This window comes from Eptatretus burgeri, chromosome 1 (genome assembly GCF_056783735.1).
Source record: "Eptatretus burgeri isolate ZD-2024b chromosome 1, Ebu_testis_v1, whole genome shotgun sequence".
Lineage (NCBI taxonomy): Eukaryota > Metazoa > Chordata > Myxini > Myxiniformes > Myxinidae > Eptatretus > Eptatretus burgeri.
This window is the reverse complement of record NC_140961.1, coordinates 64,187,828-64,332,006: the sequence shown is the minus strand read 5'-3', so window position 1 is coordinate 64,332,006 and position 144,179 is coordinate 64,187,828. Positions and strand designations below refer to the sequence as shown.

General features: G+C 39.9%; 3 protein-coding genes across 21 annotated transcripts in view; all 3 read left to right on the top strand.

Annotated features, from left to right (window-relative positions):
* The window catches only part of LENG8 (leukocyte receptor cluster member 8), an 86,046-nt gene extending 68,292 nt beyond the window's left edge, over window positions 1-17,754 (top strand). For 6 of the 7 annotated variants that reach the window (XM_085886163.1, XM_085886168.1, XM_085886147.1 and 3 more), the window contains 3 exons: window positions 9,627-9,695; window positions 11,735-11,864; window positions 13,111-17,754. In XM_085886163.1, coding sequence (XP_085742289.1) covers window positions 9,627-9,695; window positions 11,735-11,864; window positions 13,111-13,550 — 639 coding nt within the window. In that variant the 3' untranslated portion in view covers window positions 13,551-17,754. The remainder of the gene's footprint in view (window positions 1-9,626; window positions 9,696-11,734; window positions 11,865-13,110) is intronic. The other variant, XM_085886156.1, reaches the window with a different exon arrangement.
* A 53,138-nt stretch (window positions 17,755-70,892) lies between these two features.
* Window positions 70,893-89,540, top strand: C1H14orf119 (chromosome 1 C14orf119 homolog). 9 transcript variants are annotated; one of them, XM_085886033.1, is made up of 4 exons: window positions 70,893-71,093; window positions 72,055-72,112; window positions 82,475-82,582; window positions 88,407-89,540. In XM_085886033.1, the coding sequence occupies exons 3-4, from the start codon at window positions 82,563-82,565 to the stop codon at window positions 88,768-88,770; spliced, it is 384 nt and encodes a 127-aa protein (XP_085742159.1). In that variant the 5' UTR covers window positions 70,893-71,093; window positions 72,055-72,112; window positions 82,475-82,562; the 3' UTR covers window positions 88,771-89,540. The 9 variants fall into 9 exon arrangements, with proteins under 9 accessions (XP_085742159.1, XP_085742150.1, XP_085742167.1 ...); XM_085886024.1 differs by having other exon boundaries at window positions 72,055-72,210; XM_085886041.1 differs by lacking the exon at window positions 72,055-72,112.
* Window positions 89,541-91,316: 1,776 nt separating this feature from the next.
* DNAAF5 (dynein axonemal assembly factor 5) lies at window positions 91,317-139,868 on the top strand. Of its 5 annotated transcripts, none has more exons than XM_085885977.1 (13): window positions 91,318-91,877; window positions 95,841-96,025; window positions 101,252-101,376; window positions 104,882-104,997; window positions 105,634-105,866; window positions 105,985-106,197; window positions 116,401-116,544; window positions 119,266-119,434; window positions 119,570-119,717; window positions 121,386-121,536; window positions 127,730-127,886; window positions 128,480-128,671; window positions 139,614-139,868. In XM_085885977.1, the coding sequence occupies exons 1-13, from the start codon at window positions 91,364-91,366 to the stop codon at window positions 139,748-139,750; spliced, it is 2,484 nt and encodes an 827-aa protein (XP_085742103.1). In that variant the 5' UTR covers window positions 91,318-91,363; the 3' UTR covers window positions 139,751-139,868. The 5 variants fall into 5 exon arrangements, with proteins under 5 accessions (XP_085742112.1, XP_085742122.1, XP_085742128.1 ...); XM_085885968.1 differs by having other exon boundaries at window positions 121,383-121,536; XM_085885986.1 differs by lacking the exons at window positions 127,730-127,886; window positions 128,480-128,671; window positions 139,614-139,868 and adding an exon at window positions 124,005-126,873 and having other exon boundaries at window positions 91,317-91,877; window positions 121,383-121,536.
* Window positions 139,869-144,179: the final 4,311 nt, after the last annotated feature.

Genomic DNA, 144,179 nt, shown 5'->3' with positions numbered 1-144,179 from the left:
CAACCTCTGAACTCTCCAACTCTCCACACCAACTCCGAACAGCTCTCCATTGCCTCCGAACTCTCTCTCTCTCTCCAAACCCGGACTCGACTGGACTCCCTCAACTCTCTTCCCGAACTCGACTGGACTCCACCAGCTCCCAACTCAACTGGAGAGCTCCACTCTGAACTGAACTGGTTTTCAACGAGCGAACGTGGCTTCTTATAGTCCCAAGGGGAGTGGTTTTCGCTCCCTCACCTTCGACCCTTCACCCCCGGCTGGCTCCGCCCCTTTTGTCATTCTGATCCGATCTTGCCGTCAAACGCGGACGTGGTAGGAATCACCGGCTTTCACAAGCGGACGTGTTTGAAATCACCCTGCCACAAGCGGACGTGATTGAAATCACCCTGCCTCAAGCGGACGTTGCAGTGTGGTTGGCGCTGTGGTGGGGATGGAGTGGTTGTTGAGACGTCGTTGTGGTGGTGGAGGTGGCATGGGTGTAGTGGTGTCGGCGTTTTGGAGAAGGTGGTGAGGAGATGATTGTTTAAAATAAAGATAGAAAAGAATAACACTACTTCAAAGATGCACAGCCCTGTACATGAATAATGCCCTTTAGACATTGGTGGGGAAAGCTAATAGTCCGGGAGCCAACCGATCAAAATTAAAAAAAAAATTGCCCGGTCTGCTATAAAACTTTTGTGTTGATTTTCATAAAGAGACACCCTTTGAGTATATGAAAACCAATGTTGGCAATGGTGAAACTCTTGCGCAACAACACAGTCAACACTTTTGCGAGCCCCCTCTGATAACAAAATGTTGGCAAAAGCGAAGATGTAGGATGGGGGTAGGGGTAATTCATATTGTCCTAAAATCATAACCACTAAACCTATATACACAAATGACCCCTCATATTAAAGAGGAGTTCATTTCCTATATCACAATTGGTGTAGATTTAACCTACCTACAATTGACAAGGTTATATGTCAAACAACAAAAGATTTATGCAACTCAGAAATGCTTGACTATCAATGGGGTCAGGAACAAGAACATACTTTTACATGCCATGGTTTTAAGGAAGATAAAATTAGAAATGGATTAACACAATATTGTGACATGAAACATCCTCTTCAGAGGAAGAGTCACTCTCTGAAACAACTCCACCACATGAACCTCTCTGACCAAGGCATATGCATGTCACTCAGCAAGGCACAGCAGCCTTTTTGCATGAACATCGTTTCAGACATTTGGATAATTTGCACATGCAAGACACCGTTTTGTCTATGTTTGGCTTGGCTGGCTTAGACATGAGAATTGGGACCAGTTTTCCATTGATAAGGGTTCTGCCAAATGTTGTGGCTGGGGAAGTGCTCGGTCACTGAGATGTGCACGTCTATACAGAAGCAATTGATACAATGCTCTTAAAACAAGGAAGTAAAACGCATCTTCTGTTGCTGGCAGTGACCTAAGGTCTAATTTTGAAGAGACAAACATATGCTGCCTGAGGGTATCCAAACAGCTGAACCCTTTTTGGCCATGCAGAGCAGTCCAGTATACTCTGGCCTCATCAATGACACATTCTGTTGCTGCCATTTCACTATCTCTTCCAAAATCAACAAGGTGGGGAAGGTTTCCTATCAGTCCCAGAGAAACCTGTGCCGCTCTTCTTTTCACAGGAACACAGGCATCATCCCAACTGACTGGAAGAGGGGCCTTGTTGTCCCTCTCTGGAAAGGGAAGGGTGATCGCCAAGACTGCAACAACTACCGAGGGGTGACGCTGCTCTCAGTGCCGGGCAAGGTCTTTGCTTGGATAATTCTTGATAGGGTTCGCCACCATCTGCTTGAGCACCAGCGTCCAGAGCAGTCAGGCTTTACACCAAAGAGGTCAACGATTGACCGTATCCTTGCACTTCGTGTCCTCGCCGAACGCAGACGAGAGTTTTGGCAGGGGCTGCTTGCAGCCTATGTTGATCTCTGTAAAGCGTTCGATTCAGTGAATCAGGATGTCCTCTGGAGGATTCTTGGTCTTCGTGGGGTGCCACCGAAACTGATCGATCTGATGTCTGAACTCTACTCTGGTACTGAGAGTGCTGTGAAGTGTGGTGGTACCATCTCTGACTTATTTCCAGTTGTTACTGGAGTTCGTCAGGGATGTGTACTTGCCCCCACACTTTTCAGCACTTGTATGGACTGGATTTTAGGGAGGATGTCGGAGAGATCAAGTTGCGGTGCATCGTTTGGCAATGTCAAGATCTCGGACCTTGATTTTGCAGATGATGCAGTCATCTTTGCGGAGACTTTAGACATCCTCTTGGGGGCCCTCGAGGTGCTGAATGAGGAGTCAGAGCCGTTGGGATTACGGATTTCTTGGGTCAAAACTAAGATCCAGGCTTTCGGTGACATCTTGGATGCTGCTGTCCTGTCTGTGTCTGTTTGTGGTGAGGATGTTGAGGTCGTGGATAGATTCACTTACCTTGGCAGTGATATTCATGTCTCCGCAGGTTGTGAGCCGGAGGTCAATAGACGTCTGGGTCGGGCCTGGGGAGTCATGGATTCACTGGATCATGGGGTGTGGCGCTGCCGGTACCTGTGCGGGAGGACGAAAGTCCGAGTCTTCAGGTCCTTGGTACTTCCAGTCTTGCTCTATGGGTGCGAGACTTGGACTTTGACCAAGGATCTGAGACGGAGACTTAATTCCTTTGGTACCAGGTCTCTTTGAAGAATCCTTGGCTATCGCTGGTCGGATTTTGTGTCCAACGAGCGGTTGCTGAGAGAGACTCGGATGAGATTTGTTACCTGCATAGTCCGTGAGCGTCAGCTGCGGCTGTATGGACATGTGGCTCGTTTTCCTGACGCTGATCCTGCTCACCAGATTCTCTCAGCGAGGGAGTCTCATGAGTGGAGGAGGCCAGTGGGCTGACCACGTGCCTCATGGTTGCAGCAGGTTGACCATCATCTCAAGGAGATGGGGATGGGCCTGGCATCTGCCTGGGGGATGGCCAGACGGAGGCCCCTGGAGTACCGGCGGAAAGTGGACGCAGCGACGCGCTGTTCTGGCACATGCTCCCATACCTGACCTGACCTCTTCTTTTCCCCTTCTGAATGGGTAGCTCACTGTGTCACATCCACACAACACATATGTGCACAGAAGTGTAGCTGTGACATCAAGAGGATTTTCTGGTACTTCCTGCTCAACACTTCTACCAGCTCATGAATAGGTAGGTATTGATTCTGCCGTTGTATCCAGAGTTCTTGCAATGTGTTCAAGCAGCAGAAGTGATATATACACAGCATAATTATGTCTGTATCTGTTGCATGCACAACAGCTCGATGGTGATCAAGATATTCCACACAATATGCAAGATGAGCAATAATCCTTGTGTCTGCCTCTTCATGTTCTTCACAAGGTAAGTCCAGAACTGAACTTGATGCTGATGTGATGGAAAGAGTGTGACCTTTGTTTTCCATAATACCACCAATAATGATGGTCACTCCATCTGGAATAGCTTCAGGACTCTCACAAAGGGAAGTGCCAATGAAGTTCTGAAGATTTCCTTTATTTATTGGATTCTTCATGAGTAAATTCCAGTCCGGAATTTCTAGACTCTTGGATGGTGAGAATTGTCTTGCCTGGTCTGTCTGGTTTCTCCTCTGCTGCTCATCACCCTTCAAAGTATGGCTATCATCAAAATCATACTGATCACCAATGATGTTGACACAGTTGCACATTTCAGGTTTCAACTGCAGGAGCTTGCGAAGATACAGCTGGGGAAGTTCACCAAATGTTTTTGCACCCATTTTTTGGTATTTATTTACAAATGCCATTGTGTCTACCAGATAAACTGTGTATAGGTCACTCTGTGGTAATGATGGCAGCTGCAAAACAACATCCTGCTCAGCTTCAGCAATTAGCACTGCCACGAAATCAGACTTGTTGCCTTTGCGCATTACAAACCCCTGTGCTAAGCGTGGATCAACCTCAAACAGGGATGATGGATAGTCTGTCCATTCATGGGAAAATGCAATCTGTCTTGTGACTGGGTCGGCATCACGATAGAAACACAACACACGTGTAGTTGCAGTCTCATCTTGATAGATCCTGATTAAACTCTGTTTCCTTGATGGGTTTGATTTCTTCTGTGAGGAGAAAGTTACCAGCTTCAGTGGTTCAATCTTAATAGAGACCACCTCTTCTGCTTTCATAATGGCTTCCATGCCCTTAGCTTGAGCATGGACCAAGTCTTTTGAAGCATCCTTCTCACCAGTTGCTCTATTGAGCAGATCCACTTGGTTGTTACACTGGAATGGGTTTATCATCTGCTGGCATATCACTTTCTTGATCTCCTCAACATGCATATGTTCTTCTGTTGCCTGCTTATGTGTTTCTCCATGATGAGTAGATTCCTGTTGGCCTAGATTAGCCATAGACTTTATGTTCTCTGATACAGCTGTGAGAAATGGTGCTGTCTTCACATATTTATCTCGAGCAGCTGGTGCCTGAGATATGCCTTTGAACAACGATGTCTTCCCTTCATTGTTGTATGTCTGCTCCAGGGCCATGTCACTCCAAACACCATTGAATTTTCCTTTGGAAGAGTGAACTGTGAAGTACCCAACCTGGATCCAGCAAACCTTAACCGAACTGTGTTCAATAGAGTAAGAGGATTTTGGGGGTAGGGGTAACTTTGGTTGACAAAAATGTTAATTTTCTCTTTAAAAATTGATAGAACTCACTCAAATTTGCTGTTTTAATTAGTCATGGATACCATGTTCATATCACATTAAGAGAAATTAGTATTCTAATGCAGCATCTGCCTATGATAAGAAAAGTTCTAAAGGCCATCTTCAAAAAACGTTATTTTTAAGGCATTTTTCACAAAATTATGTACTTTTACGAGGTTTACTTCCACAAGGCAATTTTTTTTGTCATTTTACAATGCACTGATTGAATTCTTACATTTAGTTCACATTTATTTTTCATGAATGTGATTTTTTAATTTTTTTAGAAATTTTATTGACAATTGCTGTTTTATAAAATTTTTCAAATCTTCCTCAAACAAAAACGTCCGCCAAAATTTTTCGCAAGAGCTTATGAATTGCCAACATTGGTTTTCATGAACTGCAAACATATATCTAAACATCCTGGGGGTGTAAAATTTTATAGCAGAGGCTGTAAGGTCCAACCCTAAAACAGCCTCGTACACAGGTTGGCTCCCGGACTATAATCTGGACACACACTTATTGACATAACTGATCTTTGCGGAAACCTGAATGGTGTTCTGTGAATTTCCACAACCGTAACAATATTATACATTTACGTTGAGAATTTGTGTCCCCCCCCCCCCGCCCCCTTCAGGTTCCCACTGATGCCATCTGCAAACTTTCAACCCTGATTTCTCCTAATGACAAATCCTCCCTTCTGAACTTGGTGATGACAAACTTTCCTGCAAATGTCTCCTGCTCTTCCTCTGCTCCAATTGGTTAATCTGATCATATGCTTGTGAAGGTCCAACATCTCTCTGGCTATTCTCAGAGAGCTGCTTCAACACCAGTTAGTCTGGCATTTCACTCGAGCAGATTGGCAGGGACTGCAAACAGCCATCTCTCTTCAGGACTGGTCTCCCATATCTATTGCCCCTGATATTAATTCAGCCTGGGAATTCTTCCACAGAAACCTGCTTGCGCTCTCATTCACAGATTCATCCAATCTTGTCTTCAATTATCTTACCCTTCTTCCTACCCATGGTACATTAAATCCTGTGGTGAGGCAGTTGCGCTGAAACGACTTGCTTTTTCTTCCTGGAAAGCAAATCCAACCGAAGGCAATCTCAGTGCTTTCCAAAAAGTCTGCAATAAATTTATGTCCACTCTAAGGAGAGCCAGAAACCAACATGTCTAACCTGAAGAATGAACTTTCAAACTTGTCTCCCTCCTCTAAAACATGGTGGTGTCTTAAGTTTGTCTCTTGGAGCATGCTCCCCTTCCATCCCTTCCCTCTTCAAATGGCACCACAGCCAACTGCGCTCATGAGAATGCTAAATGTCTTGATTATGTTTTTCCTTCAAAATATTGTGTCCCCAACCCCTCACTCTCGGTAGCCATCCTTCCCTGTCATACTCAACTGCTCGTTGACTCTCTCTTGCACCTGATAAGGTAGAGAAGCTTATTTCAACCCTTGAGTCTGACTGCTACTGGACTGGACGGCATCAGCTCATGTGTCCTAAAAACATGTTCTGCTGGTCTTGCACATCCTCTCTCTGCTCTTTTCACCCTGTCATTTGTGCTAGGTCATCTTCCATCTGCTTGGAAATCCACCAACATCACTGCACTACATTAATGAGGTGCCAAAAGCTGATCCCCCCTCCCCAACTACAGCTTGCTTCTGATCATAAGCAAGGTCATGAAATCCTTCCTTTTCTCGACAACCTCATCTCAGTTCACCAATTTTGTTTCAGACCAGGCCACTCCACATTGGACATGCTGCTTCTACTCACCGAACAAAAGCTGGAAGACCTAAATGTCGGACATGAGTTTTGGAGCTCTGGAGGTATCACATACTTTTGATAGTCTGCCATCCTGCCTTTCTTTCCAAACAGTCTGCCTATGACATCCAACGCCATCTCCACACATGATTTACTGATTTCCTCTGTGTGGCACTCTCCGAGCCAATGTGTGGCACTCAACAGAATCCTTTCATCTCTTTGTCAAGGCTGGATTGCCCCAAGGCAGTATTCTAGTCTCAGTCCTATTCATGATATTCATAAATGATCTCTCTGAATCTCTGGAAAAATCTTCTTTATCTATCTGCTGATGACTCCACCCTCTGCTGTGACGTCCCTCATCCTTCAGACAGCCTCTGCGCTCTCTTCAGACCTTGGAAAAAAAATCACAAGCTGGTCAAACACTTGGACTATGTCTTTCAATCCTGATAAATCTCACACTCTCGCTATCTCTCTCCGAAAGGGCCGTCTGGCAAACACCCAACCGCCCCCACCCCATCTACTTTCTTAACTATCCTCTTGAGGAGATTGTCATTCAAACACCTGGGTCTCACTGTCAGCTATGATATTTTTTGGACAAACCACATTTTAACGTCGACCTCCAAAGTCAGCCACCGACTGGGCATCATCAGTCGTACAAATTCCTTCCTTGGTACACTTGAACTCTTTTCCATCTGCAAGGCTTCATCCACAGCTTGATGGAGTAATGCTCTCTCCTCTGGGCTGACTCTCCTGCCTCACACTTTTTCACCTTGATGCTGTGGAAACCAAGGCCTTCAACATCATTGGAATCTCCCATGCTGAAGCTGAGTCAATGGACTGATGACTTCCCTATCGCATACAGGTCTGTGGTTTCTCTGCCTGCTACCACCTCCTTTCTGGTTTTGCACATTCTGCTCTTTCCATGCCCCCCTCCCCCCCCCCACAGGTTTCTGCAGAACCTACACAGTCCACAAAACTACTTGAATCCTGGATCGCTGCTCACCTCCACTCATTTGTCTTCCCTCCTCCCCCCCCCCACCTGTGAAATCAACTTCCACATCCTCTTCAATCCCATTCTCCCCTCCAGGTTTTCAAGACAGCTGTTCACCGCCATCTCCTATTGTCCCCAATCCAAAACCATTATCTTTTCTACCCCTGTTAAACCTTCCTCCTGCCCCCCCCCCCACCCCCTACCCTCAAGCCCACCTCTGTCCAAATTTACATTTTTATTTTTTCTTCCTGAGAGGTTTCTTCTGTATGCATCCTGTCTCCCTCATGCATCCTTTTCTGCCCCTCCCCCACCCCCCCCCCACTCTTCTGTTCTTTTTGTTGTGTTGCGTCTTGATTTGTTTAATGTTCTCGCTCTTCCTTGAGCCTCGATTTATGTATACCAAAAAAAAAGAAAAAAGTTGTGTACGTTTTTAGATCATCTCGTCAGAGATGACCAAATAAAACCAGTCTCGATGTCCGTCCGTCCGTACGTACGTCCCTATTTTTTTTCTTCCGATTTTCTTGATATTTGCTATGTGGGTAGATGACGATGAGGGATGCACGACGGTATGACCTTTGACCCGATTGAAGGTCAACGTCAATCGTCCATTTTCAAAATCTAACTCCTCCGCCGTTTATGATCCGATCTTCGAAAATTCCTTCGGATTCTGATAATATGGAACAATATCTAAATTTGGTCAGGCCGGTTTTTTGAAATTTGTCCTGGTTATCGAGTCACGTGTCTTCAAAGTTGGAAAAATCGTCGATGTGATACGGTCAAAAAAAAATTCGCCCGATCTTGATGAAACTTGGTATGTAGGTAGGGGTTGATGAGTGATGCACGACGGAATGACTTTTGACACGATTGAAGGTCAAGGTCAAGGCCACTCCAAAGTTGCGTAGTCGTCCATTTTCAAAATCTATCTCCTCCGCCGTTTGTGATCCGATCTTCGAAATTTCTTAGGATTCTGATAATATGGAATGATATCTAAATTTGGTCGGGCCGGATTTTAAAAATTCGTCCTGGTTATCGAGTCACGTGTCTTCAAAGTTGGAAAAATCGTCTGCATTCTAAGCCGATCATAGATCCACATCGACAGAGCTTCAGAGATGACCGCCAACCCCAATCGGGGGTAATTTTTATCACAAGAAAATACAGTGTACTGTACTTCTCAAAATATTCAATGTTTCAGTTACTCTGCTTCATTGTTGTCATGCAAGATGCCATTTTCAATCGTAGATGAAACATTTCGCAAGCTATGTGCTGTTGAATGTTTTAACCTGAAGTCCTATTGGTGTGCTCTCTTTTAATTCCATAAGCTCTGCAAGATGTGAGAGTGGCACCAACTCGAGTATTTTACAACTAAAATCATGCCATGAACAGGTCACTCATTACTCCCCAAGGTCCAGTGATTATTGATTTTGAGTTCTGCAGCAATTTGCTCATTGATGACAAAAATTGATTCGCAGTTTTAAGAGAATATGGGGGTAACTTATGACTCGTTTTCGTTTTTGGCGTTTTTTATGCCATATTTGGTTGAGCCTTTTATGCATCTCTATTATAATACCAAGGTTGCACACTAAAAACTCGGCTCGCCGTCACACGATCCCTATGAAATTGCTGTGGCACTTAGCGGACATTACCGACAATGTTTGGGAAGTCTTGGCGTTCCATTGTACCACTTGCATTTTGCACAATGCGTATTTTTGTCGTTCCCTGTGTACGGTCTGTCGTCTGCTACCAGCTATGTTGTACTACTATCCCGTGCATGTGCACGGGTATCGCTAGTTTGTAATACAATGCACGGTGGTATTATTTGAGGGTTTGCTCTTCTTTCTTTGTTTAAAATTTATCGACTGAAGTGTACCTCCATATTTGAAAAGACTGACAAAGTATATACAGGTGTGAAACTTTATAATTTGGTCATTGACTAGAATGAAATGTTATTAATCTGTTGATCATATGACTTTTTTTTTTAAATAGTGCTGTATTTTCATCATTGTGCATGTGTGCGTTTTATGATCCATATCTTGACACATTCTGTTATGATACCTTTCTCTTCACACAGGTGCTTTATATAATTTTGTATTTGCTTTGATCTCACTGCATCTTCCGGTGGCATTTCGATCCCACGGCATCCTCTGAGCACACTCGTCTTTCTGTCTTATCACTCAGGTTCAATGTGTGAGGACGGAGTTCACGGTCGAGGTTTATGAAACGCACGCCCGGATAGCACTGGAAAAGGTAAAACGACACTCACTTGTTCATTTTTCCTGATTTTTATCTGTCCTTGGCTTTATTTCCTGTACCACAGCAATTGTTAAAGTAAAAGTGTGTGCAATTTCAAAAACTTATAATTACTATGTCTGATCATTGTCCAATTTTGTTCCCCGCCTGGTTATCGGCGGGGAACACATTGCCTCCCTTAGTTTATACATGGTATCCCATAAAAAGTAGCACCGTTTGAAATTCTTGAGTTAAATTTTTTTTCATCAATGATTGGCATTGGAGCAGCTGCAAAAAAAAAAAACGTTTTGTAACATGTTACTCCCCTAATGCGGTGCAGGTGCATCCACAAATTTCCATTCCAAAGTTTGTGATTTAATCCCTTAGGGATTCTTGCAAAACGTTTTGAGCAAGTTCACAAACTTCTTGAAATCTCCCAGTCTGAAGTGTTCTTGTGGAACGCACTTGTTTTCATGTGACTCGCACAATAGAATGACTGATGGAGAGAGAGATAAGGTGACCTTTGGGGCCAGTGGTTGCTCCTCGTTCAGATTTTGGAAAGCTGAGACAACTTTGTTTTCTTGGACTTTGTTGAGTGAAATTCTTAACATTTGCAATATTCACTTGCCTTGCTAATCTTATTAAGGTTGTTTTTTTGACACTGGCCTTTTCCTGAACCTCACTCGTCAAGTTGTAAACACCTTTCCTTGATCCAAGCTTTCTTTCAGGACATTTTCTTCTAAAATGCCTTCAAACTATTATAGTGGAATTGTTCTTGTGATATAATTGTATTTTCAAACGCTGTTCTTCACCGAGTTGGTACATTTTCATAAGTCATTAAAGAGGGAAAAGGGAAAACAATATTGTCCATGTCACTGGATTGCCACGTGGCACAGCATGAAGCTGTGAGAATTCATAATGTGTCAGAAGCCGACACACAAGGGTGAAAATGTAGCGTCAGGAAAAGAATAAAAGTCAGAAGCCAATCCACAACACACAACCCACAATGTTGCACTGTTAGCGTGAAAATGCCACGAGTAATGGACCAATAGTTGCAGGCGATCAATATTTCCTTTTTATGAAAACAGTGTTTGTAAATTGTGATAGCACAACTGATTGCTCTCAATAATTTCGGCAAAGACATGAGCTGATACATATATCCCAAAAGTACGTACGCATTGTGCATGGACAAGAGGGAGTACACCACGTGGCAAGAAGTTAACAAAGCAATTAGGAACATTTATTGAATAATGATCATAAATATAGAGAAGGCTAAGCTCAATAAAGAAAAGATGCCAAATTAATTTGCTTATCTGGTTTCCCACCCATGGACTATTCCCCTACTTACACAATGCATTATCATTTGGGGATAACACAGGGAACATAAATGGGGAAGAGAGGGATGTTGCATTGGCAGCTCCCTTTAACGAAACTGTGCTGGCCTGACAATTCCCATTGTGACTGCGACTGCAGCAAATGTGAAATCCCTCCAGAGCACGTTACAGCTCTTAATCACCCTGCACATGAATGCTCACATTAATCACCAACACATTCCAAAACCACCACCAGGAAAAGCTCACCCTTCCGGGCAGCACTGGGCAGCTTCCCTCCACTACACAGTTTTGGGTAGCTCCTAATAGTTAAAAAAAAAATCACTCCAATGTGAGGCCAAAGGGTATTAAAAGCAATCTCAGTATTGTTTTGGTTGTCACAGTTTCAACACCTTGCTGTGTTGCATTGACAGCCAAATGATTTGAGATCTTACCTCTATCTTAACTCTCTTGCTCTCAGGTTTCCAGCCATCAGCCACCCAGGAACGCATCTTCGATTTATAACAATAAGTTTATGGGAAAATATTTTTCGCTATACGCACTACTTGCGTGAAACGCATCTAATTCATATAGCGAGGAGTGCCAGTAGTGTTCAACCAGTCACACCTTTGTTGTTATTGCATTCCCTCAGTGGTGGGTAAGTTTTGTGGAGTCGAAGAGACAAAGTTATGTGTTTGGCTTGATGTGAAAAGCTTTTCACTGTCCCTCATACACCTTCTCTAACAGGGTGATCGTGAGGAATTCAACCAGTGCCAGGCACAGCTGAGAGCACTGTACGCTGAGAACATATTTGGTAATAATAACGAGTTTCTGGCCTACCGGATACTCTACTACATCTTCACCAACAATTCTGGAGGTGAGGGTCGTGTGTACCGTGTTTTCTTGACGGCCGTGCAGCATACCAAGAGATTTTTTTTTTTTTTAATGATGTATGCTGCATTACATTGTCGTTGTATCTGAGCATACTATGAAAGAAAGGATTGGCCACTTTTGTTTTCCATTTTAAAATATTTAGTTTTTGTTGAGCATTTGTTTTTAGCTAATTAATTATTATAAGGGTTTTGTGTTATCCTGCATTTTGTTCTCAACAGCTAAAGCCAGGTTGCTGAAAGTTTTAGTAGTATTATTAGTCATAGTATCATATCTGAGCAAGTCATGTTGGGAATATTCCAGTGTGTCATCTCCTGGGAGGATAGCTTTGTGTAATGAATAATGAAATAAAATTGCTAGAGTTTTTATAATCTGCTGGACCAACTGAAACTTGGGGAATATTTTATTTGCACATTTTGATGGAGTCCATAAGTGTTTGATACTGCTTTAGAAGAGTAAGGTTTTGAGGTTAACACATGATGACCAAACATCATGACCATGTTACCCATGTTGAACTGCTTGTTTTAGGTAATCACTGCATCAGTGTTGCAGAGCCATGTTTCTGCATTATGCAAGATCACAAAAATGGCCAATACTTTCATAAAAGGAAAGATGTCGGTTAACTTTTAACTACCCTCTTAGATATGAACAGAAACTTATTTGAGAAAAGTCTAGCACTTGTGTTTTCCAACTAGATTATTGTGTCCTATCACAGTCCAACTCCTGTTTACGTTGACGTTGCCTTAATCGCTTTATATAACCTACGTTGCATTCCTCGCAGACGGATAAGAGAACCGTTGAATGTGATGAAGATGATTATTAGAGATAATTTGGTGTACGGTATTCCGCAGCCTCCAACATCTGATAGATTGGCAGCACTGCTACCTATAATGACCAGCAAGCAGTTTGTCGCCATTAAGCTAAAGATTCTTTCATGTTTAGCCGAGAAATCGTCGATAGTTTTTGTTCTTCTCTGCAGAAGTTGAGGTTCATGAAAAATCTAAAAGCAAGCTAATGCACTGATGGATAGGCAGACGTAAATTTGGATGGCTGATGGAGCTCGATAGACCGGTCCTGCATGCGTTTCAGTTTTGCATGATGTTTAATGAGGCCTGTAATGTCCAGCTCTCTGCAGGAGGTTTTTAGGAAGGTTTTGTCTTGTATGGTTGTGGATATTTTATTTTTCCGTATGTCTAAACGATGAACTAACTATCTTTCCTCTGTGCGTGCAGACTTGACAACTGCTCTGTCATTTTTGACGAAGGAGATGAAGGACGACCCCTGTGTAGCCTATGCACTCCGTGTCCGAAATGCTTGGGCACTGGGAAACTACCACAGGTTTTTCAGGATCTACAGGGAAGCACCTTGTATGGCTGGCTACTTGATTGACATGTTTTTGGATCGGGAACGCAAGGCCGCAGTGAAAGCAATGATCAAATCGTACGTCGCACCCAGCCCGTGTTGGTTTTTATTTTTATTTTTGTTTGAATGTTTCCATACGTTTATTCTTTCCTTTCTCCTGTTTCTTTTTTCCTTTCTCCTGTTTCTTTTTTCCTTTCTCCTGTTTCTTTTTTCCTTTCTCCTGTTTATTTTTTGCTTCTCTTGTTATACTTTTCCTTTGTTAATGCCTTCCATTCTTTATCCAATTATTTTATTTTTACTTCCTTTATAAAATAAAAATAAAAACTATACTCTCTCTTTGAGGCCATCTAAATAGTATGTCCATGAAAGGGAAAAGGGAAAAAAATTCACGGTGTTGGGAAGAAAAGGGAGTCCTATCACAGTGTGAAAAGACAAGAAAGCATGTAGAAGAGAAGGAGGAAATGTATTGGATGTGTACATGGGAGTTGGAGTCGAAGAAAAATTGTGCTGTGTTTGCAAATGTATTTTGGAGATAAACCCCTTTTCTAAGTCATGCTGTTGGGCCAATTTCACAAACCCATCCTTTTGGCTTTTGCTTTTAATGGAAGTTTCAAAGCCCAAACTCCACTTCACTTTCTGGGAAATGAATGGCTAAAACCTGAACCCTGTCAATTTGCTTGCAGGCCAAATTATTTGTCCCAGTTTTTGCAGACACACATGAATAGAATAGGGATCAAATCAGTTTGTTGGTAAAGAACATTTCTCTTTCATAACATATAATAGGAGTTAAAAGATGAAATGAGGTAACCATGTTCGTGTTATTGTTGGATGGCTTGACATTTTTGGTTCGAACCTCTTACAGTGAGCAGGTGTACAATGGTGCGTTTTGTGCAATCATGCGTGTCATTTTTCAATTTTGTTGCCCCGCATTTAATTGGAGTCCATTGCAACTACAAACGCTGTCGTCATTTATTGTGACGTTAAACGTGAGCAATCATAATCATGAGTAACTACTCGATCTCACCTCTTTCTTTACTCTTGGTATTTTGAGAAGCTTCATTGACAAAACTGCAACCAACTGAAACCTTCGATTTATTGTGCATTAATTGTAACAAGTACGAGCCCGTAAAAAAATAATAATAAAGAAATAAATATTCAAACCGCGAGCAAGAAACAACAACCACACAGGCCGTTTATTCGCTCTCGCGTGCCCGTACGTGCGTGGCCCGGAAGTTCGCATATTATTCGCAGTTACGATTATTCGCAATTTATTTTTCATGCAAAAATATTCAATTAGCGCCAATGTATTTTGCCTTTTCGCAATGTCATCGCAAGGAAAAACAAAAAGAGAAGAGAAGAGAGAGAAAAAAATTACTTCCTGATTCGGAGCACACCAGCTCACTCTGATGTTACCGAAATTTATGCACCGTCTCATATGAAAACGATCGTAACTTGGGGCATTGTGTTTATAAATGCGCATAAGAAATTGAGAAATTATTAGAATACACAAAGTCATCATTCTCCAGAAGCCCATACGTTGTAACCCGGAATGGGGAACGCGACTGAGCTTCCCTTCCCCATCGGCCATGCCCACGCAATAACGTGTCTTGTCATTGGTTTGGTAAATAAATGGCCATAACTTGGGAGGCACTTGTCCGATTAATATCAAACCTTGAAAAGGCACATCCTCAGGTCCCCAGCAATATACCTGGCAAGTTTCAATTAGATCGGACCAGTGGTTGTCGAGAAACAGCGGTCACAGACACACACACACACGCACACATTGCTGGAATTATAGATAGATGAACAAGAAGGCTTGTACACTCACTCACTTATCCAATCTACCTATGACATTACATTTTCCTCCTCAATTCTCATATTTTTTTGCTCACTTTCATGCTCTATCTCCACCCCACTTCCCCTCTCACTTAACCTTTCTCTTATTTGTGGAATCCCCTTTTCCGTTCCGATTTCCTTGATTAGTGGACATATAAATAGTTTTGATCCTTACACTCTTTCTGTTCCTTGTTAGCCTCAGACTGTCAACTCTCTACCCTGTCATGAACCCAAAGTATCTGGAAATGGGAATAATTTTTTGTTGTTGCATCACTACCTCTGCCACCGAAGGTGAAGGTGGTTATGTTTTCACCCCTTTCTGTCTTTGTTTGTTTGTTTGTGTGCAGGATATCTAAAAAAAAAAGTTGTGAAAAGGTTAGGTGTGTGACAAGGACGAACTGATTAGGTTTTGGTGAAGATCCGGATCCAGATCCGACTACTGGAATTTTTTAAGTGATTTCACCAATGAGAGATGGGGCCAAAAATTATATGAAGCACGATATCTCAAGTTTTGGACAGATTCAGATGAAACTTTGTGGACATGTTGGGTGTTTGATGAGGAACAATTGATTCAATTTTGGTGAAGATCCAAAACTGGATCTGTTAAAATTTTTTTAAGTGATTCTTCGCTATTGAGAGATGGGGCTAAACTGATATATAGAACGATATCTCAAAATGTTTTGGACGGATTCGGATGAAACTGCATGGACAGGTTGGGTGTGTGGCAAGAACGAATTGATTTGATTTTGGTGAAGATCTGGATCTGGAAATGAGAATTATTTAATTTTCTAGTGATTCTTCACCATTGAGAGATAGGGCCAAAAACGATATAGTACTGTATTGCATGATATTTCAAAAATGTATTAGGCCCAATATGTTCTCGTGGATCAGGCATTACGTGGCAGAGGTATGCGCTCCACCGAGTGCCCTTCTAGTTAGTAATGAGTTACCCAAAAACTTCATGGACTTTTGGGCCATTTCATTTGGCAGAATTGTGTGAAAGGTTGTGTTGTATTTATATATATATATATATATATATATATATATATATATATATATATATATATATATATATATATAATATATATATATATATATATATATATATATATATCACATTTTGGGGCTATTGTCTTGAGTCTGACTTATAATGTGCAAAGTTCTACAGCTATGTCACTTCTGCATGTTTTTGTAATAAAAATGCTGCTGCACAGGTAAGTGAAATCGAGGTAGGTGTCAAATGTAGACTCATTCTGTTGTACAATTTCATAACTCGTCTTGCCATATGTGGGGGGTTGATTTATAACTGCATTGTCATGTCTTTCTCAAATCCCCCTACCCTTTTGAAATGCTAACTTTTTTGTTTGTTTTTATTCTTCTTTTCCTGCCGTGTGTGTAGTTACCGCCCAGCCCTCCCTGTGCAGTATGTGCAGTCTGAGCTGGCGTTTGGTAACGAGGACGAGTGCCGCGCTTTCTTAGATGGCTTGAGTGTGAGCTACGTGAGCAACGACCAGGGCAAGATCGACTGCAAGCAGAGTCTCTCTGTCTTGTAGACCACATGGCACATTTAGCAAAATCAATAGAAAGAAAACGATTATTTTGCAGTCTGGGCACTTCCAATTGTTTGTGTTCCCCACAACATCAACAGATCTTTGTCAATTTTCTAAATTACTCTGTGGTTCTTTGGCTAGTTCATATTTCTGACTTGCGTCATTGATAAAGCTCGCTTTGATACTCATGAATCATCAAATTTGAGCCGTAACTGCTGATTGCCACAACCTGTCCATATACGTCAACCTATCGTCACCGTGTGACGGTGGCTGTTGTTTTGTAGTGTTTTGACATCAAGTGATTTGTGGAGCCAGATAAATGTACTTCCCAGTTTTATGAAGGAAGATGACAAATCGTGGAAAGCATTCTCGTTAAAGCTGTCTCTGCTCGGTCAGACTGGCTTTAACATTGATATGATATTTGCTGTCCTTGTTTTTCTTGCAACTGACCTTTTGTGAGATTTGTGTCCAAGGCAGGAAGAATGAGGCATTTCTGCTGGACACCTGCTGCAAATCGACAAATGCACAGCACACCTTGGGTGATGGACTTGAACTGATTTGTTTTTCCCACCAGTTTAAGTGCCATCTTCATGCTGTGCCACGCGCATGCATGCAAGTGGCTCGGCCTCACTCTCTTTCTCTCCCCCTTTCTCCTTCTGAAGATTGTGCTACCGTGCATTTCCCCCAGAGGGTGAAGCTTCATTTAAAGCTTGCTGTCGCGGTTGCGCGTCCTGCATTAAGTGGCAGCGAGAAGTCGACCACCCTTGTCTACTGCGACCCAAGACAAGCACTTCGTTGTGTTGCATTACCAATTTAAAGTATTCGGCCCTTGTCTATGGGTAATGTATGTAAAATACAAAGGTTGTACATGATGATGGTGGTTTGGTTGGATGTTTTTATTTTATTATTATTGTTATTATTTGTCCCTGTCTTCCTTTTTGATAACTTTTCTTTTCTTTTCTTTTTTTGTTGTTGTTGTTGTTGTTGTTGTTGATAAGGTAACTTTCATTGTGAGTTTTCAGGTACAATCTTCACATGGTTTGTAAACGAAATACACTTAACTTCTTTTGCAGGGGATCATTGTACTGTTTCATGTATATTGTAATAAAATATGTGAGCTCATTTTAACTCCTGTTTTGATGAAGCTTTAAATGCAATGTCGACCATTTTTATGCATAGAAATGTCTCAAGTGTTAACCTGTGAACGGATTGGGGAGGGGGGGGGGGTAGCAGCATAAATTCAAATTGCCAATCAATGTCGGTCCTTTTCTTGTCTCGATGATGCTTTCGGTGCCAGAAGGTGCTTTGTACACTGAGCGAAAAACACTAAATAAACATGACATTTTGTAATTCATTTCATAATATGAAAAGATGCGCACTGCCTTGACGTTCAAAGAATAAATGCCAAAAGTGAAGAAGAGATCTGTTATAGATTCAGGATCAAGTGATTGTCTGGCTCGGTTTTATAGGAAGCACAATTGTCTGCTTTCCCGTGAGGCAATATAAGTGAAGCAAAAATCCATTGTGCACTAAACTACTATGTGGTTAATGTTGTTTTATGTTTACAGGTCATTGAAAAAGGGGTGGGGCGGGTGGTATTTTCATGTTCTTATGGGGATTTACCAGTGACAAATTCCTTTTTTGTCCGAGTAAAATAGGATTACCTGAATTTTTGGTTGGTTTTTAAATTATGGAACACTGTATTTTGTTAAAAAAAATTTTTTGCAGAGTGCTTGCCAAGTGGCTTAAGCACTCAAGAAAGCACTTCATTCAGAACTGTTGATAAGAGACGACTTGTATGGAAAGTGTGAGATAGCTGCTTCGTAATTGAACACACCGCTGATTTGCATTTCAAAATGTTTAAATGATATTTTTATTTTGAACAGTGGGTGTAACTCTACTTGGATAGCCTGCAGCTATGCACACTTAAATGTCGACTCAACGCCAAACCGTCTTGCTGGTGTTTCACAGGGAGGGTGGTTTATCAATGTGTGTGCCGTCCCCTTGGATGGATGTTAAACTGGCTTCCCGTCTGCCGGCATTAGTCGGTGGACTGGAAAGATCCCACGGTGTCCTTAGCTCACCTACTCTTCACGATAGCCAGAACCATGAACAAATTCTTACCCTAACTACTGCTGGGATGGCAATGGCAAACCACTCAGTATCACCCTTTCCAAGAAACTGCTTTGGCAGCACTGACGCTCTGCAACAGAGTATGGTATGGTACATCACAATCAACTGTCTGCAAGAGTAAAGGTGTAAACAACCTAGAAACATCATGCCTCTGGAGACTTCGTCAGCGGAGACACAAACATCATATTCAGAACATACATGGAGCAACACTGGACTTAACACGACCGCTGATATTGGGGGAAGTGACAACTTCCTGGGATTCACTAGGTACCAGCAACACCATCTTTGTCATTTTTATTTTCCTCTCTTTCAGACGGCAGAGTCATCAGAGAAATTCTCCCTCCCCACGGAATGCTAAACAGTGGGCTTTATATTTGCTCTATTCTTTAAATGATGAGCATCAAACAAGGAAATGGGGCTTCAAATTTCGAGTCTTTATGATTCTGCCTGCATCAGAATTGAAATGCCAAACTCCCAGATTCAGAGCAGACAATGCATACCGCAATGCCACCAAGTCTTGGGGAGGGGGGTGAGAGAGGGAAGACTCAATGGATGGTTTAACTTAAGATAAGGAAGTATGTATTTATGGAGAGTCAAGGTATACCTTTGGTTTTCTCCAATCCACACTTGGCAGGCATAGATTCAGAGCAGATGTTCTAACCATTATGTCCACCGAGTTTACCTTCGGTTATACCCTTGCTATACAAACCATTGCTAAACATTGTACCCTTGATACTGGTGTACTTACAATGCTGCTTACTTTTTTTTTTTTTAATTTGTTTGTTTCAAGTTACATATTCATAAATCATGTGCATATTAGTAAGTACTTTATGTTCCAAGGGAAAAATCATTTGCAATTGTGACTGCAAATTTATTTTGTGTAAGTTCAAACTGTGTGTGAGTGCCGAGGCTCGTGGAGGAGCTAGAACATAGAACGGATAAGGATGCAGCAGAAAGAGAGAGGGGAAACTCACTACGAGAAGGGATGAGGGGCAAAATCGTGGGAGACTTGGAGAAATGTGGGCTCGTGGAAGATGTTGAGAGGACAATATCGATAGAGCTAAGATTTCTCAGAGGAAATATTGCAAGCTTGGAAAGAGGTTGATTTGGCCAGGGTTTATGGGTAGAAAAGATCCTGGTTTTGGATTGGGGATCATCTGAGATGGTGGTGAACAGCTTTCTGGAAGCAGTGGAGGGAGTCAAGAGTCAGAAGTTGGTTCCATCAGTGGGGTGAAAAAAAAAAGAACGAAGGAGTGGAGCTGAGCAGTGATTCTAGATTTTGGGAGTTTCACCAGAAGAAGGTCGCATGCAGAACATTTGTGGCCTGCAGAAACATGGAGAGAGCACGTGGTGCAAGACCACAAAGGAGGCGGTGGAAGATGGAAAGACCGCTGTCTTGTCTGTGATGGGAAAGTTATTTCGTTTGCAGTCTGTGGCTGCTGGTTGCATCATTTCTGGAAGCGTTGCTGTGACGCTGATGCAGTGTCCCTGTTACCAGTAAGTTAGTATTCATTTTGCCGACCTTGGAAGGATGGCGGTGTTATTTAAAATAGCACAACGGGCTCAAACGCGAGACCCTAAGATCTTAAGCCAGCCATTTTAACTGTTAAGTCAACACCAGGCTTCGGTAGTATTTTGATGGAATCGTTTTCTGTCATTCTTGTCGTTGTGAAAAATATAACGTGCTTATAGTCAGGTACACCATGTATTTTTGTTCAAATTTTATGGAGATTAGCAAACCAGTACATTTTTGAGAAGCTTATGCCATTGGGAATATGAAAATCAATGTTTACTTTTGCGCAGATGCCTGTGTTGCCTTCATTTTTGATTTTCAAAATGGCCACCATAGAATAAGAATTTCTGAACATCTCAGCTTGTCATTGACATAGAAACATCATTCTAAATGCTAATTCAATGCTTCCAGGCCCAAGAAATCCAAAGCTTATGTCAAATTGGTGATTTTGAACACCAAAAACAGATCCTCAAGTGCCACCACTACAACAGAGCACTCCGTGCACACATCCACACTTACATGGCTCTGTATGAACTTGCTCAAGAACAGTTCTTAACAGAGATGCCACATCTAAAATAAATCTTGACTTCCGGTTCTGACTTGAATCTTCGTTCTAAAAGAACTAAAATAAATATTCGTTCTTGACTTCTGGTTCTGGGTTTGGAGCGACGGTTGGTTCTCTCAGGGGTCTCTGCCGACTTTCTCAAAGTTAAGTTTCTGGTCGTCATTTGTCACGTTTTAACTGTTTTTTTTTCTCACCTGCATGTTTACTGTGTGTTCCTAGTTTTGTTTTGTTTCAAAAATCGTGCTATTTTGTGAGTTTTCATCGACTTTGTCTTATCGGGCTCCTTGAGGCTTACCCGTCCTTCTACAATCGTTATATTTGTATTCTCTCCCTATTACCATCAATCCCGATTTCCCCACTTTTCCCAACATCCCATCTATCCCTCCCAACAACACAATCTGTTTCTTGTCTTAAATAAAATTAAAAAAAAAACAACCCTTTCTCACTCCATACCCACGAGTACTGATTCTCCTTCTCCTTCTCCTTCTCCTTCTCCTCCTCCTCCTCCTCCTCCTCCTCCTCCTCCTCTTCCTCCTTCTCAATCTCCTTCTCTATCTTTCTTCAATTTGAGCTGACTCACTCTCACCATTACCTTCACCATTTCTTCCGACAACCTCCCATTCTCCAATCTTATCTAATCTTCAAAAATCCATCAAAAAAATAATAATTTTCCTTTTATCTTTCCGAAATACACATCTACAACCATGTCTCTCTACCCTCTTCCTGTTACTTTTCATTGATCTATCAGCTTCACTCGATCCAATCCAAATTCACCATACACCTCCACTATCTTTTCTTCAACCTTTCCTTTGCTGAATCTTGTGCAATCTCTATCAAAAAATAAAAATAAAAACAATCTCTTATAATGCTTCATCTTCCTCTTTCACACGTGTGGTTCTCATTACTGCATCATAATTCACGACTTTTGATTTCAACAGACTGCTCTCAATTCGACATTTCCTTCATACCTTGTCTAAAAAATCCAACTGTCACGTTTCTTCTCTCCATTCTCTGAATTTGCCTTTATTGCATCCCTCAAATGTCTTTAGTCGCATTTCTGAACTAAATTTTTTTTAAAACCCCAGTTTGCTATGCATGTTCGCTTACCTTCAATCGGCATTTTTTTTCCAACTTCAGTGCCAATTCACCGCTCTTACCCCTCCCGCTCAAAGCAACCATCACACGCTTTACCTTCCAAGCTTCCCTCTCACCTTTCTCACAAACTCCCCCCTCACCTTTCTCCCTTCAACTCTCCCCACGCACCCTCCGCCCACCCTTCTCAAAGTTGCACCCCTCTCATCCACAAAGCTGCCTCCTTCTCCTGCCCTCTCTCCTCCATCTCATCATTCTACCTCCTAAAATCCTCAACTACCTTCTGCCCCCTCTCATTACTCCCCACTGTACCTCATCCCAGCACCACAGAGCCTTTTCTCCTCCTCATCCAGCCCTCTCCCCAAGCTCTTCTGCAATCCCCCACACTTTCAACAACTCTCCTTGCCTCTCCCCCTCCTCCCTTGTCCTACCCTCCCCTCCCCTCCCTCTTTATTAACAGTGTGGAACTCAAATATCCGGGGCCTTCGCTCAAACCTGACATATTTCCATACAGGTTGCTACTGACAAACCAGACATAATCTGCGTCACAGAAACTTTCCTCCCTCAAGATGTCTCTGACTCCCTGGTATCTCTTCCTGGTTACTTCCTCCTCTGGTATGACAGACCTGAGCCTCGAACTGGTGGAGGAGTTACTCTCTTCATCAAAGGCTCTATTCCTCACTCTCCAAGCACTGCCCTCACTCCCCCACACCCCCAGGAATACCTCTGGCTACGACTTCCCCTCCACTCCCACCTCATGTTTATATGTGTGTTATTCCGTCCACCAAACAGTGATGACTCCATTTACACCTCACTATCCGAAAACATGGACCAACTTCTATCCTCTCATCTGAACTCTCTCTTCCTCATAAGTGGTAACTTCAATTGTCATCACGGCAGTTGGCTGGGTGTGGGTACCTCTCTCACCTGCCAAGGCACTTCAGCAAAAGACTTCTGCAACTCATTGGGACTAACTCAATCAGTCAACTTCTCGACCCAGATCTCAACCAACGGTACCCCATCTCCTCTGGATCTGATTTTGACAAATTTCCCTGAAAATATCTGCTGTTCTTCCTCCACTCCAATCGCTTCTTCTGACCATGTCCTTGTCAAAGTAAATATCTCTCTGGCTGTTCTTAGAGAACCACCTCAGCGCCGTCGAGTCTGGCATTACACCCAGGCTGATTGGCAGGGTCTCTAAGCAGCCATCAAACTTCTCGACTGGTCTCCCATCGCTACTTTCTCTAACATCACCTCGTCTTGGGAATTATTTCAAAGAAACTTGCTCTCTCTCATGCACAGATTTATCTCCTCTCGTCTTCAGTTTTCCTACCCTTCCTCCCATACATGGTTCACTGAAGCTTGTGTCGAGGCAGTTGTCCTGAAACAACTTGCCTTTGCTTAATGGAAAGCAAACCCAACTGAGGGTAATCTCGGTTCCTTCCATAAAGCTCTGAACAAGTGTGTATCTACCCTCAGGAGAGCCAGAAAACAATATCTTTCTAATCTCAAGTCTGAACTTTCAAAGCGCTCTCCCTCCTCCAAAGCTGGTGGCGTCTGAACAAATCTGTTTCTGATGTATGCTCCCCCTTCATCCCCTCCCTTACCTCAAATGGCCGCACTGCTGAAACCGCACGTGAAAAGGCTGAATGCCTAAACTCAGTGTTTGCATCTAAATCTTGTGTCCGAAACTCATCGCTTTCTGGACTCACCTTACCCAGTTGCACCCAACTGTCCATGGACTCTGTGTCCTTTTCCTCTGACAAAGTGGAGAGCTTGCTGTCAACCCTCAACTCAGATTCTGCAACCGGTCCAGACGGCATCAGCCTACGTGTCCTAAAAACCTGCTCCTCTGCTCTTGCTCACCCTCTCTCTCTGTTCTATTTACTCTCTCATTTGCTCAAGGTCATCTCTACCATCTGCTTGGAAATCAGCAAACATTACTGCCCTGCATAAAAAGGTGCAAAAACACATCCCTGCAACTACAGACCAATCAGCCTTCTCCCAATCATCAGCTTGGTTATGGAATACATCATCGCTTCAGACATTAAATTCTTCCTCTTCTCCATTGGCTTGATTTCCGACCATGAATTTTGTTTTCAGACGAGGTCACTCACCCTGGATATGCTGCTTCTGCTCTCCCAACAATGGATGGAGATACTCAATGCTGGACATGAAATCAGAGCCATATCCCTCGACACATCGCGTGCTTTTGACACTGTCTGGCACCCTTCCCTGCTCACCAAACTCTCTCCCTATGGTATCCAAGGCCATCTCCACTCATGGCTCGTCGACTTCCTCTCCTGTCACAGCCAATGTGTGGCCCCAAATGGGGTTGTCTCTTCCTGTCCAGGCTGGAGTTCCTCAAGGCAGGGTTCTGGGCCCTGTTCTTTTTCTGGTTTTCATCAATGATCTCTCCGACTGGAAAATCCTCTTTATCTCTTTGCTGATGACTCCACGCTCTGCCGTACCATCTGACATCCCTCAAACCATCAAGCCGCAGCTTCTTTGCTCTCTGCAGATCTGGATAAAATCACAAACTGTTCCAACATGTGGAACATGTCTTTCAATCCTGACAAATCTCACACTCTCACTATGTCTCTCCAAAAGGACCATTTAGAATCCACCTCCCCCCCCCATCTACTTTCTCAACAATCCTCTGGAATAAGTCCTTTCATTCAAGCTTCTGGATCTCACTATTTGCCATTATCTTTTCTGGGAAAGCCACGTTGCCAGCCTGGCCTCCAAAGCCAGTCGCCGACTTGGAATCCTCCATTGTGCAAAGTCCTTCTTCGGTCCACCTGAGCTCCTGACCACATACAAAGCTTTTGTCTGCAGCCTGATGGAGTACTGCTATCTCCTCTGGGCTGGTGCTCCTGCCTCTCACCTTTCTCAGCGTCACGTTGCGGAAACCAAGGTATTTAGGATCATTGGTATCTCCCGCGATGATGCTGAGTCTTTGGGTCTCTAATCTCTCATCACAGGCAGGTCGGTGGTCTTTCTGTCTTCTACTGTCTCCTCTCCAGTCTCGCCCCCCCCCCCCCCCCGTTCTCTGTCTGTGATATGTCCCCACCATATTTCTGCAGGGCGCTGAAAGTCCACCAACAACCCCGCTTTTGGTAAAACCACTAAAATCACGAATCGCTGCTCACCTTCACTCTTTCATTCCTCTCTTTTTTTCCACCTTTGGAATAAACTCCCACACTCTTCAATCCCATTCTTCCCTCCAGGCATTCAAAACAGCAGTTCACCACCAGCTCTTGTCTCCCCTCATCCAAAACCTTGATCTTTTCTACTCCCGTTAATCCACCCCATACCCACCTTCAAATTCCCTGCTTTCCTTCCTGAAAGTCTCTGTAATGTCCATCTTGTATTCCCCGTGTTTCCTGCCCCATCCCTCTCCCTTCCACAGATATACAAATGTCTCTTCCCCACTGTTTTGTCTTTCCTTCTCCCACCCCTCTTGTCTCATGCCCCCCTTGCTGTGTGTTGTGTATTCGCTCTCTTTCGAGCCTCGACAATCTATACAAAAAACAATCTGTTAGAAACCAGCAAATGAATTACAGGAAGCCTGCAGAAACACAGCTTCTGGGACAAGTGCTTGAACAGACTGCATCCGAATTGCTCACACTCACCTATTTCAAGTCTTGACCAATGAAGATATCATTCAACAGCTGAATAAATGGGAAGCTCAGAAATCATCGAACGCTATGTTCAAGTCATCGATGAATTACCTCCACCGGGTTGAAACCATCTTGTTCTTTGTTGAAGCAATCAGAAATGCTGATCTCGTTTTCCATCTGGAGGCTGGAGCAAGCTGTTTTTCGTAATGGATCAAATAAAATACAAACGCCTTTGGTCAAGTTACATCGCCGATATACAAGAAATGAAGATGAGCCATCTATCAACATTGGGAGAACTTCAAGATGAAAACATGTCTGTCACCAAGAGTGAGATTTTGTTCATCTCAAAAGGTGCAGACCATGTCTGCAAACATCTCAATGAGATGATGAAGGTTCATTCTGGCTTAATTGGCTTTTCCAATAATGTGAATGCTCGGCAACGGTTATTCTTGGCTTCTCCAGAGATGTCGTGCTTCTCAACAGAGTTTAAAGCACAGTTTGGGCTTCAAGCAAACAAACCACAGGAACACCTTGATGTACAACCCATTGCTGTCAGGAACGAACATAAAGCTGTTGACACAATCAAGGCTGCAATACTGAGCCACGGGAATCCCTTTGCTGTTGAAGGTGATCAGCTGTACAATTCCATCACACGTGCATCTGTACGACAAGAGTATGTTCCACAAATTTGAAACATTGATGACATCAGACAGAAGCTTTATGAAGATTGTCACTGAACTTATCAATGGAGATGTTGGTCGATGGGTACAGTCAAAAAGCAGAACAACAAGATGTACATGTCTGGCACCAAGAAACAAACTTTCAAGTTCCGTGACCATCCAGTTGACCAAAAAGAGACCAAATATCTTTATGGTCAGCTGATGGTTCTCACCAGGTCGAGCAGGGACATCAATCAGAAGAATGCAGTTGGAAACTATGAGTTCCCATTGACTCCAAGAGCACTATTTGCACCAGACGGCTCAATACTGTCATGCACTGAAAAGTCCAAGCTGATACACAGCCTTGAGAAGCTGGCAAAAACAGAGAAAACCCAGGAACAGACAGAAGCTCTCGTCACCAAAGAGCAGGATGATGACAGAAGTTCTGTCTCATCATCTCCATCATCATCATCATCATCATCAAATCAAAAGATCGCCATGGTTGATGGAATGGTGCTTGTCTAGACTCTAGAAGATGACAAAGAAATAAAGGACAAAAGGTCTGGCCTAGTGTTTCAAATGACAGGCTTGTAAGCTTGACAGCAGGGTTCAGTGATGTCATCCTGGTCTTTGATACACACAAACCTGACTCACCAAAGGAGGAAACTAGAGAGAGACGACAACAAAGAAAAGCTCCTATTCATATCATCTGCAACCTGATACTGTATATCAAACACATCCCACTGGCATGGTTTCTATCGCATGAAAAAAACTAAAGCAGATTTGACAGACGATCTTGCCAAAGCAACCCTTGATTGCAACAAAAACTCACTTCAGTTAATCACATCAGCATCAGGTCGCACCAAAAAAAAACAGAAACATGCATTTTGAAGGCAACAATCACGAGGAGGCTGACACATTGATGATCTGCCTGGCAGTGGAAGCATCACAACGGTGTCATGATGCACAGCTAGTATTCTTCACTCCTGATACTGACGTATTGGTTCTGGCTGTGGCACATTGACGAGCTCTGCTAAAAGACCAATTTTGATGGTATTGGATACAGTTGAAATAGAGCCAATCTGGAGAGCTTTGGGCAAAGAAAAGATGCAAGCCATACCTGTATTCCATGCATTCACTGGAGCAGACAATGTTGGAAAATTCTCAGGAATAGGCAAAACTAAATGGTTTCAGCAGTATATGAAAGCTGAAATGCATTTAGTCAGAGCACTGATGAAACTACAGGAGGTTAAAGATGTATTAGCAAAATTTGTGTAGTTAACCGACTGTCTCAAAGGTATTCACGTTGCAAATATCCCTGATCTAAGATGGTATCTGTTTTGTAAACACCTTGCTGAAAGCAAGAAATTACCTCCTACATTCGATGCGCTTGAACACATCCAACGTATGTGGTTACAAAGCCGAGTATGGTGCCAAGCCAATGTTATGTAGCAACAGCCTTTTGACCCCCTGAAATTTGGTTACTATCAGAACAAAAGTGGCCAAATACTGCCAGTCACCACAAAGGTTCCTACTGCCCCACAAGGCATCATCGTGTTGGTCAGATGCCACTGCAAAACCAACTATTCTACACAGAGATGTTCATGCAGAAGGAATAACTTGCCTTGCACAGAACTATGCTTGTGCGGTCCAGAATGCGAAAATGATGCAGGCTGTAATGTTGAATATGATGCTGAGAGTGATGATCTGTCAAACTGAGATAAGAAATACATCTATAGGGGAGAGTGGGGCAAGATGATCCCTGGGGCATGATGATCACCGCCCTCTCACGACTCCAATAAAGCTCGCATTGGACAGTGGCGCCACTCAACAATAGATCGGTTAACTACAATTCCACTGTGGAAGGCGCATGACGAGAAAAAACGCTGCGTTCGTTTTATCAGAAAAACATCATTTTCCTCCTGAAAAAGAAAATTTTCGAATCAACGGTGAGTACGTATTATCTCTATGAATAAGTGTAGTCAGAATGGTATCTGTATAGCGGTAGATACGTAGCTTATATGCCCATATTGCGTGTATGTTTTGCCTAGCTCATTGCTGTAATTTATGAATGCCAGACGATTTTGTAAAAATGGCGGCGGTGGGGCAGGATGATCACTTGGTTGTGGGGCAAGTTGATCAGGTGATCAGATGAAAATAATGATATTATTGAAGGAGACTTTGTAATTACAAAAATGGGAAAAAGTGCGATCAATTCTGTACATAGCGCGTGTAGAGGCAATCGACGACGATGGATATTAGGGAGTTTTTCTCCGCAAAGTACCTTCTCATATAAACTTCGATCGACCTACGTTCATCGTGGACGAGACAGATTGTGGGACTTTTTCCAAGGACATCGTTAAAAAAACTACCTCCACTCGAATTTTTAAAGGGAAGCCAGAGAAAATCAAAGAAACTGATATTCAAAATTGATCTCAGTCAGTGGGAATTGTGAATTTAGACATTAAGACTGGAACACAAAGATAAATGACATGAAAATGGATGTTCGTATCCGGTTGCGTATGGGACAATGTTTTGGAAATATTATGTTGGTATCCTCGATGGATATGGATATATATATATATATATATATATATATATATATATATATATATATATATATATATATATATATATATATATATATATATATATAATTATTTTCCATTCATTAAAATTCTAACACATCGCTTATTAGACTGTCCTCATGTTTCCTTAAGCCGCTGTCACACCTTGACGATTTAGCCAGCGTATGCCGATTTATGAAAAAATTTGTCTAAAACGCTGGCACACGTCGAATACGTTATGGGTACGTTTTGTATACGTTAAGAGCACGCTGAAAAACACTGCCATACATCGTAGTACGCTGGCTTTAAACGTTGTACTTTTTGGGTTGTCCTCAAATTTTTGCATGCTTGAAATTTTACGACGTATGCCGGCGTATGACTCGCACGTTCCTCTACACTGGCCATAAGTTGTAGGCACATTATGCGATCGTTGACACATGTCGACACACGTTACTTGTAAGTTACTCATAAGTCGAAACGCATCGAGGTAATGTTTGGCGTAGCAGAAACTTATTTCTAACCTATGAGTAACGTTTTCTAAGCACGCCACACAAACGTTGTTCACACTTCGCAACACGTTACTTGAAAGTTCCTCATACGTCGAAACACATCAAAGTAATGTTTAGGGTACCCGTGACTTATTTATAACCTATGAGTAACGTGCTTGGGAATTATTTGTAAAGCATGTCCTACACACAAATACGTATGTAGACATATTTGACGTCTTCAGGACGACCACAGAACTTACTGAATGCGTTTCTAACTTACAGATACCGGAAAATGGCGTATTGGCAGCGATTAGGGGAATTGGTATATAAAAATGGGGTTCACAGGAGGAACCCGTCAGTGTTCCAGACTCCACGGTGAGCAGATGTCCATGTCATCCGAGAGATGGAGGATCCGGCAAGGCTGAGACGAGAAGAGCTACAAGCTGTCCTCCAACATCAACATGACCTCATCGAGTTGACACTGCACCAGTTGCGTGCCAATAGAGCCGGGAGAAGAAGACGTGACCGGAGGAGAAAGAACTGGGTCAGACCATGGATCGGGAGGTGACGCCATTACGGCATATATGACCAGCTCATGGTGGAACTCCAGAACGAGGACCATGCATCCTTCATCAACTTCCTGTGAATGCCCCCAGCGATGTTCGACGAGCTGCTAGCCAGAGTGGGTCCAAGGATAACCAAGCAGTACACCTTCTACAGGGATCCGCTTGAGCCTGGCATGAGGCTGGCACTGAGCCTGCTGCTGTTGGTGCTATGACTGCAGTGCTGTGGAAGCGATTTAACTCGTTCAATGGAAACGATTTCAATTGCCGAGCACCAGCGTCCAAAAACAATAGGCGAGTGACAGCCATTTGTTAAAAGTGAAGTTGCAGCCTATGAATAGAAAACCTCACGTAATCATCGACGATACGCTGCCACGCTATGCATACGTTAGACTATCGTTGGGCATAGGTTGTGGACGCCTAAAACACGCTAATCAATCGTTGGTATAACTTATGTATAAGTTATCGAAGCGTTCTGTGTTCATTACTAGTACATTATGCATTTGTCCAAGTCGTTTTGAATACTTTAAAAACTGAAACAAAAAAATAGTTCATCGTGGGAATGAGAAAAAAAACATTAGCCGAAAAGAACATCGAACAATGGTGCAAAGTAGTCTCCTATTTTTGGACGCAACGAGGATCCATCATCACCCACACCCTCCCCATCACGTGCTGCTGCTGCTGCTACTGCTACTGCTACTACTACCACTGACACGCTCACCTAATACTACTACTACTACTACTACTGACATTGACATCTACTCAACATGGAGTCTGGAACACTGACGGGTTCCTCTTGTGAAGCCCATTTGCATATACCAATTCCCCTAAACGCTGCCAATACGGCATTATACGGTAGATGTTAGTTAGAAACACGTTCAGTAAGTTCTGTGGTCGTCCGGAAGACGTCAATCAATTTCGTCTACATACGACAATGTGCATTTGAGATACGTTACACATAGGTTCAAAGCACGCTACTCATAGGTTAAAAATTAAGTTTCGGGTATGCTAAACATTACCTCGACGTGTTTCGACTTATGAGCAACTTACAAGTAACGTGTGTCCGACGTGTGTTAATGATCGCGGAGCGTGTAGAGAACTTATGCCAGCGTATGCGGAACTTGTGAGCCATACATCGAGTACGTCGTAAAATTTTCAGCATGCTTGAAATTTCACGACATACTAGACGTACCACGGAATATGACAGCGTACTTCATTGTTTTTCAGCGTGCTCCTAACGTGTACACAACTTACCCATACCGTATTCGACGTGTGCCAGCGTTTTAGACACATTTTTCATAGGTCGGCATACGCTGGCTAAATCGTCAAAGTGTGACTGCGATGTTGACACTTCAAATTTTCAGGCGGTTATGATTTAAATCGGCGTGCGGCAGGATTTTAACAGGTTACGCCACGAGTTCGTCGGCGATACGTGCAGCGCGCTATGACTAAGTTAAACTATCGTTGGGCATAGGTTGTGAACGCCGACAACAGGCTAAGCATTCGTTGGTATAAGTTATCTTTAACACAACGAAACGTTCTGTGCCTGTTACTAATATGTTATGCATACGACCAACACGTTACGAATACGACCAAAACTTTTTTTTAAAACCTCAAAAAGCTTTTCGCATCAAACCAAACACATAACTTTGTCTTTTCGACTCCACAAAACTTCCCCACCACTGATATCAAAATATTACTACCAATATTATTGTCATTTTGAATAAAATTGCTTGCCATTACCTTTTTTTTTTTTTTAGAAATCGTTCTCGTTCTTGTATTCTGTTGTTACTTGTAAGTACATGATGTACTCCACATGTACATGTATACACCCATACATAGGGCCTAAATCATATGTATTTAGCACTGAATACAAAAATATTTAATGAGCAGTTTGAAATGGGGGCCTACATTTCCCCATCTGGCCTGGGCCTATTACCAGCTTTGCACGGGCCTAGGCCGGGGGTACACAACTGTCATTTAACATCGCATGAGTTGGCCTGACGTGTAGTTTACGAAGACTGTCTTGGGGCTGTCTTCCTCCGTCAGCCTTGCGTGTGGTTTATTTCCCGTGACCCACTCTTCAATACTGTGGCTTGAGGCCTACTCACTTTCACTCCCCAGGGTTTTTAAAGCTCGTGATATATTTTCAGACTCTGGAACACTGCAAACCTGAACGGATCTTTCAGGCATCGAGGGCTTCACGTCGCGTACGTGATCGGTGCGTCGTTCACATCGTACGTCAGTCGCTTTGGCGTGGAAGTGCTTGACATTGGGGCCACGTCGACCTGCTCTAAGTGCCCTGCAGAGCGTGGAGAGAGTTAATTCTGAAAAATGTTTACTTTGTGAGCTGTAAATAAGCACCGTTTTAGTGTATCGATGAGAATGGGGAGAAACGGGACCAAAGAAAGGTGTGGGAGGGAGAAAATGTACCAAACCGTTTGTTCCAAACTACTCACCAAATTTTTAACTTTATTGATTAAAATTGATGGTTGAATGCTCACATATTTTGATCATTAAAAATGATGAACTTCGGTAATACTGCTGGTCATGCCGATATATGAAGGTCTCTCCAGACGTTGCCAGTAATACTGTTGTGGGCCAGGGGGTCGGTGGCGGGAAACAACCACTAGTTAAAGCAGTGGAGTCGTCTCCCACCGAACACCCGGAATTTAGGTCGTGACTCTCGGATAGTCCGAAAGGTCACGGGTCCCTCAGCGGACCGTGGTCGCCAATATTTCGATGGCGTGGGGTAGGGTTAATTGCCTAATTTCAATATGCCTAAGTACCCACGCAGTCTTGCTTCTGGGAAAACCACACCATCGGCCGACTGTCCGATCCGAGTCGCAGGTAATGACTCAGAACCAGCATAACCGAGCGGAGTTACCAGAGCCGCGCCGGTCCCAACGAACAATTTACCGGCCTGAACGGCCTTACTATTTCTCAATACGCACCTTGCTAGGACAATGAAGGAAAGCACAAACAACGAACTGGAACATTTAACAGGGGTTTATTTATAACAATAATCGTGGAGGGGAAGCATAAAAAGAGCAGAGTTATCACCAATAAAATATGTAATGTACAAAGAACAAGGCACTTTACGATTCTACTTACGGATGGGATCCAATGACACATACACACACACACACACACACACACACACACACACACACACACACACACACACACACACACACACACGAAACTGGACCCCGTGGGTCTTTAGTCGGTAGAGCCGGGCCGGGGTACCTTCCAGCATAGTGCGGTCACACCGACCCCGAACCACCACGGTGGGACTCGAACCCACGACCTTGGTGTTGTCAGCACCAAGACTGCAGACCGCTCAACAACGACCACAGACTGCACCCTAATCGCCACCAGGAATGCAGACCCCTCAACCACGATCACAGACCTGTTTGAATCGCCATGAACACTGCTCTTCGGTCACCACCACCACCATGGTGAGCCACCGCAAAGGACCACAGACCGCTCGAACCACGACCGCAGACCAAGCCAATCGCCACAATCACTGCTCTACTCTTTCTTGATGTGAGAGTGGTTTCTTTCCTTGTCACTCGCCTCCTCATTGGACCGTCCCATCGCGCGATCCACTGGCCGTCCCTCATTGGACAGGCCCATGGTAGGTAGGGCAACTCCAACCTTTCTGAGGCGGAGTCGAATCAGAGGTGATGGAGGCTCTGCCCACGCCTTCAGCCAAAAACATGTGGGCAATGGCGACCGGGTTGAGTGAGGGTGGTGTCGTTGTTGTTGTTGTATAAAAACCTAACTAAAAAATAACTCGGCGCACACACTAAATTCCCATTAGACAGAAGGAGGGATTTTAACAATAAACACATACTTATCAAAATAAGTAAGCTGAGGGACTGCTGTCTGTTTGTGTGTAAATGGCTTCCAAATCCGTAACAATATGACTGGTCACTGATAACGGGAAACTAAATGGACATGGACTTCGAAGGGTGGTGTGCGCCTTGACACATGCACATGCCTGTTTAATGGTTACACTGTGTCAACTTCCATTGCCTGGGAGGGAGCGATGGAAGGAGGGAAGATGAGAGATGGTAACTGTGGGTGTGGGGGGAGTAACGAGAGGCGTCAAAACGAAGTTGTAAATCGTTCACATGCAAACCATCCATGTCATGAGGGAATATTTCATGTTGGAAAGTTAACTGTGCACGAATGAATGAATGTTTCATTTCTTCTTTCTATTGTGGAACACGACATCGCTGTGGTGGAGCGAGCGTGCGGTGCGCAGTGCTGGTCTACCAAGAGACATTTCCCGGCATAATCAACAGAAAGACCTTTCACTGCACAGTCGTCCCAAGAAGGGAGTAGAGCAAGGATGGGATAAAACTGAGTTTATTTGTTGCAAACTGAGTTCATTTGTTGTAAACTGAGTTAATTTGCTGTAAACTGAGTTCATTTGTTGGAAAACTGAGTTCATTTGCTGTAAACTGAGTTCATTTGTTGTAAACTGAGTTCATTTGTTGTAAACTGAGTTCATTTGTTGTAAACTGAGTTAATTTCTTGTAAACTGAGTTCATTTGTTGTAAAACTGAGTTCATTTGTTGTAAACTGAGTTCATTTGTTGTAAACTGAGTTCATTTGTTGTAAACTGAGTTCATTTGCTGTAAAACTGAGTTCATTTGTTGTAAACTGAGTTCATTTGCTGTAAACTGAGTTCATTTGCTGTAAACTGAGTTCATTTGCTGTAAACTGAGTTTATTTGTTGTAAACTGAGTTCATTTGTTGTAAACTGAGTTCATTTGTTGCAAACTGAGTTCATTTGTTGTAAACTGAGTTCATTTGTTGTAAACTGAGTTCATTTGCTGTAAACTGAGTTCATTTGCTGTAAACTGAGTTCATTTGCTGTAAACTGAGTTCATTTGTTGTAAACTGAGTTCATTTGTTGTAAACTGAGTTTATTTGTTGTAAACTGAGTTCATTTGTTGTAAAACTGAGTTCATTTGTTGTAAACTGAGTTCATTTGTTGTAAACTGAGTTCATTTGTTGTAAACTGAGTTCATTTGTTGTAAACTGAGTTCATTTGTTGTAAACTGAGTTCATTTGTTGTAAACTGAGTTCATTTGTTGTAAACTGAGTTCATTTGTTGTAAACTGAGTTCATTTGTTGTAAACTGAGTTCATTTGTTGTAAACTGAGTTCATTTGTTGTAAACTGAGTTCATTTGTTGTGAAACTGAGTTCATTTGTTGTAAACTGAGTTCATTTGCTGTAAACTGAGTTTATTTGCTGTAAACTGAGTTCATTTGCTGTAAACTGTGTTTATTTGTTGTAAACTGAGTTCATTTGTTGTAAACTGAGTTAATTTGTTGTAAAACTGAGTTAATTTGTTGTAAACTGAGTTCATTTGTTGTAAACTGAGTTCATTTGTTGTAAAACTGAGTTCATTTGTTGTAAACTGAGTTCATTTGTTGTAAACTGAGTTCATTTGTTGTAAACTGAGTTCATTTGTTGTAAACTGAGTTCATTTGTTGTAAAACTGAGTTCATTTGTTGTAAACTGAGTTCATTTGTTGTAAACTGAGTTCATTTGTTGTAAACTGAGTTCATTTGTTGTAAACTGAGTTCATTTGTTGTAAACTGAGTTCATTTGTTGTAAACTGAGTTCATTTGTCGTAAAACTGAGTTCATTTGTTGTAAACTGAGTTCATTTGCTGTAAACTGAGTTCATTTGTTGTAAACTGAGTTCATTTGTTGTAAACTGAGTTCATTTGTTGTAAACTGAGTTCATTTGTTGTAAACTGAGTTCATTTGTTGTAAACTGAGTTCATTTGCTGTAAACTGAGTTCATTTGTCGTAAAACTGTGTTTATTTGTCGTAAACTGAGTTCATTTGTTGTAAACTGAGTTCATTTGTCGTAATCTGAGTTCATTTGTTGTAAACTGAGTTCATTTGTCGTAAACTGAGTTCATTTGCTGTAAACTGAGTTCATTTGCTGTAAACTGAGTTCATTTGTTGTAAACTGAGTTCATTTGTTGTAAACTGAGTTCATTTGTCGTAAAACTGAGTTCATTTGCTGTAAACTGAGTTCATTTGTTGTAAACTGAGTTCATTTGCTGTTAAACTGAGTTCATTTGTTGTAAACTGAGTTCATTTGCTGTAAACTGAGTTCATTTGTTGTAAACTGAGTTCATTTGTCGTAAACTGAGTTCATTTGTTGTAAACTGAGTTAATTTGCTGTAAACTGAGTTCATTTGCTGTAAACTGTGTTTATTTGTTGTAAACTGAGTTCATTTGTTGTAAACTGAGTTAATTTGTTGTAAAACTGAGTTAATTTGTTGTAAAATTGAGTTAATTTGTTGGAAAACTGAGTTCATTTGTTGTAAACTGAGTTCATTTGTCGTAAAACTGAGTTCATTTGTTGAAAACTGAGTTCATTTGTTGAAAACTGAGTTCATTTGTTGAAAACTGAGTTCATTTGTTGTAAACTGAGTTCATTTGTTGTAAACTGAGTTCATTTGTTGAAAACTGAGTTCATTTGTTGAAAACTGAGTTCATTTGTTGTAAACTGAGTTCATTTGTTGTAAACTGAGTTCATTTGTTGTAAACTGAGTTCATTTGTTGTAAACTGAGTTCATTTGTTGTAAACTGAGTTCATTTGCTGTAAACTGAGTTTATTTGTTGTAAACTGAGTTCATTTGTTGTAAACTGAGTTCATTTGTCGTAATCTGAGTTCATTTGTTGTAAACTGAGTTCATTTGTTGTAAACTGAGTTCATTTGCTGTAAACTGAGTTCATTTGCTGTAAACTGAGTTCATTTGTTGTAAAACTGAGTTCATTTGTTGTAAACTGAGTTTATTTGCTGTAAACTGAGTTTATTTGCTGTAAACTGAGTTTATTTGCTGTAAACTGAGTTCATTTGCTGTAAACTGAGTTCATTTGCTGTAAACTGAGTTCATTTGCTGTAAACTGAGTTTATTTGTTGCAAACTGAGTTCATTTGTTGCAAACTGAGTTAATTTGCTATAAACTGAGTTCATTTGTTGTAAAATGAGTTCATTTGCTGTAAACTGAGTTCATTTGTTGTAAACTGAGTTCATTTGTTGTAAACTGAGTTCATTTGTTGTAAACTGAGTTAATTTGCTGTAAACTGAGTTTATTTGTTGTAAACTGAGTTCATTTGTTGCAAACTGAGTTCATTTGTTGTAAACTGAGTTCATTTGTTGTAAACTGAGTTCATTTGTTGTAAAATGAGTTCATTTGCTGTAAACTGAGTTCATTTGTTGTAAACTGAGTTCATTTGTCGTAAAACTGAGTTCATTTGTTGTAAACTGAGTTCATTTGCTGTAAACTGAGTTTATTTGTTGTAAACTGAGTTCATTTGTTGTAAACTGAGTTCATTTGTCGTAATCTGAGTTCATTTGCTGTAAACTGAGTTCATTTGTTGTAAACTGAGTTCATTTGCTGTAAACTGAGTTCATTTGTTGTAAACTGAGTTCATTTGTTGTAAACTGAGTTCATTTGCTGTAAACTGAGTTCATTTGCTGTAAACTGAGTTCATTTGTTGTAAACTGAGTTCATTTGTTGTAAACTGAGTTCATTTGTTGTAAACTGAGTTCATTTGTTGTAAACTGAGTTCATTTGTTGGAAAACTGAGTTCATTTGTTGTAAACTGAGTTCATTTGTTGTAAAACTGAGTTCATTTGTTGTAAAACTGAGTTCATTTGCTGTAAACTGAGTTCATTTGCTGTAAACTGAGTTCATTTGTTGTAAACTGAGTTCATTTGTTGTAAACTGAGTTCATTTGTTGTAAACTGAGTTCATTTGCTGTAAACTGAGTTCATTTGTTGTAAACTGAGTTCATTTGTTGTAAACTGAGTTCATTTGTTGTAAACTGAGTTCATTTGTCGTAAAACTGAGTTCATTTGCTGTAAACTGAGTTCATTTGTTGTAAACTGAGTTCATTTGCTGTAAAACTGAGTTCATTAGTTGTAAACTGAGTTCATTTGTTGTAAACTGAGTTCATTTGTTGTAAACTGAGTTCATTTGTCGTAAACTGAGTTCATTTGTTGTAAACTGAGTTAATTTGCTGTAAACTGAGTTCATTTGTTGTAAACTGAGTTCATTTGTTGTAAACTGAGTTCATTTGTTGTAAACTGAGTTTATTTGCTGTAAACTGAGTTCATTTGTTGTAAACTGAGTTCATTTGTTGTAAACTGAGTTCATTTGTTGGAAAACTGAGTTCATTTGTTGTAAACTGAGTTCATTTGTTGTAAACTGAGTTCATTTGTTGTAAACTGAGTTCATTTGCTGTAAACTGAGTTCATTTGTTGTAAACTGAGTTCATTTGTTGTAAACTGAGTTCATTTGCTGTAAACTGAGTTCATTTGTTGTAAACTGAGTTCATTTGTTGTAAACTGAGTTCATTTGTTGTAAACTGAGTTCATTTGTTGTAAACTGAGTTCATTTGCTGTAAACTGAGTTCATTTGCTGTAAACTGAGTTCATTTGTTGTAAACTGAGTTCATTTGTTGTAAAATTGAGTTAATTTGTTGGAAAACTGAGTTCATTTGTTGAAAACTGAGTTCATTTGTTGAAAACTGAGTTCATTTGTTGAAAACTGAGTTTATTTGTTGCAAACTGAGTTCATTTGTTGCAAACTGAGTTCATTTGTTGTAAACTGAGTTCATTTGTTGTAAACTGAGTTCATTTGCTGTAAACTGAGTTCATTTGTCGTAAACTGAGTTCATTTGTTGAAAACTGAGTTCATTTGTTGAAAACTGAGTTCATTTGTTGAAAACTGAGTTCATTTGTTGAAAACTGAGTTCATTTGTTGAAAACTGAGTTCATTTGTTGTAAACTGAGTTCATTTGTTGTAAACTGAGTTCATTTGTTGTAAACTGAGTTCATTTGTTGTAAACTGAGTTCATTTGTTGTAAACTGAGTTCATTTGTTGTAAACTGAGTTAATTTGCTGTAAACTGAGTTCATTTGCTGTAAACTGAGTTTATTTGCTGTAAACTGAGTTAATTTGCTGTAAACTGAGTTCATTTGTTGTAAACTGAGTTCATTTGTCGTAAACTGAGTTTATTTGATATAAACTGAGATCATTTGGTGTAAACTCAGTTTATTTGCTGTAAACTGAGTTCATTTGCTGTAAACTGAGTTTATTTGCTGTAAACTGAGTTCATTTGTTGTAAACTGAGTTAATTTGCTGTAAACTGAGTTCATTTGTTGGAAAACTGAGTTCATTTGTTGTAAACTGAGTTCATTTGTTGTAAACTGAGTTCATTTGTTGTAAACTGAGTTCATTTGTTGTAAACTGAGTTTATTTGTTGTAAACTGAGTTCATTTGTTGTAAACTGAGTTCATTTGTTGTAAACTGAGTTCATTTGTTGTAAACTGAGTTTATTTGTTGTAAACTGAGTTCATTTGTTGGAAAACTGAGTTCATTTGTTGTAAACTGAGTTAATTTGTTGTAAACTGAGTTCATTTGTTGTAAAACTGAGTTCATTTGTTGCAAACTGAGTTCATTTGTTGCAAACTGAGTTCATTTGTTGTAAACTGAGTTCATTTGTTGTAAACTGAGTTCATTTGCTGTAAACTGAGTTCATTTGCTGTAAACTGAGTTCATTTGCTGTAAACTGAGTTTATTTGTTGTAAACTGAGTTCATTTGTTGTAAACTGAGTTCATTTGTTGTAAACTGAGTTCATTTGTTGTAAAATGAGTTCATTTGCTGTAAACTGAGTTCATTTGTTGTAAACTGAGTTCATTTGCTGTAAAACTGAGTTCATTAGTTGTAAACTGAGTTCATTTGTTGTAAACTGAGTTCATTTGTTGTAAACTGAGTTCATTTGTTGCAAACTGAGTTCATTTGTTGTAAACTGAGTTCATTTGTTGTAAACTGAGTTCATTTGCTGTAAACTGAGTTCATTTGTTGTAAACTGAGTTCATTTGTTGAAAACTGAGTTCATTTGTTGAAAACTGAGTTCATTTGTTGAAAACTGAGTTCATTTGTTGAAAACTGAGTTCATTTGTTGAAAACTGAGTTCATTTGTTGAAAACTGAGTTCATTTGTTGCGAAACTGAGTTCATTTGTTGTAAACTGAGTTCATTTGTTGTAAACTGAGTTCATTTGTTGTAAACTGAGTTCATTTGTTGTAAACTGAGTTCATTTGTTGTAAACTGAGTTCATTTGTTGTAAACTGAGTTCATTTGTCGTAAAACTGAGTTCATTTGCTGTTAACTGAGTTCATTTGTTGTAAACTGAGTTCATTTGTCGTAAACTGAGTTTATTTGCTGTAAACTGAGTTCATTTGCTGTAAACTGAGTTTATTTGTTGTAAACTGAGTTCATTTGTTGTAAACTGAGTTAATTTGTTGTAAACTGAGTTTATTTGTTGTAAACTGAGTTCATTTGCTGTAAACTGAGTTTATTTGTTGTAAACTGAGTTCATTTGTTGTAAACTGAGTTCATTTGTTGTAAACTGAGTTCATTTGTTGTAAAATGAGTTCATTTGCTGTAAACTGAGTTCATTTGTTGTAAACTGAGTTCATTTGTCGTAAAACTGTGTTTATTTGTTGTGAACTGAGTTCATTTGTTGTAAACTGAGTTCATTTGTCGAAATCTGAGTTCATTTGTTGTAAACTGAGTTCATTTGTTGTAAACTGAGTTCATTTGCTGTAAACTGAGTTCATTTGTTGTAAACTGAGTTCATTTGTTGTAAACTGAGTTCATTTGTTGTAAACTGAGTTCATTTGTTGTAAACTGAGTTCATTTGTTGTAAACTGAGTTTATTTGCTGTAAACTGAGTTCATTTGCTGTAAACTGAGTTCATTTGCTGTAAACTGAGTTCATTTGCTGTAAACTGAGTTTATTTGTTGCAAACTGAGTTCATTTGTTGCAAACTGAGTTCATTTGTTGTAAACTGAGTTCATTTGTTGTAAACTGAGTTCATTTGCTGTAAAACTGAGTTCATTAGTTGTAAACTGAGTTCATTTGTTGTAAACTGAGTTCATTTGTTGTAAAATTGAGTTAATTTGTTGTAAAATTGAGTTAATTTGTTGGAAAACTGAGTTCATTTGTTGAAAACTGAGTTCATTTGCTGTAAACTGAGTTCATTTGTTGTAAACTGAGTTCATTTGTTGGAAAACTGAGTTCATTTGTTGTAAACTGAGTTCATTTGTTGTAAAACTGAGTTCATTTGTCGTAATCTGAGTTCATTTGTTGTAAAACTGAGTTCATTTGCTGTAAACTGAGTTCATTTGTTGTAAACTGAGTTCATTTGTTGTGAAACTGAGTTCATTTGTTGTAAACTGAGTTCATTTGTTGTAAAACTGAGTTCATTTGCTGTAAACTGAGTTCATTTGTTGTAAACTGAGTTCATTTGTTGTAAACTGAGTTCATTTGTTGTAAACTGAGTTCATTTGTTGTAAACTGAGTTCATTTGTTGTAAACTGAGTTCATTTGTCGTAAAACTGAGTTCATTTGCTGTAAACTGAGTTCATTTGTTGTAAACTGAGTTCATTTGTTGTAAACTGAGTTCATTTGTTGTAAACTGAGTTAATTTGTTGTAAACTGAGTTTATTTGTTGTAAACTGAGTTCATTTGCTGTAAACTGAGTTTATTTGTTGTAAACTGAGTTCATTTGTTGTAAACTGAGTTCATTTGTTGTAAACTGAGTTCATTTGTTGTAAAATGAGTTCATTTGCTGTAAACTGAGTTCATTTGTTGTAAACTGAGTTCATTTGTTGTAAACTGAGTTCATTTGTCGTAAAACTGAGTTCATTTGTTGTAAACTGAGTTCATTTGTTGTAAACTGAGTTTATTTGTTGTAAACTGAGTTCATTTGTTGTAAACTGAGTTCATTTGTCGTAAAACTGAGTTCATTTGCTGTAAACTGAGTTCATTTGTTGTAAACTGAGTTCATTTGCTGTTAAACTGAGTTCATTTGTTGTAAACTGAGTTCATTTGTCGTAAACTGAGTTCATTTGCTGTAAACTGAGTTCATTTGTTGTAAACTGAGTTCATTTGTCGTAAACTGAGTTCATTTGCTGTAAACTGAGTTCATTTGTTGTAAACTGAGTTAATTTGCTGTAAACTGAGTTCATTTGCTGTAAACTGAGTTTATTTGCTGTAAACTGAGTTCATTTGTTGTAAACTGAGTTAATTTGCTGTAAACTGAGTTCATTTGTTGTAAACTGAGTTAATTTGCTGTAAACTGAGTTCATTTGTTGGAAAACTGAGTTCATTTGTTGTAAACTGAGTTCATTTCTTGTAAACTGAGTTCATTTGCTGTAAACTGAGTTCATTTGCTGTAAACTGAGTTCATTTGTCGTAATCTGAGTTCATTTGCTGTAAACTGAGTTCATTTCTTGTAACCTGAGTTCATTTGCTGTAAACTGAGTTCAGTTGTTGTAAACTGAGTTCATTTGTTGTAAACTGAGTTCATTTGTTGAAAACTGAGTTCATTTGCTGTAAACTGAGTTTATTTGTTGTAAACTGAGTTCATTTGCTGTAAACTGAGTTCATTTGTCGTAATCTGAGTTCATTTGCTGTAAACTGAGTTCATTTCTTGTAACCTGAGTTCATTTGCTGTAAACTGAGTTCAGTTGTTGTAAACTGAGTTCATTTGTTGTAAAATTGAGTTAATTTGTTGGAAAACTGAGTTCATTTGTTGTAAAATTGAGTTAATTTGTTGGAAAACTGAGTTCATTTGTTGTAAACTGAGTTCATTTGTCGTAAAACTGAGTTCATTTGTTGAAAACTGAGTTCATTTGTTGAAAACTGAGTTCATTTGTTGAAAACTGAGTTCATTTGTTGAAAACTGAGTTCATTTGTTGTAAACTGAGTTCATTTGTTGTAAACTGAGTTCATTTGTTGTAAACTGAGTTCATTTGTTGTAAACTGAGTTCATTTGTTGTAAACTGAGTTCATTTGTTGTAAACTGAGTTAATTTGCTGTAAACTGAGTTCATTTGCTGTAAACTGAGTTTATTTGCTGTAAACTGAGTTCATTTGCTGTAAACTGAGTTTATTTGTTGTAAACTGAGTTCATTTGTTGTAAACTGAGTTAATTTGTTGTAAACTGAGTTTATTTGTTGTAAACTGAGTTCATTTGCTGTAAACTGAGTTCATTTGTTGTAAACTGAGTTAATTTGCTGTAAACTGAGTTCATTTGTTGGAAAACTGAGTTCATTTGTTGTAAACTGAGTTCATTTGTTGTAAACTGAGTTCATTTGTTGTAAACTGAGTTTATTTGTTGTAAACTGAGTTCATTTGTTGTAAACTGAGTTCATTTGTTGTAAACTGAGTTCATTTGTTGTAAACTGAGTTCATTTGTTGTAAACTGAGTTCATTTGTTGTAAACTGAGTTCATTTGTTGTAAAACTGAGTTCATTTGCTGTAAACTGAGTTCATTTGTTGTAAACTGAGTTCATTTGCTGTTAAACTGAGTTAAAACTGAGTTCATTTGTAAACTGAGTTCATTTGCTGTAAACTTGAGTTCATTTGTTGGAAAACTGAGTTCATTTGTTGTAAACTGAGTTCATTTGTTGTAAAACTGAGTTCATTTGTTGTAAACTGAGTTCATTTGCTGTAAACTGAGTTTATTTGTTGTAAACTGAGTTCATTTGTTGTAAACTGAGTTCATTTGTCGAAATCTGAGTTCATTTGTTGTAAACTGGGTTCATTTGTTGTAAACTGAGTTCATTTGCTGTAAACTGAGTTCATTTGTTGTAAACTGAGTTCATTTGTTGTAAACTGAGTTCATTTGCTGTAAACTGAGTTCATTTGTTGTAAACTGAGTTCATTTGTTGTAAACTGAGTTTATTTGTTGTAAACTGAGTTCATTTGTTGTAAACTGAGTTCATTTGTCGTAAAACTGAGTTCATTTGCTGTAAACTGAGTTCATTTGTTGTAAACTGAGTTCATTTGCTGTAAAACTGAGTTCATTAGTTGTAAACTGAGTTCATTTGTTGTAAACTGAGTTCATTTGTTGTAAACTGAGTTCATTTGTTGTAAACTGAGTTCATTTGCTGTTAAACTGAGTTCATTTGTTGTAAACTGAGTTCATTTGTCGTAAACTGAGTTCATTTGCTGTAAACTGAGTTCATTTGTTGTAAACTGAGTTCATTTGCTGTAAACTGAGTTCATTTGCTGTAAACTGAGTTCATTTGTTGTAAACTGAGTTCATTTGTTGTAAAACTGAGTTCATTTGTTGCAAACTGAGTTCATTTGTTGCAAACTGAGTTCATTTGTTGTAAACTGAGTTCATTTGTTGTAAACTGAGTTCATTTGCTGTAAAACTGAGTTCATTTGTTGTAAAACTGAGTTCATTTGTTGTAAACTGAGTTTATTTGCTGTAAACTGATTTCATTTGCTGTAAACTGAGTTCATTTGTTGTAAACTGAGTTCATTTGTCGTAAACTGAGTTCATTTGCTGTAAACTGAGTTCATTTGTTGTAAACTGAGTTAATTTGCTGTAAACTGAGTTCATTTGCTGTAAACTGAGTTTATTTGCTGTAAACTGAGTTCATTTGTTGTAAACTGAGTTAATTTGCTGTAAACTGAGTTCATTTGTTGTAAACTGAGTTAATTTGCTGTAAACTGAGTTCATTTGTTGGAAAACTGAGTTCATTTGTTGTAAACTGAGTTCATTTGTTGTAAACTGAGTTCATTTGTCGTAAAACTGAGTTCATTTGCTGTAAACTGAGTTCATTTGTTGTAAACTGAGTTCATTTGTCGTAAACTGAGTTCATTTGCTGTAAACTGAGTTCATTTGCTGTAAACTGAGTTCATTTGTTGTAAACTGAGTTCATTTGTTGTAAACTGAGTTCATTTGTCGTAAAACTGAGTTCATTTGCTGTAAACTGAGTTTATTTGTTGTAAACTGAGTTCATTTGTTGTAAACTGAGTTCATTTGTCGTAATCTGAGTTCATTTGTTGTAAACTGAGTTCATTTGTTGTAAACTGAGTTCATTTGTTGTAAACTGAGTTCATTTGTTGTAAAATTGAGTTAATTTGTTGTAAAATTGAGTTAATTTGTTGGAAAACTGAGTTCATTTGTTGTAAACTGAGTTCATTTGTCGTAAAACTGAGTTCATTTGTTGAAAACTGAGTTCATTTGTTGAAAACTGAGTTCATTTGTTGAAAACTGAGTTCATTTGTTGCGAAACTGAGTTCATTTGTTGTAAACTGAGTTCATTTGTTGTAAACTGAGTTCATTTGTTGTAAACTGAGTTCATTTGTTGTAAACTGAGTTCATTTGTTGTAAACTGAGTTCATTTGTTGTAAACTGAGTTCATTTGTTGTAAACTGAGTTCATTTGTTGTAAACTGAGTTCATTTGTTGTAAACTGAGTTCATTTGTCGTAAAACTGAGTTCATTTGCTGTTAACTGAGTTCATTTGTTGTAAACTGAGTTCATTTGTCGTAAACTGAGTTCATTTGTTGTAAACTGAGTTCATTTGTTGTAAACTGAGTTCATTTGTTGTAAACTGAGTTAATTTGTTGTAAACTGAGTTTATTTGTTGTAAACTGAGTTCATTTGCTGTAAACTGAGTTTATTTGTTGTAAACTGAGTTCATTTGTTGTAAACTGAGTTCATTTGTTGTAAACTGAGTTCATTTGTTGTAAACTGAGTTCATTTGCTGTAAACTGAGTTCATTTGTTGTAAACTGAGTTCATTTGTTGTAAACTGAGTTCATTTGTTGTAAACTGAGTTCATTTGTTGTAAAACTGTGTGTATTTGTTGTGAACTGAGTTCATTTGTTGTAAACTGAGTTCATTTGTCGAAATCTGAGTTCATTTGTTGTAAACTGGGTTCATTTGTTGTAAACTGAGTTCATTTGCTGTAAACTGAGTTCATTTGTTGTAAACTGAGTTCATTTGTTGTAAACTGAGTTTATTTGTTGTAAACTGAGTTCATTTGTTGTAAACTGAGTTCATTTGTTGTAAACTGAGTTCATTTGTTGTAAACTGAGTTCATTTGTTGTAAACTGAGTTCATTTGTTGTAAACTGAGTTCATTTGCTGTAAACTGAGTTCAGTTGTTGTAAACTGAGTTCATTTGTTGTAAAATTGAGTTAATTTGTTGGAAAACTGAGTTCATTTGTTGTAAAATTGAGTTAATTTGTTGTAAAATTGAGTTAATTTGTTGGAAAACTGAGTTCATTTGTTGAAAACTGAGTTCATTTGTTGAAAACTGAGTTCATTTGTTGAAAACTGAGTTCATTTGTTGTAAACTGAGTTCATTTGTTGTAAACTGAGTTCATTTGTTGTAAACTGAGTTTATTTGCTGTAAACTGAGTTCATTTGCTGTAAACTGAGTTTATTTGTTGTAAACTGAGTTCATTTGTTGTAAACTGAGTTCATTTGTTGTAAACTGAGTTCATTTGTTGTAAACTGAGTTCATTTGTTGTAAACTGAGTTCATTTGTTGTAAACTGAGTTCATTTGTTGTAAACTGAGTTCATTTGTTGTAAACTGAGTTCATTTGTTGTAAACTGAGTTCATTTGTTGTAAACTGAGTTCATTTGTTGTAAACTGAGTTCATTTGTTGTAAACTGAGTTCATTTGCTGTAAACTGAGTTCATTTGTTGGAAAACTGAGTTCATTTGTTGTAAACTGAGTTCATTTGTTGTAAACTGAGTTCATTTGTTGTAAAACTGAGTTCATTTGTTGTAAACTGAGTTCATTTGTTGTAAACTGAGTTCATTTGTTGTAAACTGAGTTCATTTGCTGTAAACTGAGTTCATTTGTTGTAAACTGAGTTCATTTGTCGTAAACTGAGTTCATTTGCTGTAAACTGAGTTCATTTGCTGTAAACTGAGTTCATTTGTTGTAAACTGAGTTCATTTGTTGTAAACTGAGTTCATTTGTTGTAAACTGAGTTCATTTGTTGTAAACTGAGTTCATTTGTTGTAAACTGAGTTCATTTGTTGTAAACTGAGTTCATTTGTTGTAAACTGAGTTCATTTGCTGTAAACTGAGTTCATTTGTTGGAAAACTGAGTTCATTTGTTGTAAACTGAGTTCATTTGTTGTAAAACTGAGTTCATTTGTTGTAAAACTGAGTTAATTTGCTGTAAACTGAGTTAATTTGCTGTAAACTGAGTTCATTTGTTGGAAAACTGAGTTCATTTGTTGTAAACTGAGTTCATTTGTTGTAAACTGAGTTCATTTGCTGTAAACTGAGTTTATTTGTTGTAAACTGAGTTCATTTGTTGTAAACTGAGTTCATTTGTCGTAATCTGAGTTCATTTGTTGTAAACTGAGTTCATTTGTTGTAAACTGAGTTCATTTGCTGTAAACTGAGTTCATTTGCTGTAAACTGAGTTCATTTGTTGTAAAACTGAGTTCATTTGTTGTAAACTGAGTTTATTTGCTGTAAACTGATTTCATTTGCTGTAAACTGAGTTCATTTGCTGTAAACTGAGTTCATTTGCTGTAAACTGAGTTTATTTGTTGCAAACTGAGTTCATTTGTTGTAAACTGAGTTCATTTGTTGTAAACTGAGTTCATTTGTTGTAAACTGAGTTCATTTGTTGTAAACTGAGTTCATTTGTCGTAAAACTGAGTTCATTTGCTGTAAACTGAGTTCATTTGTTGTAAACTGAGTTCATTTGTTGTAAACTGAGTTCATTTGTTGTAAACTGAGTTCATTTGCTGTAAACTGAGTTCATTTGTTGTAAACTGAGTTCATTTGTTGTGAAACTGAATTCATTTGTTGTAAACTGAGTTCATTTGTTGTAAAACTGAGTTCATTTGCTGTAAACTGAGTTCATTTGCTGTAAACTGAGTTCAGTTGTTGTAAAATTGAGTTCATTTGCTGTAAACTGAGTTTATTTGCTGTAAACTGAGTTCATTTGCTGTAAACTGAGTTCATTTGTTGTAAACTGAGTTCATTTGTTGGAAAACTGAGTTCATTTGTTGTAAACTGAGTTCATTTGTTGTAAACTGAGTTCATTTGTTGTAAAACTGAGTTCATTTGTTGTAAAACTGATTTCATTTGCTGTAAACTGAGTTTATTTGTTGCAAACTGAGTTCATTTGTTGTAAAACTGAGTTCATTTGTTGTAAAACTGAGTTCATTTGTTGTAAACTGAGTTCATTTGTTGTAAACTGAGTTCATTTGTTGTAAACTGAGTTAATTTGCTGTAAACTGAGTTCATTTGTTGGAAAACTGAGTTCATTTGTTGTAAACTGAGTTCATTTGCTGTAAACTGAGTTCATTTGTTGTAAACTGAGTTTATTTGCTGTAAACTGAGTTCATTTGTTGTAAACTGAATTAATTTGTTGTAAACTGAGTTCATTTGTTGTAAAACTGAGTTCATTTGCTGTAAACTGAGTTCATTTTTTGTAAACTGAGTTCATTTGTTGTAAACTGAGTTCATTTGTTGTAAACTGAGTTCATTTGTTGTAAACTGAGTTCATTTGTTGTAAACTGAGTTCATTTGTTGTAAACTGAGTTCATTTGCTGTAAAACTGAGTTCATTTGCTGTAAAACTGAGTTCATTTGTTGTAAACTGAGTTCATTTGCTGTAAACTGAGTTCTTTTGTCGTAAACTGAGTTCATTTGCTGTAAACTGAGTTTATTTGCTGTAAACTGAGTTCATTTGTTGTAAACTGAGTTCATTTGTTGTAAAACTGAGTTCATTTGTTGTAAACTGAGTTCATTTGTTGTAAACTGAGTTCATTTGTTGTAAACTGAGTTCATTTGTTGTAAACTGAGTTCATTTGCTGTAAAACTGAGTTCATTTGCTGTAAAACTGAGTTCATTTGTTGTAAACTGAGTTCATTTGCTGTAAACTGAGTTCTTTTGTCGTAAACTGAGTTCTTTTGTCGTAAACTGAGTTCTTTTGTCGTAAACTGAGTTCATTTGTTGTAAACTGAGTTCATTTGCTGTAAACTGAGTTCTTTTGTCGTAAACTGAGTTCATTTGCTGTAAACTGAGTTTATTTGCTGTAAACTGAGTTCATTTGCTGTAAACTGAGTTTATTTGTTGTAAACTGAGTTCATTTGCTGTAAACTGAGTTTATTTGCTGTAAACTGAGTTAATTTGCTATAAACTGAGTTCATTTGTTGGAAAACTGAGTTCATTTGTTGTAAACTGAGTTCATTTGTTGTAAAACTGAGTTCATTTGTTGTAAAACTGAGTTCATTTGCTGTAAACTGAGTTTATTTGTTGCAAACTGAGTTCATTTGTTGTAAACTGAGTTCATTTGTTGTAAACTGAGTTCATTTGCTGTAAACTGAGTTCATTTGTTGGAAAACTGAGTTCATTTGTTGTAAACTGAGTTCATTTGTTGGAAAACTGAGTTCATTTGCTGTAAACTGAGTTTATTTGTTGTAAACTGAGTTCATTTGTTGTAAACTGAGTTCATTTGTTGTAAACTTAGTTCATTTGTTGTAAACTGAGTTCATTTGTTGTAAACTGAGTTCATTTGCTGTAAACTGAGTTCATTTGTTGTAAAACTGAGTTCATTTGTTGTAAAACTGAGTTCATTTGTTGTAAAACTGAGTTCATTTGTTGTAAACTGAGTTAATTTGTTGTAAAACTGAGTTCATTTGTCGTAATCTGAGTTAATTTGTTGTAAAACTGAGTTCATTTGCTGTAAACTGAGTTCATTTGTCGTAAAACTGAGTTCATTTGTTGTAAACTGAGTTAATTTGTTGTAAAACTGAGTTAATTTGTTGTAAAACTGAGTTAATTTGTTGTAAAACTGAGTTCATTTGTTGTAAACTGAGTTCATTTGTTGTAAACTGAGTTCATTTGTTGTAAACTGAGTTCATTTGTTGTAAACTGAGTTCATTTGTTGTAAACTGAGTTTATTTGCTGTAAAATGAGTTTATTTGCTGTAAACTGAGTTCATTTGCTGTAAACTGAGTTTATTTGTTGTAAACTGAGTTCATTTGTTGTAAACTGAGTTAATTTGTTGTAAACTGAGTTTATTTGTTGTAAACTGAGTTCATTTGCTGTAAACTGAGTTTATTTGTTGTAAACTGAGTTCATTTGTTGTAAACTGAGTTCATTTGTTGGAAAACTGAGTTCATTTGTTGTAAACTGAGTTCATTTGTTGTAAACTGAGTTCATTTGTTGTAAAACTGAGTTCATTTGTTGTAAACTGAGTTCATTTGTTGTAAACTGAGTTCATTTGTTGTAAACTGAGTTCATTTGTTGTAAACTGAGTTCATTTGTTGTAAACTGAGTTCATTTGTTGTAAACTGAGTTCATTTGCTGTAAAACTGAGTTCATTTGCTGTAAAACTGAGTTCATTTGTTGTAAACTGAGTTCATTTGCTGTAAACTGAGTTTATTTGCTGTAAACTGAGTTCATTTGTTGGAAAACTGAGTTCATTTGTTGTAAACTGAGTTCATTTGTTGTAAAACTGAGTTCATTTGTTGTAAAACTGAGTTCATTTGCTGTAAACTGAGTTTATTTGTTGCAAACTGAGTTCATTTGTTGTAAAACTGAGTTCATTTGTTGTAAACTGAGTTCATTTGTTGTAAACTGAGTTCATTTGTTGTAAACTGAGTTAATTTGCTGTAAACTGAGTTCATTTGTTGGAAAACTGAGTTCATTTGTTGTAAACTGAGTTCATTTGCTGTAAACTGAGTTCATTTGTTGTAAACTGAGTTTATTTGCTGTAAACTGAGTTCATTTGTTGTAAACTGAATTAATTTGTTGTAAACTGAGTTCATTTGTTGTAAAACTGAGTTCATTTGCTGTAAACTGAGTTCATTTTTTGTAAACTGAGTTCATTTGTTGTAAACTGAGTTCATTTGTTGTAAACTGAGTTCATTTGTTGTAAACTGAGTTCATTTGTTGTAAACTGAGTTCATTTGCTGTAAAACTGAGTTCATTTGCTGTAAAACTGAGTTCATTTGTTGTAAACTGAGTTCATTTGCTGTAAACTGAGTTCTTTTGTCGTAAACTGAGTTCATTTGCTGTAAACTGAGTTTATTTGCTGTAAACTGAGTTCATTTGCTGTAAACTGAGTTCATTTGTTGTAAACTGAGTTCATTTGTTGGAAAACTGAGTTCATTTGTTGTAAACTGAGTTCATTTGTTGTAAACTGAGTTCATTTGTTGTAAAACTGAGTTCATTTGTTGTAAAACTGATTTCATTTGCTGTAAACTGAGTTTATTTGTTGCAAACTGAGTTCATTTGTTGTAAAACTGAGTTCATTTGTTGTAAACTGAGTTCATTTGTTGTAAACTGAGTTCATTTGTTGTAAACTGAGTTAATTTGCTGTAAACTGAGTTCATTTGTTGGAAAACTGAGTTCATTTGTTGTAAACTGAGTTCATTTGCTGTAAACTGAGTTCATTTGTTGTAAACTGAGTTTATTTGCTGTAAACTGAGTTCATTTGTTGTAAACTGAATTAATTTGTTGTAAACTGAGTTCATTTGTTGTAAAACTGAGTTCATTTGCTGTAAACTGAGTTCATTTTTTGTAAACTGAGTTCATTTGTTGTAAACTGAGTTCATTTGTTGTAAACTGAGTTCATTTGTTGTAAACTGAGTTCATTTGTTGTAAACTGAGTTCATTTGCTGTAAAACTGAGTTCATTTGCTGTAAAACTGAGTTCATTTGTTGTAAACTGAGTTCATTTGCTGTAAACTGAGTTCTTTTGTCGTAAACTGAGTTCATTTGCTGTAAACTGAGTTCATTTGTTGTAAACTGAGTTCATTTGTTGTAAACTGAATTAATTTGTTGTAAACTGAGTTCATTTGTTGTAAAACTGAGTTCATTTGCTGTAAACTGAGTTCATTTGCTGTAAACTGAGTTCAGTTGTTGTAAAATTGAGTTAATTTGTTGGAAAACTGAGTTCATTTGTTGTGAAACTGAGTTCATTTGTTGTAAACTGAGTTCATTTGTTGTAAACTGAGTTCATTTGTTGTAAACTGAGTTCATTTGTTGTAAACTGAGTTCATTTGTTGTAAAGTGAGTTCATTTGTTGTGAAACTGAATTCATTTGTTGTAAACTGAGTTCATTTGCTGTAAACTGAGTTCATTTGCTGTAAACTGAGTTTATTTGCTGTAAACTGAGTTCATTTGTTGTAAACTGAGTTAATTTGTTGTAAAACTGAGTTAATTTGTTGTAAAACTGAGTTAATTTGTTGTAAAACTGAGTTCATTTGTTGTAAACTGAGTTAATTTGTTGTAAAACTGAGTTCATTTGTCATAATCTGAGTTCATTTGTTGTAAAACTGAGTTCATTTGCTGTAAACTGAGTTCATTTGTCGTAAAACTGAGTTCATTTGTTGTAAACTGAGTTAATTTGTTGTAAAACTGAGTTAATTTGTTGTAAAACTGAGTTAATTTGTTGTAAAACTGAGTTCATTTGTTGTAAACTGAGTTCATTTGTTGTAAACTGAGTTCATTTGTTGTAAACTGAGTTCATTTGTTGTAAACTGAGTTCATTTGTTGGAAAACTGAGTTCATTTGTTGTGAAACTGAGTTCATTTGTTGTGAAACTGAGTTCATTTGTTGTGAAACTGAGTTCATTTGTTGTAAACTGAGTTCATTTGCTGTAAACTGAGTTCATTTGCTGTAAACTGAGTTCATTTGCTGTAAACTGAGTTCATTTGCTGTAAAACTGAGTTCATTTGTTGTAAACTGAGTTCATTTGCTGTAAACTGAGTTCATTTGTCGTAAACTGAGTTCATTTGCTGTAAACTGAGTTTATTTGCTGTAAACTGAGTTAATTTGCTGTAAACTGAGTTCATTTGCTGTAAACTGAGTTTATTTGTTGCAAACTGAGTTCATTTGTTGTAAACTGAGTTCATTTGCTGTAAACTGAGTTCATTTGTTGGAAAACAGTTCATTTGCTGTAAACTGAGTTTATTTGTTGTAAACTGAGTTCATTTGTTGTAAACTGAGTTCATTTGTTGGAAAACAGTTCATTTGCTGTAAACTGAGTTTATTTGTTGTAAACTGAGTTCATTTGTTGTAAACTGAGTTCATTTGTTGTAAACTGAGTTTATTTGTTGTAAACTGAGTTCATTTGTTGTAAAACTGAGTTCATTTGTTGTAAAACTGAGTTCATTTGTTGTAAACTGAGTTCATTTGTTGTAAAACTGAGTTCATTTGTTGTAAACTGAGTTCATTTGTTGTAAACTGAGTTCATTTGTTGTAAACTGAGTTCATTTGTTGTAAACTGAGTTCATTTGTTGTAAACTGAGTTCATTTGCTGTAAACTGAGTTCATTTGTTGGAAAACTGAGTTCATTTGTTGGAAAACTGAGTTCATTTGCTGTAAACTGAGTTCATTTGCTGTAAACTGAGTTTATTTGTTGTAAACTGAGTTTATTTGTTGTAAACTGAGTTCATTTGTTGTAAACTGAGTTCATTTGTTGTAAACTGAGTTTATTTGTTGTAAACTGAGTTCATTTGTTGGAAAACTGAGTTCATTTGTTGTAAACTGAGTTAATTTGTTGTAAACTGAGTTCATTTGTTGTAAACTGAGTTCATTTGTTGTAAACTGAGTTCATTTGTTGTAAACTGAGTTCATTTGCTGTAAACTGAGTTCATTTGCTGTAAACTGAGTTCATTTGCTGTAAACTGTGTTTATTTGTTGTAAACTGAGTTCATTTGTTGTAAACTGAGTTCATTTGTTGTAAAACTGAGTTCATTTGTTGTAAAACTGAGTTCATTTGTTGTAAAACTGAGTTCATTTGTTGTAAACTGAGTTAATTTGTTGTAAAACTGAGTTCATTTGTCGTAATCTGAGTTCATTTGTTGTAAAACTGAGTTCATTTGCTGTAAACTGAGTTCATTTGTCGTAAAACTGAGTTCATTTGTTGTAAACTGAGTTAATTTGTTGTAAAACTGAGTTAATTTGTTGTAAAACTGAGTTAATTTGTTGTAAAACTGAGTTCATTTGTTGTAAACTGAGTTCATTTGTTGTAAACTGAGTTCATTTGTTGTAAACTGAGTTCATTTGTTGTAAACTGAGTTCATTTGCTGTAAACTGAGTTCATTTGCTGTAAACTGAGTTTATTTGCTGTAAACTGAGTTCATTTGCTGTAAACTGTGTTTATTTGTTGTAAACTGAGTTCATTTGTTGTAAACTGAGTTAATTTGTTGTAAACTGAGTTTATTTGCTGTAAACTGAGTTTATTTGCTGTAAACTGAGTTCATTTGCTGTAAACTGAGTTTATTTGTTGCAAACTGAGTTCATTTGTTGTAAACTGAGTTCATTTGCTGTAAACTGAGTTCATTTGTTGGAAAACTGAGTTCATTTGTTGTAAACTGAGTTCATTTGTTGTAAACCGAGTTCATTTGTTGTAAACTGAGTTCATTTGTTTTAAACTGAGTTCATTTGTTGTAAACTGAGTTCATTTGCTGTAAACTGAGTTCATTTGCTGTAAACTGAGTTTATTTGCTGTAAACTGAGTTCATTTGCTGTAAACTGTGTTTATTTGTTGTAAACTGAGTTCATTTGTTGTAAACTGAGTTAATTTGTTGTAAACTGAGTTTATTTGCTGTAAACTGAGTTTATTTGCTGTAAACTGAGTTTATTTGCTGTAAACTGAGTTCATTTGCTGTAAACTGAGTTTATTTGTTGCAAACTGAGTTCATTTGTTGTAAACTGAGTTCATTTGCTGTAAACTGAGTTCATTTGTTGGAAAACTGAGTTCATTTGTTGTAATCTGAGTTCATTTGTTGTAAACTGAGTTCATTTGTTGTAAAACTGAGTTCATTTGTTGTAAACTGAGTTCATTTGTTGTAAACTGAGTTCATTTGTTGTAAACTGAGTTCATTTGTTGTAAACTGAGTTCATTTGTTGTAAACTGAGTTCATTTGTTGTAAACTGAGTTCATTTGTTGTAAACTGAGTTTATTTGCTGTAAACTGAGTTCATTTGTTGTAAACTGAGTTTATTTGCTGTAAACTGAGTTCATTTGTTGTAAACTGAGTTCATTTGCTGTAAACTGAGTTCATTTGCTGTAAACTGAGTTCATTTGTCGTAATCTGAGTTCATTTGCTGTAAACTGAGTTCATTTGTCGTTATCTGAGTTCATTTGTTGTAAACTGAGTTCATTTCTTGTAAACTGAGTTCATTTCTTGTAAACTGAGTTCATTTGCTGTAAACTGAGTTCATTTGCTGTAAACTGAGTTCATTTGCTGTAAACTGAGTTCAGTTGTTGTAAAATTGAGTTAATTTGTTGGAAAACTGAGTTCATTTGTTGTGAAACTGAGTTCATTTGTTGTAAACTGAGTTCATTTGTTGTAAACTGAGTTCATTTGTTGTAAACTGAGTTCATTTGTTGTAAACTGAGTTCATTTGTTGTAAACTGAGTTCATTTGTTGTGAAACTGAGTTCATTTGTTGTAAACTGAGTTCATTTGCTGTAAACTGAGTTCATTTGCTGTAAACTGAGTTTATTTGCTGTAAACTGAGTTAATTTGTTGTAAAACTGAGTTAATTTGTTGTAAAACTGAGTTAATTTGTTGTAAAACTGAGTTCATTTGTTGTAAAACTGAGTTCATTTGTTGTAAACTGAGTTAATTTGTTGTAAAACTGAGTTCATTTGTCATAATCTGAGTTCATTTGTTGTAAAACTGAGTTCATTTGCTGTAAACTGAGTTCATTTGTCGTAAAACTGAGTTCATTTGTTGTAAACTGAGTTAATTTGTTGTAAAACTGAGTTAATTTGTTGTAAAACTGAGTTCATTTGTTGTAAACTGAGTTCATTTGTTGTAAACTGAGTTCATTTGTTGTAAACTGAGTTCATTTGTTGTAAACTGAGTTCATTTGTTGGAAAACTGAGTTCATTTGTTGTGAAACTGAGTTCATTTGTTGTGAAACTGAGTTCATTTGTTGTGAAACTGAGTTCATTTGTTGTGAAACTGAGTTCATTTGTTGTAAACTGAGTTCATTTGCTGTAAACTGAGTTCATTTGCTGTAAACTGAGTTCATTTGCTGTAAACTGAGTTCATTTGCTGTAAAACTGAGTTCATTTGTTGTAAACTGAGTTCATTTGTCGTAAACTGAGTTCATTTGCTGTAAACTGAGTTTATTTGCTGTAAACTGAGTTAATTTGCTGTAAACTGAGTTCATTTGCTGTAAACTGAGTTTATTTGTTGCAAACTGAGTTCATTTGTTGTAAACTGAGTTCATTTGCTGTAAACTGAGTTCATTTGTTGGAAAACAGTTCATTTGCTGTAAACTGAGTTTATTTGTTGTAAACTGAGTTCATTTGTTGTAAACTGAGTTCATTTGTTGGAAAACAGTTCATTTGCTGTAAACTGAGTTTATTTGTTGTAAACTGAGTTCATTTGTTGTAAACTGAGTTCATTTGTTGTAAACTGAGTTTATTTGTTGTAAACTGAGTTCATTTGTTGTAAAACTGAGTTCATTTGTTGTAAAGCTGAGTTCATTTGTTGTAAACTGAGTTCATTTGTTGTAAAACTGAGTTCATTTGTTGTAAACTCAGTTCATTTGTTGTAAACTGAGTTCATTTGTTGTAAACTGAGTTCATTTGTTGTAAACTGAGTTCATTTGCTGTAAAACTGAGTTCATTTGCTGTAAAACTGAGTTCATTTGTTGTAAACTGAGTTCATTTGCTGTAAACTGAGTTCTTTTGTCGTAAACTGAGTTCATTTTGCTGTAACCTGAGTTTATTTGCTGTAAACTGAGTTCATTTGCTGTAAACTGAGTTTATTTGTTGCAAACTGAGTTCATTTGTTGTAAACTGAGTTAATTTGCTATAAACTGAGTTCATTTGTTGGAAAACTGAGTTCATTTGTTGTAAACTGAGTTCATTTGTTGTAAAACTGAGTTCATTTGTTGTAAAACTGAGTTCATTTGCTGTAAACTGAGTTTATTTGTTGTAAACTGAGTTCATTTGTTGTAAACTGAGTTTATTTGCTGTAAACTGAGTTCATTTGTTGTAAACTGAGTTAATTTGCTGTAAACTGAGTTTATTTGTTGGAAAACTGAGTTCATTTGTTGTAAACTGAGTTCATTTGCTGTAAACTGAGTTCATTTGTTGGAAAACTGAGTTCATTTGTTGTAAACTGAGTTCATTTGCTGTAAACTGAGTTCATTTGTTGTAAACTGAGTTTATTTGCTGTAAACTGAGTTCATTTGTTGTAAACTGAGTTTATTTGTTGTAAACTGAGTTTATTTGTTGTAAACTGAGTTCATTTGTTGTAAAACTGAGTTCATTTGTTGTAAACTGAGTTCATTTGTTGTAAACTGAGTTCATTTGTTGTAAACTGAGTTCATTTGTTGTAAACTGAGTTCATTTGTTGTAAACTGAGTTTATTTGCTGTAAACTGAGTTCATTTGTTGTAAACTGAGTTTATTTATTGTAAACTGAGTTCATTTGTTGTAAAACTGAGTTCATTTGTTGTAAACTGAGTTCATTTGTTGTAAACTGAGTTCATTTCTTGTAAACTGAGTTCATTTGCTGTAAACTGAGTTCATTTGCTGTAAACTGAGTTCATTTGCGGTAAACTGAGTTTATTTGCTGTAAACTGAGTTCATTTGCTGTAAACTGTGTTTATTTGTTGTAAACTGAGTTCATTTGTTGTAAACTGAGTTAATTTGTTGTAAACTGAGTTTATTTGCTGTAAACTGAGTTTATTTGCTGTAAACTGAGTTCATTTGCTGTAAACTGAGTTTATTTGTTGCAAACTGAGTTCATTTGTTGTAAACTGAGTTCATTTGCTGTAAACTGAGTTCATTTGTTGGAAAACTGAGTTCATTTGTTGTAAACTGAGTTCATTTGTTGTAAAACTGAGTTAATTTGCTGTAAACTGAGTTAATTTGCTGTAAACTGAGTTCATTTGTTGGAAAACTGAGTTCATTTGTTGTAAACTGAGTTCATTTGTTGCAAACTGAGTTCATTTGTTGTAAACTGAGTTTATTTGTTGTAAACTGAGTTCATTTGTTGGAAAACTGAGTTCATTTGTTGTAAACTGAGTTGATTTGTTGTAAACTGAGTTCATTTGTTGTAAAACTGAGTTCATTTGTTGCAAACTGAGTTCATTTGTTGCAAACTGAGTTCATTTGTTGTAAACTGAGTTCATTTGTTGTAAACTGAGTTCATTTGCTGTAAACTGAGTTCATTTGCTGTAAACTGAGTTCATTTGCTGTAAACTGAGTTTATTTGTTGCAAACTGAGTTCATTTGTTGCAAACTGAGTTCATTTGTTGTAAACTGAGTTCATTTGTTGTAAACTGAGTTCATTTGCTGTAAAACTGAGTTCATTTGTTGTAAACTGAGTTCATTTGCTGTAAACTGAGTTCATTTGTCGTAAACTGAGTTCATTTGTTGAAAACTGAGTTCATTTGTTGAAAACTGAGTTCATTTGTTGAAAACTGAGTTCATTTGTTGAAAACTGAGTTCATTTGTTGAAAACTGAGTTCATTTGTTGAAAACTGAGTTCATTTGTTGAAAACTGAGTTCATTTGTTGAAAACTGAGTTCATTTGTTGTAAACTGAGTTCATTTGTTGCGAAACTGAGTTCATTTGTTGTAAACTGAGTTCATTTGTTGTAAACTGAGTTCATTTGTTGTAAACTGAGTTCATTTGTTGTAAACTGAGTTCATTTGTTGTAAACTGAGTTCATTTGTTGTAAACTGAGTTCATTTGTTGTAAACTGAGTTAATTTGCTGTAAACTGAGTTCATTTGTTGTAAACTGAGTTCATTTGTCGTAAACTGAGTTTATTTGCTGTAAACTGAGTTTATTTGTTGTAAACTGAGTTCATTTGTTGTAAACTGAGTTAATTTGTTGTAAACTGAGTTTATTTGTTGTAAACTGAGTTCATTTGCTGTAAACTGAGTTTATTTGTTGTAAACTGAGTTCATTTGTTGTAAACTGAGTTCATTTGTTGCAAACTGAGTTCATTTGTTGTAAACTGAGTTCATTTGTTGTAAAATGAGTTCATTTGCTGTAAACTGAGTTCATTTGTTGTAAACTGAGTTCATTTGTCGTAAAACTGAGTTCATTTGTTGTAAACTGAGTTCATTTGTTGTAAACTGAGTTCATTTGTTGGAAAACTGAGTTCATTTGTTGTAAACTGAGTTCATTTGTTGTAAACTGAGTTCATTTGTTGTAAACTGAGTTTATTTGTTGTAAACTGAGTTCATTTGTTGTAAACTGAGTTCATTTGTCGTAATCTGAGTTCATTTGTTGTAAACTGAGTTCATTTGTTGTAAACTGAGTTCATTTGCTGTAAACTGAGTTTATTTGCTGTAAACTGAGTTCATTTGCTGTAAACTGAGTTCATTTGCTGTAAACTGAGTTTATTTGTTGCAAACTGAGTTCATTTGTTGCAAACTGAGTTCATTTGTTGCAAACTGAGTTCATTTGTTGTAAACTGAGTTCATTTGCTGAAAAACTGAGTTCATTTGTTGTAAACTGAGTTCATTTGCTGTAAACTGAGTTTATTTGCTGTAAACTGAGTTTATTTGTTGCAAACTGAGTTCATTTGCTGTAAACTGAGTTCATTTGTTGGAAAACTGAGTTCATTTGTTGTAAACTGAGTTCATTTGTTGGAAAACTGAGTTCATTTGCTGTAAACTGAGTTTATTTGTTGTAAACTGAGTTCATTTGTTGTAAACTGAGTTCATTTGCTGTAAACTGAGTTCATTTGTTGGAAAACTGAGTTCATTTGTTGTAAACTGAGTTCATTTGTTGGAAAACTGAGTTCATTTGCTGTAAACTGAGTTTATTTGTTGTAAACTGAGTTCATTTGTTGTGAACTGAGTTCATTTGTTGTAAACTGAGTTCATTTGTTGTAAACTGAGTTCATTTGTTGTAAACTGAGTTCATTTGTTGTAAAACTGAGTTCATTTGTTGTAAACTGAGTTCATTTGTTGTAAAACTGAGTTCATTTGTTGTAAACTGAGTTCATTTGTTGTAAACTGAGTTCATTTGTTGTAAACTGAGTTCATTTGTTGGAAAACTGAGTTCATTTGCTGTAAACTGAGTTTATTTGTTGTAAACTGAGTTCATTTGTTGTAAACTGAGTTCATTTGTTGTAAACTGAGTTCATTTGTTGTAAACTGAGTTCATTTGTTGTAAACTGAGTTCATTTGTTGTAAAACTGAGTTCATTTGTTGTAAACTGAGTTCATTTGTTGTAAAACTGAGTTCATTTGTTGTAAACTGAGTTCATTTGTTGTAAACTGAGTTCATTTGTTGTAAACTGAGTTCATTTGTTGTAAACTGAGTTCATTTGCTGTAAAACTGAGTTCATTTGCTGTAAAACTGAGTTCATTTGTTGTAAACTGAGTTCATTTGCTGTAAACTGAGTTCTTTTGTCGTAAACTGAGTTCTTTTGTCGTAAACTGAGTTCATTTGTTGTAAACTGAGTTCATTTGCTGTAAACTGAGTTCTTTTGTCGTAAACTGAGTTCATTTGCTGTAAACTGAGTTTATTTGCTGTAAACTGAGTTCATTTGCTGTAAACTGAGTTTATTTGTTGTAAACTGAGTTCATTTGCTGTAAACTGAGTTTATTTGCTGTAAACTGAGTTAATTTGCTATAAACTGAGTTCATTTGTTGGAAAACTGAGTTCATTTGTTGTAAACTGAGTTCATTTGTTGTCAAACTGAGTTCATTTGTTGTAAAACTGAGTTCATTTGCTGTAAACTGAGTTTATTTGTTGCAAACTGAGTTCATTTGTTGTAAACTGAGTTCATTTGTTGTAAACTGAGTTCATTTGCTGTAAACTGAGTTCATTTGTTGGAAAACTGAGTTCATTTGTTGTAAACTGAGTTCATTTGTTGGAAAACTGAGTTCATTTGCTGTAAACTGAGTTTATTTGTTGCAAACTGAGTTCATTTGTTGTAAACTGAGTTCATTTGTTGTAAACTTAGTTCATTTGTTGTAAACTGAGTTCATTTGTTGTAAACTGAGTTCATTTGCTGTAAACTGAGTTCATTTGTTGTAAAACTGAGTTCATTTGTTGTAAAACTGAGTTCATTTGTTGTAAAACTGAGTTCATTTGTTGTAAACTGAGTTAATTTGTTGTAAAACTGAGTTCATTTGTCGTAATCTGAGTTAATTTGTTGTAAAACTGAGTTCATTTGCTGTAAACCGAGTTCATTTGTCGTAAAACTGAGTTCATTTGTTGTAAACTGAGTTAATTTGTTGTAAAACTGAGTTAATTTGTTGTAAAACTGAGTTAATTTGTTGTAAAACTGAGTTCATTTGTTGTAAACCGAGTTCATTTGTTGTAAACTGAGTTCATTTGTTGTAAACTGAGTTCATTTGTTGTAAACTGAGTTCATTTGCTGTAAACTGAGTTCATTTGCTGTAAACTGAGTTTATTTGCTGTAAACTGAGTTCATTTGCTGTAAACTGTGTTTATTTGTTGTAAACTGAGTTCATTTGTTGTAAACTGAGTTAATTTGTTGTAAACTGAGTTTATTTGCTGTAAACTGAGTTTATTTGCTGTAAACTGAGTTCATTTGTTGTAAACTGAGTTCATTTGCTGTAAACTGAGTTCATTTGTTGGAAAACTGAGTTCATTTGTTGTAAACTGAGTTCATTTGTTGTAAACTGAGTTCATTTGTTGTAAAACTGAGTTCATTTGTTGTAAACTGAGTTCATTTGTTGTAAACTGAGTTCATTTGTTGTAAACTGAGTTCATTTGTTGTAAACTGAGTTCATTTGTTGTAAACTGAGTTCATTTGTTGTAAACTGAGTTCATTTGCTGTAAAACTGAGTTCATTTGCTGTAAAACTGAGTTCATTTGTTGTAAACTGAGTTCATTTGCTGTAAACTGAGTTTATTTGCTGTAAACTGAGTTCATTTGTTGGAAAACTGAGTTCATTTGTTGTAAACTGAGTTCATTTGTTGTAAAACTGAGTTCATTTGTTGTAAAACTGAGTTCATTTGCTGTAAACTGAGTTTATTTGTTGCAAACTGAGTTCATTTGTTGTAAAACTGAGTTCATTTGTTGTAAACTGAGTTCATTTGTTGTAAACTGAGTTCATTTGTTGTAAACTGAGTTAATTTGCTGTAAACTGAGTTCATTTGTTGGAAAACTGAGTTCATTTGTTGTAAACTGAGTTCATTTGCTGTAAACTGAGTTCATTTGTTGTAAACTGAGTTTATTTGCTGTAAACTGAGTTCATTTGTTGTAAACTGAATTAATTTGTTGTAAACTGAGTTCATTTGTTGTAAAACTGAGTTCATTTGCTGTAAACTGAGTTCATTTTTTGTAAACTGAGTTCATTTGTTGTAAACTGAGTTCATTTGTTGTAAACTGAGTTCATTTGTTGTAAACTGAGTTCATTTGTTGTAAACTGAGTTCATTTGTTGTAAACTGAGTTCATTTGCTGTAAAACTGAGTTCATTTGCTGTAAAACTGAGTTCATTTGTTGTAAACTGAGTTCATTTGCTGTAAACTGAGTTCTTTTGTCGTAAACTGAGTTCATTTGCTGTAAACTGAGTTTATTTGCTGTAAACTGAGTTCATTTGCTGTAAACTGAGTTCATTTGTTGTAAACTGAGTTCATTTGTTGGAAAACTGAGTTCATTTGTTGTAAACTGAGTTCATTTGTTGTAAACTGAGTTCATTTGTTGTAAAACTGAGTTCATTTGTTGTAAAACTGAGTTCATTTGCTGTAAACTGAGTTTATTTGTTGCAAACTGAGTTCATTTGTTGTAAAACTGAGTTCATTTGTTGTAAACTGAGTTCATTTGTTGTAAACTGAGTTCATTTGTTGTAAACTGAGTTAATTTGCTGTAAACTGAGTTCATTTGTTGGAAAACTGAGTTCATTTGTTGTAAACTGAGTTCATTTGCTGTAAACTGAGTTCATTTGTTGTAAACTGAGTTTATTTGCTGTAAACTGAGTTCATTTGTTGTAAACTGAATTAATTTGTTGTAAACTGAGTTCATTTGTTGTAAAACTGAGTTCATTTGCTGTAAACTGAGTTCATTTTTTGTAAACTGAGTTCATTTGTTGTAAACTGAGTTCATTTGTTGTAAACTGAGTTCATTTGTTGTAAACTGAGTTCATTTGTTGTAAAACTGAGTTCATTTGCTGTAAAACTGAGTTCATTTGCTGTAAAACTGAGTTCATTTGTTGTAAACTGAGTTCATTTGCTGTAAACTGAGTTCTTTTGTCGTAAACTGAGTTCATTTGCTGTAAACTGAGTTTATTTGCTGTAAACTGAGTTCATTTGCTGTAAACTGAGTTCATTTGTTGTAAACTGAGTTCATTTGTTGGAAAACTGAGTTCATTTGTTGTAAACTGAGTTCATTTGTTGTAAACTGAGTTCATTTGTTGTAAAACTGAGTTCATTTGTTGTAAAACTGAGTTCATTTGCTGTAAACTGAGTTTATTTGTTGCAAACTGAGTTCATTTGTTGTAAAACTGAGTTCATTTGTTGTAAACTGAGTTCATTTGTTGTAAACTGAGTTCATTTGTTGTAAACTGAGTTAATTTGCTGTAAACTGAGTTCATTTGTTGGAAAACTGAGTTCATTTGTTGTAAACTGAGTTCATTTGTTGTAAACTGAGTTTATTTGCTGTAAACTGAGTTCATTTGTTGTAAACTGAATTAATTTGTTGTAAACTGAGTTCATTTGTTGTAAAACTGAGTTCATTTGCTGTAAACTGAGTTCATTTGCTGTAAACTGAGTTCAGTTGTTGTAAAATTGAGTTAATTTGTTGGAAAACTGAGTTCATTTGTTGTGAAACTGAGTTCATTTGTTGTAAACTGAGTTCATTTGTTGTAAACTGAGTTCATTTGTTGTAAACTGAGTTCATTTGTTGTAAACTGAGTTCATTTGTTGTAAAGTGAGTTCATTTGTTGTGAAACTGAATTCATTTGTTGTAAACTGAGTTCATTTGCTGTAAACTGAGTTCATTTGCTGTAAACTGAGTTTATTTGCTGTAAACTGAGTTCATTTGTTGTAAACTGAGTTAATTTGTTGTAAAACTGAGTTAATTTGTTGTAAAACTGAGTTAATTTGTTGTAAAACTGAGTTCATTTGTTGTAAACTGAGTTAATTTGTTGTAAAACTGAGTTCATTTGTCATAATCTGAGTTCATTTGTTGTAAAACTGAGTTCATTTGCTGTAAACTGAGTTCATTTGTCGTAAAACTGAGTTCATTTGTTGTAAACTGAGTTAATTTGTTGTAAAACTGAGTTAATTTGTTGTAAAACTGAGTTAATTTGTTGTAAAACTGAGTTCATTTGTTGTAAACTGAGTTCATTTGTTGTAAACTGAGTTCATTTGTTGTAAACTGAGTTCATTTGTTGTAAACTGAGTTCATTTGTTGGAAAACTGAGTTCATTTGTTGTGAAACTGAGTTCATTTGTTGTGAAACTGAGTTCATTTGTTGTGAAACTGAGTTCATTTGTTGTAAACTGAGTTCATTTGCTGTAAACTGAGTTCATTTGCTGTAAACTGAGTTCATTTGCTGTAAACTGAGTTCATTTGCTGTAAAACTGAGTTCATTTGTTGTAAACTGAGTTCATTTGCTGTAAACTGAGTTCATTTGTCGTAAACTGAGTTCATTTGCTGTAAACTGAGTTTATTTGCTGTAAACTGAGTTAATTTGCTGTAAACTGAGTTCATTTGCTGTAAACTGAGTTTATTTGTTGCAAACTGAGTTCATTTGTTGTAAACTGAGTTCATTTGCTGTAAACTGAGTTCATTTGTTGGAAAACAGTTCATTTGCTGTAAACTGAGTTTATTTGTTGTAAACTGAGTTCATTTGTTGTAAACTGAGTTCATTTGTTGGAAAACAGTTCATTTGCTGTAAACTGAGTTTATTTGTTGTAAACTGAGTTCATTTGTTGTAAACTGAGTTCATTTGTTGTAAACTGAGTTTATTTGTTGTAAACTGAGTTCATTTGTTGTAAAACTGAGTTCATTTGTTGTAAAACTGAGTTCATTTGTTGTAAACTGAGTTCATTTGTTGTAAAACTGAGTTCATTTGTTGTAAACTGAGTTCATTTGTTGTAAACTGAGTTCATTTGTTGTAAACTGAGTTCATTTGTTGTAAACTGAGTTCATTTGTTGTAAACTGAGTTCATTTGCTGTAAACTGAGTTCATTTGTTGGAAAACTGAGTTCATTTGTTGTAAACTGAGTTCATTTGTTGGAAAACTGAGTTCATTTGCTGTAAACTGAGTTTATTTGTTGTAAACTGAGTTTATTTGTTGTAAACTGAGTTCATTTGTTGTAAACTGAGTTCATTTGTTGTAAACTGAGTTTATTTGTTGTAAACTGAGTTCATTTGTTGTAAAACTGAGTTCATTTGTTGTAAACTGAGTTAATTTGTTGTAAACTGAGTTCATTTGTTGTAAACTTAGTTCATTTGTTGTAAACTGAGTTCATTTGTTGTAAACTGAGTTCATTTGCTGTAAACTGAGTTTATTTGCTGTAAACTGAGTTCATTTGCTGTAAACTGTGTTTATTTGTTGTAAACTGAGTTCATTTGTTGTAAACTGAGTTCATTTGTTGTAAAACTGAGTTCATTTGTTGTAAAACTGAGTTCATTTGTTGTAAAACTGAGTTCATTTGTTGTAAACTGAGTTAATTTGTTGTAAAACTGAGTTCATTTGTCGTAATCTGAGTTCATTTGTTGTAAAACTGAGTTCATTTGCTGTAAACTGAGTTCATTTGTCGTAAAACTGAGTTCATTTGTTGTAAACTGAGTTAATTTGTTGTAAAACTGAGTTAATTTGTTGTAAAACTGAGTTAATTTGTTGTAAAACTGAGTTCATTTGTTGTAAACCGAGTTCATTTGTTGTAAACTGAGTTCATTTGTTGTAAACTGAGTTCATTTGTTGTAAACTGAGTTCATTTGCTGTAAACTGAGTTCATTTGCTGTAAACTGAGTTTATTTGCTGTAAACTGAGTTCATTTGCTGTAAACTGTGTTTATTTGTTGTAAACTGAGTTCATTTGTTGTAAACTGAGTTAATTTGTTGTAAACTGAGTTTATTTGCTGTAAACTGAGTTTATTTGCTGTAAACTGAGTTCATTTGCTGTAAACTGAGTTTATTTGTTGCAAACTGAGTTCATTTGTTGTAAACTGAGTTCATTTGCTGTAAACTGAGTTCATTTGTTGGAAAACTGAGTTCATTTGTTGTAAACTGAGTTCATTTGTTGTAAACCGAGTTCATTTGTTGTAAACTGAGTTCATTTGTTTTAAACTGAGTTCATTTGTTGTAAACTGAGTTCATTTGCTGTAAACTGAGTTCATTTGCTGTAAACTGAGTTTATTTGCTGTAAACTGAGTTCATTTGCTGTAAACTGTGTTTATTTGTTGTAAACTGAGTTCATTTGTTGTAAACTGAGTTAATTTGTTGTAAACTGAGTTTATTTGCTGTAAACTGAGTTTATTTGCTGTAAACTGAGTTTATTTGCTGTAAACTGAGTTCATTTGCTGTAAACTGAGTTTATTTGTTGCAAACTGAGTTCATTTGTTGTAAACTGAGTTCATTTGCTGTAAACTGAGTTCATTTGTTGGAAAACTGAGTTCATTTGTTGTAAACTGAGTTTATTTGTTGCAAACTGAGTTCATTTGTTGTAAAACTGAGTTCATTTGTTGTAAACTGAGTTCATTTGTTGTAAACTGAGTTCATTTGTTGTAAACTGAGTTAATTTGCTGTAAACTGAGTTCATTTGTTGGAAAACTGAGTTCATTTGTTGTAAACTGAGTTCATTTGCTGTAAACTGAGTTCATTTGTTGTAAACTGAGTTTATTTGCTGTAAACTGAGTTCATTTGTTGTAAACTGAATTAATTTGTTGTAAACTGAGTTCATTTGTTGTAAAACTGAGTTCATTTGTTGTAAACTGAGTTCATTTGTTGTAAACTGAGTTTATTTGCTGTAAACTGAGTTCATTTGTTGTAAACTGAGTTTATTTGTTGTAAACTGAGTTCATTTGTTGTAAAACTGAGTTCATTTGTTGTAAACTGAGTTCATTTGTTGTAAACTGAGTTCATTTCTTGTAAACTGAGTTCATTTGCTGTAAACTGAGTTCATTTGCTGTAAACTGAGTTCATTTGTCGTAATCTGAGTTCATTTGCTGTAAACTGAGTTCATTTGTCGTTATCTGAGTTCATTTGTTGTAAACTGAGTTCATTTCTTGTAAACTGAGTTCATTTCTTGTAAACTGAGTTCATTTGCTGTAAACTGAGTTCATTTGCTGTAAACTGAGTTCATTTGCTGTAAACTGAGTTCAGTTGTTGTAAAATTGAGTTAATTTGTTGGAAAACTGAGTTCATTTGTTGTGAAACTGAGTTCATTTGTTGTAAACTGAGTTCATTTGTTGTAAACTGAGTTCATTTGTTGTAAACTGAGTTCATTTGTTGTAAACTGAGTTCATTTGTTGTAAAGTGAGTTCATTTGTTGTGAAACTGAGTTCATTTGTTGTAAACTGAGTTCATTTGCTGTAAACTGAGTTCATTTGCTGTAAACTGAGTTTATTTGCTGTAAACTGAGTTAATTTGTTGTAAAACTGAGTTAATTTGTTGTAAAACTGAGTTAATTTGTTGTAAAACTGAGTTCATTTGTTGTAAAACTGAGTTCATTTGTTGTAAACTGAGTTAATTTGTTGTAAAACTGAGTTCATTTGTCATAATCTGAGTTCATTTGTTGTAAAACTGAGTTCATTTGCTGTAAACTGAGTTCATTTGTCGTAAAACTGAGTTCATTTGTTGTAAACTGAGTTAATTTGTTGTAAAACTGAGTTAATTTGTTGTAAAACTGAGTTAATTTGTTGTAAAACTGAGTTCATTTGTTGTAAACTGAGTTCATTTGTTGTAAACTGAGTTCATTTGTTGTAAACTGAGTTCATTTGTTGTAAACTGAGTTCATTTGTTGGAAAACTGAGTTCATTTGTTGTGAAACTGAGTTCATTTGTTGTGAAACTGAGTTCATTTGTTGTGAAACTGAGTTCATTTGTTGTGAAACTGAGTTCATTTGTTGTAAACTGAGTTCATTTGCTGTAAACTGAGTTCATTTGCTGTAAACTGAGTTCATTTGCTGTAAACTGAGTTCATTTGCTGTAAAACTGAGTTCATTTGTTGTAAACTGAGTTCATTTGCTGTAAACTGAGTTCATTTGTCGTAAACTGAGTTCATTTGCTGTAAACTGAGTTTATTTGCTGTAAACTGAGTTAATTTGCTGTAAACTGAGTTCATTTGCTGTAAACTGAGTTTATTTGTTGCAAACTGAGTTCATTTGTTGTAAACTGAGTTCATTTGCTGTAAACTGAGTTCATTTGTTGGAAAACAGTTCATTTGCTGTAAACTGAGTTTATTTGTTGTAAACTGAGTTCATTTGTTGTAAACTGAGTTCATTTGTTGGAAAACAGTTCATTTGCTGTAAACTGAGTTTATTTGTTGTAAACTGAGTTCATTTGTTGTAAACTGAGTTCATTTGTTGTAAACTGAGTTTATTTGTTGTAAACTGAGTTCATTTGTTGTAAAACTGAGTTCATTTGTTGTAAAACTGAGTTCATTTGTTGTAAACTGAGTTCATTTGTTGTAAAACTGAGTTCATTTGTTGTAAACTCAGTTCATTTGTTGTAAACTGAGTTCATTTGTTGTAAACTGAGTTCATTTGTTGTAAACTGAGTTCATTTGCTGTAAAACTGAGTTCATTTGCTGTAAAACTGAGTTCATTTGTTGTAAACTGAGTTCATTTGCTGTAAACTGAGTTCTTTTGTCGTAAACTGAGTTCATTTTGCTGTAACCTGAGTTTATTTGCTGTAAACTGAGTTCATTTGCTGTAAACTGAGTTTATTTGTTGCAAACTGAGTTAATTTGTTGTAAACTGAGTTAATTTGCTATAAACTGAGTTCATTTGTTGGAAAACTGAGTTCATTTGTTGTAAACTGAGTTCATTTGTTGTAAAACTGAGTTCATTTGTTGTAAAACTGAGTTCATTTGCTGTAAACTGAGTTTATTTGTTGTAAACTGAGTTCATTTGTTGTAAACTGAGTTAATTTGCTGTAAACTGAGTTCATTTGTTGTAAACTGAGTTAATTTGCTGTAAACTGAGTTTATTTGTTGGAAAACTGAGTTCATTTGTTGTAAACTGAGTTCATTTGCTGTAAACTGAGTTCATTTGTTGGAAAACTGAGTTCATTTGTTGTAAACTGAGTTCATTTGCTGTAAACTGAGTTCATTTGTTGTAAACTGAGTTTATTTGCTGTAAACTGAGTTCATTTGTTGTAAACTGAGTTTATTTGTTGTAAACTGAGTTCATTTGTTGTAAAACTGAGTTCATTTGTTGTAAACTGAGTTCATTTGTTGTAAACTGAGTTCATTTGTTGTAAACTGAGTTCATTTGTTGTAAACTGAGTTCATTTTTTGTAAACTGAGTTTATTTGCTGTAAACTGAGTTCATTTGTTGTAAACTGAGTTTATTTATTGTAAACTGAGTTCATTTGTTGTAAAACTGAGTTCATTTGTTGTAAACTGAGTTCATTTGTTGTAAACTGAGTTCATTTCTTGTAAACTGAGTTCATTTGCTGTAAACTGAGTTCATTTGCTGTAAACTGAGTTCATTTGTCGTAATCTGAGTTCATTTGCTGTAAACTGAGTTCATTTGTCGTAATCTGAGTTCATTTGTTGTAAACTGAGTTCATTTCTTGTAAACTGAGTTCATTTCTTGTAAACTGAGTTCATTTGCTGTAAACTGAGTTCATTTGCTGTAAACTGAGTTCATTTGCTGTAAACTGAGTTCAGTTGTTGTAAAATTGAGTTAATTTGTTGGAAAACTGAGTTCATTTGTTGTGAAACTGAGTTCATTTGTTGTAAACTGAGTTCATTTGTTGTAAACTGAGTTCATTTGTTGTAAACTGAGTTCATTTGTTGTGAAACTGAGTTCATTTGTTGTAAACTGAGTTCATTTGCTGTAAACTGAGTTCATTTGCTGTAAACTGAGTTTATTTGCTGTAAACTGAGTTCATTTGCTGTAAACTGTGTTTATTTGTTGTAAACTGAGTTCATTTGTTGTAAACTGAGTTAATTTGTTGTAAAACTGAGTTAATTTGTTGTAAAACTGAGTTAATTTGTTGTAAAACTGAGTTCATTTGTTGTAAACTGAGTTAATTTGTTGTAAAACTGAGTTCATTTGTCGTAATCTGAGTTCATTTGTTGTAAAACTGAGTTCATTTGCTGTAAACTGAGTTCATTTGTCGTAAAACTGAGTTCATTTGTTGTAAACTGAGTTAATTTGTTGTAAAACTGAGTTAATTTGTTGTAAAACTGAGTTAATTTGTTGTAAAACTGAGTTAATTTGTTGTAAAACTGAGTTCATTTGTTGTAAACTGAGTTCATTTGTTGTAAACTGAGTTCATTTGTTGTAAACTGAGTTCATTTGCTGTAAACTGAGTTCATTTGCTGTAAACTGAGTTTATTTGCTGTAAACTGAGTTCATTTGCTGTAAACTGTTTATTTGTTGTAAACTGAGTTCATTTGTTGTAAACTGAGTTAATTTGTTGTAAAACTGAGTTAATTTGTCGTAAAACTGAGTTCATTTGTCGTAATCTGAGTTCATTTGTTGTAAAACTGAGTTAATTTGTCGTAAAACTGAGTTCATTTGTCGTAAACTGAGTTCATTTGTTGTAAACTGAGTTCATTTGTTGTAAACTGAGTTCATTTGTTGTAAACTGAGTTCATTTGTCGTAAAACTGAGTTCATTTGTTGTAAAACTGAGTTAATTTGTTGTAAAACTGAGTTAATTTGTTGTAAAACTGAGTTAATTTGTTGGAAAACTGAGTTAATTTGTTGTGAACTGAGTTCTGACGCTGCACAGGGTGTGTGGCGTCAGATGAATGAGGAATTCATATAAAATGTATTTCTGGATTGTTCGGAAGGTAAACGAAGCACACTGACATCAGACTAAGAAACGTTCAGTTCAGATCCAGGGCATTCAGGTGAAAGAAAGCGTCGATGTTATTATTTTCCCACTCAGTGTAATCCGCTGTATGATGACCATGACGCTATAATGAGCAGCAGAGTTTCTGACTCGTCATAATTTCAAACTCACGTTCGTTCGTTGACTCGATTTTTTTTCTTTTAAGTAAAAAAGAAATATAACTTTGAAAAGGAAACACTATAATTATTGCGCAAGGCGTCATTTTTTTATTTTAATGAGCAAACACTTGTCAATTGTGAGTGGCGTTGAAATGCTGTTTGAACGGGCGCTCGGGCGGGTGTTCTGACGTCATGCCTTACAGTGTTGCTCCGTTTCAAGGGACTCGAGTCCGTGTGTGGTCAGGAAAGACACGCCATTGATACTCCAATCTCATCCACGATCTGCCTTCTTCACCGAATTTTCTATCAAGGTTTGGAATGTGTCCCGTTCGTTGATTAAATAATCAGTTGATAAGGATGTTTTGTTTGATGAAATGTACTTTTATTTGTTTGTTCTTGTATCTTCCCTTTCCACAAAGTACGTCGCATCCTCCCTTCCCTTCCTTCTTTTCTCTCCTTCCTTTTCCTTCCCTTCCCTCTTCTCCCTTTCCTTTCCTTCCCTCTTCTCCCTTTCCTTTCCTTCCCTTCCCTTCCCTCTTTCCTTTCCTTTCCTTTCCTTCCCTTCCCTTCCCTTCCCTTCCCGTCCCTCTTCTCCCTTTCCTTTCCTTTCCTTTCCCTTCCCTTCCCGTCCCTCTTCTCCCTTTCCTTTCCTTTCCTTTCCTTTCCTTCCCTTCCCTTCCCTCTTCTCCCTTTCCTTTCTTTTACTTGCCTTCCCTCTTCTCCCTTTCCTTTCCTTCCCTTCCCTTCCCTCTTCTCCCTTTCCTTTCCTTCCCTTCCCTTCCCTCTTCTCCATTTCCTTTCCTTCCCTTCCCTTCCCTCTTCTCCCTTTCCTTTCCTTTCCTTTCCTTCCCTTCCCTTCCCTCTTCTCCCTTTCCTTTCCTTTCCTTTCCTTCCCTTCCCTCTTTTCCCTTTCCTTTCCTTTCCTTCCCTTCCCTTCCCTCTTCTCCCTTTCCTTTCCTTTCCTTCCCTTCCCTTCCCTTCCCTTCCCTCTTCTCCCTTTCCTTTCGTTTCCTTTCGTTTCCTTTCCTTCCCTTCCCTTCCCTCTTCTCCCTTTCCTTTCCTTTCCCTCTTCTCCCTTTCCTTTCATTTCCTTCCCTTTCCTTTCCTTTCCCTCTTCTCCCTTTCCTTTCATTTCCTTTCCTTTCCTTCCCTTCCCTTCCCTCTTCTCCCTTTCCTTTCGTTTACTTTCCTTTCCTTTCCTTTCCTTTCCTTCCCTCTTCTCCCTTCCCTCTTCTCTCTCTCTCCCTTCCCTTCCTTCCTCTCCTTCATCAGGATGAAGATTACCACATTTCTACTCCCATCAAGTCGATTTTTGTTTGAAGTGTGTTCGGTAAGCAAGCGGCATGCTATCGCTTGCCAAGCTCGCCGTTCCGTATCAACTGCCCCTTGGCAAACGATCAAGGGCTGGGGTGTTTGAATGGACAGTTGGTAAGCAGCTTGCTCTCGCTTGGCATGGGGATGAAGGGCTGGGGTGTATGTATGTTCTGTTGGGAAGCAGCTTGCTCTCGCTTGGCATGGGGATGAAGGGCTGGGGTGTATGTATGTTCTGTTGGGAAGCAGCTTGCTCTCGCTTGGCATGGGGATGAAGGGCTGGGGTGTATGTATGTTCTGTTGGGAAGCAGCTTGCTATCGCTTGCCAAGTTATCCATTCTGTATCTGCTGCTTGGTAAGCTGAGAGGTGCTTCATTATGTGCGTAAAAATGGCCGCCATTTGGCACTTCAACCAATGAAATGTTCAGAAGCATACCCCTTGTGATGTATCCTCATCATGCTGGTATCAATTTGTAATTGGTCACAGGCTTTGACACCAATACAAATTTCTATTACGGATCCAAGGCATCAAATAGCTACTTATATTCAACAAATAGTTTCAAATGGAGCACCTCGCCGCCATTAGAGCATTTGCATTGCATCAGGTGTGGCAATTGATGTGAATTGTTGCTCTCAACTTGCTGACTCCATGACAGAAGACTCCATTTGCCCTTTTGCCTTCTACATTCTTACCTCGTTTAAAATGCCGTGTGGCTTTGGCAACTTGCTAGTTATTAAAACGTGCATTTCATACCTTGTCACTTCAAAATTATCCCAATTCTTCAAGATCCACAAACGTACAAAACACCGAGATGAGCTACAGATAATCTTGGCAAGGGGGCTCCTCCTACTGACCTGCCATTTATTAGTCCCCTAACGGTTTCACCGGAGGGGACGATAAGTTTAAACGTTTTCACACTTTCTTTCCCCCATGCCCTTCAACTCTTTCACATATTCAACTGAAACTTGGTACATGGCTGGCTTCATGATGATAAATGACAGAACAAGTTCGAGTTTCACAGAGTTGTGCCCTGTTTGTTCTTGCAATTCTTGCTCTTGTTAGCCCGTACCACACGCAGCGGAAGACGGGGTTTTGTGATCACTTCTGTGTGTTTGTCCGGTCTGTAACTTTTTCTACCATTTGAGCTTTTGTCATCAGATTCTCAACAAAGCTTTATTTTGAGAACATGGAGAAGACAAAATTTAATAATTTTGTTGAAATAATTACCTCCGCTACTGCAGGTGAAGGTTGTGTTTTCACCATCGTTTGTCTTTGTTTGCGAGCAGGATGTCTCAAAAAGTTGTGGACGGATTTGGATGAAACTTGGTAGACAGGTTGGGTGTGTTGCAAGGATGAATCAATTTGATTTTGGTGAAGATCCGAATCCGGATCTTGAGACGAGGATTATTTAATGTTCAAATTGATTCTTCACCATTGAGCGATAGGGCCAAAAACGATCTCATACTGTACAGTGTACAACATGATATTTCAAAAATGTATTGGGCCCGATATGTTCTCGTGGATCAGGTATTACATGGCAGAGGTATGCGCTCTACCGAGTGCCCTTCTAGCTTTCATTATTACAAGCAAATATAACCCGTTGCTTCACTGACAGGAGTGTTAAGGGTGGAGGGGGGGGGAGGAAAAGGGGAGGAGGTGGAGGCAGCGGGGGTGGAGGTGGAGGAGGAGGATGCGGCAGTGGTGCAGGAGGAGCCGAAGCCGAAGGAGGTGGAGGTGTAGGCAGAGGAGGCGGCAGCGGCAGAGGCTGTAGAGATTTTGGCAGATGTGACGTCCAGTTTTACGTCATTCTGAGAGACGGCAAACACATTGATGAATGACCCTGCTTGTGAAACACCGGGATGATAGTTTATAGCTGGGTCGGGATCTAAACCCATGCGAGACAGCTTGGAGCGAGCGTACGTACCTCTTTCCTGTCCTGCCGTGATGTGGCGATTCTTTACTTTGTAACTGAAAACATTTGTTTGCTCATTGTAATCTAATTTATTTTACCTTAATGCTGGAGATGTCCACATGGAAAACCATGCTGTGATATCACCTTGGAAGCTTGCAGAGACCGAAGCTTGAATAGTGCTCCAAGCTAGCACTCCAAAGACACGATTAAATAAACTTTTAAAAACGAAACATTTAATTTTTTTTACATGTATTTATTTATGCCGAAGTGATGGGTTGAACAATGAAAGATTGTACAAAAAGGGGAAACGTGGTGTAAAATATAATTGCACATTTTCAGCGAGCCGGCCACCGTCCGACGCACTGTGGAACAATGCGGGGGCCAATGTAGGCGAGTGGCTCCTGATCTTTGTTCAACTCAATCAATATACAGTGTTCAGTGACAGCAGAAATATTGTAGAGCGCTCGCCAACCGGCTTAAGCACTCAAGGAAACACTCCAACAAAACGGTTGATTCAGAACAGCTGGCTTGGCAAGCGATTCACTATCACTGATCCATCATATTAAACACCTCCCGGAGACACCCAAGCAATGTCCAAACTGGACAAATGAACACCTTTTTTTTTATTTTTTAGAAGTTGGAACTGGTGCTGGTCTATGAAGAAGTTTAAAATTTGAAACTTTGCTGAAATTAAGAGATTCAAGAGGTTATGGAATGTGCAGAAATGAAATATAGCCATGAATGCTGGCGTCTCCGGGTGTTTATAAGCATTGCAACGTACCCATCGATTTGTAGGTAAGATTATCAGGCATTCTATTGTGTAAGTGAGGAAAGTGTAAAAATAATAATAATAAATAAAGAAGCAACTTTATCGTTAAATCATTGCGGCCTGTTCCAAGCCAAGGCATAGAATAGAGCAGGTGGAAAAATAAAATAAAATAAACAAGCTGGGAGGCGACGATGGTTCGCGGGCATTATAGAGGAAGCCCTACCGTAAAAACCTATCTCTGCCGTCAAAATTGATCAAATCGGATTTTTTATATGTTGTACTTTTGGACATTACGCACAGCTTCTAGGAAATGAAATTGCGAGGAAAAAAAAAAACGTTCAAGTGGGCGTGGCTCCGCCCACAAGGGGCGTGGGACGCCCCTCGAACAAAAAGACACAACTAGACCATGATATCTAGCTTGTGCCCATGTTTCATGAATATCGCATCAAACGTCATGGAGCTATGCTCTGGAGAGAGTCACAATCAGACAGACACAACGGAAATAGTGGTCACTGCTGGCGCCCGCGAACCAAAAATTTTTAAAAAGCGGCTTTAGACACTTGCAAGTTGACAGAGGGCTAACTAAGATGGTGCACCGTCATCTTGGTGAGGCTTATTTTGGTTTTTCATGATAAACACCCCTAAAATTATCCCCAAAAGGGGTGTTTAAATGAACCCAAATACAGTTTTAATTCATCCACCACCTTGGCGTTCCCTTGGTATTCTTGCAAAGTTTTGGGCCACTAGGTTTCATGATTTTGGAGTTATGGAGGAGTTGGACTGATGGACATGTATTGGTATACACTTTTGGCACCTGTGGGGAAACCCAAGGGCAAAGACACGTATGACATTTGGACATCTTGAGTTTGATGCTGCACAGAGGCTTCCAAAATGGGTACTGCCAATTCATCAGATCCAGAAATAATGTAATATACACAATTTATTTACTTCACATAATATATGAATACATGTCCATGCATATGTGAAATCCAGTTTGCTTATAAATCCGAGATATCTGAAATGGCTGTGTTTGGAGCAAAGCCGAATTGCAACTTCGGATATTGTCTTGGAAGTAGCGATATTTTCTGTTATTACTTTGATGAAGTTGTTGCAGTCGATCAGGTATGGCAAATAGTGGAGGTAATTGGACTTTCCCCTTGGAGCAACAATGTGTAAATTAAATCCACTTTCCCTGTTTAATTTGTGAAATGTTTCGCAGAACAACACACACATAGTGTGGTCATAGGACCGCAATTATGCTCTTGGACAATATTGTAAGATAATTGTGGCCAAATATATTTTTTTCAAATAACTCACAATTTTCTCCTAAAATGAGTTGAAATTGACAAACGTGTTTGGTCTCCACAATTCTCCATTTCACGTGAATATTACAGAACCTTTGTTTTTGATTCAGAACTTAATACATCCTTTTAAATCAGAAAAAAAAAGAAATGGCATTGACATAATTATTGACACCCTCAACTTAATATTTGGTAGCACAAACTTTGGACAAAATACCTGCAGTCGAGCACTTCCTTCAGCCATGAAGGAGCTTCCTGAACCTCTCCACTGGCACTTTGGCCCACTCTTGTGCAAACTGCTCCAGTCCTCATTGTGCACGTCTGTGTTGAAGTTGATCAGCCGTCTCATTCTCCTGCCTCATTCTTTTTTTCTTGCTGCATCTTGTGCAGGTCTTTGACATTAATCAGCTGTTTCATAGTTTCCTCATTCATTTTAAAAATGGCAATTCCAAAGGCAATTCGTCGCCTCCTCTGGTTTAACGTCCCTCCGATTGATACCTCGCCCTGCATGCCAAACCACAGGGTGGTAGTTTATAGCCGAGTTGGAATTCCAACCCTGGCAAGGTAGTTCAAAGCCAATGTTTTTTTTACTTACGAAATCTAAAGATTTCGTAAGTATATTGATGACTTCCGTTTCTGTGTGTTTGTTTGTTTGTTTGTTTGTAGGCACGATAACTCGAGAACGGAAGAAGCTACCAATGTCAAATTACACCACGTGATTCAGGAGGGTGAGGGCTAGTGCTGATTAGATTTTGGTCAAAAGTCAAGGTCACAGTGAGGTCAAACATCCAAAACATTCGATTTTTAATGGTTTGGTACAGAATCATCGTAGAAACTTCTGGTTTGCGTCGCTACCTTCTCTCGAGACAGCTCTTATTAGACAAGGTCAGAGGTCAAGTTGACGATTTCGTAAGTACCAGTCTATGACTGCTTGTTTGTTTGTTTGTTTGTTTATATTGTCAAAGCTCATATAAGAGCTAACACACAAACGTATAACAAGGGGAGCAGGAGACGAGGGGTGGAGAGGGAAGCACAAAACAAGAGATATTGGGGGAACAAAGACGTTAGGAGATATGTAGAAGGGAGAGGGATAGGGTGGTGTACACAGGGTAAACAAGATGGAAGATGGACACTACAGAGACTTTCAGGAAGAGAATTTGAAGGTGGTGGATTGATGGGGGTAGAAAAGATCATGGGCCATTCTTTGTAAAGTGAGCCAAAATTGGAAAAAGGAGAATTGGGGGAAAAAAAGTACAATTGATGGTAGACGAGCATGCATTGCAAAATGGGATTTAAAAAATTTGTAGGTCAGAGATGTGTTTAAATACAGTGGAGGAGGGATGAAGTACAGAACAGTTAAGAGAATGGAGAAGAAGCATTGTAATAGATGGAATTTTTAGACTGGATGAAAGTAAGGTTGAATTGAACTCAGGATTTTTAAGAACAGGGCAAAAAGAGGAATTTGCAACATTGTAAAAGACCATTTTTGCAGTAACTGCAGTAACTAGACATGCAGTAACTTCCATAATGGAAGAGATGAAGAAAGAAATTGTGAAGGTGCATGCTGAATACCTTCACTATCGAGGAGGGATTGGGTATGTGGAATGGCAAAGAAGCGGAGGTGGAGGAAGTCGCGTGGTTATGAAAGGTATAAGGTGTGAAGGGAAAAGATTATATTTGTATTGTTACATTTGTGTGGCTCGATGGAGGAATTTAATTGGGAAGTTTGGATTGAATAGAGTTGTTTGGTCCGTGGACGTGAAGGAGACATCTCAATGTAATTAAGTATGGAAACTGTGAGCTTGTGTTGCGTTCACCACATGAGGGGTGCTGTCATGTTAATTAGATAAGGATTAAGAATAAGTTCCGCCAGTATATCATCTGCCCCCCCCCCCTCCGTAACCTGTTCCTGTATTTTTGCATTCACAAGCGAGCCAATTGTGCTGAGCAGGTAGAAGCTCCACCTCCAAGGCTGACGGTGGGTGAAGTCATGCCCCCGAGGCTGACGATTGATTGGCGTGACATGAAACGCATGAAGAGGAAGAGGGCGTGGGTATCAGCATATCAAATAGGACGGAGAGTGGAGAGATCGTGAAAGCACACGCAAGAGTTGAGTAGAGGGAAGGAATGGTTGAGTGCGGAGTGAGGGACGCACGCGGTTGAGAAAGAACGTAGTTCGGAGATGCCCTGTAAGAACAGGATTTTATGGATGACTTTCCTTCGAGGCATGTAGAAGACGGCACGATTATTGTATTTGTGTTGAGGCGATTTTGGCTCGCGTGGTGAAGCAAGACGCTGGCCTTTGGCTCTTGGTTTGGGTAGTGAGGAGCGGACCCCGAGCCTTGTGTATGGAAAATAACGGGTTGGTGAGGACGATCGACACACTAAGAAGCTGCACGGCATCTTTGAGCCTTGGTGTTGAATACCGCTCACGAATTTCCTGACTGGTGTTCCTGCTGCGAAGGAGAAACTTTACGCCATTTTGCGCGCGTCTGCACGTGCAAATAGAAGCACCTCAATTCCAAGTTCCATGAAGACCATCTCTGGGCCAAGCCAAGTGTAAGAATAAAAGGAGGGGTTTTCTTTTATTTTGTTTCCCCTTGTATTTAAGTCTGTGTGTAGAGGTTCCTCGATTTAAGACTTTTTTTCTTCATGTTATTATCATTACCTTTTTGATTATTGTCCTTTGTAAATATTTGTCTATTTTCATTGGATGTGTTCATTTTCAGTAACTGTATCCGTGTATTTGTCGTGGGGTTCAAGTATAAACCCCCTTGTGCTTTCCTTGTACAGCGTTTAACTGTTTTTCCATGTGTGAGTCTTGGTGACAGGCTTCCAAGGGAGAAGTTTGACCGTATGGGGCTGGCTGTGTTAACCGCCCGTCGCCACAAATTGGTTCGGGGGATTAACCTTGGCCGCGAGCTCTGCAACAATTTTTTTTAAAACATTTTAAGACATGAAACGTATTTTTAGGAATAATTGAAAGGGTGGTGGAGTGATGTGGAGAAAATAAAAACTGAAGGTGATAAGGAGAAAATACAAGGCTATTGTGAACAGACGGGAAGTCGAAGGAAGGCCTCAAGAAAACTCGATAAGAGAAGATGACAAATACTCATCAATTAGCACAATTTTTAAAACAAAACTGAACTAGAAACACACAGTAAACATGGAGACAACAAAATAACAGTAAAAACGTGACAAAAAAAAAAACGACTGGAAAACTTGTCTTTGAGAGACACTGAAGAACGCCGCCATCGCTCAATAACCAGAACCAGAAGAATGTGCAATCCTTTACGAGTCTAAGTCTCTTTTCTTCATTGCACGACCCACAAGCCATTGGCGGCCCCTGACATGCGGCCAATGATACACAAATGTGAAAACACCCCATCATAATCCGCCATAAATGCTATCAAATTGACCCAATGGTTTGAAATGTGTTCCAACGCGAAGCATCAGTCGCATAACTACCTCAGTACAATTATGCTTGCAGCCCAGTTAACCAAAACAAAGAAGAGTAAGTGGGAGATGGCCTCATAGCAGCCATTATGGAGTCTAGTAGGTGGTGTTGCGGCTCTCACACCAATGTCTTATCAGCAAAAGTGGCCTCCTTATAAAATAAAATACTGAAGATCACTGGTCTAAGCTATCCTGTTGGACCATAAAATAACAAACGCAATGCGATTGATTATTTGAAATAATACTTTACTTTTGCTGTGTTGAAGTCATGTGGTGTCATTGTGTCAATGACGTCTTCCTGTTTCACACAGGAGCTTTATGCTTGCGTGACTCTGGGATCAGAGTACCTAAGACTTGCAACTTTTTACTGTGACTACGTTTAAAGAATGAAACATTTTATTGTGATGACTGTCGAAAGAATACAGCTCAACTGGAAAAGTCCCTGGGGAAAAAGTGTTGTGGGTGTTGTATATGGGCATTGCACCCTTCTGTCCTGCAAAAAACGAGATTTCTCTTTTCGTTCGTGTACAGCATAGAAAAGGACTTCTTTTTTTTTCTCCATTAAAGATTGAAAATGAACTTATGCAAGTGGCCGTGCACCCAACTTCGAAAAAAGAACTAAAAATATCTCTCGGGAATTTTCCTTATTATATGTTTATTTATTTCACATATAAATATGTGAATTTACATGTACACGCACACAATTCAGCCTTAAACTCGTACAAAAACCAAATTATTTATTTATTAAAGACCACGATTTTCTTTCCTCTGCATTATTAAGACGTGCCTTCTTTGGGCGGTGTTTCATAGACCACTGCCTCGATCGCTAACATGCATTACTTCGTTTTCTTTGCACGAGTTGTATTCAAAATGTACCTTTGTTTCTTCAAAAGGTAACTTCATGATAACTCCCCCTCCCAACATGTCCTCCGACCAGATACATTCAAAATGGCTTTTGGAATGCTTTTTTTTTTTTTTTCTCAAATGCCAATGTTCATCCGATTTTCTCACCTTTTTTCTGCAACTGAAACATGAATCATCTTCATGACGACAAAAAAAATGAAATCGAATGGTGACTTGGAGTTAAGATATTGCCATGAGAGTGTAAGAAAGTGCGAGCCTTACAAAATAGGCTTGACGGAGCGAACGAAATGTCGGTGATGTGATGTTGAAGCCCCGCCCTGAACCGGGAAGCTCCTCCCCAATCGGATAGACAGACTGATGGAGATTATTATATAGAGATTATTTGTCGACCCTTTTTGGCCTTTTTTTTTTTTTTTTTTTTTGCTCAATTATTTGAAAACTTTTTTTCCTCAGCAACCACTTGTCTGATTGATGCAACATTTTCAGTGTAGTAGCAATTCCCCATGGATAATATTTTCATTATAATTGTGACATAGGTGACGTGATATGGCAGCCATCTTGGATGAAACGCAAAAAAATTAAAGCATTATGTCACTGAAACCGCTGATCAGAAAGATTTGAAACTTGGCGCATCTCTTTCTGCACCCAATGGGTAATAAAGGTTTGTTAAGTTTAGTTAGAGTACAAATTGGATACAGATGAGCTTTGCATTTTGAGATGCTTTCTCGTTTGTCCTTCTTTCCCTCTTCCTTCTACTCTGTAGCCGCTGCAAACACAATGAATTTATTTGGGGAAGTAGTCCGGGAGAAAAATGCCCTTTTTCAAGTGAACCGTGCATTTTGGTGTGCCAAGTGTTTTATGTAATTAAAGTGTGCTGATTCCAAATCCGATTGATGCCACTCTGTCACCCTTGAGCAATTTTAGCTATTTCACTTTTAAGGTACCCCCTGTGTGTAAAAAATGGAAAAAAAAAATTTAGTTAATTTTTCCATTTTTTTTCAAATATTACTTATTAATTAATCACAAGAACAGAAAATCTTAATGATATATTCACGTTATATTTAATATATATGGAGATTTTGAGACTTTAGCCTCTATACAAAATCACAACGACTAATACTAAAAATATATTCAATTTCTAATTTCAATCGGTCCTATTAATGAAATTTGTAAATGAATCTATAACAATGGAATAGGACATGGTATAAGTCCACAGTAGAATTTTATGCATATACTTATGTGCCTATATGTTGAACATATGTCAAGCAAAGTTAACTAAAGTTAGTTTCTAGAAAAAGGCAAATAAGTAGACAACAGAAAGATAAATAAATAGACAGAAAGACAAAGAAACACAGCTGGAGACCAGCATTGTCTGAATGAAACTGGTGCTGATTCTAATGGAATGCTCCCTATGGGCTTTCGTAGTAGCATTTACAGGAATCCAAGATGACATTGCAGTTTTAACAGCAGCAGCATTTACCTCAAAAAACATGATTTTATCAGGTAAGATACACACCATTTACCATTCTACCTCGAAGTAAGATATAGTAGACCACAATAATAACTATTACAAGTTGAGATATAAATGTTAATGATGTGTGCAGTCCCTGTTTTCCCATCAAATGAGTGATAATATAAGAAATTCTTGAAATACATCTGTATTAATAGAGGGGCTGTGAATTTTTTTTTCTTACAGAGGCTCATAAGCACTACTAAATAATTTTACTGTGATATTCAAATTTATCTGTTTATTTTCCTACTATGTTAATTATACTATATTGTAATATCTATTTTAAGTCTTTCATTTTCACATTGGTTTTTCTTTTGTGCCATGTATATTAATTTTATGTAATATTATAATTATTGTTCATAATGCCAAGTATGTATTATTGATTATTTGTGTTGTGTATTATGATACTTTCTTGATAACATGTGCAAACCAAGTTTCCTTTGAATTTGAGGATTAATGTAATATTATGTTAAATTTACAATATTTTGTATATATACTGTATATGAGTGCTAAAGTATAGTGATGTGCAAAGTCATTATAACGACATTTTTCTCCTGTCATTATATAGGTGCAGATTCAAGTATGACATCGTAACTACTTCCAAAATTTAATGATGACTGATCAAGTTGGTGCACATTGTGTTTTCAATTGTGGTCATGAAGGAGGTGTCTACACAGTAAGTCCAGATCGTGTGAGGGCCATAATAGCAGCCAGTAGGATATGTGGCGATGATTTACATGAGAAGTTAACGGAGGATGCTAAAGTATGTTGTCATCGATCCTGTGTATCAACATATACTTCAAAGACACACATTGAACAATTAAAAAAAAAGAGAAATTTTAAGCAAGGGACATCAGGAGAACCAGAAAGGAAATGCACACGTCAGTCAGAGGAAAATGGCTTCTCCTTCAAAAGGGACTGTTTATTTTGTGGTGATATTTGTGAAGAACGGGACCCCAAGAATTCAAGCAGATGGAGAAGATATTCAATTGTGAGAACTGTGGATCGTCCCCACCACAAGCAGTGCAAAGATGTCATTATGAGTGTATGTGAAATCCACAACGATGAATGGTCCAGGGAAGTTATTATAAGGATTTTGGGTGCAACTGCTGATCTTCATGCTGCAGATGCCCGTTACCATCAAGACTGTAAAAAAACAGTTTATGCACTCAAAATGCATTGATCTACTGATGAAGAAGTAGACATTGCCTTTAATGAAGTCATTGACCATACGATTCATGATGAAAATCACATTTTTAATAGTGTAGAACTGTTAGATATGTATCATGAGTTTGGTGGTTGTAATCTTTCTCGGAGATCACTTATTAACATAGTGTGTGAGCATTTTGGGGATGCCCTGCTTGTGTTATCCTCACCTGGTGTTACTAGTTTTCTTGTTTTCAGAAAAACATGTAGCCTCAGTATTGTTGAAGCAAATGATGATGATCCAGCTCTTAAAAAGGTTGCAAGTGACATTGTGAAAGAAACCTCGAAGCCAAACAAATCTATTATATGTACAATGTGAGACTCAACCAAGATAATATCAATACTTGTGCAAGTCAAACTCTACTACAGCTTCTTGCGGAATTGAAAGTTCCAGATCGACCATACGCTTTAGTTGCGAGTGTCATAACCAGCCACATTAATACGTCTCCTACAGAACTTCAACTTGCAATTACCAACTTCCTGCAAAGCAAAAATTTCATCACAGAGCTGCATCGTTTTGGTATAACAACTACTTATGATGAGTTCACACAGTTCAAAGCATCTGCTGCTGCTGATGTCATCAAGAACGGAAAACAAAGATGTCCGGCACGTAATGGAAAGCTTTTGCAAGCTGTTGGTGACAACTTTGATGCAAATATATTATCCCCGAATGGTCTCAAGCAAACACACAGCATGGCATTGATCATAATCCATGAGAACAAGTCCACCACAGAATGTCAAGATACAAATAAGTGGATAACAAGATTAGGTAAATCAGACCTAAAGGAAATCAAACCCTTGGATGTAGATGTAAGTAGATATAAGGGCCCAAAGAACCCACCAATGCCACAAGATGAAGCTAGACATGCAGTAACAAGTTTAAAGGTCCTTGCAAATCAGGTGGTGTCCTTACAGAGAGCACAACAGCTGGACTTCATGTTCTTGAAATCAATCGCCAGTGATGTTGAGATTGCAGAGTACAATGGTTTTAACACAAACCAAGCTCGACATGCAGGATGGAGCCTACAGCCAGCAACCAGTGTTGCATCCTTATCATTGATTGACATATGCCCTTCTGATTCTGATACAATTCTAACTTCCATGCATGAGGTCAAGCGTATAACTGAGGAAACTGGACAAGTATGCACAGTATTCACAAATGATCAACAGTTGTATAAAGTCACTGTACAGATGACATGGTAGCATCCTGTTAAATTTGAGAAGTTTTTTTTCCACGACTTTGTGGCATGCACATGTTGATGTCATTCGTTGGCTGTGTTGGAACACTGATGGCAAACTCAGGATTGCAAGACGTCATGCAAGCAGCATTTGCAGGCGTTCCAAATATGTTGCATGGTAAGAAGTTTCCGCAGAACGCAAGAGCTTTAGGTATGACTGCTGAAGAAGTTCTTTGGACTTTGCTTGTGAACGATAATGTGCAGGACTTTGAATAAATGATGTCAATGCTTGAACAATGTGCAGATGAAAGTCGTACTACCCGTCTTTGTCTTGATAACCTGATCAAGCCCGTATTGTTAATGATGCAGTTTGTACGTGCAGAACGTGAAGGTGAGTGGCCTCTGCACTTACTGGCTGCTGAACGCATGCTTCCATATTTTGGCGCTGCTGCTCATTGGAACTACTTCAGATGTGGAATTGTCCATATCATGAAAATGGCAAAGATGCCCATGGAGCTTTTGAAGCATTTCCTTAACAGGGAACATGTTATGAGACATCAGCCAGGTATTTGGAATGGCATATGGAGTGACATGATGATTGAAACGACTATGATGCGATATGGCCATGGTCCAAATGGAGTGATAGGAATAACGCTTAACCAGAAAGCTTTGGAACGCTGGGCACTTAGTCTGCACATCTCAAGTCAACTTCAGAAAGACTTACTAGAACTGGATTCCAAATGCAACATCAAACAAGCAAATACCCATGAGGAAGAGGGGAAGTCCAGAATTAAATCTGATGGAGAGGACAGAAGAAAGATATGAGACATGCTCAGTACTTGCATTTCTCCTCTTAACCCAGAAGAACATCCAGAAGAATTGGTAAACATTGTGACTGGCAAATTGGCAACCGATGTAGTCAATGTAGAATAGAGCACATGCGATTGGCTGTAAACAAGTTGCAGCATTCAAGGCAAGCTTACCTAATGGTTTCTATGCTCTCCAAAGTAAGAAAGTTGTAACTATGGAAGCAATGAAAAAAAATCTATAAAAGTTGGAGATGTTGAAGTGATTGATACAGCTTTGATATATTCCCGGGTACTAGCCTTGCAACTGTCCCAATAATCACTTGCAATGGATGATGTACTGAAATATGAACTGGCTGCAATTCCTACATCCATATTCATAGAATCAGGTGACATGCGTATTGCCAAGAACAAATCTGTGCTGAAGAACAAGATGGGTATTGGAGTGTCAGCACGCCTTTGCACTGTACCAAAACAGAAGTAATAGATGGTTCTGCTGTCTTGTGGATTGTCCATTGGCCTTCCAAGGGAACTGTTGCTGATTTTGTGTTGAATGTTACCGAGTACATCTTGCGGAAACTTACATCTTGTCAGGTGTACTTTGTATTTGATCGATACTATCCCTATAGTATAAAGTCAGCTACACGGGCAGAGCGTGGTAAAGCAGCAGCCAGAGCTCATAAACTGACCAGACAAACCCCTCTACCATCGAGGGCTACTTTGCTGGCAAACAAAGACAACAAGATCCAGCTCATTGAGATTTTATTCTCAGACATCATTACAAGTGTGAAAGCGAAGAACATGTCAAACAAGCTTGTAATCACCGGCAGTCAAGATGTACCAACACAGGTGATGCACAGCACAGACATTCAAAGAACAGACTTAAAATTCACACATGAAGAAGCTGACATCATTATGGTGCAAGAAGTCATTCGTTCTGTCACAAAATGAATGCAAGCATCTACGGGTAATATCCGATGATACAGACGTCTTTGTCCTTCTGATGTACCACTACTGGAAATTGAAAATGAGTGCAAAATTACATTAGAAGCAACTGGTGGGGAACGTAAACTTGTGGACATCGGAAAGACAGTAGACAAACGTGCAGATATTATGCCAAGTATCATAGCTCCACATGCATCGTCAGGGTGTGATACTGTCGCCCAATCCCACGGAATCGGAAAAGCATCTGTCCTAAAAAAGTTGAAAGCTGGACTCGGTCTAAGTAAACTTCGTCTAGTGGATGCAGATATGCATGAGGTCATTCAAGAAGCTACATTCTTCATCAGTACCTGCTATGGGTACCCAAGTGAGTGCATGACAACAGCTAGAATAAATGAATGGTCTTCTAAAACAGCAAAGGCTCGTACATCTGCCCCAAAGTTGGCCTCTCTTCCACAAACAACGGAGGCATTTCAGAAAAATGTAAAACGTGCACATTTTCAGGCAGTACAGTGGTATGCAGCACCATAATCCTTTGCAGAACAACTTGACCCAGCACAATTTGGTTGGATGCATGATGAAAAGTGCAAATCATTGATTCCTGTTGGAATACCACCTAAAGTGCCAACAGCTCCACAGCAAGTACTTGAAATGATAAAATGCTCCTGGAGGTCAGACCAACCATGTGCCACAAATCGATGTAGCTGTTCTGTAGCAAAACTTGCATGTACCATGATTTGTAACTGCCAAGGCAAACCTGATGTATGCCGCAGCACAAATAGACTGAAGACAACAATGAGGACACTGATGAAGAGGAGTCTGAGGATAACAGTCTGTGAAAATGTCAAGCGTTTCAACTAGAACTTACATGATTAAATTTTGGTTATTATCATAATTGATCTTTGCATCATTATTCTGCTGGTTAGCAGTGAATGAAGTAGTAACTATTTGGCTAAGGTTTATAGAATTAATCATATAATAGTGATTTAAGGGTTTTTATATTATTTAGGTGACAATTTTAGTACAAACAATGTATTTCTACATAAATAGCATTACCGCAGTATGTTATATGATATCATTTATTTTGCAACATAACATTAATAAATATTGTTCTACAAGCCTTGAAACACGAGCCAGCCTCTTTGTCATTAAAAAACATTAACATAAAAAAACAAGATTGTCCAATTCCATGAATCTGTTCTGAAGCTAGGATTGTTTTCGTAGATCCAAGATGGCCGCCACTTTACGGCTTAATATCTCAAATTGCTCAAGAGTTAGAGTGGCATCATCCAGATTTGAAATAAGCATGTATAAAATATACAAAAAATGTAATAAAATGCTTGGCACACCAAAGGGCAAGGTCTTTTGGATTTCTCCCAGACTAAAGTTGTCACAAGAGGATAGAGTAAAACTGAAAATGATGGCCCGGACAGCATTTGCTCTAGTACCACGATAGCATTGTTTCCCAGGAGGCTGCCATGTTGTTAAACAATGTCAAGCCCTCCGTTCCATTGGAGTGCTTGCTTGAGTGCTTTGAATAAAGCAAGCCATAAGCAAGCTGCTTGCGAATGGAACACACCCCTGCAGTCTTCTTCATTGCATCTGATAAAGTTATACACTTGACATAGCATATCTTGCTTATCTATATATTGCATATGCAAAGTATTCATCTTGCAACCCTCCCCTCCCCCGCACCCCCAAAACTCTCGCATCTCCATCTCCTTTAATGTCTCTGTGGGTTTCTGTGGAATAAATACATACTATCGATACCTGTGCACATGCACGGGATAGCAGTACAACATAGCTGGTAGCAGACGACAGACCGTACACGGGGAATGACAAAAATACGCATTGTGCAAAATGCAAGTGGTACTATGGAATGCCAAGACTTCCCAAACATTGTCGGCATGTCCGCTAAGTGCCACAGCAATTTTATAGGGATCGTGTGACGGCGAGCCGAGTTTTTAGTGTGCAAGCTTGGTATTATAATAGAGATACACTCACACGCACTCCTGTCTCTTGTAATATGATTTACAATTGGAGTTCAAGAGGTACCCAATCAAAAATAAGTGCCGTTAAATAATTGTTACTAATGACACCATTGTGCATACTTTATTCTCCTGACTTTCTCCAGTTTGAATAAGTGAGAATTTTTTTTTTAAACGAGATCAATATTGATGATTAAACAATTTTGATGATTGATGATGACCACGTGGAATATGGGTTCATGATTGGGAGAACAATAGACTGTCTGGGAGCTTGTAATTGCTATTTTTTTTTTATTTGATTGAACTGTAAAATTGTGTCTTTTGAAAGAAGGTGTCCAGCATTATTACTGCTAATTTTGTTCGCTATCTTGATTGGGCAGTGAAATGGCCGAGGATGCTGAAGGTTTGACGGAGTATGTCTCCTTCGTGGCGATGCAGCAAGCACGTTGCATTGTGCATTGGTTCACCGGCTGGAATACTGCACAACGAGAAAGGTTCCTGCGAGATCTGGTGGCCAAGGCATTTCCAGGCCAACCTTGCAGCCTCCTGGACGGTTTGAGCAGCCTCGGTGTAGCCGACCACCCACCCAGCATTTTTGAGTGCCAACTACGGCTCTGGACACAGTGGTTTGACGAATGGTCTGAAGATGAACGCAGCTCTTTTATGGTGGCATTGTCACAGCAGGACCCTGCGTTTGCACATCGTCTTTTCTTTGAACTTTCAGCAACGGGTGCACAGACATGACATGACATGAGGCATGAAGTAGCTTCAGAATGAAGCTTTGCATAAATGTACTGCAGGAACAAATTTCACTTATGGAGAGAGATAGAGATTGTGACCAATCTCACACCAAATACACAAGAGGTAGCCATTTGCCCATCATGCCCCCTTATTATCCTCTTCTAGCCTATAAAAGCCATAATTCCCACTGTAAACCTTGTTGCCCCCTTTCTGTTTGGCCAGCCCTATTATGTGATTTGGTGATTGGAGACCAAGTATGAATTTCATTTGTTGAACTGAAGACCATATTTTAAGTGCAGTGTTTATAGTGACACTGGTTATTGCCTGGGGATCATTACAGCGCGGTGACATCGCGCTGTTATATAATTGGCTATTCTGTCTTCTGTCTTCTGTCACACTTATGGCCGTGTATGTGTCTTTGATCTGAGGGCTATAAATATAAATTTGTCCAACGTCACAACTCTTCCCATCATGCATGCTAATTCACCGTGTCTACATTTAAATTTTATAACTGCAAAATTGTTTCATCATTCTTAACCAAGACTTTTACTGCCCCCAGCCACGCGATATCGAAGTATTCGCTTCTTGTTTAAGATGTCATAGATTTGGAACATTAGTGGAGGGAGGAAAAGAACAATGCCATTTTGAATGCCTGAAACAGAACCAAAGAAATGTTTTGTTCAGAAAGAAATGAGATGTTTATTTTAACATTGCGTACATCATTTTTCATAATTATTTATCTGATGTATAAAACTATTTTGAGACCATGTAAATGTTTGTGGCCATCTTTTTTTTTATACATACATATATGAATAAATAAATAAATATATAATGTTTGTATACCATGTCGAGGTTCATGTCAGAGCTAACGCACACAAAATATAACAAAGCAGGAGACAGAGGGGTGGGAGAGGGAAGCAAAAAATAGTGAAGAACAGAGACAATTGGAGATCTGTGGAAGGGAGAGGTATTGGGTGGGGTACATGGGATAAACAAGATGGACACTTCAGGGGCTTTCTTGAAAGAAACCAGGGAAGTTGAAGGAGGTGGATTAATGGTGTTAGAAAAGATTAAGGTTTTGGATGGGGGAAGATAAGAGATTGTAGTGAACATCTGTTTTGAAGATCTGGAGGAAGGAGTGGGATTGAAGAGTGTGTGTGAGTTTATTCCAGTGGCAGGAAAAAAGAGGAATGAAAGAGGGAAGGTGAGCAGTGATTCTTGATTTTGGTAGTTTTACCAGAAGAAGGTTTTTGGTGGACTGAGAGCGCCCTGCATAAATGTAGGGGGTCAGAGCAAGGGGCAGGGTATGGGAGTCAAAGCCGGAGTGGAGACTAGAAGACAGACAGAAAGATCACCAGCCTGCCTCAGATGAGAGAGTGACAGACGCAAAGACTCAGCTTCATCGCAGGAGATACCAATAATCTGAAAACCTTGGTTTCCACAGCGCTAAGTCAAGCTTGGCGTGAGGCAGGAGCACCACCTCAACGGGGAGAGCAGTACGCCATCAGACTGAGAATAAAGGCTTTGTTAGTGGTGAGAAGCTGAGGTGTACCAAGGAAGGACTTTGCACGACGTCGCGACTGGCTTTGGAGGCCAGCTTGGAGATGTGGCTTTCCCAGGAAAGATGAAAAGAGAGAGAGAGAGAGACAGAGACAGACAGTAGACTGACAAATAGACTGATGCTATCCGTATCGTTGCCAGGAAAGTGAATACAGTGGACATGGCGGCGCGCACGGCATTATGGGAGAACTCTGAAACCCCCTCTTTCCCAGGACATCAACCCAGCTGGCTGCGATGATGAAGGGATTCACACTACCTACACCAAGGGACCATATGCAATCGAACAAAATGGAAGCCGATTTCTGAGGCTTTTTTTAATCTGAACTATTTTTCCTTGAAATATAATGTAAATATCTTGGAGGTTTTCAATGTCACCGTTGGAACGTGACGTCATCAAACAGGTTGGTTGCGCACCTGTTACTCCTTCACCCCCCAACAAGGTACCAAAACAAACCACCATCAATAACCGCACTATTAATACCGTCTTCTTAATACGGACTTCGCCATGAGACTTGTGAAAACATTCATTGTTCACTCCGTTCGAGAAAGGGAAGAATAAATGGGAATCCTCCAACAAGGGAAGGTGGTGCCACAAGGTGCACCCTTTGGTCGAGTCCTGTGGATCGTTTCCTCGGATATACTAACTCGAAAGGATCAGACAACTTTATTTAGGCTTAGATTCGGGCAATGTTCTCTCAACCTCCTCTATCTTCACAGGATAGGGCGTCACCCCAAAAGGGGGCTGTGTGAGGTTCCTGAGGATTTGGACCATGTTTTCTCTCTCTGCCTTCGGGTTCGATGATCGCAGATCACGTGTACTGCATTCTGTCCGCCATGAGGGATCACGTGGTCAGGCCTACCATGCCAGTGTCCATAGCCCAGTGTCCATCGGCGCGTGGCGTATATAGAGTCTCGTAGCTCTGGAAACGCCATGAAACCGAAAAATAAAGAAGAAGAAGAGAAGAAGAAGTTAACAGGAAGTGGAAGTGACATCATATGTACGGTTGATCATTGCCGGGGTAACGGGTAGCACATCATGGCGTGTGACGACGGACCTCCCTTGGAGTCTCCTCAGCGCTTGGCAAGACAGCTGAACCTGCTATTGGCGGGCGAGAGGCTGGAGAAGCAGCGAGCCTTGGACGTCCTGGTGGCAGAGGCAAAGAACGAGCGAACTACCGAGGAAGAGGTGAGGATGCTGTTGCGGCCTTCTTTGGCGGCCTTGGATAGCCGCACCGAAGCGTGCCGCTCCCGCTCGCTGCGCTTGCTGTCCGTCCTGTTGGATCGTCTCCCGCCTACTCGGGATGATCTCCCGCTGCTCGTACCGGCCCTGAGCCGCCGCTTGAGCCCTCTGAAGCCCGCGGAGCCCGCGGAGGAGCTTCGCCTGGAGTTAGTGAGGCTGCTGTCGCGGGTGGTCGCTTTGCATGGCCCAGACCTGGGGCCGTATGTCGGAGACTTTGTGACGGCCCTCTGTCGCTGTATGCTCGATCCCTTCGCCGAGGTGAAGAAGGAGGCCTGCAGGTGTGCCACGAACCTTGCCAACGCCGTACCGGGTAAGCTTCCCCACTCCGTACCGGGTAAGCTTCCCCACCCCGTACCGGGTAAGCTTCCCCACTCCGTACCGGGTAAGCTTCCCCACTCCGTACCGGGTAAGCTTCCCCACTCCGTACCGGGTAAGCTTCCCCACTCCGTACCGGGTAAGCTTCCCCACTCCGTACCGGGTAAGCTTCCCCACTCCGTACCGGGTAAGCTTCCCCACTCCGTACCGGGTAAGCTTCCCCACTCCGTACCGGGTAAGCTTCCCCACTCCGTACCGGGTAAGCTTCCCCACTCCGTACCGGGTAAGCTTCCCCACTCCGTACCGGGTAAGCTTCCCCACTCCGTACCGGGTAAGCTTCCCCACTCCGTACCGGGTAAGCTTCCCCACTCCGTCCCGGGTAAGCTTCCCCACTCCGTCCCGGGTAAGCTTCCCCACTCCGTCCCGGGTAAGCTTCCCCACTCCGTCCCGGGTAAGCTTCCCCACTCCGTACCGGGTAAGCTTCCCCACTCCTTACCGGGTAAGCTTCCCCACTCCTTACCGGGTAAGCTTCCCCACCCCGTACCGGGTAAGCTTCCCCACCCCGTACCGGGTAAGCTTCCCCACTCCGTACCGGGTAAGCTTCCCCACTCCGTACCGGGTAAGCTTCCCCACTCCGTACCGGGTAAGCTTCCCCACTCCGTACCGGGTAAGCTTCCCCACCCCGTACCGGGTAAGCTTCCCCACCCCGTACCGGGTAAGCTTCCCCACTCCGTACCGGGTGGCTTCCCCACTCCGTGCCGGGTAGCTTCCCCACTCCGTGCCGGGTAAGCTTCCCCACCCCGTGCCGGGTAGCTTCCCCACTCCGTGCCGGGTAAGCTTCCCCACCCGCACCGGGTAAGCTTCCCCACTCCGTGCCGGGTAAGCTTCCCCACTCCGTGCCGGTGGCTTCCCCACTCCGTGCCGGGTGGCTTCCCCACTCCGTCCGGGTAAGCTTCCCCACTCCGTGCCGGGTGGCTTCCCCACTCCGTACCGGGTAAGCTTCCCCACCCCGTGCCGGGTAGCTTCCCCACCCGTGCCGGGTAAGCTTCCCCACTCCGTGCCGGGTAGCTTCCCCACCCCGTGCCGGATGGCTTCCCCACCCGTGCCGGGTAAGCTTCCCCACCCCGTGCCGGGTAAGCTTCCCCACCCGTGCCGGGTAAGCTTCCCCACTCCGCACCGGGTAAGCTTCCCCACCCGTGCCGGCAAGCTTCCCCACCCCGTACCGGGTAAGCTTCCCCACTCCGTACCGGGCAAGCTTCCCCACTCCGTACCGGGTAAGCTTCCCCACTCCGTACCGGGTAAGCTTCCCCACTCCGTACCGGGTAAGCTTCCCCACTCCGTACCGGGTAAGCTTCCCCACTCCGTACCGGGTGAGCTTCCCCACTCCGTACCGGGTGAGCTTCCCCACTCCGTACCGGGTAAGCTTACCCACTCCGCACCGGTGAAGCATCTGCACGCCGTACCGGGTAAGCTTCCCCACTCCGTACCGGGTAAGCTTCCCCACTCCGTACCGGGTAAGCTTCCCCACTCCGTACCGGGTAAGCTTACCCACTCCGCACCGGTGAAGCATCTGCACGCCGTACCGGGTAAGCTTCCCCACTCCGTACCGGGTAAGCTTACCCACTCCGCACCGGTGAAGCATCTGCACGCCGTACCGGGTAAGCTTCCCCACTCCATACCGGGTAAGCTTCCCCACTCCGTACCGGGTGAGCTTCCCCACTCCGTACCGGGTGAGCTTCCCCACTCCGTACCGGGTAAGCTTACCCACTCCGCACCGGTGAAGCATCTGCACGCCGTACCGGGTAAGCTTCCCCACTCCGTACCGGGTAAGCTTACCCACTCCGCACCGGTGAAGCATCTGCACGCCGTACCGGGTAAGCTTCCCCACTCCGTACCGGGTAAGCTTCCCCACTCCGTACCGGGTAAGCTTCCCCACTCCGTACCGGGTGAGCTTCCCCACTCCGTACTGGGTAAGCTCCCCCATGCTAGCGAGCTTCGTGTGGTGTATACGGGACTCGTGGGATTGACGTTACACGTGAACACTTCAAAATTACAAAACGCTGCGTTGCCTTGTCCATCTTGCTCTTCCTTTTAACCGCTCCTTCGTGACTCCGTGTCCCACGAACGCTCGCTTTGCGGCTCCTGGAGCGTGTGCTGTTGGTCCCCAAGTGATTCACGGATCGGCTGAAATAAATTAATATTTAAATTATAAATCACAAGAGGTAGTGTCGGCTCTTTTTGCAAGAGTTTAGTGAGGCCTCATCTGGAATATTGTGTTCATTTCTTTTATGTCACCGGTATCTGAGGAAGGATTTCACTGCCAGATAGAGGGGACAATGTCGAGCAAGTGTATTGATCATGGGCCGAGTTGGACTCTGCTATGAGGAGTGGTTGAAAGAGACAGGACTTTTTAACTTTAGAAAGGAGATGGTTGCGAAGGCATCTGATAAATGTTTAAGCTTTTAAGATGACGAAGGGCATAGATAGAACAAGTGCAAAAGAAATTTTCAGTAGAATGGATACTATCAGGACAAAAAGGAGAGTGAGGCTGGTTGTAAGGTGTTTCACTGAGGGTGGTGTACACCTGCCTGGAATGGTCTCCTGCAAGGGTAGTGTGAGTCCATTCAGTGGATAATTTTCGAACTTAGTTGGATCGGTAAGCCGAAGCATAACGAGAAGTCGTGGGGACGGTGGAGTCCTCCTGCATTGAAGTTCCTCTAATTTCCTTGTACAATCCTCAACCACTCTATTACCAAAGAACATATTATTCACGTCCTGGCGATGTATTTCCTTAATGAGTTTGAGTGATTGATTGACCTCTTGGTGCTGCGTATTTGGTCCGAGAGAATTGGTCTGCATCTATTTTTACGGTTCCATGCATGATCTTATGAACCATTATCATGTCCCTTTTTGTTCGTAGTCAGATTAGCGAATGCATGTAAGGGAGTTTTGGAGAATGAAGTAAAAGAGAGTAGCAACAAGCATGCTATTGGGGAAGGTATTTAAGTTTATGGAATAAGGGTTGTGATATGAGGAGTCAGGTAAGGGTGGAGCATGGAGATAGACCGATGGAAGAGAGGGTGGGTGTGGTGAGACCAGAAGATAACTGATGGAAGCAGCATACCATGGAACTCTGCTTCCTACCAAGAGGTTCCAATTCCCTTATTTTCCGGTGTATTAACCGCACACCTGTTTTTCACCCTCAAAAAATAAAATTTATTTTCTTTCAATATGATCGAAGTAAGGATCGCAGAGGAGCTGACACGCACGCACACACACATACAGACAAATATACACAACACTACACAAAACAATTAGATGCGACAACACACAGACACTGGGTTACCAGCCATGTCACAACAACAATGGTGCCACTTTTTTCACCGTACTCAGCGGGGAACTTCCTCCTCCCCATGGATGCCAACCTACGGGGATTGTCCGTGCTCTTAACCTTTTAGATGCTGAATGTCAAGCAAGGAAGCAGCTCGTGTTTTTTAAAGTCTGGTTTGGCGCAGCTGGGGTTTGAATGGCCGACCTCCCAGACTCTTGGAGCAGGCAGGCACTCTAACCATTACACCACTGAGTTTGGTAACCTCCCAGATCTAACTGACATTTGCATGCTTTGTCAAGGTTGATAGATGTAATACCAACCAATTTTTATTTTATTTTATTTTATTTTATTCCTCTACTCATTCACAGACAATCGTTACTCCTATTGGTAAACATCTTTTGGATCAACGTATTTAACATTGTGCTTTTGCATCTTGAAGTTACTTTTCACAATTATTCTTTAAAATATTTATGTGTGGCGTATTGTGAGATACACATAGGTTTTGCTCAATAATAAGCAGTCAGATTGCTTATGAAAATCTGTAGAATCTGGGTTGAAATTTCATAAAACACAATGATATAAACTTTTCTTGTTTTTCAATGAAATCTTTGTCATTCTTGCAAGCAGAACACTTCCACCTTCAGGCTGAGAGCCTGCTCCCTCCGCTGCTGCACATGTTCACACATCAACACTCGCGGGTACGCTCTGTGGCAGTGCTCTGTCTAGGACAGGTGGTGTTGCATAGCAGTGGAAAAACACTTGAAGACGTCTTCACGCATCTTGCTCAGCGTCTCTTCGACGATGCGCCAATGGTATTGCAACATCTTGGTTTAAAGTTTCCACAACTCAAGGTTGTTTAGAAAATAATGCTTTGTTTTGACCAATCAACATCCACCTCATCCCGCAGTAACTTTTTTCCCTCACAAGAGCGAGGCTAATGGAAGAGCAAGGTGTAATTGCCAGTGGGGTCATTGGGAAATAATTATTTGACAGAACCAGGATGGGAATGAATGAGACAAGCTGGAAGGCGACATGGGTGGTCGCTATATAATTGCATACTAGTCATACAGTTTTTGACGGATCGGGCTGAAATTTTTTTGACAATGAGGTTGATTATAGTGCGCATAAAAGCACGGAAGCCGATTTTTTATTTTTTTATTTTTTTTATTTTATTTTATTTTTTTGGATTTTCCAAAAAAAAAAAAAAATTCGGATTTTTTTCAAAAATTTCAAAGTCCCGTTGCTAGGCAACGGTGGCGTCCATAGCAACGGTGCTCAAAAGCATACAACTAGATCCTGGTATGAACCTACCAGTCAAGTTTCATCATAATTGGTTGACTCCTCTGGCCTCCAGAGTTGTCCATTACATACAAACAGACAGACGGAAAACCTGAGAATAACGGTAGTCTAGCGACAACCCAAAAGGAAGAGAGAAAATAAAAGGGGAGGAAACGCTGAAACCAGCAGGAAAGAGGGTTGTGTTCTGAAGGGTTGGGGGGGGGGGAAATAAAGATCATGGATCAAGATGGGATATGACACAAGATTGTGATGCACTGCCTTCTTGAATCCCTGGAGTGAAGAGGGGGAAAGAAGGGCCTCTGGAAGGTAGTTCCATAGATGGGAAAAGTGAGGAAGAAAGGAATTGAGGTGTGCAGTCAGCCTGGATTTTGGAAGTTTAACCAGAAGGGGATACTGGAAGAACGTGTGCATCCTGGAGTTGATGGGGAGGGTCGGAGGGCAGAGAACAGACAGAGCAATGTTGGAGAAAAGACGGTACAAAACAGAGAGACCACTGGACCTGACTGTGATGTGAAAGCAACAGACCTGTGCTTCTGCCTAGTCACAGGAGATTTCAATAAAGCTACGAACTTTAGATTCCACAGAATAGAGGAGAGGCAGTTGAGATGCTGGAGTGCCAGCCCAAAAGGGAGAGCGATGTGCCATTGGGATACGGACAAAATCCTTAGAGACTGGACTGAGGATGTCCATTCTGCGGCAGGCTTCAGCATCCAGCGTAGCTATCTGGATGGTCCAGGAGAGGTCATGGCTGACTGAAGTTGAGAATTCAAGAGATTGAACCTCTTCCAGTGACTGACCATGAAAATAAACAGGTGGCTTGGTTTGATCTTTCCAGAGTGACAGGGTGAGAGAGTGAGATTTCCTAGGATTGAAGGACGTGTTCCGTTTATCAGACCAGTCATCAAATCAATTCTAGATTATTAGCAGAGCTACAGTCTGTCTGACAGTGCGAGTATGGTACTGTGCAACACAATGTGGAGTCATCTGCTCAAGGAATAGAGGGTTTTATCGAGCATCAGTGATCATTTATAGACAGTCATGACCAAAAATATTGGCACCCTTGGCTTAATATTTGGTAGCACAGCCTTTGGACAAAATAACTGCAGTCAAGTGCTTCCTCCAGCCATGAATGAGCCTGGCAGTTTGGCCCACTTTTCTTGTGCAAACTGCTCCAGTTCTCCCAGATTTGAAGGGTGCCTTCTCTCAACTGCTGTTTTGAGATCTCCCCCACAGGTGTTCAATGGGGTTTAGATCTGGACTCATTGCTGGCCACTTCAGAACAGTCCAGCGTTTTGTGTTGAACCATTCCTGGGTGCTTTTTGAAGTGGGTTTGGGGTCATTGTCCTGATGCAAGACCCATGCATGACCGACTCACACCCAGGTTTCTGACACTGGCACTCCAAAATTGCACTCCAAAATGCCTTGGTAATCTGATTTCATGATTCCATGCACACATTCAGGGCACCCAGTGTCAGAGGCAGCACAGCAACCCCAAAACATCACTGGTTCTCCTCCATGCTTGACTGTAGGGAAGGTGTTCTTTTCTTTGAAGGCTTCATTATCTTGCCAAAACGAAGTTTTTGCAAGATATGTTAGTCAGCTTGTATGTTTTTTTTTTTTTGTTTTTTTTTGTTTGTCTGTAATCACGTATAAAAAATTCTGCAGAGCACAGTTATCATTGGAAATTTTTATAACTTTGCATATCAGAGGCCCATAGAGGTCCCTTTCAGCGCCCAAAATTTTGAAGGTCAAGGTCAAAGGTCAACGTCACTTTGTCACAAATCAGGGGAGTCGACGAAACCCTTATTTTTTGAGTAATTTTGATCGGATCGTCTTCAAACTTCATGGGAATATAGTTCATGGTCTGGCGCTCAGCTGATTAATTTTTGGTGGCGATTGGCCTTGACCTTCTTGGTTAGTGCCCTTAGGTCAAACATATTTGACCCCAAGGTCAAATTTTCAAGTTTTAGGAACCATATCGTGTACTACCTCAAATTGAACACCTCGATGAGTGCTTTCTAGATATGTCAAGCTTGAGAGATTATGACGTTATGAGGCAAACGCATATTTTTCATGGTTACTCTATAGAACGATTCTCATCGGAATCTCTCTTAGGCAGATTTTCCTCAAGGAGTCGCTCCTGGTGGATAGCAGCTCTGTTCACCTCAGTGTGACCTTAAAGAAGTCACACGTGGTCACCATTTGGCAAGATACGAGTCACCCTGCGGGTGACATTGGTTTATTTTGTTTTCTGTCAATATAGAGAATGATGTGCTTTACCAAAAAGTTCTAATTTGGTCTCATCTGTCCACAGGACATTCCCAAGTCAGGCAAACTCCAAACTTTTTTGATTTGTTTTGGCAAACTCCATTTGGGCTTTCTTTTGTCTCTCTCTCAGCAGTGAGGTACTCCTGAGTCTCCTACCATAGAACCCCCTTCCATTGAGTTGGCGACAGGTGGTGTGAGTTGAAACTGTCATACATTGTGTCTGAATGTCAGCTTGAATCTGTTTGGCAGTTGATCGAGGTGCTTTCTCCACCATTCAAACGATCCTTCTCTGCAATCTTTGATCAAGTTTTCTCTTGTGGCCATGTCCAGGGAGGTTGGCTACAGTGCCATGGACCTTAAACTTCCTGATAACAGCGTACGGTGGACACAGAAACATCGAGGTCTCTGGAGATGGACTTGTAGCCTTGAGATTGTCCTTGCTTGGCTACAATTTGTGTTTGACCTCTTCATACACTTCTCTGGTTTTCTTTCTTTTCTCCATGCTCATTGTGGTGCACACAGTGGCACAAAACAGAAGAATGACTCATTTTTCTCCATTCAAACTGGTTGAATGAGCGATTTTTATATTGCAGGCACCTGCAACTCACCACAGATGATTTCAGTTCCAAGGTAAAGGAGAATCAGGTTTGTGCCCCCTTTACAGGCAACTCATGAAAGCTTCATGAAACCTTCACAAAAGGCAACCCAGCAGCTTGAAATCTAATGATTTCCAAAAACTTCTCAAAGGTGCCAATCATATTGTCTGGGCCATTTTAGGATTTCTGTGTGGAATATGCTAAGGTTTAGTAAAAATAAATTCAGTATTTTTTTTGTTTGTTTTGCTCCACTGCAAACCAAAGAAATACATAGGTGGATACCAAAATATGTTTTTTAATCTTCAACAATTTTCTGGAAGAAATGGTGCATTATTTGAAAAAAGTGCAAGGGTGCCAATATTTTTGGCCATGACAGTAGGTGAGGCCGAAGGGTGGACCCAGCATACTGCCTTGGGGAACTCCAGATTCCAATGGGAGAGGGAAGGAGAGGGTGCCATTGACGGCAACACATTTACTGCATGATTGAAGGAAGTGAGAAATCCAGGCATGAAGGCAGCCTTGAATGCTGCAGGCAGAGAGCTTAACCAGCAAAGGAGGATGCCAAGACTGTGTCGAATGCTTGTGATATGTCCAAGGAGACATGGTCCTGACCTCTTGATTGAGATTTGTGGCCTCCAACCATTGTTTTGAGAGGAACAGCAGCTGCATGTCCAGAGTTGAGTGACTGAGACATAATCCAAACTGTTGGTCAGCAATCAGGCTGTTTGAAAGCAGTGAAGACTTCATGTCACAGCAATTATGGATTCCATGACCTTGCTTGTAATTTGAAGTAAGCTCACTGATCTTTAGTTGAGAGGATCTGATTTTGCATCCTTTATGTAGACTGCAGTGATGTTTTATGATGTCCAGGCCAATGGCAGGCGGCCAAAGCAGGAAGAGCTGAAAAGCACAGACAGAGAAGCAAGAACGGCAGAGTTGAGTCTACATTAATGCCATCTGATGTGAGAGAGGCGATGGAGGTGAGCATGCACCAGAGATGGACTCGATGAGACACCACCTTGATTCGGAGCAAGGAGATTGGTCAAAGTGATAAACCTTGAGATTGCAGGATGATATGTTTTTTTTGGCAAGCCTCTGAATGGGCATATACAGTTTTGAAGAACTTATGCCACACCTTTGAATGTTTTGCATCCAGTTGGCCAACCCTCACAATAACTCCTGACCTTGATGGCCAAGGAATTTTAATTGAAGTTCCATACTTCCATCTCCAAGCCACATGCCAGCTTAGGCTAAGGGGTTTGAACTACCCTGTTTTTAAAAATTTATTTTGTTTAAATCGGGCATAGATCACCCAGCTCACCACGCACAGATGTTAGGATTGAATTGCAAAGTGGATTTTTACTGGTATGTGGGGACCAGTGTCCAAGGAGAGGCACTATTTTAGCTTCACTTGGTGAAAGATGCTACCCCAACACAGCCCTAGAGCCCTTAATGTTGATAAATAATTAAGGTTAATTATCCCAACTTTCAATATCGGTTTGTTGGGGGAATTTTGATTAGATCGGTTAAGCTTCATGTTCCGTTATACATTGTGAGGCTTTCCAAACCACAGGGAATTTGTAGGCCGTCACTAGCTCTGCCTACCCTTCACTTCACTGATTGGTTTAATCAAAAGGGAGTATGTTGCACTTTACAAACAAATTGCATGCCTATCTGAGAGTCCCAATTGTGATGTCGGATGAAGCGACACATGCAAAAAAGGATATTTTTCATGTGTAGTTGTTGCTCCTGTCAAGTTATGTGGACCTCACAGCATTGAAGTGATTCAAATAATGGGAATGAAGTGTTGAGAAATTTGTGTATTCGCTGCATGTTGTTGGTTGTATAATCACAGTTGTGGTTCTGCTTCTCAAGGTGCGGCAGGCTGTAACAGATGTGGTCAGCTTGTGGCTGCTGAATCTTCGTGATCGCTACTCCTATTTCCACAAGCTTGTGCCACTCTTGCTCAGCAGCTTGAGTGATGAGATGCCAGATATTAAGTAAGGGATCCAACAAGATTATGTTCACCATCTGAGTTCACTAATTACCAAGTGTGTTACTTTTTTATTATTTTTTATTTTTTGTCATTTGCTCCTTTCATTTTGGGTTGTTGAGCAACCACACTCCCACAACTCATCTCCAAGACGAACAAAACAAAAACCTTGCAGCTCATGCAGTTGTTGTGTGGGGGGGGGGGGGAGGGGGGAGGCTTATAAGGGCTATTTATAGTCACTCAAAGCAAATATAACCTATCACAAAGCGATGGGGCTATTAAGGCTGGGGGTGGAGGTGGGGGGAGACAGACAGAGAGACAGGAGTGTTGGGTTAGCAAAGAGAATATGTGATGCTTTATGACCACACGCACATGCACATGCACACGCACATGCACACGCACGTAAGTTTTAGTACCCACCAAGTTTTGCCCAAAACAACGCACAAATCAAGAAAATGACCAACTACCAAGATCTCAAAAATGAAGTGAAAAGACCCTGGAAGTTGAAGAGATCTGAAATTGTATCAGTGATCGTTGAAGCAACGGGAACGATGAAGAAGAATCTTACTGAGATCTTAGAAATCATCCCTGGGAATATTATTACAACCGAACTACAGTTGCAACCCGTCTGGGGCTCAGTGAAGATCCTCAAAAGAACCCTCGGAACAAAACTTCCATTATTTGTGACCGCCCTTACCGAAATGGGGGTGGATACTTCGAGACTTGGGAGGACTCCGTTCCACCTTCTGAAACCCGCATATGAAGAAACGCGCACGCGCATGCGCGCGCGCACACACACACACACACACACACACACACACACACACACACACACACACACACACACACACACACACACACACACACACATTTTAGAGACCTGGGGTGGGAGCATTTAATACCCACGCTATTTACCTGGCAAAGGTCTGCCTGCATGCATGAATGCATGCTCGTACATGCAATTTGCACCCCTCCGGTTAGTTTCCTTTGAACCTGATTTATACATGCTGCAGTCCCCTCAATAGAGGGAGAAGGGTGGGGAAGCAGGTAGAGACAGAGAGAGAGACAAAATTCCGGCAAATGAGACGCCCAGTTTAATGTCCATCCGAGAGACAGCACACACATTGATGAATCACCCTGCCTGTGAAACACCGGGATGACAGTTTACAGTTGGGTCAGGATTTGAACCCAGGCTACACAGAGCGAGCATGCGTACCTCTCGGCTTTCCTGCCATAATGTGGAGATTCATTACTTCATGACTGAAATTATTTTTTTTACTCATTGTGATCGTATAATTTATTTTGCCTTCCCACCTCCGGTATCGAACCGTGATATCTCTGTTGATTAAAGCTTGAAGGACGCGTGCCAGTTGGCTTCACCAAGCAATCCACGAAACGGTTGAAGAAACTTTTAAAAATGAAACGTTTAATTTTTATTTGCATTTATCTTTGCCAAAGTGATGAATCGTTTAATGGAAGAATGCACAAAAAGGGGAAACATCGTGGAAAATAAAATTTCAAATCTTCAGCGAGCCAGCCACCGCCTGTTGCACCACAGAACAACATCTGGCCAACGCACGTGAGTGGCCCCTGAACCTTGTTCAAGTAATTTGATATAGTATTCAGTGATGATGCGAATATTGCAGAGTGCTGGCCAAGTGACTTAAGCATTCCAATGAAACGGTTGATAATAAACGGCTCGCTTGGCATGCGATTAGTAATCACTGAACCGTCATATGATGCGTACACCTGGAGACGCTTGAAATGTCCGAATTGGACAAATTAACATACTTTTTTTTTGGACTCAGGACTGCTGCTAAGTTCGATTCTGGAGCTTATATTATGTGATTCAACTTGGTTTAAGAGATTCTCGAGGTTATCGCATGTGCGAAAATGAAATAAAGTCACGAATGCTGGCGTGTCCGGGCATTTATAAGCATTGCAATGTACCCAGCGATTTGTCGCTATGATGAACAGGCATTCGATAATTTGAGTGAGGAAAGTGGGAATAAATAGATAAATAAAACGTTATCGTGAAGAAATCGTTGCGGCCTGTTTCAAGTCGAGGCATGTTTGTGCAGGCCAAAAAACATGGCAGCTTCAGCCCCCAGTTAGGTAACCCACGACATGCCTTCAGACCGAGGTGGTCGAGGAACGCCTGTTAAAAGATATTATTAAATTAGGCTGTTAATTATCTTCAAAAGGGGTGTTTTAATGAACTCAAACTCTCAATTTTCACTCTTGCACTTCCTTGGAGTTTTCTTGGTATGCATGCAAAGTTTCAGGCTGCTTGGTTTTATGGTTTTGAAGTTATGGAGGACACACACACACACACACACACACACACACACACACACACACACACACACACACACACACACACACACACACACACACACACACACACTAATATTTATTATTATAGTGGATGGGAGTGTTCTGAAGATGTTGCCTGCATAATCCAGCATGAAGACTATTCTCTGGTTAAACTTTGGACTTACCAGGTGATTGCTATTGTTGTGCCTAAGTACAGATTCTTCCAACTCTAAGTTTTGTGCAAATGAATGAATGAAGGCTAAGGATGTATTAATGAAGGTGTTCAATATAGTCAGGAATGAATGAGGGCTTTGCAGTCTCTTGAGAGTTGATAAAAGTACACTGGTTCTAATTTTCCAATTTCAGACCCTTCTTCGGACTTTCTTCCTCTCAACCATGTTGTCTTGTATGTAGTGCAGGTTGAATACTGCACACTTTGCTTGCAAATGGTGGCAAACTAAATCTATGGTGATTAATCTTTTTACTTAAAAACGCTCTTACATGCGCCTTTAACCATTCCTTTCACGCCGTGAGGCCCATAGGTCTGCAGAGGCAGTTTCATTTGGCTAAGGACAATCCTGGATGGGTCGCCACTCTGACGCAGAGTACGCGAATGGCTTATTACCTCATTTTGCTGACCTCTGAAGGATGACTGCCTGAGTCAACCACCAAATGTTATTTCACCGTCCAGACATAACCACCGTCCGGATATGTTCAGATAGACAGCCACACAGAGGGTGAGAGGGGGAGGGGAGAGTGAGAGAGGAGATGTGGGAGGAGGGTGCTGCACTGCATTGGGAGGGAGTAGAGCAGGGATAGGACAGAGAGAGGGGTAGGGGAGTTAGCAGAGAGAATATGTTATGCTTTATGAAAACACACACACACACACACACACACACACACACACACACACACACACACACACACACACACACACACACACACACGCACACACACACACACAGATAACTCACCTGTGACCTGTTTTGGTTAAATAAATGACGTGGTTCCGAAGAAGAAAGGCTGGGAATGTTTTGGTTTTGGTTTTGGTCTGAAGCAGAGTTCCAAAACGATGCTCATTGCTTCATGGGTTGGAAACAAACATCAATTTAAAACCTATTGTAGTGAAGAGCACACTGGCGTGCAAAATTTAACTTGTCAGTCATTTGCTTGATCCACATGTTTTCCTCGTGCAGACAATCAGCTGCTGAATACTGGAGTAAAATTGGATTGCAGTGGCAGATGGAGAATGAAGAAGATTTGAAAGATAAGCTGGATTTTTCATCTCCCACTCCACAACTGTATCCTGCAGGTGAAAAGAAAAGTCTTTCCTTTTCATATGACTTTATCACAAATATATTCGAGCTCTGTCTTCACTCAGCCGTCTGCACAGCCACCCCCCAATGAGCCATCAGTGGTGTCTGAACTTTTAATTAAGCTTTAAAAAAAACTTAAATCAGAACTTTGGCCAGAAAGTGAGCATGAAGGTTGTGTGCTGGTCAGAAAAAGAGGAAAATGGGCCAAACAATTTTTGTCTTGTATTTTCAGCATTCTTTGAATTGCTAGGATGGAGTGCTTAACATGGTGGCTGAAGAATAGGAATCCCTGAATGAGGCAAAATTTGTCACTGTGCCCAGAAATGTATATATATTTTTTCCATTATGCATGCTGACTTTACCTGTTGTAGATGTTTTTTGTTTTTTTTTGCTTATCCTATTTTTTTTTTTTTTTTTTTTTTTTTGGCTTCGTCAAGCTTTTTTTTTTTTTTTTTTTTTTTTTTTTTTTTTTTTTTTTTTTGGCTTCGTCAGGCTTCGTCAGGCTTCGAAGAATTTTTTGGCTTCGTCAGGCTTTGGAAGTCAAGTGGTGGTCTATTGTCATAACTATTACATGTTTGCGATATTGACATGAAACTTGCAGTACTCTTGGTGGAATGTCTTTGTGCATGCAGTTGAGCGTCCTTGCCTCGGCTGTCGTGAGCTTGTGCAGCGGAACCTGTACAGACTACTTCCAGCAGTGGGAAATGACATCGGCGACTGGGTTGTCGGCACTCGGATCAAAGCTGCACAACTGCTCAGACTCTTACTTCTTCACGCTGAAGACTACAGCACTCAACATATGCAGATACTGGTCACAATCCTCCATCGAGCCTGCTCTGATGATGAGTCCACCGTTGTAATCAATGTAAGCTCTTTGCTGCTTCTGAACTTTTATTCTGGCATCTGCCAACTACATTAACTAATGGCTACTGTTATGCTACTCAGTGCAATCTTCTTTCATCTCTTTGCAATGAAATATATAGGGCATCCTTGCTGCGGAGCTCATAGGCACATTTGTCAACCCCGAAGTCTTTCTGAAGCTTATGCTTGCGAGAATCCAGCAGTCTGCATCACCGAGTTCCCTCATGGTGTTGGCCTCAGCTGTGCGTTGCAGCTCTGTAGAGTTGCTGCATCCTTTTCTGCCACGCATCCTTGAAACCTTAGTTGACCCTGACGTTTCACAAGCCACTGCCAAGGTATATCAACTGATTTTTCCCTGTATTTTGAGATGAGAATGATGAATTTTGTACTGTAATCATCGTTGATATAATTTATGAGCATGATTTTAACTTTTCAACATCTGAAATGAAAATACAAATTCATTTTGGTTAAGCAAGCGGCATCACAATTTTTTTTTTACTTTCTTTCTTTTAATTTGGATAAAGCATATTCACTCCAAATTAGAAGCAGTTTATTTTTTAATTAACTCCAACTCATTTTGTCTAATCTTGAAACGTTTACTGCATCGATGCCAGATGGAATTGGCTTGATGGGGTTGAAGCCTTCTCCCCCCCCCCCCTTTCCCTTAATTGTGACTTTCTTAGCCCACATCTTTTTTTTTTCTTTTTTTCTTTCTAAATTGGCATTTTATCTTGGCTTTCTTTCCTTTTGAAACGACTACATGTGACTGCTACTCATAAGTAAGGCAATTGATCCGTTCCTCTTCATTTGTCCGATTAATGGTTTATCTATCTATAATTCCAGTTGTGTGTGTGTGTGTGTATGTGTGTGTGTGTGTGTGTGTGTGTGTGTGTGTGTGTGTGTGTGTGTGTGTGTGTGTGTGTGTGTGTGTGTGTGTGTGTGTGACAGCTGTTTCTCGACAACACTGGTCCGATCTAATTGAAACTTGCCAGATATATTGCTGGGGACCTGAGGATGTGCCTTTTCAAGGTTTGATATTAATCGGACAAGTGCTTTCCAAGTTATGGCCATTTATTTACCAAACCAATGACAAGACACGTTGTTGCGTGGGCGTGGCCGATGGGAAAGGGAAGCTCAGTCGCATTCCCCATTACGGGTTGCAACGTACGGGCTACCGGATAGTGATGACCGTGTATTCTAATAATTTCTCGATTTCTTATGCGCATTTATTGATAAACACAATGCCCCAAGTTATGATCGTTTTCATATTAGACGGTGCATAAATTTCGGTAACATCAGAGTGCTGGTCTGCTCCGAACCAGGAAGTAATTTTTTTTCTCTCTTCTCTTTTTTTTTGTTTTTCCTTGCCACGACATTGCGAAAAGGTAAAATACGTTGGTGCTAATTGAATAATTGGGTATTAAAACTAAATTGCGAATAATCGTAACTGCGAATAATATGCGAATTTCCGGGCCCCGCACGTACGGGCACGCGAGAGTGAAGAAACGGCCTGTGTGGTTGTTGTTTGCTGCTTGCGGTTTGAATATTTATATATATATATATATATTTTTTGACGGGCACGTACTAGTGTTTTAAAATTTGTTAATGCACCCAGTTTTAGCTCTAATCTTTTTTCTAACATGCCTCTGACTGATCAACATTTTTGGGTTTTGGTATGGCCACTCTGAATTGCACATGTTACTTCTGAATCTGACTTGACCTTGATCCAAGATCCGACCATCAAGAATGCCATGATATATCCAGTAGCGACGTTCTTCATCAAGTGACTTAAAAAGTGGTTGACTACACTGGGTACATAGATCTAATTATATTCCAGCTATGCTGGGCAAGTAATTGTGCATTTTAATGGGTTGCTGCTTACAGTTTAACCGTTTCAATTCCAGCCACTTCACTATTATCTTCTCAGCAATGTAAGAAGAATTTTTTTTCCTTGGACTAGATTTGATGTCATAATGGTTAGACCATCCGCTCCGAGTTTGAGAGGTTGGCAGGTTGAATCCAACCCCAACCGAGTCATTCCAAAAACTTAAAAAAAATTGTACGTGCTGCTTCTTTGCTTGATGCTCAGCAATTAAAAAGGATAGGGTATGGACAAGCAACCATTGCACAGGCCTGATGGGCTGATTGGCCTCTTCTTCCGTTGAAGCTCCTTGTAAGGCCACTCGTATTATTATACTGTACCTATATGTTCATAACACAAGAAACAGGACACATTTAACAAGGCTATATTTACCCACGTCCCCCCGTGCAGCACAAGGTGGGTTTTGCAGTCACTCTTGTGTCTGTCTGACCGTCCCATCACTTTTTTTAACCATTTGAGCTTTTGTCATCAAATTTTCAACAAACCTTTACTCTGACATTATGGAGAAAATGATAAAAAAAAAAATTGGGTCAAAATACGAAGGGGCAAAGTCCTTGTGACTATAGCCCTTATCAGTCCGCCCTCAGTGTGTCTGTCCAGGTCATATTATTTTTACCAATTGAGCTTTTGTCATCAAATCTTCAACAAACCTTGATTATGCGAATATGGAGAATAATAATAAATGAAATGTACAATTTTATTTCATTGTTGCTTTTGTCAAGAAGTTTAGTTTGAGTACAATGTGGACATGGATGAGCTTTCACTTTTGAGATGTTTTCTTGTTTGATTTGTTTTATCAGAACAAGTGGTTTACTCGACTCTTATAATAGGCCATATTTGATTTGTATCAGGTTGGTGAAGGAATTCTTCGGTCTACTGGTGTTGGCTTATACGTTTTGAACCTCATGTGCACACAACCTTGCTTGTACAAAATACAAATGTTGCAAGAAATAATTTGAAAAAATCTTTGGGGTTTAATTTCATCACCAGATATATTTTTTTAGCCCCCGTTGGACTTGATCTGAAACAGGGGGCTTGTGGATTTTATCTCTTCTTTTTGTCACATGCGTGCGTGCGTCTGCAACCATATCCTGGAGTTGTATGGACCGATTTTATTCGTACTTGGCACAAGGATGACACACGATGGTATACATATGCACATGATATTTTTTTTTTGTGAGTAAATCCAAGATGGCCGACTGGCAGCCATTTTGTAACTTAAACATCTCCCCAACCATTTCTCTGACATGCATAGTCCGATTTTGTCCAAACTTGGCACAAGCACAGTACACAATGACATGTACTCTACACCTCACCTTCTTTTGCGATCTGATCAAAAATGGCTGACAGGTAGACTTGTGGCCATTTTAGTTGTACAGAAATATGGGCAAGCACTTCAACTCCATTCAGCAAAATTTCTAAAACAATGGGGGCTGTGTTCAGGTCAGGTTAGGTATGGGAGCATGCGTCAGAGCAGCACATCACTGCATCCACTTTCCGCCGGTACTCAAGGGGCCTCCGTCTGGCTATCCCCCAGGCAGATGCCTGGCCCATCCCCATCTCCTTAAGATGCTGATCAACTTGCTGCAACTACGAGGCACGTGGTCGCCCCATTGGCCTCCTCCACTCACGAGACTCCCTCGCTGAGAGAATCTGGTGAGCAGGATCAGCGTCAGGAGAACGAGCCACATGTCCATACAGCCGCAGCTAACGCTCACGGACTATGCAGGTAACAAATCTCACTTGAGTCTCCCTCAGCAACCGCTCGTTGGACACAAAGTCCGACCAGCGATAGCCAAGGATTCTCTGAAGAGAGTTGATACCAAAGGAATTAAGTCTCCATCTCAGATCCTTGGTCAGAGTCCAAGTCTCACATCCACAGAGCAAGACTTGAAGCATCAAGGACCTGAAGACTCGGACTTTCATCCTTCCGCACAGGTACCGGCAGCGCCACATCCCATTATCCAGTGAATCCATGACTCCCCAGGCCCGACCCAGACGTCTATTGACCCCTGACTCACAGCCAGCAGAGACGTGAATATCACTGCCAAGGTAAGTGAATCTCTCCACGACCTCAACGTCCTCACCACAAACAGGCACAGACAGGAAAGCAGCATTCAAAATGTCATTGAAAGCCTGGATCTTAGTTTTTACCCAGGAAACCCGTAATCCGAGCGGCTCCGAATCCTCATTCAGCACCTCGAGGGCCCCCGAAGTCTCCGCAAAGATGACTGCATCATCTGTGAAATCAAGGTCAGAGATGTTGACATTCCCAAATGATGCACCACAGCTTGATCTCTCCGACATCCTCCCTCGAATCCAGTCCATACAAGTGCTGAAAAGTGTGGGTGCCAGTACTCACCCCTGAGGAACTCCCGTAACAACTGGAAATAAGTCAGAGATGGCACCACCACATCTCACAGCACTCTCAGTACCTGAGTATAGTTCAGACATTAGAGCGATCAGTTTTGGTGGCACCCCATGAAGACCAAGAATCCTCCAGAGGGCAACCCCATTCACTGAATCAAATGCTTTACAGAGGTCAATATAAGCTGCAAGCAGCCCCGACCGAAGCTCTCATCTGCGTTCAGTGAGGACCCGAAGAGCAAGGATACGGTCAATAGTTGACCTCTTTGGTGTGAAGCCTGACTGCTCTGCACGCTGGTGCTCAAGCAGATGGTGGCGAACCCCATCAATAATTATCCGAGCAAAGACCTTGCCCGGCACTGAGAGCAGCGTCACCCCTCGGTAGTTGTTGCAGTCTTGGCAATCACCCTTCCTTTTCCAGAGAGGGACAACAAGTCCCCTCTTCCAGTCAGTTGGAATGATACCTGTGTTCCAAGCAGAGCACATAACTGCATGCAACGACACGAGTGCAGCATTTCCACCAGCCTTGAGAAGTTTAGCATGGATGCCACAGATCCCTGGAGCTTTACCCCATTTCGAATGGTTCACCGCAGCCTGTGTTTCCACAAGCGAAGGTGGACCACAGTTGATTGGTGGGTCAGCAACAGTTATTGTAACACCCCTGACGTCGAACTCGACAGCTGGTGGATCAGCCTGGTACAACCGCTCAAAGTAACCGGCCCATCGGGCCTTCAGTCCGGACTCCTCCGTCAAGAGCCTACCACCCTTTGCTCTAACTGCAGTACACTGAGGGATGGGCTTGGATGAACGCAATGCGTGAATTCCCCTGTAAGCAGGATGAGAATCACTTGACCACAGATGATGCTCTACACCCTCACAGATACCTCGCACATAGGCCTCCTTGTCCACCCTTAGCGCACATACAGTTTTACGCCTCAGCTCCCTGAACAGCTCAGCTCTGCCATTTCGCCTGGCCCTGTGACTCTGGTCAATGGTATCCAGTGTCCCTTGAGAGACAAAATTCTTCTTTGCCCTCCGGTGAGTTCCAAGACATCCACTGGCAACATCAAGGATGGTGGTCTTGAAGGCACTCCACAACTCTTCACGACCTCCCAAAGCACCCAGACCTCCAAAAGCTTCACTCAGCTTGTTCGCAAACTCTTCAGCAACCCTCTCATCCTTGAGCTTGCCAACATTCAGCCTTGGCTGGGATGGTCCCATTCTCCTGGATTTAAGGTGCAACTTAAGAGTTGCTACAACAAGCCGGTGGTCAGTATTGAGGAACTGAGCACTCCGGTAGACCCTGCAGTTCTGGATCATCCTCCAGCGACCATCAACGAGCACATGGTCAATCTCCTTTGCCACACCGCCAGCGTTGGAATACCAAGTCCAGCGATGAGTTTGTGGGTGCTGAAACCATGATCCAGTCACCCTAAGTCCATGACTTCTTGCAAAGTCAAGGAACTTGGTGCTATTCAGGTTCTTAGTTCCTGACCCACGGGGACCAGCACACATCTTATAACCATCCCTATCAGTTCCAGTTGATGCATTGCAATCCCCCAAGACTAGAAGTGTATCTCCTCTGGGGCACTGATCAACCACAGACTCGAGCGTGGCATAGAATGCATCCTTCACGGTGACATCACTCGCCTCAGTCGGAGCATAAACAGAGACCAGGGAAATGACACTCAAGGAGTGATGAATCCTTTGCCTCATAATACGCTCGTTGACCGGTGTTACCTCAATTATCATTGGAGTCAGCCTATTGGACATGGCTACAGCAACTCCTTGGGCATGGTAACCATCAGAGCAACCAGACCAATAGTCGGTGTAACCACCCGCCATGATCTCGCCGCAATCCGTTCTCCGAACCTCAGAGAGTGCTGCAATACCCATGTCCAAACGCTTGAGCTCAGATGGTAACAGAGACAGGTGATCATCCTCTCTTTGGGATAGGACATTCCCAGCACCCACCAAAGGGACCGCCTCAGGTTAACCCAAGGAGACCGCCGTCTGGTGGACAACACCTCAGCACCACTCCGACACACTCTACTGCAATCTGACCTGGGAATGTTACCCCGTTGTTTCCCTCCTATCATCAAAGATTTGGGGTCCCGAAGGCTTTGCCCCAATCCCGTCATCCGGTGAGCTGCCCTGCGAAGGGAAGCTGCACGGGAGGTACTCTCACGGAGTGGGTTTTCAGATTTCTTTGCGTTTTTGTGTTTTGCGGAATGAAGGGTTTTTCGGTGGCCAGAGTACAAATCCTGCCACCAACCTCCTAATAAGAAGTAACCCAACTGCAGGAGGACGTCCGCAGACACAGTTGGGCACTAGATATGGATGGCCGTTGGCTCACAAGGAGCTCCTCCGCCCTTTGACAGGTTTTGTTTTTAATCCTTCTGGGTGTCCATATCCAAACACCCTCCTCACCAAAAAACCTGGTGGGGGAGACGGTTTAGTCACCGACAACCCGACCATGAAACATGTTTGTACAGGTTTACATGATACCTGTAGCAAGTCACAAATCTGATCTGGCCTGACCTTACCTGAGCTATGTTGCTGGTTGCATATATGAAAAAATGCCACCTTACCCTTCAAAAATTGCTTCAAAAGGTTTCTCAACAATTTATTGTCATCTCAGGTGTGCTTAATAACATATCAAAAGTCTACCACAGTGTGACCACTGAAAAGGTCTAATTTTCAAGATGGCGTCAAAGATGTCCGCCAAATCCTTCAAATACCCCAACTCCTTCATTTTATTCATCCTAGACAAGTAATTTTGATCTACAAGGGTTTTTGCCCGGTCTTTCCGTTTGAATGAGATCCCAAAAACGGGTTTTCCAACCATTTTTTTTCAACGATCTCGCTCCCAACGGTCTCAAACTCATGCACATTCACATCCTCTTTGGTGACTATACCAGTAACGATGTTTATCTGAGTTGGGTCTGGAGAAAATGGTGTGCAAGTGGAAAGTTTTTTTTTTTCCTTGATCTTTTCCAGGTCAGAGTGATCTCGTTTCATCTTCATTTCTGCTGATTCTCGGTGTTGCTCGCTGGTTGTGTTGGTGAGGTCATTGAATTCCTGCATGGTGGTGTTGTACTCAGATGTGATGGGTGTGGACATGATCCACAACGCACGCATTTCTTCCGTCATTCCACTTCCATGTGTCAAGCCTCCACTATTCTTCAAGGACCGCATCAATGTCTGCTCGATGACAAGGTCAGAGCTAAGGCCTTCCCAGAACTAGTTGCTGCAGCGGATCACATGGAAAACCCTGGAAAAATTGACATCCATCAGGATGTCTGGTCTTGAGTTGGCACATTTCTTGGACGTAGAAATATGCAGATTTCAGATAATTGTCGTGCCTAGCGGCGGCAAATATTGGCAGGCAGTCCGACACTGGATGCAAGTGCATCATCCAAGATCCTGTGCGATCCGCTTTGATCACCACTCGGGCAGTCTGCAGCATTCTCTGATAGTTTATCCACAGCTGACTGTTTTTTGACCTTGTGCTAAGTTCTGCCTTCTTTGTGTCAATCTTTTCTTTGATTTGGATCAACATATCCGATGCTGCAGCACTTTCAAAAAGTCGTTTCTTTTGCCACCAAGGATGAGTACGTTTCTCCCACATAGTCCACAAATGACTCAAACGGTGGGTTATCCTCCAGCAAATCCGACACAACCAAGTGATTGAGACATCTGTCCACCAGCAAATGTCCACGGAAAGCTCTTTGCACTGATTTTCCAGTCATCATATGCTGGACGGCATTTCCAACAGACAACTTCCATAATGTTCCTGAGTCCTGTGCCTTCCATCAGTTGTGCCTATTGCACCAAGTAGGTTCATGAATGTGTGAAAATATCCGAGCATCAAGATGATGCTTTTCAAGTGGCTACTCTGTGATGCATCCATGATTATCTCTGCAGCTTTCTAATACAGGGGCTGATCGAACGTAATAATGGGCGGAGCATGGTGTTTGATAGCGAGATTGCAAACGAAATCAAGCGTGGACAGAATGCATGTCTTGTCCCCAGAGTACAATTGATGATTGGCCTGGGTGTTCTTATCCTTGATGAATGATATGCATCATTCCCTGTCACCCAGGGGTTTCCTGGTTGAAGTTTAGTGAGAGCTCCCACAGTACATCAATTGTCCTATCACAGTTGACCAATGCCGGGAGTTGTTCGAACACGATGGTTTGGCGCACATGTTTAGCGAAGCGATGTTCGATGATTGGAATTTTCCTTTGCACTGAAAAATCAAGGTTGGTAACATTTCTCCTTGGAATGACACGATCCTTCTTTCACCCTGGGGTGAGTGCTGCTATGATCCCCATTCCGTGGAAGGTTCCCCTGCCATCGATAGTAAGGTTAGTGTGGTCAACATTGTCCCTGGCGAAAAGAAGTGCCATGTCCAGCAAATCAATGTCATCCGCTAACATATCTGGAGCAACTGAATCTGCTGCGTTCTTTTCAAAACGCATGACTTCTTTATAAGAAGAACTAAATCCCATTTCATGAGGAATTGTGACCGATACAAATGATGTGCCTGCACTGCAAGGCCAATTTGTAAGGGAGCCACAACAGCACGTGGTCGAACCGCCTGGACAATTGCGTGTCCTATTCCTGCAACCTTCGTCTTGTCTCCTTACCCACGAAAAGACTATTCAACAATGTCTGCGGAGTGTCAGGAACAAACGAAAGGGTAGAATCGAGCTTGAACAACTTTGCACTTGGATACTGATTTGTAAGGGATGGCACATTGGATTTGATATCACTTTTAATGAGTCGCGCCGCTGTTTCAATGATCGCCTATTTCTGTGATTCTTCGTCCTTTGCTTGGGTGTTGAAATAAGATCTCAGTATCTGTGATGTCTTTACCCTCATTATTACGATGTCATGGAGGCCATCCCCTTCAGCAAAATGAACATTGTCCCCATACTGTTCTTTCAATTTTCCCTTGAGGTTCTGATTTTGAAATGGTACAGAATCTGTATTTGTCAGAAATTTCTTCATTTTATCTCGTAAATGTGAAATTGTCAACTGTTCTTCATCATTATTCTCAAGGTAAGAGCAAACGTTCATGAATGCCTGCTCCTGATCTTCGTTTTTGGGCCGGCCAGACTTTCTGCGCATTGCCTCGGACATTGTGGAACTGTAGTGGTGTGCGAAGCCCAGACCGGATATTACCACTGCATGAGTGATGGTAAATACAGTCCGCAGCATGTAGATCACAGCAATAATATTCAATCCTGCCTTTCACAGTGAAGACCCATTCATCTGAACGACTGTCACAACACTCAAGAATGGTCTTCACGAACGTATCGGTCTTTACATAACTAAAGCCTGCACCTCCTGGTCTTACCGTAGTTCTACAGAAAAGGCAATCCGTTTGGCTGTTGAAAGGACCGGATGATACTCTGGCACTTCTCTTTGGTGGCTCATCATTCTTTCCTTTTTGGCTTTCAATGTCTTTTGGATTGATGTACCACTTTCGACATTTTGAGTGTACTTTTTCACCAGCTGAAACGACTGTCATCCCCTCTTTGCACACTCGCACTGGTGATTCCATCAGCTCCCTTCTGACGAACTTCAACCACATCAGAAGCATCTCCTAAAGTCTTCAGGGCAGATGGGGCAAATCTCTTTGTTTACGATGCTAGCACTTATGGTGAGGCCTAAAAAGACGCAAAACAGAAGGTCATTAATAAATAGTCAATAAATAAATAATGCTAATAAAAAGTCACACAAAGCAAATTGTGTCTTGGATTTCACAATTATGTAATCATGTCACTGCAATTTGAACAAGCCAAATGGATTCCTAGGCCCCAAAAACATGTGGTTAGACACCAAAATTACTTGTCTCGGATGAATAATGAAGGAATTAGGGGATTTTAAGGATTTGGCGGCCATCTTGGACGCCATCTTGAAAATTAGACCTTTCCAGTGGTCACACTGTGGTAGACTTTTGATATGTTATTAAGCACACCTGATACTACAATAAACCGTTGAAAAACCTTTTGTAGCAATTTTTTGGGGTCAAACCATATTTTCAGCTGGCAAATGACATTTTATGTCATTTTTACTTGTTAAATCAATGTCACATCTCTCCCCCGCCCCCCCTCCACCACCTACATTTCATACCAACAGCCCAACCCAAACACTTGCTTGCAGTTTATGGCTTAAAAGGCTCTTAACAACTGCATATTCTATGTGAGACTTAATCGCTGTGGATTCAATGCGGGTGATATTTGCTGAAGATGTTGCATTGCTTCTGTGTACTTGGCAGGATGACTACCACAGGCAATTGGTGGCCTTTGTGAAAGCACTGGTGGGATTCTGTGGTGATGGTTGTCAAGACATCTCCTTGCAACTTCATAAAATACTCCTTTGCAGCCGTGCCCTTTGTCCAAATGACGACGTTCAAAAACAGGTTTGCACTGGAATCATTCTTTGTTACCAAAGATTATGAAAAGGAATTAACAACTCTTGAAACATTATGCTTGGAGCACAATGCATCCTTCAGCTGTAGCACTGATACAAAGTCAAGCTTCATGAACTTCCATGTGATGAAAACCAAACAAAAGGCCCAATGTGCATTGGAATTGTAAAAGCAGTGATGGGTTAAAATGTTGCATTATAACATTTAGTTTCTCATTTTAACATCCATCATCACCTAATTTTGTTGTCTTCTCTTTTAAAGAGGTGGGTAATGTAAGAAATGACTGAAAGTTAGTTTATCGGTATTGCAAGTATAGAAGAAAAACGGGGACGAACAGCTCGCATTGTACAGGTGGGCAGGAAGAAGAGATAAAATATGATTGACAACCTTTTTAAGCCTCCCTCTATAGCAGAGGTTGGCAATCTATGTCTCACCAGCCATACCTGGCTCTTCTGCAATCCCATTGTGGCTCGCTGAACCTCAGAGTTTATCGGTAAAAATGCACAAATAAAGATTTAAAAAAAGAGGCTTAACACTTGATTCAAAATATGACTGTATTTGTTTATAAAAATATTTACAAATGACCATGCGTTGTAATTTTGTGGTGTATTAATATAATTTAGCAGCATCGAGACATCTTATTGTTGCTTTTATTGCAGAGTCTGTAGTTTCATTTGAGTTTTGATTGGTCAAGATATCTTTCTAGCAGTCCATCTGTGCAAGAACGGTTTCAAATTTTCATTTTTACTTAACCCACTCTTGAGTGTGAAAATATCAGAACAAAAGAAAGACTAGGAATACCGTTTCATGTTGAATGGACGGACAGCTATGCCTTTGTAGAGAAGTCAGGATTTCTTCTATGTATCGTGTCCAGTGAACGTCTGGCTTACATCAAAAAGTCACATGTGGAAAGTCTTGCTCAGAAATGCACATAATTAGCAAAGCTGCACAACTGGACTCATTTGAAGAAATCACTGTGGGAGGATACCTAATTCTGCAAACCTGGAATGAACTTCCACTTGCATACAGCACAATGTAGAATGTCACTTTTGCTCTGTTAACGATGTTTGGATCGACCTACATGTGCGAACAGGCATTCTCCCACTTGCATCACATTAAAACCAAGTTGTGCTCAAGATTAACAGAAGAAAGCCTGAATGCCTGCATGAAGCTCAACTTGACCAGCTATGAACTGGACTTCAAATATATCAGCAAAACGATGCAACATCAGAAGTCCCATGAGAAAACGGCAATCATCTCTTCTCCTTCTCCTTCTTCTCCTTCTCCTTCTTCTCCTCCTCCTCCTCCTCCTCCTCCTTCTCCAGCACATAGAGCCGCAACGAAATTCTTATATCCTGCTCGGTTTTGAGCAGTCCTATTTACGTACCCAAGTGCAATTCCCCTTTCTGACCGAAGTTAATTTTCACCACTGTTGCTCCATGTGTTTCCTGGCCTCCCCCTCTTCCTTCCTCCATTGGTGTCCAAAGCATACCTTCTTTAGTCAGATGTCCCTCTTGTTTTCTCATATGTGCAATCTATCGCTATCTTTGTTCTTTGAAATTTTTTGGAATCCTTATTAAACATCCATGATAGAAGACCATCAGTTTGCATTCCATTTTCCTGCTCATTTTCAAAGTCTCTGCACCTATAATAACACTGATTTGACATTGGAATTGAATAGTTTCATCTTAGATTTTACTCAAAGTTTTCTGGAATTTCAAATATTTTTAATAAAGGGTTGAATATTGCTTCACCTTTTGCTTGAATAGAAAATGGCAATGGAAGTACTCGAACAATATGAACTTTTAAATTTTAACGATTTCATAATTACACTTTCACAATGAAATAGGCTATGTTAATTGTGTGTTTAAATTGTACGATTGGCTCTTTGTGTACAAACTGCTCAAGGTTTTAATTTTGTTTGGCTCTTCTGCACAAAAAGGTTGCGGACCCCTGCTCTGTAGGATCGGGAGAGGCTTATAGCTGTTGTAGGGTTTGTTTCTACAATTGGTGCCCCTAGTTAGCTCATCTGGAACATAGTTCTGGAGAGCATATGGGATTGTGCGTCGTCAGTATGTCTGTCCACAAACACTTGCGGCTTCTCTGAAATTACACATATGATTTCGATGAAACTTGACTACAACCTTCATCACCCGGTATGTACCAAAATTTGTTCACAGCATGAAAAAAAAAATCTGGCCCGAAGGAGATTTACGGAATCTCAAACACCGCTTGGCCTTCCTCAGTGTCCTTGCGTCATCATAGTGGACCTGAACTGAAGTTGTGCACCTGATATTTGTTTTGTGTTCTTGACCTACTTTTTTGGGATTGTTACCGAATTAACAAAAACACTTTTTAATCATAACTACAATAATTTACTTCCCATTTTCATGATGTTGAGTTTTATGGATAGATTGTAGATAGGGCACATTTTCTTAATTTGCACTCTATCTCTAAATGTTGAAGGTCAAGGTCATATGGTGGTCTGAAAAAAAATCCATTATTTGGGATATCATATGTACTCCCATATTCTTAATTCTGACCAAAAAACTTGTAAAACCCATTGCAAGTTCCTCACACAAGGCATATATGTTCGAACCAGATGGACAAAAAGTATACAATGAGCTATGACATTCCTTAACACACCACAATATGTAATCTATTGGTTAAACTCATAAGGGAAATGTCATTACCCTGTACTATGTCTTTCAGGTGCAGAGTGTAACAGAAGAGCTATCACATGCACTTGGACTTTCTGATGAGCAGCAACTTTTTAGGCAGCACTTACCTGACCTTCTTGTTTGGAGTGCTTCTAATCACCATAATTGGAGCAGTCACAGTACAGAGCTCCTCCTGTTCAAAACTGCCATGCTATTTGCAGGTGCATAGCGATCGATAGACTTCAGAAGTGCTTCAGGCACTTAAAAAAAAATAATGGCTTGACTTGGTTCTTGCTGGTACAGCATGGTGATTTGTATCTTGGTGTTGGTTCCTGTGCTTGTAACATGTTTGGTAGGGCCAATGCTTGATGAGGTTCTTCCCGTGGCAATTCCCATCTTTCGAGATTGCTTGCAGACCAAGAATGAGCCTGAACTTCGACTGAAAGTATTCTCCTTGCTTTCTCGACTTCTTCTCCATGCTGGAGAAATTCCCATCTCTCAGAAGTAGGAATTTTTTTTTCATCAATATGAGGTCTTTCTAACAACTCGAATATAGTAGCATTTTTGTCCCGACTCACTCTCCTGTGTTCTTTTTTACTCTTATTATAACCCATATTTTCTTTCCCATTCTCTTCATTTTTCAAAAACAATAATTTTCTCAACTTAACCCCCTGTCCTCCCCTCTTCCTGGAATGTGTGTCTGTGTGTTATGAGTAGTATTCAAGTACTTTATTTTTATTTATTACTTAGATCTATGTTTGCCATGTTATGAGACATGATGTCGCGAGGATGCAACATTTATTTTTGTCATCTACATTTTATGCTATGCTCCCCCTTTACCATGCTGTTTACCATTCACCTATGCTCCTGCCTTTCCACCAATTTTCCTTCACACCACCTCTCTTTGTCCACCTTTCTCCTCAATTACCCCACCATCTATTTTCTCCCGTATTTGCTCTCCTTTACCTTCCTTTATTGAATTTTTAGCAGCGTCTCGCGTAGCGAACGCTGCTTTAAGGAGCTCGAGCTTGGCGTTGTTCTTTTTGTTGTTGTTGTTGTTGTTGTTGTTGTCCTTCTTCTTGTGAAGACAAAACCTTTTATATTAGGACTCAGCTCTTTTATATACACGATCCGGATCTCCTTAAATACTGAACACTTGTACACATCCTCGCATTGACGGTGCCTTTTGAGAGCGTCTATCATGAACTTTTAAATATATTTGGACATTTTCTTTAAAGTTTCGAAAAGTTCAAGTTACTATTTAAAGATTATTCCATTTCATATATTGTAATTTCGTAAATACATTCTTTATTTTGTAAATATACGTAAATGCACAATGACGGGTCTCGCTATTGGCTTAATCAAGGCACGTGACGAAATATCGGAAGTTGTTGTTGTTGTTGTTGTGTTTTTTTTTTTGTTTTTGTTTTTTTTTTGCTGCCAAAACCTTTGGGACGCTGCTCTTGGACACATTTGTCCTTGTTTTTTTTCTCAACCTCTTACTCCCCACTCCACTTCACATTTGCATTCAGGAAACAGCGCATCCCTCCACCAGGCTGAATAGTTTAAGTTTTGTATCCCACTGATTGGCCAGATCTCGATTCAGACCTCAACCAAAAGATAATCTGCTTGTTCTTGTTACTTACCCAACTCATCCACCAAGTTTCGTCCAAATCCGTCCATATAATAACGTTTTGAGATATCATCCTATATATATCGTTTTTGGCCCTATCACGCAATGGTGAAGAATCACTTTAAAATTCTCGGATCTGCATCTTCACGAAAATGTAATGAATTCGTCCTTGTCGCACACCTTACCTGTTCACCAAATTTCGTCCGAATCCGACAATAAAGTTTTGAGATATCCTGTTCACAGACAAGGGTGAAAACATAACCTTTGTCCACATTTGGTGGTGGAGGTAACAAGTAAATTGACCGATTATATTTCTGGCAGAACTTGTTATAACGGGATTCCTTGGTGAGTTGCTGAATTCAAAATGGGAATTGCAATGTTTTTTTATTTTTATTTTTAATCCTTGTATCTTCATAATTCCTTTAACTATGTTCTGTAGTTGTTTTTTATTTATTAATTTACACAAATTTCCTTCCACCTTCATTTATCCTGCAATTTATCTCTGACTTCTCCATGGATTGTGCTGTTGAATCAAGTAGCCATCTCTCTGAATACCTTGAGGTTGTAGTGAGGGACATGATTGTGCCTAATCTGGTGTGGCACGCTGGGTGGACATCTGCTGCACTTCGCACCACTGCCATCTCCTCCCTCTGGGCTCTGCTAAATGGTTGTCAGCTTAGTTCACAGCAGGTATGACACTCCTCAGTGGTAATTTTTTTTTAAACTAATTGTTTTTATTCCCTCAAGATCTGTGAAATCATTGGAGTCTGTTTGATTAGATTTTTATTTTTTTTCAAAATCCAACTTTAAAAGGAAATTTCATTTGTTGCCAATGGCAGCATCATTTGAGCTTTTGACCATAACTGCAACTGTAATTGATTCAGTACTCCCTGTGATTTGGAGTTAATTGTTTCCCGTTTGATCACCAGCTGTCCCATCATAGTAAGATGTATAGCTTTTGTGTCTAAAACATTCAGTGACTAAAATATATTCTTTTTTGTTGTATTTTTCAATTTCTGATTCTGGCATTGCTATTCTGGTGATGCACAAGCTGAACACTGCTTCCTGCTGCAAACCATCAGTCGTATGGGGCGTTAAGCCTGTTATTGAAACTTTATGCATTTTCTTAAAAAAGGTCTTTCAAGAGATCATGCTCATGTTGATACAAAAAAATGACACCATTGATGATTAATTGAGCAGCGTATTTTCACGCAAGTAACTCACGGGCCATACGTTAAATTAGTTCCAAAAATTCCTCCTGTGTGTATACTCGTGTGCGAGTTATACAGTATTTTCACCCTGCGGCACGTGACAAAATCACAGGGAGCAAAGTTAAATCATCAAGGTGATACAAAAACAGGTAGTTTTATTTTTTTTTTGCAAGTTGAATTGTACTATCTTTACCGTTCTTTCGCATATTTTACCAACGTATACAGTCGTGGCCAAAAATATTGGCACCCTTGCACTTTTTTTCAAATAACTCACAATTTTCTCTCAAAATAAGTTGAAATTGACAAAAGTATTTGGTCTCCACAATTCTTTGTTTCACTGTTAATATTACAGAACCTTTGTTTTTGATGCACAACTTAATATATTCTTTGAAATCAAAAAATAAAAAGAAATGTCATTGACAAAATTATTTACACACTCAACTTAATATTTGGTCCAAAGTTTTTCTAGTTTTCCAACATGGCTGCCACACCACGTGACCTATGACGTCATAATTATTAAACATTCTGCATGAGGAGTCGCACCATCGGTGAAAATTTCATCTCAATCCGACAAGCGGTCATGGAGAAAAACACGAAAGTTCTGTACAAACAAACAAACGGACCCAAATTCAATACCCTCTCCTTTGGCGATGGTAAACATGTCTCCTGCTGCGTTGAAGCAGATTAAACATTCAGAAGCAATTAAACTTACCCCATATCCCTCACCATTCCTCCCCTGTTAACCTCGAAAATCGTTTTCCTTTTTTAATCTGTCGATGTGTTTATTTTATCTATCGTTCTGCAGATCCGTAAACTGGCGAATAAATAAAACAAGAAAGATGTCTTGCATAGCAAAATACTTACGAATATACATAAAGAGTATGCTCGCGATTGCTTAAAACCGGGATAATCAAACCCACGATATTTAAGGGTTTACTGTCTAACAAAAAAAAAAACATGACGGATCCAATTCGGAAAACTTAGCTTTGACGAGGTGGAGGCAGCAGCTTCGACCAACACATAGACAAATCCCGGAACCCGGCGTAAAGATGTTGGCAAAACACGCCTTGCTTTGGCTCATTGTTGGGTGATTGTTGTCTTGATTAACAACACTGCCAAACTCGCTGAAATTTACTGGTCGTTATCCGTACAGTTTGGTAATGCGCATCTCTCAGGCAGAAATATTTGATTGGTGCAAAAGAGCACCTTTTGTGCAGAGATGGTGCAAAAGGGTTAAAATACAGTCGGACCCCTGTACAAGGTGCATTCTCCGGAAGAGCCAAAATATTCCTTCTGTAAGGGTATTCACTAGAGCAGGGTTTTTATTCCCTCCAGCAAGCATACATACATACAACCTCCTGTGATAATCCTACATTACATACATACCCTCATTCTCACCTTCCACTATGCACAGCCACTCAGATACATGCACAATTAGAGGGTTCATAGATGCTGTGTTTAAGTATGTACAGGAGGGCCTTGCCATTCACGTGGGTTATGTTCTTGAAAATCGCAGTGAACTGCAAATCCACAAACTTATGGTGTAATGGGGAAAATAGGGTTCAGGACTTCAGCTTTAAAATTTGTCCAAACTTATCAACAGGTTTGTGCATTGTTTTTGTGCTCTTTATCCATCCATCCATTAGGACCATACTCTGTAAAGAGCGTTGGTGCCGCCGAAGCAGTCTCCTTGGCTATTGGGAACAATCCTGGACGGGTCGCCACTCCGACACAGTATACCAGCATGCTGGCACTCATTTTGCCGACCTCGGAAGGATGACAGGCAGAGTCAACCCCACCTGGTGTTAATTCAACAGCTGAGCGGGATTTGAACTCAGGACCCTAGGATCCTAAGCCCACTACCCTAACCATTAAGCCAACACCAGGCATGCTCTTTATGTTCATGAATAAAAAAGTTATAACAAAGTATTATTCTTTCATATGCAGCCTGTGGCTGCTGGATGCATTATTGCTGGAAGCGCAGCTGTGCCGCTGATGCAGTGCCCCATTTCCAGTAAGTTTGTACTCATTTGGCCAACCTTGGAAGGATGACAGGTTGAGTCAACCCACCTGGTGGTGGTTACCAGCATGACAGGCACCCAAAATCAAGACCCGAAGATCTTAAGGCAGCCACCTTAGCCATTAAGCCACCGACAACGGGTTCATTTTCCTGTGTGAAGAACATAAAATATAGTTTATTTTCTTGAGTTAAGATCATGAAACGATAATAATGATGATAAAGTTGATCCAATAATGTGATGGCGATGTTGATTATTATATGGTGACGATAAAGACGAGCCGATGGAGATGAGGGTGGTGATGATGTTGAGGTTGGAGGGTTTGGGGAATTGTTGTGTTGATGGTCCACGCTTATTAATTAGGTGAATATATCCATGTTATCATTGCATCGGCATCGTACGTAGCCTTATTGGCGGGCTCTTCTTCACTCGATATGCACACTCCCACATGCCACGCCCTCTCATGCTTTATATCGATATATTGCACGTTTTTTGGAAGTGTGATTAAGGCAGTTTCTGTTCCACAGTCTTCAAGTATATAATTCAACTTGAATAAAGATTTAAAGAGGTTTAAAGGCGTATTTTAAAAATTAACTCTCTCCAATGGGTGCCAGCACCTTGACGTTGTTACCCCACACAGTACCCATCATACTTTTTGAGAGTCCCATATCTCTTGCAGTGTCTGCTTGGCTTTTCCTATGAGCCTCGATATCCTTAATGATTTACAATTTCATTGCAGGTGAAGGCTGGATCGTTTAGTTTTGGCTTTTCCCACTGAAACCATATTGTGATCGTCGTTTAGTTATCACATACACTACCGGTCAAAAGTTTTAGAACACCCCCATTTTTGCAAACAATTCCTTCAGGTGTCCCAACTTTTTTGGATTAGTTACAAACACTCTGTTGTTGTTACACCCTCTGACATTATTTGGACAATATTGCACTGCAGGAAGTAGTATATTGCTATCATAATGGCGAGAAAAAGACAATTAACAAAGAAAGACCATGATAAACCCTTAAAAGTGAAGGTCTTTCCTTTGGAGAAATTGCAAAGAAGCCAAGGCGTCAGTGAGTACAGTTTTCTACACCATCAAAAGGCACTTGGAAACTGGAGGAAACTCTGACAGGAAGAGGTCTGGCAGACCCAAAGCCACAACACATTCAGAAGACGTTTCTAAGAGTCAACAGCTTGCGTGATAGGCATATCACAGGACAGCAGCTTCAAGCACAGCTTAACACTGGTCGAAGTAAGGAAGTCTCAGTTTCAACTGTGAAGAGAAGACTTCGAGCTGCAGGTTTGACAGGTCGAGTGGCAGTAAGAAAGCCATTGCTAAGATGGCAAAATAAGAAAAAGAGGCTTGAATGGACCATGAAGCACCCACCGCCAGTGGACTACTGAAAACTGGAAGAAGGTCTTATGGACCGATAAATCAAAATTTGAAATATTCGGTTCATCACGCAGTGTTTTTGTACACCGTCGAGTAGGCGAAAGGATGGTTCCTCAGTGAGTGACACCAACTGTCAAACATGCAGGAGGAAGCGTGATGATCTGGGGCTCTTTTGTTGAATCAAGTCGGCGACTGGCACAGTGACTGGCACCCTGAACCAAAAGTGTTATCACAGCATTTTGCAGTGCCATGCAATACCTGCTGGTCTATGCCGAGTTGGTCAGGGGTTCAACCTACAGCAAGATAACGACCCAAAACATACCTCCAGGCTATGTCAGAACTACCATAGAAGAAAAGAACGAGACTGTACGCTTCAAATCACAGAATGGCCAGCACAGTCTCCAGACTTAAACCCCATCGAGCTTGTTTGGGATGAACTGGACAGAAGGGTGAAAGCAAAGCAACCTCCAAGTGCAACACATTTGTGGGAACTTCTGCAACAGTGTTGGGAAGAACCTTCCCAACAATATTTGATTTCGATTTCAGAAAGAATGCCATGAGTATGTTCGGCTGTTATATCTGCCAAAGGTGGCAACTTTGATGAGTCACAAATGTAGATTAAATTTTGTTCAACAAAACGTTTCCATGATTTCTTTTTTGTCTGCAATTGTTTGTTTGTTCTTTGCTTTAATCTCAGAGTACATTGAAACATTAAACTGCTTAAATTTCAGTAAAAACTGGAAAAATGGGGGTGTTCTAAAACTTTTCACCTGTCATGTAGACTGGTACATGCGATCCAAAAAGATTCTGATAAACATGCTGTTTGACATGTGCGAAGATGTACATGCAGTATAGTACACTTTTACTCTTTTCTTTTGCACTTTCAATCGATATGATGAAGAAGGCTTACCTTACTGGGGAGACAAAACACTGCTGTGAAACATAAATTGATTGTATTATGCAGCAAATTGTCTCTTTGAGCCTCTTCCCCAGACTGTTCTTAGGGTGTGGGCCCAAGCATGCCTCACACAGCTGGGTGTGTCTCTCCCTCTTCCTCGGCAGCAACCGTGTGCAGTTTATTTCGCCACCAAGGTGATACAGAAACCTCAGGAAAAACAAATTTTTTGTTGATTTTGGTATTTTTTTTTGGCAATCTCATCTGTATAATGACGATTTTCATAACACAGGGCCTTGTGTTTGCAATCAACTTGCCAAGCCAAAGCGGTCGTTATATCCAGCTTTTCCAGCAATGTGGATCATTCACGATAACCACGGTGCCTTATATAAAGCGTGACCGATGTAAATTAGCAATTGAATTTTGAAGCTACTTGCTTGCATACCAAATTTCTGATTCTTGCGAACATTAACTGCGTTGAATAATTAATTTTGGCAATTGGCGCATCAATTTACTTGATTTTTGAAGCAGAATTATGTATCTGAAATTAAATAAAGTAAGCATCTCTGTTTGCTCCAATGACAGTTCGTTGCTATATCTTCCACCCCTTGCACTATCATTTCCATTGTGTGGGACCAATGTAAATCAAGGAGCATCTGAGTAACATCAGGATTCAAAGTGATGAGAAAGCATGTTCCCTGAAATGGCTGTTTACTTGCCCTCAGGCTTTTTATGCTTCTGGATGAAAAAGTATTTCTGCAGTGTATAAGGTTCATGAAGGAGCTGAAGCACAAATCACATGCACACATGCAGATAAATACAAGAGACAACACAGACTTAACCAGACAAACAGCCACTGAGCTTGGGAGGAGTGACATTACTTCCCAGAGCCCTCTGGTTACCAGCAATGCATCCTGTTGATGTTTCTTTTCTCTCTGGCCTTAGCGAGGCCATGAAAGAGGAATTTCCTCTTCCTCATGGATGGCAGCGAATGGTGGTTTCTCCGTGCTTTATTCTTTAAATGCCGAGCGTCAAGCAAGAAAGCCACATGCATACCCTTTTTAAAATATTTAGTGGTATTTGGCCAGGGCCGTATTCAAACCGCTAACCTTGCAGAATCAAAACATGCTCTGATCATTATGTCACCAAGTCTGGTTTCATCTATTTAATCATCTTTGTGATATGGTTCTTCATGGTTATCTATATGAATTATATTTGCCTTTATGAATGAATAAAGAGGAGTTGCGTACTGTGTATGTGAAACAGAGTTGTGAATATTTGCTTCATTGTACTTGAGTGTTTAATCCCACCTGTATCAGAATGTTGACTTTGTGTTGACTTGTACTCATTGCTCTATGGTATTGTGAACAGGCAATGGCACTGAGCAATGAACTTCTTCCCCAACTCATTTCCATGTTGGAAGAGGATCCACGTATGACGCGTCTGCTCACTTGCCGCACCTTGAAGAGCTTGCTCATTCTCTGCGGAACGAAACTCGAGCCTGATACTCTCAATACTGTATATCCTGGTACCTTTCACATGTTTTTTTTTGTATACATAGTTAAGGCTCTTGGAAAAGATAGTGTTGGTTACTGAACCAATCTGGACAAAACTGGACAAAAGGAGCAGTTGAGAGAGGGGGGGGGGGGAACCAACAGCAGAGTTGAAGGCCTAAATTGAGGCAGAGTTGGACAAACAATGGGTGTGGGGATGAATGAGGGGTGGGAAAGGATGCAAAGGGTGGACAACATAGATACCGAAGGAAATTTGGGAGGAGAATGGATTGAGGTTGGGGGAGGTTAACGAGGACAGAAATGATCTTGTTTTTGGATTGGGGACAATATAACGATCCTTAAGCATGTTTCAGTCCAGCTATTACATTCATGTCGCATACAAAGTTGCACTGTCCCACATTGGTTCATTGTCCTTCGCTGCTCCATTATCAGTGCATCATTCCTTTTACCTGTGTTGTCTCAGTCATCCATGTGTCTTCACCTCTGTATAAATGATAATGTGGTAGACATTTTACGTTTGCTTTCATGAAGCATTTCCCATTTTGAAATTCCCAACCGGTGTGAAGCAAATACCTTCTTTTCTTTTTTTATCTGCCCTTTTATTCAGATGTTCTCAAGCGATTAGACGATTCTGTAAAAGATGTCCGTTTGGCTGCAGCTCAAGTGCTTAATATTTGGTTTTCTTGCCTTGGTAACAACTATGATACTCAGTGCTACAAGGCCCACCTTGAATTCCTCTACAGCAGCCTTCTCGTTTACCTGGATGATCCAGATGCTGAAACACAGCAAGCTGTCCTTGGTGAGCTTTTTCTTTTATCAAGTAGAGATCATGTTTTTTGGTATCACGTGTATAATCTAAGAGTTTGAGGACGATGATTCGTGCTTGATTCCATGTTCTTTTCTATGATTGGTGCATAATTTTAGTAGGAGGTCAAATTTAGAAGAGGGCTGCTATTCAACTTGCTGATGTGTAGTGCAAGGTATGATGGGAATGCAGACTGATAACCAAAGCTATCGGAAACTGACTATAAAGTAAATTGTAAATTTCTCTCTCCAACCTTTAAAACCTCTCTCTTTTGGAGCTTCTTCCACTCCCTTAACTGACTTTCTCTCCTTACATCCTCTATCTTTCTAACATCATATTCCACATACCAGTTATTCTGAGAAATCCCTGTGTTTTTTGGACTTTCCATTATCTTCAGGTTCTGGTTCCTATCATTGTAATGTCTTGCAATATATTTTATCAACTCCCTTTAACGTAAATGCTTTTTTCAGATCCAACTGCAATCTCATTTTGCAAGGTAAAGAGCCCTTACTTTAAACCCTTTTTAAGACTAATCCCTGCCAGCTCTAGCCCCTTCCTTTTTTGCTTTATGATTTGACCAAACCATATCGTTGTTTGAATGAACATTTTGTTTGCTGTTTAAATGGTCTTTACAACCAAACCTTTTTATTGTGGTTTTAAATTGTTGCTCAATTTCATTAGTGTGTGGAGGTGAGGGGTCAGGTCAGGCCAGATTAGATCTGTGACTTGCTTCAGGTACCATGTAAACCTGTGTTAACCTGTTTCATGGTCGGGTTGTCGGTGACTAAACCATTCCCCCCACCAGGTTTCCTGGTGAGGAGGGTGTCGGGATATGAACACCTAGCAGGACTAAAAACAAAAACCTGTCAAAGGGCGGAGGATCTCCTTGCGAGTCAATGGCCATCCATATCTGGTGCCTAACTGCGTCTGCGGATGTCGTCCTACAGTGGGTGGTAACCTTTTCTAGGAGTTTGGTGGGAGGATTTGCACTCTGGCCACCGTAAAACGCTTCACTCCACAAAACACATGACAAAACTCAAAGAAAACTGAAAACGCACTCCGTGGGCGAACCTGTGCAGCTACCCTTTCCAGGCAATTCACTGGATGTTGAGATTGGGGCAAAGCCATTGGCACCCTCACTTTTTGATGATAGGAAGAAAAACAGGGGGTAAACATCCTGGGTTGGATTGCGGTAGGGTGTATCGGGGTGGTGCTGAGGTGTGGTCCACGAGACGTGGTCTTCTCAGGTTAACCTGAGGCGGTCCCTTCAGGTGGGTGCCTGGAATGTCTGAACCCTAAGAGAAGATCACCTGTTTTTGCTATCATCTGAGCTCCAGCATTTGAACATCGGTGTTGCAGCACTCTGAGGTTCTGAGACCGGATAGTGGCATTATAATGGCAGGTGGTTACACCTACGACTGGTCTAGTCGCTCTGGTGTTTACCATGTCCAAGGAGTTGATTCAGCTGTGTCTAATAAGCGGACTCCCATGATAATTGAGGAAATACCAGTCAACGAGTGTACTGGATTCATCACTCCTTGGGTGTCATTTCCCTGGTCTCCATATATGCTCCAACTGAGGTGAGTGATGTCACTGTGAAGGAGGCATTCCAAACCACGCTCGAGTCTGTGGTTGATCAGTGCCCCAAATCAGATAATCTTCTCGTCTTGGGGGATTTCTATGCATTGATTGGCACTGATAGGGATGGTTATGAGACGTGTTGGTCCCCATGGGTCTGGAAATGTGAACCAGAATAGCATTAAGTTATTTGTCTTTGCAAGAAGTCGTGAACTTAGGGTGGCAGGTTCATGGTTTCAGCACCCATGGCCTCATCACTGGACTTGGTATTTCAACCCTGGTGGTGTGGCAAAGGAGATTGACCATTTGCTTGTCGATGGAGGATGATTCAGAACTGCAGGGTCTACCGGAGTGCCTAGTTCCTCAATACTGACCACAGGCTTGTTAAAGCATTTCTGAAGTTGCAGCTTAAATCCAGGAGGAATGGTACCATCCCAGCCTAGGCTGGATGTGGACATGTTTATTGGGTAAGAGGGATACTGAGATGTTTGTGAACAAGCTGAATGGGGATTTGAGGGCTCTGGGTACTGTGGGGAATCCTGAAGAGTTGCGGAATGACTTCAAGACTACCAATCTTGATGTTGCCGGTGGATATCTTGGAACCCACCGTCAGGCAAAGAGAAATGTTTTCTCCCAAGGGACACTGGATACCATTAACCAGAGTCTCTGGGCCAGGCTTAATGGCAGAGCTGAGCTGTTCAGGGAGCTGAGCCATAAAACTGTACGTGCCCTGAGAGCAGTCAACGAGGCCTATGTGCGAGGAATCTGTGAAGGGGTAGAGCATCACTTGTGGACGAGTGATTCTTATCTTGCTTTCAGAGGAATTTGTGCAGTGCTTCCTCCAAGCCCATCCCTCGGTGTACCGCAGTTAGAGCGAAGGGTGGTGGGTTCTTGAAAGAGGAGTCCGAAGTGAAGGCCCATTGGGCCGGTTACTTTGAGCGGCTGTATCAGGCTGACTCACCAGCTGTTGAGTTGGATATCAGGGGTGTTACGATTCCTATTGCAAACTCTTAAATCAACTATGAACCACCTTTGTTTGTTGAAACACGGGCTGCGGTGAACTGGTTGAAATGGGGTAAGGCTCTTGGGATCTGTGGCATCCATGCTGAACTTCTCAAGCCTGGTGGAAATGCTGGACAGGTATTATTGCATGTCATTCTGTGCTCTGTTTGGAGCACAGGCATCATCCCAACTGATTGGAAAGGGGCCTCGTTGTCCCTCTCTGGAAAGGAAAGGGTTATCTCCATGACTACAACAGCTACTGAGGGGTGACACTGCTCTCAATGCTGATCAAGGCCTTTGCGAGGATAATTCTTCATGGGGTTCGCCACCATCTGCTCAAGCACCAGTGCCCGGAGCAGTCAGGCTTTACACCAAAGAAGTCAATGATTTACCGTATCCTTGCTCTCTGGGTCCTCACCGAACGCAAACGAGAGTTTCGTCAGGTGCTGTTCACAGCCTATGTTGATCTCCACAAAGCATTCAATTCGGTGTATCGGGATGCCCTCTGGAGGAGTCTCAGTCTTTGCGAGGTGCCACCAAAGTTGATCGATCTGATTTCTGAACTATACTCTAGCACAGAGAGTGCTGTGAAGTGTGGTGGTTCCATCTCCAACTTATTTCCAGTTGTTGCTGGAGTAAGTCAGTGGTGTGTATTGGTGCCCACTCTCTTCAACACTTGCATGGACTGGATTCTGGGGAAGATGTCAGAGATCAAAGTGTGGTGCATCGCTTGGGAATGTCAAGATCTTTGACCTTGATTTTGCAGATGATGCAGCCATCCTTGTGGAAACGCTGAATGTGCTTGTAAGGGCCCTTGAGGCACTGAATGAGGAATCGGCACCACTGGGGTTACAGGTTTCCTGGGTCAAAACAAAGATCCAGGCTTTCAATGATATCTTTGATGCTGCTATCTTGTCTGTACATGTTTCTGGTGAGGATGTTGAGGTCACGGAGAGATCCACTTCCCTTGGCAGTGATATTCCTGTCTCCGCAGGTTGTGAGCCAGAGGTCAATAGACACCTGGGTCGACTTGGGGAGTCATGGATTCACTGGATCATGGGGTGTGGTGCTGTCGGGACCTATGCAGTAGGATGAAAATTCGAGTCTTCAGTAACTTGGTGCTTCCAGTCTTGCTCTACGGATGAGATTTGGATTCTGACAAAGGATCTGAGTCGAAGACTTAATTCCTTCAGTACCATGTCTCTTTGGAAAATCCTTGGCTGTCGCTGGTCAGACTTTGTGTCCAACGAGCGGTTGTTGAGAGAGACTCAAATGAGATTTGTTACTTGTATAGTCTGTGAGCAACTGCTGCGACTGATTGGACATGTGGCTCGATTTCCTCACGCTGATCCTGCTCACCAGATTCTTTCAGTGAGGGAGCTTCATGAGCAGAGAAAGCCAACAGAAAGACCCCATGCCTTGTGGTTGCTGCAGGTTGATCGGCATCTAAAGGAGATGGGGATGGACCAGGCATCTGCTTAAAGGATGGCCAGACGGTAACCCCTGGAGTACTGACGGAAAGTGGACGCAGCAACGCACTGCTCTGGCGCATGCTCCCATACCTAACGTAACGTAACCTATATACTTGAAGACTGCAGAACACAAATCGCCTTCATAATACTTCCAAGAACCATGCAGTGTCTTGACATGCTGTATAACTGCTCACCTCAACATATTGAGGGCGTGGCATGTGTATCAGGGTTAGGAAGAGGCTGCCAATATGGTTGTGTACCTATCAATCAAACCTCTATCCACTACATTGCAATTCAATGTCATCTTGTTACAATGTATCAGGGTGGTTGGTGTTTAAGACTGCTTCAGTCGTGCTAAACTTTCAGATTAAAAAAAAAGATCTTCAACATCATTCTTGTATTTAAATTGAAGTGAAGGATGGAGAACCTTGCCGTTCGTGGGTTTCCCCTTTGTGGATTCGCTCTATTGCAATGAATTTATTGAGGCAAGGTTTGCAGATTGCAGTCAATGCGCTTGAATAATCGTGGGTTGGCGAACTATTTTCCACATTTTATTCACCTAATTAACATGGACCGTCACCAGAATAACCCCCTCAACCCCTCCAGCAGCATCATCTATCAAGTCATCTTTATCATTGCCATCAAAAACATTACCGTCACATTATTGGATCAAGTTTATCATCATTATTACGAAAGGTAAGTTTCATGGTCTTAATTCGAGAAAATAAACTTTATTTTATGTTCTTTAATACAGAAAAATAATATTTTATTTTATGTTCATAAACACTGCGTGGTGTATCATGTTCTATGAACTCCCTTTGTAGCCCCCCTTCCCTCGCAGTGGAAGAGACAGGGTTTTTCATTCACTTCTGTGTGTCTGGGCTCAAACTTAAAAAAAAAAAATTGAGCTTTTGTCATTAAATTATCAATGAAGCTTTATTATGAGAATATGGAGAAGGCAGATTAATAATTTTGTTGAAATAATTTTCAATATTATTATTATTTGACCCTTTTTAAAATTTATTATTTAACTTCTTTTTTTTTCCAGCAATCACTTGTCTGATTCACACAATTTTCAGAGTAGAAGTGATCCCCCATGAAGATTATTTTAATTAAAATTTAATGTCATGTCACGTGATATGGCAGCTATCTTTGATTAAACGCAAAAAATTAAAGCATTATATCTCTGAAACCACTGACTGGGAAAATTTGATACTTGGCACATCTCATTCTACTCCCAATAGGGAATGGAGGATTGTAAGGATGATGCCCTCGGTGACGTGGTAGACCAGCTATAATAAATATTGCTGTATGTTTTTTTTACATTTCTTTTTTTTCTCGGCAACCACTTGTCTGACAAAATTGTCAGGGTAGGAACGACCCCCCACCCCCTGCCCCATTGGATAATATTTTCATTATAATTGTGACAGCGTAGGTCATGTGGAATGGCAGCTATCTTGGATTTAACACAAAAAATATTTAAACATTTTTCTCTGAAACCGCTGATCGGAAAAATTTGAAACTTGGCAAACCTCATTCCACTCCTGATGGGGAATAAGGGATTGTAAGGATGACGTCATCGGTGAAGTGGGAGACCAGCCATCAATGTTTTAATCAAAATCCTTGTTTACCATTGAGATTCATTGTGTACACTATCGGTCAAAAGTTTTAGAACATTTCCATTTTTCCAGTTTTTACTGAAATTTAAGCAGTTTAATGATTCAATGTACTCTGAAATTAAAGCATAGAACAAACAAACAATTGCAGACAAAAAAGAAATCATGGAATCGTTTTGTTGAACAAAATTTAATCTAAAATTTTGACTCTTCAAAGTAGCCACCTTTTGCAGATAAAGCAGCCGAACATTCTCGTGATATTCTTTCTGCAATGGAAATCAAATATTGATTGAAAGTTCTTTCCAACACTGTTGCAGAAGTTCCCACAAATGTGTTGCACTTGTAGGTTGCTTTGCTTTCACCCTTCTGTCTAGTTCATCCCAAACAAGCTCGATGGGGTTTAAGTCTGGAGACTGTGCTGGCCATTCCATGATTTGAAGCTTACCGTCTTGTTATTTTCTTCTAAGGTAGTTCTGACATAGCCTGAAGGTATGTTTTGGGTCGTTAGCTTGCTGTAGGATGAACCCCTGACCAACTACTCGTAGACCAGCGGGTATTGCATGGCGCTGCAAAATGCTGTGGTCGCCCTTTTGGTTCAGGGTGCCAGTCACTCTGTGCAAGTCGCCGACTCTGGATTCAGCAAATGAGCCCCAGATCATCATGCTTCCTCCTCCATGTTTGACAGTTGGGGTCACTCACTGAGGAACCATCCTTTCGCTTACTCGACGGTGTACAAAAACACTGCGCGATGAACCGAAGATTTCAAATTTTGATTCATCGGTCCATAAGACCTTCTTCCAGTTTTCAGTGCTTCATGGCCCAGGCAAGCCTCTTTTTCATATATTGTTATCTTAGCAATGGATTTCTTACTGCCACTCAACCTGTCAAACCTGCAGCTCAAAGTCTTCTCTTCACAGTTGAAACTGAGACTTCCTTACTTCGACCAGTGTTCAGCTGTGCTTGAAGCTGCTGTCCTGTGAGCTGTGTATCACGCAAGCTGTTGACTCTCAGAAACCTGTCTTCTGATTGTGTTGTGGCTTTGGGTCTGCCAGATCTCTTCCTGTCAGAGTTTCCTCCAGTTTCAAGTGCCTTTTGATGGTGTAGGAAACTGTACTCACTGACACCTTGGCTTCTTTGCAATTTCGCCAAAGGAAAGACCTACACTTTTAAGGGGTTATAATGGTCTTTCTGTCTTCCTTTGTTAATTGTCTTTTTCTTGCCATTATGATAGCAATATACTACTTCCTGCAGTGCAATATTGTCCAAATAATGTCAGAGGGTGAAGCAACACATTCTGTTCCATCACTGCTTTTTTTCAGACAGAGGGTTTGTAACTAATCAAAAAAAGTTGGGACACCTGAAGGAATTGTTTGCATCAAATTTCAAGGCTTAATTTACTTCCATTACTGCAGAACAGCTGCAGTTGCTTACCCATTACTTGTTCCCTGAAAAGGACCTTTTTTAACAACTCTGAAATTTACATTATTTTTCAGTTGTTGGTAACCTAAACTGTTTTTGTTAACCTCTGGCAGTTTACCGCTTAGCTTTGTACCATTTCAGGTTATTCACTGGTCTTGAACTCCTTAAATTTCAGTAAAAACTGGAAAAATGGGGGTGTTCTATAACTGTTGACCGGTAGTGTACGTCCAGGCCATACCATTTTTACCAATTGAGCTTTTTGTCATCAAATCTTCAACTAGCCTTTATTATGAGATTGTGGAAAACACGAATGAATAAAATATATAATTTGTTTTTTTAAAGAGCAGGTCTTGGGTCGCTGATGACCGCATGATTCTAAAGTTGTAATCACATTAATAATCGTTGGGCAATTAATTTCTTACAATTGAAACTCAAAATATGCTAAAATTAACTTTTAAGTCAAAGCTTTTGTCAGTAATCGAAAAACAGACCGGAATTTACCGAAGATGCTATGACGTCACGTTCTCCGAAAACTTCGTGAACATTCGGAAACAGCGTGTGAACAATTGCGAGATGCGAATCAGAGAGTGATTTCAGCGGCGATGAAATTGAGTGTTTTCATTTCGATTTTGCCGAGGACGAGTCGGAGGATGATGGGAATTTATACTATGGAGTTTCTGGCCCTGAGCCATATAAATTTGAGCCACTTGCAAGTGAAAGAAAACAGCCTATTTTGTGTACAAGTGGTAGGACTGACTGCCCGGCAGTTCACACTGACAGACTTCACCAGACAGATTGGTTTGTGGATTTTCATTTTCTTGTTCGATGCATAAAATAATGTGAAGTTTGATTAGTCTGTGACTTGATATAATAATTTTTAACCCTATAGTCCAGCGTTTCTCAACCTTTTTACCCTTGTGGAACCCTTGAAATAGTTTTCATGTCTCAGGGAACCCCTGCATAAAAAAGTATTATATACCATTATTAATATCTCGCTCTTTTATATTTTTATCGTAGATCACGTGGTAAATATAATATTTTTTTTGGATACCTGGTTTAAGGAAAAAATGACCCCCTTTTTGTCAAATTTATTGGCAATGAAAAAAAAACATACTGCTCGTTTATGAGACCTCACACCGAGGTTTTAATTCACAAAAAAAAAATATTTTTTAAATAAAAAAAAAACACACCTCATGTAACTTGATCAACAAAACTTAAACAAATAAAGTTGAAGCAATAAAGGTAAACAGAAGAATTAACCGAGAGGGAGAGAGAGAGGAGAGGGAGAGGGAGGGGGAGGGAGAGGGAGGGAGAGAGACTTCACGCTAGGAAGCACAGAGAAGATAGATGGACACCGTGCATGCGTCCCGTACTTGAGTTAGTCACTCAATGATGCACGAATCCGCCGCGTACAGGACGTCCACTAACCAGTGAGGGCGGTTTCACACTGGGGCCATATAGACATCGTTAAATACATTCCCTATGGTTGTTATAATTGTAAATAATATAAGAGGTTGAAACCTCTATTATAATAACCAAGGAGTTTCCAACAATATGCCGTACGTGTATAGTAAAATTACGAATATTAAATCAAACAAAAACTACTCAAATATACATTAGCCTATTTATTACTGTTTCTCGCGGAACCCCGAGTGACCTCTTGCGGAACCCCGGTTGAGAAACACTGCTCTCGTCACTCAAGAGTCAGAAATAGAATGAATCAATAATGGACCCAAATATATTATACACCGTAGCCTTGGCATTGAAGTCTTTCTGGCAGCTGAGCTTGACCCCAGCGAAAGTGAACAGTTAGAACAAAACCCAACTTTCAAGAGACTGTTGTGGCATATAAATACCAAAACATGTTTCGCCTCATCGGGAAATATTCTACCAAATTTAGAAAAAAAAGTGGAAAATTGATCAATTTTTTTACAATTGAAATGAAATAGCCCAATTTGCTGATGCTGTTAATAAAAGGAATTTAATCAACAGTAAGTTGATTTGTTGAGAAATTTTTTCATGCTTGTGTTTTTCAGAAAGTTTATTTATGTTTTTCCATGTACTCTTTAAGAATATATTTCAAGGTTTTTCTCACTTAAACTCAACAATTGATTCTGTGAAAGAGCACTATCTGGAGAACTTTTCAACCAATAACTCGTATTCACAGAGTGGTGATCAGATGTGTTTATGCCTTCGTAATCCTCGGCTGTGAAATGGTCACCACAAACGACAAGTCTATCCAAAGGGTGCTCTTTATCCGTTTTCTTTGGGGGAAAATTCGCCCGTTTTGTTTGTACAAATCTTATCCACTGCCGGCGAATATTTGATTCCTTCGGGAATCGGTGGGAGCGATTACCCGTTTTCCAGCCATTTTCGCAAAACATGACGACACACATACGAGGCATGATGTACAAATATCCAAATAACTTTGTTCTACAATAATTCAAAATAATAAAGGATAATATAGACAGTTGCAAGCTCAAAAAAACCGAAAGAGTGGCCCGCTGAACTGTGGACACCTCTTAAATAAGCGAGTGAGCATCCGCTTTGTTTTGGAGAACGTGACGTCAACATCCATATATGGCACGCGGCTGTTTGTTTCAACAGCCTCGAGAAATAACAACTTCAGAGTTAAATTTCATTAATTTTCCCAATAATTAGGCAACCACAATAGTTTGCATCAAACTATTTAATACACATAATTGATATAATCATATTGATAAATTTTCAGAACATGTTTGGTGACCCGCAACCTGCTCTTTAACTGTCATTTTTGTCAAGTTTAGATTGAGTACAAAGTGGATGGGTTTTGCATTTTGAGATGCTTTCTGGTTCATGGTTGCATTTGTAATGTTCCTAGTTTTATTCGCTCATTCCTGAATGTGCAATTTGCAGTATATTTGGCTAAAATGCATGATCAGAGTACAGCTGACCTATCAGCACAGCTTGTTTGTTCACTCATATGTCCTAAAATATCGTGAGGCTCACTCAATGCAATCTAGATGTCCTTTTGCAGGCAGTTTCTGTTATCCATCTGCAGTGGCAGATTGATTCGGTAATGCTTTTTAACTTGGCAGCGTGGGTCCTATCCTAATCTCTTGTGTACTTTATTCATAAAATCCCCCCCAAAAAGGCTCCATATTTCATGCATCCCCCAATGTTGATTGTATAGGCAAAGTTTCATTTGAAAATGTACCCAGAATTGCATTTTTGGTATTTGATATTTTTACCCCGTCCCAAGGGGTGGGGCCAAAAATGATAATCACTGCTCTTGCACCTTCTTGCGATTTGGTGATCATAACAACCAAGTTTGGTGAATCTTTGCGCAACAGTTTAGGAGGAGATAGCGTGATGGATGGACAGACGGCCAAACAAACAGATGGAGCCGATTACAATATTCCCCGTTTTTTTTTTCTTCAAAAAGCGGTGGGATAATAATAATAATATTAATAGTATCAATAATAATAATAATAATAATAGTTCGTTTATAAGGAACTTCAATGCAGGAGGAAGCCATTCGGCCCATCAAAGACTGCTAGTATTGTTAACCTATGGCTTTTAGTTGATGCTCTATTCTTTTCATTGCTGACCATCAAGCAAAGAAACAGCAACGTACCATTTAAAAAATATATCATTGTTATGACTCAGCTGGCTTTTGAACCACTGACCTCCCAGACACAGATCAAATGCTGCAACCGTGGCATCACCATTAGCTGACCGTCTGTTTGTTTGTTTTTTTTTGAACCTATTTTAACCCTTTTGTTTTATCGATGTGAAATGTTTTCCAAGGTCGAAGTTAAATGATCTCTAATCTTTTGGCTGTCCTTCCCGTTTCCTGGTTTCTGGCAGATGCACTATGTGCTGGTAGTGTTCTGCTGCCAGATCTTCTGTGCAGGGAGGTTGAAGCTGTTCAGCACAAGCATCGCACCAAGCATTACCTCCAGCTCTTACTAGAACACGTGCAGGGAAAACCGAGTGCAGACTGACTACAGGACTTGAGGGTCACGCTTCTATGTTCAAAGTAATTTGCAACCACCAAAATGTTAAAAATCACATGGTTTGCAATCTGTTTACATTTCTATATTAAAAAAAAATATTTTCAAACGTGTACTGTTGCTCTGGTTTTATTTTCAAAGTTCAAAATTTCATTTGTTTTAAGAATTACTTGTTTTATTAGGTCTGCCACCGAAGGTGGATGGAGGTTATGTTTTCACCTCTGTTTGTTTGTCTCTCTGTTTGTTTGTGAGCAGGATGTCTCAAAAAGTTAAGGACAGATTCAGACAAAATTTGGTGAGCAGGTTAGGTGTGTGACGATGGATTTATTACATTTTGGTGACGTTCCACATTAAGATACTATTAATACCACCATCACTGAAGGTGAAAGAGGTTATGTTTTTACCCATTTCATTCTGTTTGTTTGCAAGATGTCTCAAAAAGTTGTAGACTGATTCGGATGAAATTTTGTGGACAGGTTGGGTGTGTGACAAGGACGAACTGATTAGATTTTGGTGAAGATCCGGATCCGGATACGGATCTGACTACTGGAATTTTTAAAGTAATTCTTCACCATTGAGAGATAGGGTTCAAACACGATATATAGCATGATATCTCAAAAGTTGAGGACAGATTTAAATGAAACGAGGTGGACATGTTGGGTGTGTGGCAAGGACATATTTATTACAATTTGGTGAAGATCTGAATCTGGATCGGTATACAATAATTATTTAATTTTCTAAGTGATTCCTCGCCGGTAAGAATATGGGGCCAAAAACGATATATAGCATGATATTTCAAAAATGTATTGGGCCCGATATGTTCCCATGGATCAGGCATTGCTTGGCGGAGGTATGCACTCTCCCGAGTACCCTTCTAGTTTTTTAAGTGATTCTTCACCACGGAGAGATTGGGCTGAAAACAGTGTAAAACACAATATCTCAAAACGCTGTGGACGGATTCATACGAAACTTGGTGGACATGTTGGGTGTATGACAAGCACGAACCACTTCAATTTTGGTGAGGATCCGAATCTGCATCTGGATATGAGTATTTTTAAAATTTTAAAAAGTGATTCTTCACAATTGAGAGATTGTACGAAAAATGATATCGCATGATATTTCAAAATGTTGTTCACGGTTTATAATAAAATTTGGTGGCAGTTGACAAGAGCAAGCCGATTACATTTTGGTTAAAGTCAAGATCGACATCCGGCCTATCAGTGAACTGTTCAGTGAATGTTAACAAAATGTAAACTGTTCAGCCTGGCACAGGTATGCACGAGTGCTGTTCTCGTTCCCAGAATGTTTTGCACTTTTTTTGTTGTTATTGCCTTATTCTGCAATGAACTGTGGGTTGGAATGCTTTCAAAAAAAAAAAATCTCCATGTTATTCTCAACATTTATTGTCCATTGTTTAGAGAATGACCTTTTCATTCTGAACTTTAAAAAATGTATTTCTCCTTTACTTAATCGATATTGCAACATCGGTATTGCAGCACTCTGAGGTTTGGAGACTGGATAGTGGCGAGATCATGGTGGGTGGTTACACCTACTATTGGTCGGGTCCCTCTGATGGTTACCATGCCCAAGGAGTTGCTGTAGCTGTCTCCAAATAAGCTCACCCCAATGATAAATGAGGCAACACTGGTCAACGAGTGTATTATGGGACGAAGGATTCATCACTCTTTGGGTGTCGTTTCTCTGGTCTCTGTATTTGCTCCGACTGAGGTGAGTGATCTCATCATGGATGCATTCCATGCCACGCTTGAGTCTGTGGTTGATCAGTGCCCCAGGTGAGATACTCTTCGAGTCTTAGGGGATTTTATTGCATCGACTGGCACTGATAGGGATGTTATGAGACGTGTTGGTCACCATGGGTCTGGAAATGTGAACCAGAATAGCATTAATTTCTTTATCTTCGCAAGAAGTCGTGGACTTCGGCTGGCTGGTTCATGGTTTCAGTGCCCTCAGGCTCATCACTGGACTTGGTATTCCAACGCTGGTGGTGTGGCAAAGGAGAATGACCATGTGCTCGTCACTGATCGCTGGAGGATGATCCAGAACTGCAGGGTCTGACGTAGCGCTCAGTTACTCAATAACGACCACAGGCTTGTTGCAGCTTAAATCTGGGAAAATGGTACCATCTCAGCCTACGCTGGATGTTGGCAAGCTCAAGGATGAGAGGGTAGCTGAGGAGTTTGCGAACAGGCTGAGTGGGGATTTTTGGGGGGTCTGGATACTTTGAGAAATCCTGAAGAGTTGTGGAGTGCCTTCAAGACCACCATCCTTGATGTTGCCAGTAGATGTCTTGGAACTCACTGTGGGGCAAAGAATAATGTTGTCTCTCAAGGGACACTGGAAACCATTGATCAGTCACAGGGCCAGGCTTAATGGCAGAGCTGAGCTGCTCACTGAGTTGAGGCGTAAAACTGTAAATGTGCTGAGGGAGGACAAGGAGGCCTGTGTGCGGGGAATCTGTGAGGGGGTAGAGCATTACCTGTGATAAAGTGATTCTCGTCCTGCTTACAGGGGAATTTGAGCATTACGTTCCTCCAAGCCCATCCCTCAGTGAACTGCAGTTGGAGTGGACGGTGGTCAACTCTTTACAGAGGAGTCCGAAGTGAAGGCTTGGTGGGCCAGGAACTTTGAGCGGTTGTTCCAGGCTGAACCACCAGCTATTGAGTTGGAGGTCAAGAGTGTAACTATCCCTATGGCTGACCCTCCAATCAACTGTGATCTACCTTTGTTTGGGGAAACACAGGCTGCGGTGAACCATTTGAAATGGTGTAAAGCTCCTGGGATCTGTGGTATCCATGGTGAACTTCTCAAGCCTGGTGGAAATGCTGCACTCCTGTCATTGCATGCACTTCTGTGCTCTGCCTGGAACACAGGCATCATCTCAACTGATTGGAAGAGGGACCTCATTGTCACTCTGGAAAGGGAAGTGTGATCGCCAGGACTGCAACAACTACCGAGGGGTGACGCTTCTCTCAGTGCCGGGAAAGGCCTTTACTTGGATAATTCTTTATTGGGTTCGCCACCATCTGCTTGAGCAGTCAGGCTTTACACCAAAAAGGTCAATGATTGACTGTATCCATGCTCTTCGGGTCGTCACTGAACGCAGGTGAGAGTTTTGGCAGGGGCTGCTTGCAGCCTATGTTGATCGCTGCAAAGCGTTCTATTCAGTGAATCGGGATGCCCTCTGGAGGATTCTTGGTATTTGTGGGGTGCCACCAAAACTAATCAATCTAATGTCTGAACTTTCCTCTGGTACTGAGAGTGCTGTGAGATGTGGTGATGCCGTCTCTGAAATTTCCAGTTGTTACTGGAGTTTTTCAGGGCTGTGTCCTGCACCCCCCGCCCCCCCCCCCCCCACTTTTCAACACTTGTGTGGACTGGATTATGGGCCTGATGTCAGAGAGATCGATCTGCGGTGCATTGTTTGGGAATGTCAAGATCTCTGACCTTGATTTCAGAGATGATGCAGTCATCTTTGCGGAGACTCTGGATATCCTTTTGGGGGCCCTCGAGGTGCTGAAAGAGGAGTCTGAGCTGCTGGGATTATGGGTTTCCTGGGTCAAAACTAAGATCCAGGCTTTCAATGACATCTTGGATGCTGCTATCATGTCTCTACCTGTTTGTGATGAGGATATTGAGGTCACAGAGAGATTCACTTTCCTTGGCAGTGATGTTCGTGTCTCCACTGGCTTTGAGCCAGATGTCAATGGACATCCGGTTCGGGCCTGGGAAGTTATGGATTCACTGGATTATGGGGTGTGGTGCTGTTGCGACTTATGCAGGACGACTAAAGTCCGGATCTTCAAGTCCTTGGTGCTTCCCGTCTTGCTCTATGGATGTGAGACTTGAACTCTGACCTGGGATCTGAGATGGAGACTTAATTCCTTTGGTACTCGGTCTTTTTGGGAATACTTGGCTATCACTGGTTGGACTTAATGTCCAACGAGCGGTTGCTGAGAGAGAATCAAATGAGATTTGCTACCTGCATCGTCCGTGAGCGTCAGCTGTGGTTGTGTGAGCATGTGGCTCGTTTTCCTGGTGCTGATCCTGCTCACGAGATTCTCTCAGTGAGGGAGCCTTGTGACTGATGGAGGCCAATGTGCTGACCATGTGCCTCGTGGTTGTATCAGGTACTTGATCAGTATCTCAATGAGATGGGATTGGGTGAAGCATCTGCCTGGGGGATGGCCAGATGGAGGCATTTTGAGTCCCGTCAGAAAGTGGATGCAGCGACGCGCTGCTCCAGCGCATGTTCTCATACCTGACCTGATCTGACCTCTACTTAATTGGAGAAATCCTAAGATTTCATGTCACTTTACCTTACATCATTCTTATTTCACTTGCCAAAGGATAATGTATTGTATTTGGGTCTTGTTTGTCTGTTTGTCCACACAACATGTGT

Coding starts and splice junctions, on each gene's coding strand:
- C1H14orf119 (XM_085886018.1), top strand. CDS start 78,607: ATGAAGACCATCTCTGGGCCAAGCCAAGT. Junction 78,636..88,406: donor ATCTCTGGGCCAAGCCAAGT/GTAAGAATAAAA, acceptor TTGATTGGGCAG/TGAAATGGCCGAGGATGCTG.
- DNAAF5 (XM_085885968.1), top strand. CDS start 91,364: ATGGCGTGTGACGACGGACCTCCCTTGGAGTCTCCTCAGCGCTTGGCA. Junction 91,878..95,840: donor CCTTGCCAACGCCGTACCGG/GTAAGCTTCCCC, acceptor TCTTGCAAGCAG/AACACTTCCACCTTCAGGCT. Junction 119,718..121,382: donor GAAATTCCCATCTCTCAGAA/GTAGGAATTTTT, acceptor TGTTGAATCAAG/TAGCCATCTCTCTGAATACC.